The 144,179-nt window shown below is 40.7% G+C and overlaps 1 protein-coding gene across 1 annotated transcript; it reads right to left on the bottom strand.

Annotated features, from left to right (window-relative positions):
* Nucleotides 1–30,693: 30,693 nt before the first annotated feature.
* On the bottom strand, nucleotides 30,694–143,363 carry LOC122559754 (thyrotropin-releasing hormone-degrading ectoenzyme-like). Its single transcript, XM_043709719.2, has 21 exons — nucleotides 143,213–143,363; nucleotides 142,738–142,822; nucleotides 141,453–142,640; nucleotides 121,941–122,214; nucleotides 116,804–116,930; nucleotides 79,133–79,287; nucleotides 78,882–78,995; nucleotides 74,884–75,021; nucleotides 70,156–70,221; nucleotides 62,067–62,132; nucleotides 56,207–56,394; nucleotides 54,613–54,701; nucleotides 52,315–52,448; nucleotides 52,169–52,224; nucleotides 45,324–45,471; nucleotides 43,599–43,696; nucleotides 39,397–39,504; nucleotides 36,797–36,964; nucleotides 36,574–36,714; nucleotides 36,357–36,438; nucleotides 30,694–31,394 (listed from the first exon to the last, which is right to left on the bottom strand). Exons 3-21 carry the CDS (start codon nucleotides 142,184–142,186, stop codon nucleotides 31,251–31,253), a joined length of 3,030 nt encoding a protein of 1,009 aa, XP_043565654.2. The 5' UTR covers nucleotides 142,187–142,640; nucleotides 142,738–142,822; nucleotides 143,213–143,363; the 3' UTR covers nucleotides 30,694–31,250.
* Between the last annotated feature and the right edge of the window lie 816 nt (nucleotides 143,364–144,179).

Genomic DNA, 144,179 nt, shown 5'->3' with positions numbered 1-144,179 from the left:
ATGTTGACTTGTTCTAATCCGACCCTGCTCTTCCAAGAATTTAGAAACCTCATCCTTAACGATGGATTCTAGAATTTTAACAACAACTGAGGTTAGGCTAATTGGCCTATAATTTTCCATCTTTTGTCTTGATCCTTTCTTGAACAATGGGGTTACAACAGCAGTCTTCCAATCATCCAGGACTTTCCCCGACTCCAGTGACTTTTGAAAGATCTCAACCAACGCCTCCGCTATTTCCTCAGCCACCTCCCTCAGAACTCTTGGATGTAGCCCATCAGGGCCAGGAGATTTGTCAATTTTAAGACCTTTTAGCTTTTCTAGCACTATCTCTTTTGTAATACTCAACTCAGCCCCCTGACTCCCTTTAATTGTTGGGATATTACTCATGTCTTCCACTGTGAAGACTGACGCAAAGTACTTATTAAGTTCTCTAGCCATTTCCTTATCTCCCATCACTAGCCTTCCAGCATCAGTTTGAAGTGGCCCAATGTCTACGTTTGCCTGTCGTTTGTTTCTTATGTATTGAAGGAAACTTTTACTATCATTTCTAATATTACTGGCTAGCCTACCTTCATATTTGTTCCTCTCCTTCCTTATTTCTCTCTTTGTTATCCTCTGTTTGTTTTTGTAGCCTTCCCAATCTTCTGATTTTCCAGTGCTCTTGGCCACTTAATAGGATCTCTCTTTTTCTTTGATACATTTCCTGACTTCCTTTGTCAGCCATGGCTGTCTAATCCCTCCCCGGATAATCTTCCTTTTCTTGGGGATGAACCTCTGTACTGTGTCCTCAATTATACCCACAAACTCCTGCCATTTTTGCTCTACTGTCTTCCCCGCTAGGCTCTGATTCCAGTTGATTTTCGTCAGTTCCTCTCTCATGCCCTCATAATTACCTTTGTTTAACTGTAACACCATTACATCCGATTTTGCCTTCTCTCTTTAAAACTGCAGACTGAACTTCACCATATTATGATCGCTGCTTCCTAAGTGTTCCCTTTTATAAATCTTTTATAGATCTTTTATAAAGTCTGGTCCATAGCACTAGGTCCAAAATAGCCTGCTCCCTTGTGGGCTCCATGCCAAGCTGTTCCAAAAAGCCATCCTGTAAGCATTCCAATAATTCCCCTTCTTTGGATCCACTGGCAACATTATTTACCCAGTCCACCTGCATATTGAAGTCCCCCATGATCACCGTGACCTTGCCTTTCTGACATGCCTTTTCTATTTCCCGGTACACGTTGCGCCTCTGATCCTGACCACTGTTAGGAGGTCTGTACATAATTCCCATTATGGTTCTTTTGCCTTTGTGGTTCCTCAATTCCACCCACACAGACTCCACATCATCCGACCCTATCTCATTCAGTGCCATAGATTTAATTTTGTTCTTAACTAACAAGGCCACCCCGCCCCCTTTGCCCACCTCCCTGTCTTTTCGATAAGTTGTAAATCCTTGGATGTTTAGCTGCCAGTCCTGAACCCCCTGCAACCATGTCTCTGTGATGCCTACCACATCATAATCATTCACGATGATCTGTGCCGTTAGTTCATCTACTTTGTTACGAATGCTACGAGCATTCAGGTAAAGTGCCTTAATGCTAACATTCTTATCATTAGAGATTTTTAAGTGTGAGCAGCAGCGGAGAAGGAGCGGGAGCAGCGGAGGAAGTGACTGGAAGGGCAGCCGGGAAGGAAAGCAGTGACCATATATATCAGCAAGGCGGCTAAACCAGAGACTCTACTACTGTAGTGTCTCCCACCCGCCCTCCTCCCCTAACCTAGTTAATAAGTAGGAAGAGCAGGAGCGACGACCAGGGGACTGCCGGTAATAAATCTGGGCAGTGGCTGAATCTGAGACACTACACGTGTTGTGTCTCCTCCCACCCTCCTCTAACCAAAAATAGGACTCTGGTTTGTTAAGGTAAGGATTTTCTATTTCTTTATCAGTGAATGGTTAAAATTTACTTTTTATGGTTTATCTATTAATTGGTTTTTAGAAAAAGACTATGGCAGAGAGGTATCAGAAAGTATTTTAACTCAAACCTAAGCAGAGATGGCTGGGCAGGTGATGTGCTGTAGCTGTATGATGTAGGAGCTGGCTGATCCCATTGTGAATGGCAGTGACCACATCTGCAGCAGATGTTGGTTGCTGGAAGAACTCCGGCTCAGAGTTGAAGATCTGGAATCTGAGCTTCAAACACTGTGGCACATCCGCAGAGACTTTCACTACCAGCAAAAAAATCTCAGTTCACATTTTGACTATAAAATGTGGAAGGTCTGATTAAAAAGTTAAAAGAGGAATAACTTTTTCATAAATACCTTACACAATTCGGCAATTTTATTCAACTGCTTTAATATCTTTCAAGGTCCAAATATATTATTTATATGGGCCAGTAAATGCGGGGAAAAACAAAAGAGTGACTGGAAACTTATAACAACAAATAGATGAGGAGTCAGCAGAGTGTAACTGCAGCCTTTAGAATAATCGACACAATCATGTCATTCAAATAATTCAGAATGAAAATGCTTCACAGCCAAAACAAAACAAGATCCTGTTGAATCTGGTTCTTTTACCATAAAATAGTAGGTTGGACAAAATTCTTATTGAGGGTTCCTGCAACTCTAATGAGTATTACCCAGAGTTAAATTTTAATAGTCCTTTGGTTATTCACAAAAAACATATTACAGATGTAATTATTTCTGACAAATGATAATTTATGGTAATCATGTTTGCAACCCAGTAAGCTCAATAACTTCAGGTTAACCCAGGGGATATGGAATAGACATCTTGTTGTCACTTTCACCCACATTAAAATTTAAAAGCTCAAGAAATTCATAACACATAGAAGCAATATTAGCTTGCATTTGGAAGCAATATATTGCAACTGCAGTTGCTATAGGTACAGACTACAAAATAACATAATTAAATCTATACTTTCAAAGTTGAGTATTGCTGAATAAAAACACATTTTGTTAAAACTTTTCATTTTATACTCATCACTACTATTAACAAGAAGCATCAAAGGTATTGGAAAAAGAACATTACTGTGTAAGAGGAGACCCCTTGGTTGCCAAGTGGATTCTGACTGATAGAAGCATTACCATGAAGAATGCACCAGCTAATGATGGCTTAGTTAACTGTCAGGTTTTTCAAAAAAAAATTAAACTAGGCAAGTTTACCCCAATTTCTTAAGGCATTGCCCTGAGAATTGAATCAGAGAATGGCAGACACTTATTTGCTGAGGTGAAACAAGAGCAATGTGTCATTTTTTAAGCAATGCCAATGGCCTTCAAAGTTAACTTTCAAAGTTAACATTCCCTTAATAATATATTCGCTTTTGCCTTAAAGAAAAGTACTTTGTGCTTTGAAATATTTCTTATTTCATGCTATGAGACGCCTAATCACAACAAATATCTGTATTATTATCTGAAAGATAATTTAATGCATGTAAATCCATGGACAGCCATGTAACAAAATTAAATTTACCAATTAAAATACTGTTTACAGCAACATGTCAGCCTGTGCAGTTTTGTCCACAATAATCTTGGCAAACTGTTTGTACATTATAACTTTGGCTGCCTATTTGTACACATCCTCAGTCAAATGGCAACTTGAAGGTTTCAGATAAATTTCAGGAACACCACCAGAGCTGAGATGTAGCTTTTAAGAGGGACGGTGCCAGTTTGAGGGAAAATGTGTCTGATGGAAAATAACAACAGACGCAGGAGTAAGGGAAATAAACTGAAGACAAACTCGTACAAAAATTTACTTGTTTAAGATATATTAAAATACTAAAAGTAATCAGCTTTTAATTTTGAGAGTGTCATTGTATACTATACGATTTTGATCCAGATAACAAGACCAAATTAAATACTTCGAAATTAAGCACTATACTGGCAATTTGAAACAAGTGCAAACTGCTCATGCCACACATGAATGCTAATTGCTCTGCACTGGAAAGTGTAAATTCATAAAAGTACTCCTCTTTATGGAAAGACTTAATTAAGGAACTTTAGACATAGTTAAACTGCCAAAGACTTTATCATTGAAAATGTTGGAGGTGGTTATGAGATCCAGCTGGTTCTTGGGAATGCTGGATTGTGACATTTTCATTAACTTTTAGCAAGTGACCTTTTCTCCTGGTCAGAAAGCTTTGTTCAATTATAAATGTTTTCCAGCATATATAATTGAGTATTGATTACCCTGTTGTTTGCTGCTTTTGGGTGTTGGTGGTTGAACAGTGGCATAAGGCATATTGGGAATATTTGTTCTTTAGTCCTTATTTGGATGTTTTATTTTTTTTTGGTTTATTTTTACTTTATGTATATTACAAGTTGATGTGAATCATTCTTTACAGCAGAAGGAAAGAAAATCTCACACTTAAATAGTCACTTACACAACCTCAGTTCCAAAGTATCAGTCTCTCCAAGTGTGAGTTTATGTCAAGGGAACAAATCGGGAGAGTTCTTTCCTTTTTAATTCTTTTAAAGAACTGAAAACAAAACTGCCACTTAACCTTTAAACCGGAATTATTCACATTTTGACAGCCATCTCCAATACAGTATATTACCTTTATAACAATAGTTACCTTATCGTTAATTCTAATTAATTTACATTAGGACAAACAGATTGTAGTCTTTAATCTGCCCATTTAAAACATTAATGGTTTAGCATTTGCACACTAATACTTAATGTAATTTCAAATCTATACCCTGTATGTTAGTTGTTGAATACTCAACTACAAATTTAATGTCTAGGAATTACAGCTGGGTATGAGAATTGGTAAAAACAATGACTGCAGATGCTGGAAACCAGATTATGGATTAGTGGTGCTGGAAGAGCACAGCAGTTCAGGCAGCATCCAAGGAGCAGCAAAATCGACGTTTCAGGCAAAAGCCCTTCATCAGGAATAAAGGCAGAGAGCCTGAAGCGTGGAGAAATAAGCTAGAGGAGGGTGGGGGTGGGGAGAAAATAGCATAGAATACAATAGGTGAGTGGGGGAGGGGATGAAGGTGATAGGTCAGGGAGGAGAGGGTGGAGTGGATAGGTGGAAAAGGAGATAGGCAGGTAGGTCAAGTCCGGACAAGTCATGGGGACAGTGTTGAGCTGGAAGTTTGGAACTAGGGTGAGGTGGGGGGAGGGGAAATGAGGAAACTGTTGAAGTCCAAATTGATGGCCTGGGGTTGAAGTGTTCCGAGGCGGAAGATGAGGCGTTCTTCCTCCAGGCGTCTGGTGGTGAGGGAGCAGCGGTGAAGGAGGCCCAGGACCTCCACGTCCTCGGCAGAGTGGGAGGGAGAGTTGAAATGTTGGGCCACGGGGTGGTGTGGTTGATTGGTGTGGGTGTCCCGGAGATGTTCCCTAAAGCGCTCTGCTAGGAGGCGCCCAGTCTCCCCAATGTAGAGGAAACCGCATCGGGAGCAACAGATACAATAAATGATATTAGTGGATGTGCAGGTAAAACTCTGATGGATGTGGAAGGTTCCTTTAGGGCCTTGGATAGAGATGAGGGAGGAGGTGTGGGCGCAGGTTTTACAGTTCCTACGGTGGCAGGGGAAGGTGCCAGGATGGGAGGATGGGTTGTAGGGGGGCATGGACCTGACCAGGTAGTCACGGAGGGACCGGTCTTTGCGGAAGGCGGAAAGGGGTGGGGAGGGAAATATATCCTTGGTGGTGGGGTCTTTTTGGAGGTGGCGGAAATGTCGGCGTATGATTTGGTTTATGCGAAGGTTGGTAGGGTGGAAGGTGAGCACCAGGGGCGTTCTGTCCTTGTTTCGGTTGGAGGTATGGGGTCTGAGGGCGGAGGTGCAGGATGTGGATGAGATGCATTGGAGGGCATCTTTAACCACGTGGGAAGGGAAATTGCGGTCTCTAAAGAAGGAGGCCATCTGGTGTGTTCTGTGGTGGAATTGGTCTTCCTGGGAGCAGATCCGGTGGAGGCGGAGGAATTGGGAGTACGGGATGGCATTTTTGCAAGAGGTCTTGTGGGAAGAGGTGTAATCCAGGTAGCTGTGGGAGCCAGTGGGTTTGTAAAAAATGTCAGTGTCAAGTCGGTCGTCATTAATGGAGATGGAGAGGTCCAGGAAGGAGAGGGAGGTATCAGAGATGGTCCAGGTAAATTTAAGGATATGGGTGGAATGTGTTGGTGAAGTTGATGAATTGCTCAACCTCCTCACGGGAGCACGAGGTGGTGCCAATGCAGTCATCAATGTAGCAGAGGAAGAGGTGGGGAGTGGTGCCGGTGTAATTACGGAAGATCAACTGTTCTACGTAGCCAACAAAGAGACAGGCATAGCTGAGGCCCATACGTGTGTCCATGGCTACCCCTTTGGTCTGGAGGAAGTGGGAGGATTCGAAGGAGAAATTGTTAAGGGTGAGGACCAGTTCGGCCAAACGAATGAGAGTGTCGGTGGAAGGGTACTGTTAGGAACGTCTGGAGAGGAAAAAACGGAGGGCTTGGAGGCCCTGGTCATGGCGGATGGAGGTGTAGAGGGATTGGATATCCATGGTCATGATGAGGCATTGGGAGCTAGGGAAACGGAAGTCTTGGAGGAGGTGGAGGGCGTGGGTAGTGTCTCGAATGTATGTGGGGAGTTCCTGGACTAGGGGGGATAGGACAGTGTTGAGGTAGATAGCGATATGTTCAGTGGGGCAGGAGCATGCTGAGACAATGGGTCGGCCAGGGTGGTTAGGCTTGTGGATCTTGGGAAGGAGGTAGAACCGGGCAGTGCGGGGTTCCCGGACTATGAGGTTGGAAGCTGTGGGTGGGAGATCTCCTTAGGTGATGAGGTTCTGTATGGTCTGGGAGATGATGGTTTGGTGATGGGGGGTGGGGTCATGGTCGAGGCCAAGTGTGTTTCACATCAATGTAACAGTTGAAGAATAAAAACAGCCTGAATCCAGAGTCAAGACCCGATTTAACATCAAAGTGGAAGCCTTTCATTCTACTTCATGCCTGCTATTTCTGGCTCCACATTAGGATAATTTATCAACAATTATCTAGGTTGTGACTGTAGAGATTGGTACAAGGGACAGATGGATCTCATTGAATAAGAGATCCCTGATTGACCCAAGTTAACAGTCCTGACAGGGAGCACTGGCTGACAGATATGAGCAGGAGTCTCAGAGAGTCTCCACAATCTAGGGACAGCCTCTGAGCTGGCTGGTCAGAGTCCAGTATGGTGCATGTGTAAATAGATGCTTTGGTGACAAGATATTAACCTCTGTGCAGTTATTTCAGTGATGGAAGCAGAAATTGCCAGAAAAGCTCAACACATCTGGCAGTATCTGCGGAGAGAAAGCAAGTTATTCTTCAGAACTGATTGCAGGTCGGAAAAGGTTATATATGCTAAAGAAGAAATTGGGTTGGGGGAGGGGGAGGGGAGAAGTAAGTGATCGGTCGAGATTGAGCCCAGAGTGAAAAAAACAAATTGGTCAGACAAATATATGATGAGGTGGTGGGTTTGGGAGAGGGGATGGAGTCAGTGGGAACGAGAGGGGAGGATGGTTCTGGAGGAGTGTGGTATCTCTAAGTTATCGCATCTTTTGTTCCTTAATACCTTAAAAGGAAAACAAAAAAAGTTTCTTCTGAGAATGGTGAACGTGCCAGAGGATGAAGGGGAATTTGGGAAGGTTGTAGGGGAGGGGGTGTGGGAAGGTTGGGGGAGGCAAGAGAGAGAGAGACAGACAGACAGACAGACAGAGAGACATTGACCATGTGCATATGCCAATGCAAGGCACTGAGTGTGGATCTCAAGATGCGGCGAGAATAGCTGTCTGAGGACCAGTGACAATCACAGGGACCTGTGATCCTGGGTGGATTCAAGCCGTGGAGGCTGAAACTTGAGTTGGCATGGACGTGGGGTGAAACTGAACTGGAGTCAGTCACGGAGGAATGTGGTGTGGCCGTGGAAGCGAGTTTTTGCAGATATCTTGTCAAACACCAGGAGTGACAACAAAATTAATGGCGAGGAGTAAAAAGAAAAGATTAGAACAGAAATCCTGTCAGACAGAGGAGTAGAATGTCTGCAAGGTGGGCATACCTGGATTAGATGCAGCAGTGAGTTAAACATGAAACCAAAACAAAAAGAACTTTGAATGCTGGAAATCAGAAACAAAACCAGAAATTGCTGGAAAAACTCAGCTGGTCCAGCATCATCTGCGGAGAGAACGCAGAGTTAATGCTTCAGTTCAGGAAAAAGGGGGGAGGCAGAATGGCTTGTTTGTATTAATCGTCCACGTGATGACAGGACATGGTGTGTGGCAATTGGAGTAAGGACATGGGAGAAGATGCCTCACACCCTAAAATTGTTGAACTCAACATTGAATCCAAAGGCTATTGGGTGCCCAAGCAAAAATGAGTTTTTTTTGACATTTGTTTTGCACTTGCATTTTATTCGACATGTAGTAAATTGCTCAGAACTTTGTATAAATATGCATGTATATAAAAACAATAGCCTTCATACATCACCAATGTGAAGCATCTAACAATAAAAAATGTCAACTCTTCACAAAGAGTTAAACATGAAGTGAAGAGTTTCTCCAAGAACAATGTGTTTAATTACTTTCATAATATCCTGCAAACTGTATCTAGCTGAACTTGTCAAAAGGCAAAGACCGTAAGGCAAAATTGTGAAAGACATGGAAGAGCAAAAATCTTGGAGTCAGTCCTATGAAAATTGATTAATAGATTTCAGCACAGCTTAATGAGCAAACACTATGTATAATTGTGGGTGTAATTTTCAACCAGGGAGGTTTCTTTTGCTATTGATTCCACAATGGTGGCTGTTGTGTCTATGTAAGGATGGAGAAGGAATGCAGTACAAAGTAAGGAGCAAGAATTGGTTTGCGATGTGCGAGAAAATATTATTAATTTTAAAGTGTTTCACTCTTTCAGAGATTGATACTAATGAATTTTAATGAATGAAAAGATCAGAAATTAAATTTCCACAAAAATTAGAGCTTTGAGATTGAATCAAAACATTTTGTTTCATTTTAACTTCTTTGATGTATATTTTATGGAAAATCATAAGATAAATGCAAAAGTGTATCAATTTTAATAAAATATTTAGATTAACACATTTTGCATATGCAAATAATCAACATATCATTCTTTTCATATTTTTGAGCTAAATCAAACATTCAGAAGTCATGAGATTTGATTCTGACAGGCTTTTATAGATGTCAGGATGATTTAAAGATTGCTGGAGATTTGTGCATGTAGGATATGGCTGTCTGACTTACTTGAGACCTAATTTTAGATGAATTCACCCAGAGGCAAGTATTGAATGACAATGTGCAAATAAGCAAACGGGGTGAAAAAAAAACGTGCATTTGTGAACAGGGTTCCTTTCCTTGACAAATGTCTGGAAATGAAGATGTTTCATTATTGACAAATATAAAACATGATATTTTTCAAAAAGCTTTTGCCTTGGGTACTGTGTTTTTTTTTAACAAAAGGAAACATTACTTTAAAAATGCAAATGGGGGTTAGTTATAAATGTCTCCCAAAAAGCTGCTCAGTTTCCATCACTGAATTTTTAAGCATGTTGTAACATCTTCTGCCAGAACACATTCACAACCGATTCTTTTTAGAAATTCAGTTTCAAGCTAGATGCACTCACTTGGCTCACTTAAATGTTACGGTACAACTTATATCTAACAAAAACAGAGTTAAAGTGAATATTTGGGAAGAATAGGTGACTCACTGAATGCATATTTTCATATGGAGAGATTGGGAAAATTAGGAAATTGAAAATGCACCACGTCACTTTGTGATTACTTTCGCAACCCATCTGACAAGAATATTGAACTGTTTCTGCAGGAGGAATTTAACCAGGAGCGGTTTTCAGGCATATATTGGGTGCAGCAAGAGTCAAACTCCTCTGATTTCATCAGAGTGAAGCCCAATCAATTTTAACTCCAGTGCTTTAATTGCATCTGTTTGTTCAGTAATTGAATCTGGTGTGGGCGGCCTCAGAGTGGGATTTCGAAGGGAATGCCAGAAGTATATTTAACACATGACTGCACCTCTTAAAAGGAGTAAAATCTGAAAGAACGATATATACTGTAAATCAGATCCAAAAACAGAAACTGCTGGAAAATCTCAGCAGGTCTGCCAGCATCCATGGAGAGAAATCAAAGTTAACGTTTCAGGTCAAGTGACCCTTCCTCAGAACTCAGTTCCTGGTTTCTGACACTGCTACAAAGAAATATTAAATTGCAAGGCAGACACCAAATTTTCCCTGAAAGAAAACAGAAATTGCTGGAGAATCTCAGCATATTTGACAGCATCTGTGTAGAGAAAACAGAGAACTGTTTCCACTCACAAATACTATCAGACCTGCTAAGTTCCTCCAGTAATTTTGCCTTTGGTTTCAGATTTTGAAAGTTTTGTTTTATTTTAGCTAAATTTTGTCTATTGCCTACCTGGATGGAAGAGGTGACGGTGAGGAAAAATGTTTTCCATTGCCTCAAAAGAGAATACAGATTCAAAAATCAATGTACAAATGCAAGAGATGGTTAGTTCCAGGAGCATCACATCCAGGGTCTTGAGTTCAATCCATTATATGGTTCAATGAGTTGAATAAGTAGCAATGGTGTGAACAGTCTCTATTTTTTCACCAGGAAAATATCCTTGTTTACTCTCTTCCCACCTCTAAATCTTTCCCTCTTTATTAAACACAAGGCCATGCTCGATCATCTCATTTTTACACCAAGCACACACTCACCTCTGGCTTGTAAGTTTCATAACATGCAGAAATAGCAATCTGAGTTAATAGAAGGGAACAATCAGAAAATAAGGAACTCCTTCAATGACTCCTTCCTCAAATGTACATGGCAGTCATGTTCTGCGAATACACAACTCTGGTCCTGTTTGCAACTTGCTACTTCTCATTCCCAAATGTATCCCCTATGTGAAGAAGACCAGGCTTACACAATTCTTCTCAACAGTTGTTTATTAATATTCTCACTTTCTGTCTGTAAATGAAAGCAGCTCATGATATTTAAAGGGGAACCAAATGCCATTCCAGTTCTAAATGTCAGAGAGTAGGCAGCCTGGCATATTTAGTGACTGTGCAGTCTTTTAGAAATGACCTGGCTGGAAGCTGAATTGAGCAGGCTATCTGTCCATTGCTCATCCCATTTCATTTACCTCAAAGAGTAATATATTCAACACGTTTGAAAATGTTGTGCTGTATGGTGAAATCTGACGTCTGTTACTGTCTTGTATATTTGTGTCATGCTGACATTATACCTTTCTATAGACTCTGTTCAGCTCCTGGACACTCTGAACAAGGACTATCTTCAAAGGTTCATAGTCAGGTAACATTACAGAGACTGGCACCCTTGGTGGATTACACAGGAAGCTAGAAGAATCTTCAACAGTAAAAGAAAATACTCTAGATTATGGAAATCTGAAACAAATGCCAAAAATGCTGGAGTTACTCAATAGGTCCAGCAGCATCTGTAGAGAAAGAAACCTTTCAAGTCCACATTACTTTTCTTCATAAGTGGAGGAATATTCACACAGTTAGGCACCAACATCTGAGCAAGAGGTACTAAAATGGATAGTCTCAGTGACAGTTCACTGGAGTGGAAGCTCAACCCCATTTTTTTGCCATGGAAAACAATGTGATGATATCAAGAACCAAAACTTTGAATAAAAAAGCACTATTAAAACATATGGTATGTTAAAAGGTCTGCCCAGGAATTACTGTGGTACAAGAAGGAGGTGGTGGAGAGTTGCTTTTCAGATTGGAGGCCTGTGACCAATGATGTGCCACAAGGATCGGTGCCAGGTCCGTTACTTTTTGTCATTTATGTAAATGATTTGGATGTGAACATAGCAAGTATGGTTAGTAAATTTGCAGATGGCACTAATATTAGTGGTGACATGGACAGCCAAGAAGGTTACCTTAGAGTACAACAGGACCTTGTTTAGATGGGCTGGTGGCAGTTGGAGTTTAACTTAGATAAACGTGAGGTGCTGCGTTTCAGAAACGTAAATCAAGGCAGGACTTTTGTATTTAATGGTAAGGTCCTGGGAGTGTTGATGAACAAAGAGACCTTGGCCTTAGGTAATGCAATATACTTTTGAAGACATCTATAAAAATAGAACTTCTAGAATAAAGGTCCAAGATCCAGGTTCATACTTCCTTGAAAATGGAGTCACAGGTAGACAGGATAGTGAAGAAGGCATTTGGAATGATTACCTTTATTGGTCAGTGCATTTAGCATAGAAATTGGGAGGTCACGTTGCCACTGTACAGGACATTGGTTTGGCCACTTTTGGAATACTGCATGCAATTCTGGTCTGGCCTCCCTCCTATACGAAGGATGGTGTGAAACTTGAAAGGGTTCAGAAAAGATTTACAAAGATGTTGCCAGGGCTGGAGGGTTTGAGCTATCGGGAGAGGCTAATTAAGCTGGAGCTATTTTCCCTAGAGTGTCGGAGACTGAGGGGTGACCTTATAGAGGTTTAGTAAATCATGGGGTCATAGTTAGAGTGAATAGCCTAGAGTACCAAGGGTACCAGAGTCCAAAACTAGAGGGCATAGGTTTAAGGTGAGAAACTAAAGATTTAAAAGGGACCTAAGGGGCAACGTTTTCATGCAGAGGGTGGTGTGTGGTGGAGGCTGGTACAGTTACAACATTTAAAAGGCATCTGGATAGATATATGAATAGGAAGGATTTAGAAAGACATGGGCCAAATGCTGGCAAGTGGAACTTGGTTAATTTAGGAGATCTGGTGAGCATGGACGAGTCAGATCGAAGGATCTGTTTCTATGCTGTAAAGCTCTATGAATCTATGGCTCTAACCAAAGGTTTGCTGGAGTCGGCCTCAGGTGATGCAACGTTCTTTCAAAAAAATCTACATATATAGAACTTCTGGATTGAAGAAAAACATAATTTTCATATGATACGAAGGTATGTAGCCAGTGTAAAATTAGAACCAGAGACAGACAGAAAAACCTCTATTGGAACAATGAGTGATTTTAAAAGGAAGCAATGCTTTGGGTTTGAATTAGGTACATTTCACCATTATCTTACTCAGGTCCTGACCACACCTAAGTAATGTGTTCTCCCACATTAAAGAATTTAAAAGGATACATCTCTTGAAAAGGAACAAATACCATTCACAATGCTGACATGTGAAATAAGAGGCGAGATTGTGGTGCTGGAAAAGCACAGCAGTTCAGGCAGCATCTGAGGAGCAGGTGAATCGACATTTCAGGCATATGCCCTTCATCAGGAATGTGTGTATTAGGGATAGGGGTCGGGTGGGGGGGGGGGGGGGGGGGGGGTTGGTGATGAGTTAACAGATAAAGAGAGTGAAATGACAATCTACTCTCAATTGCTGGCAAGAGCAATAGCATAAAGCTCTCTGTCGATACCAAGACAAGGCCAGCTGCAGGTATTAAAGAGGAAACAACAACAATTAAATATTGAAAAGTAAATTGACATTTTTTTTGATAAATGTATTGCTTTAGGAAAGGGTATAATCAGAGTAAGAGAATCGCCAACGGTTAATGGTCACTTTACAAAGAAGGGCCAGTATCAAAAAGTCAAAACTGAAATCGACAGAAGGGAGCAGTTCAGTAGTGCCACAAAGAATGGTTATCATTGCTACGGCTGGCAGAAGATTAGGGTCTCGCGGGTCAGGGATTAGCAATAATGATGTCCACATGAAGGAATAAAAATAAATGTTGTTGCAGATTATTTTGCCTATCTGCTCCTCCAAGCAACCTTTGCAGGATGGCTGCAAACTTAACAAATTTGTTAAGGCCCAACCAAAACCTTTTACCACTGAACAGAAAGTGCAGACAGTAATGAAGGAGACGAGGAACCCATACCCTGAATGAAATTAAGGGTGAATTGTGACAAAATAAATTCCATCTATGCCTCTTAAATGGATAGGTGAGTGGGGCCCATCACATACCCTATCACTCATAACATACAGACTTACTAGTACTTTCATTACTCGTTGACTTGTTACCATAATTTGTAATACCAGCAGAGATCACTCTGGCCCAAGTCCTCTCTACAAGACCAATTTACAGATTATTGGGATGGCAGTAACTGTAGAGAGAATCAGAGTTAACTTGTTTTAAGTCCGGTACTGACTCTTCTTAAAAACCCCATTTAGTTCTGAAGAAGAGTCATAGCAGACTTTAAATATTAACACTCTACCTCTCTCCATAAGTGCTGTTAGATCTGCTGAGTTTTTCCAGCATTCCCTGTGTTTGTTTTAGATTTCCAGCATCCATGGTGTTTTGTTTTTGTATAGACTTTAGTTACAGATTACTGGGAAATGCTCATGAAGGGCTTATGCCCAAAACATCGATGCTCCTGCTCCTTGGATGCTGCCTGACCTGCTGTGCTTTTCCAGCACCACAATCTCGACTCTGATCTCCAGCATCTGCAGTCCTCACTTTCTCCTATGTGAAATAACTCCACAAAGGCCAGTATCCCAGCACCAAGTCACCCTTTATTTATACATGGAGAACTTTTGACACTGATCCAGCTCCCTCAGAGCCAGCTGTTAGAGTGAATAGAAAGCCAGGGCTTCCTGATTGGAGCAGATTAACAGCTTCAATCAGGGAACTCATATTCTATGAGGTCCACCATTATAATCACTACCACATGTAGTAATCCTCATCTTTTACAGCAAAGAGAATTCCTGGTAAAAAAAGAAACACCAAAAAACTGCACTCTAGCACAATGCATCAGGAAAGACAACACAATGGAGGATTTTATATACTGATAATCCCAGACCACATTAAAAAGCAAAATTTTGGAACCTAGAAGCACATCATAATTTTAAAACACAGAGTCCTGATCAATGAAAAAAAAAGACTATCAAGCTTAACAAAAACTGAGGAATAACTTCAAGAAACATGGAAAATTGAGAACAGCCCAGATTGTTAAACTTGGTTACAAAGGCGTTGTGATCTAAACTGTAGCAGAGAGGTTAGAAATAATGAAGTAGTCAAACTCTACACTGTACTGGAGCTGAGGTTTAAACAATGACTGCAGATGCTGGAAACCAGATTCTGGATTAGTGATTCAGGGAGTGCACAGCAGTTCAGGCAGCATCCGAGGAGCAGTAAAATCGATATTTCGGGCAAAAGCCCTTCATCAGGAATACAGGTAACTGAGGTTTAGCCATTGCTTTGTACCTGTTTAGAACTACTGTTTTGTTTTTGTACTCAGTCTTTCTATTCATAAAGCCTCAAATGCTGAAGTCTTTTATTGGTTTAACCTACAGGCACTCATATTCAAAATGTTGTAGAAGTCCTTGACTTCTTTTCCATCCAAAAACTGGAGAATTTTTCCATTGACTATATGCTTTCTTCTCATTTGAATGATATGCTTTTTGCAAAGGCATTGTTAACCCATTTAAAAATAGAGACATGTCATTGTGTAGATTTGAAGCCTTAATCTGCTTTTTCACTAACAGTAATTGCAGCCTATGATGCTCAATTGGCTGTCAAAGATGCTTAAATCATTACATACTACATCATTAAAACAAAAACAAAGTGCTTCTCACACAACCAACACAGGGAGCTGAAATTTATGTTCTCACAAAATTGCTTCTCGTCTGGGATTAATGCCCTATTATACTCCTACAGGTTAATATCAGTCTTTAGATTTCTCCAAACATTACCGATTGCTCTAATAACGATAGTGTGAGCTCTGTCTAATTACTTTAGAGCACTTGAGCAAAGATCTAATTGAGGAATTTAAAGACAATTAAATGAACTATGAGATAGAAAATATATACCCGATTTCCTGCAATGGGTGGAGTCCAGAGTTAACAAGTGGAAATAGTCTTAAAATTCAAACAATTAGATAAATGTGAGGTGCAGCAGTTTGGTGAGGCAAATCAGGGCAAATAATGATAGGCTCCTGGGGAGTGTTGTTGAACAAAGAGACCTTGGGGGATAGGTTCATAGTTCTTTGAATATGCAGTTACAAGTAGGTAATGTGATACAGCAGGTGTTTGGTATGCTTACCTTTATTGTTAGTACATTGAGTACAAGAGTTAGGAGGTCATGTGTCTGTACAGGACATTGGTTAGGCTACTTTTGGTATTCTGCATTCAATTCTGGTCTTCCTGCTGTAAGAAAGATGTTGTGAAATGTGTAAGGGTTCAGAAAAGATTTACCAGGATGTTGTCAGGGTTTGAGCTGAATGGGTTGGGGCTATTTTCTGTGCAGCATTGGAGACTGAGGGATGACCTTGTAGAGATTTATAAAGTCATGAGGGGCATGGATAGGTTGAACAGCCAAGTACTTTTCCCCAGGATGGGGGAGTCCAAAACTAGAATGCATAGGTTTAAGGTGAGAAGGGAAAGATTTAAAAGACAATGCTCTCATGCAGAGGGTACTAAGTATATGGAATGAGCTGCTAGAGAAGGTGATGGAGCCTGGTACAATTACATTTACCCATCCAGATGTCTTGTATGTGAAGTGGAAGAATTTAAGAAGGATATGGGCTAAATCCTGGCAAATAGGTCTAGATTAATTTAGGATATCTGGTTGCCATAGCTAAGTTGGACTTAAGAGTCTATTTCTATACTGTACATCTGACACTTAGATTATTCAAGAATAATATCACAAAGGGGAGTAGAAAAGTGGCTCATCAAGAGGCCTAAGGTCACATCATCTGAAAATTTCTGAACTATGACTTAGATATTTGCTTGTTAAGGGTAATTGTAACCTGATGGACAGACAGATTTGAGATAGATATTAATGATACAATTGAATGGTAGAGCAGGCTAGAAAGGCTGAAAGCTCTGGAGCTGTTGCTTTATTCTACTAACAAAAGGAGTACAGGCTCACAAAGTGAAGATAATTATCAAAATGTTGACAATGTACTCAGACAGAATAAATCAGTGACCCACGAGTTTGGCAATGTCACTTTTAGAATTCAGCCAAGTTCAGCTATATTCCAACTTCATTCCCCTTGTTTAGTTCCCAAATCCTGACAATTACAAAACTGCAGTGACAAGATTGCTTATATGAAGCTGGCTAACTAAACCCCCCAGGGAACACCTTCCTTTGTCAAACAAAGGCTGCAACATACTCAAAGAAAACACACACTCCTATTGGACAGCATTTGGGCATCTCCCATAAGAAGCCTGGAGAAAAGCAGGATTTTCTTTTTTCAAAGTAACATTTTTGTACCTTACTTGTTGTTCCAAATTCTTGGGAAAGATATAATAGGTTTAAATAACCCAAAATACCAGCTCATCTCATTCTTCTGTCATTTTTATCTGCAACTGACATTGGGTGAAAGAAACATCTGATTAATTAGCTCTGACAGCCTCCAGTTTCACATCCAACCATCTTGTTTAATACTAGTAGCCTTTAATCATGGTGAAAATGTTGAGTTTTCTTTTAAAACATGAAGAAATTGACACCAGATGAAATGCTGCTTGCTTCATGTCAATGGTTAACATACATGTGACTATTACCAACAATTGCCTCCACAATTTTTACAATCAGTTCAATAATTCCCAATAAGCTCAGAGGATGATAGTGTAAACTGCTTTACCTTATGAGATCTGCATGTTATGATACTCTAGATGAGTAACTCAACACATACTCTGTCCCTGTGGTTGCTTGCTTCTCATCACATTTAGGTTTCTTCAATGTCTTATGGACTCCTTTATCTACATCTGCATCAGCATATACAAGTCCCCAAATATAGCTCCTAAGTGAAATGTATAACATTTCTCTCTTCACATACTGGGGTCTCCTGTCTTACTGATATCAGTCATGTGATCTGTTACATCATTATGATTTCCATGAATCCCATTTGATCAGATCTTAACTACACCACCCACCCCCAAGTTTCCATGTACTTGGTTTACATTGTGCCTGAAGTTTATTTTTACTTATTTACATAATCCTTACTGTTCCAAGTTCTTGGGAAAGAAATAGTAGGTATAAATACCACAAAATACCAGCATTACTGCATTATTATCATCATTACTATTATTACTGTTTTCACTGTTATCACTCATCCCTCAAAGTCCAAATCTCACTGGTAAAAATAAGCTGGAACTGACTGGACATTTCAATCTGATTCTCTTGAATTCAACAGGAGAATGATGGTGTTGTACTTTGTCTGATATAACTGTACCACTCTGTACACTGTCTGATAGGTAGTGTAGGAATGGCTGTCCTACATCCTGTGATAATCATACTCATTTCTTAACTCGAATAAGCTCAATACTTTTCTGTTCCTTCTGAATGTTCCTTTAGGCATTCTGACAATATAAAATCTCAAATCATCTGTTTGTCTAATAACTGTTTTCTGCTTTCCTGTTCCTTACCAGACTTCCTGCATTAGCTTTAAGGTTGACAGAATTTTCATTATGTCTACATTGTTCCACATCAAATGCTCTTTGCTACTGCTTTTCTCTCTTTGCTTTACTTTCTTGAAAGGTGATGTTTGGCTTCAGTTAGTGTTCTACAACTGGTAAATCCAGCCATAATCTCTTCCCCATTAACTATTCAGCTGAAAAGTGCCTTTATTTATTGGTATTGCTCTGTAACTGAGTGGAGATAAACCCTAGCCTGGAATCTTCTTGTTGCGCATGTTAGTCTTTATTTCAAATTGAATGGAGTATAAAAACAGGGAGTTTTCACTAAACCTATACAAGGTGCTAGTCACTCAAAATCATAGAATCCCTACAGTGTGGAAGCGGGCATAACTCCAACTTGCAGATCGTTTCAGAGAACATCTCTGGGACACCCACACCAACCAATCCCACCACCCCATGGCCCAACACTTCAACACCCCCTCCTACTTCACCAAGGACATGCGGGTCCTGGGCCTCCTCCATTACCACATCCTAACCACCCGACGCCTGCAGGAAGAATGCCTCATCTTCTGCCTTGGGTCCTGAAACCACACAGGATTAATGAGGATTTCACCAGTTTCCTCATTTTCCCTCCCCTACCTTATCCTAGTCCCAAGCCTCCAAATCGGCACCGCCCTCTTGACATGTCCAACATCTTTCCCATCTAGCGCTCCACCCTCCTCTCCGACCTATCACCATTACCCCTACCTTCATCTACCTATTGCATTCCCAGCCCCATCCCCCTCCCCCTCCCACTTATCTTTCAGCATCCCTAGCCCAGAAGCCTCATTCCTGATGAAGGGCTTATGCCTGAAATGTCGATTCTCCTGCTCCTCGGATGCTGCCTGACCTGCTGTGCTTTTCCAGCACCACACTCTCGAGCCACATTCCACCCATTGAGTCCTTACTGACCATCCAAAGAGCATCCCACTCAGACCCACCCTATAACCCTGAATTACCATGGCCAATTCACCTAACCTGCACAACTTTGAACAGTGAGAGGAAACTGGAGCACCCAGCAAAAACCTAAGCAGACATGGGGAGAACATGCAAATTCCACACAGTCACCTGAACGTGAAATCAAGCCTGGGTCCCTATGAGGTAGCACTGCCGACCACTGAAGCCACCCCTTCAGTCTTGGATACTTTGAATGTTTTTTGTCCCCTTATCTAAGGAAAGGTATATTGGCATTGGAAAGATTCCATAAAAGGTTCACTAAATTGATTCCAGGCATGGAACCCTCTTATGAGGACAGGATATGTAGGTTATTCACTGGAGTTAAGGAGAATGAAGTATGGCCCTATTGAAACCCATTGAATTCTTAAAGATATTGATAGGATAGATGCAATTAGTTTGTTTGCATTGTGGGAGAGTTTAGGTTCAAGGGGCATAATCTAAGAATAAGAAGTCACCCATTTATGACAGAGATGAAGAGGATTTTCTCTCTCAGGGAATGGTGAATATGTGGAATTCTTTACTGCAAAAGACCGTCAAGACTGGGTGGTTAAATAAATTGAAGACTGAGATAGAATTTTAATCAGTTGGAGAATCAAGGGTTACAGGGAAAAGGCAGGAATTGTGATTGCAGATTGTCAGATCAGATATGGTTTCATTGAAGAGTGGATTGAACTTGATGAGCCGACTGGTCTACTTCGGCTTCCACATCCTCTGGTCTTATGGTTGCTTCCAATTAGCCCCCACGCACCCTCCCCCCCCCCCCCACCCCCCTGCTTGTGTCATGAACGTAGTCAGCAATCATCACTCTAGATCTCAAGTCAGAACCCAGTTTTTGGGAAAAAAGATTGCTTGTTGCCAATTTTGGTAAACTATCACCAACAGACAAAATAGATGGAATAAATTATTTTTCCCATCTCTCTTGCTTAACAGAGTGAGATCCATACAATGATAGCACTCCATTTTTGTACTGCTGAAAAAAGACACATTTTTGTCAAAGGTTTTTGTCTTTTGGATTCATAAGGACATTTTGCAAAAATAATTTAAGGGGATAGATGACATTTATACTGCATAATAGGAGAGTGTTGTTTGGCTGGCAAATGGTATGATTGATAAAGCCAGCCCCATGGATTATACAGCAGTTAATGATGATTTGCAGTTAACTGCCGGGTTTTGTATTTATTTAAAAGCAGGGATGTTGACTCTGATTGGTCAAGGCATTGTACTGAGAAATGAATGGTTGTCACCTATTTTGTTGAAACAAGAACAGTGCATGTCTGCTATTTGTCTTGAGCACAGTTATTAACCCTGGTCATCATGGTGTCAGATCTGTCACTGATGTTATATCCCAATTTTCAATGATGCTGTTTTACTGGCATTTCACATATTTCCATCAAAGAATGAGAAATATTCTGGGGAGTGTATAGACAGTTAAGTTTAGCATCTTCTTGAAGACTAATGCGATATTCATTTTTCAATTTCTCTAAACCTTTAAATAGCTTTTAGAAATTCTTTTTGAAATGTTCTCCCATCTTCATTCTGAAGTACTTTATCCACTCTCAGTGACCTAGATGAATAAATGCATTTCTGCTCAACAATGAGATATTCAGCATTTTCAGCAAATATCATGTTTCACTGATATTTCATTGTCTGTGACTGAGCTTATGGTGGTTTGTCCACAAATCTGTGCCTCCTGGATGGTGGAAATTTATGTTACAAAAACAGAAATTGCTGAAAAGGCTCAGCAGGTCTGACCGCATCTGTTGACAGAAATCAAAGTTAATGTTTTGGGTCAATTGAACATTTCTCAGTTTTATGTTAGCTGGTCTGACTTTCACAAAATGTCGGCAATCTGTCTGTCTGTATTGAAACAGGTGCTCAGTTGTTTGGTTCATTCGCTATTTCAAAGGTTTACACCTTCACAATGATGTTCCAGAATTTATTTTGACTCTAGGAATGTTGACTTCTTATTTTATTCTGTGTATTTAGCTTCTTCACATTTTTCTGCACTGCATGATTTCAGTTCGTCTGCACATTTTCCTTTCTCAGGATCTTTTGTCTTCTTTTTCAAGTGATGAAACTACTGCTAATTTACAATATTTTCCCAAGTGTCCAATAGTCACCCTTAGAGCACTCAGCTCCTTGTGGTGAACATTTATTGCACTTGTGGTTCTGTTTGGAAATACATCTTGTCCAACCTAATATGGTTGATGATGTTTGTTTGCTCTCTTTTAGTGGGTTCGTAGAAGGATGATGACACCTTCTTGGGGCCTAACCATCCAATCATGTCAGAAGAATCCAGGATGATCCCTTACAGTACTGACCGATTTCTGCTCCTGTGGTGAATTGGATTCAGTGCAAAATCCTCTTTGGATTGAAGAAGGCCTGACAATGTTTCACCCCTCACACCCATGATTAGATACTCTAATTAATTTATTCTTCAAAGCTCCATACTTATTACATCCTGCAAGATGATAAAAATCTGTCAAAATCTTCTACTGATTCTCCCAAATGCTCAGATGACTGAATAGTTCTTGCCATTCTGTACTAAATTTATTTTGAGCTAAAGTAAACAGCAACTATGTTAACCAATGCATAATCCATGGTAATACTGTCTTCCACACTTTGTCTTCCCAGAACATCATGAGATATTGGACTTACAGCATGTAAAAAAGTGTTGGCTTAATGGCACTGTTCCTTGGCATACAACTCTGATGCACTTCAACAGCACTGAAACCATTTGCACTTCTGGCCTCATTTTGTGCCTTCTGCTTCATCATATGGTTGAGGTACTGGCAAACTGCCATCCCTACAGAGGATTGTGCTTGACTCTAGCGACTTGTTATGAAGGTGTAGGTGTGCACTGTACCTTAAAGAGAGAGAGGAAGCTAGCAAGGACTGAAAGCACAGAGTGTGCTGAATAAAATGTAACATTTGGTTGACACAAATAGCTGGTGTTGTGTTGCCACAGTACAAAAACATATTCAAATTCGGCCAATCAGTTCAAATTATGCCCCAGAGACCAAAATCCAAGCAAAGTTGAATTTAATGTTTTGATGACATCAAACCAATGAAATGATCCAATGCTTTGGGGTATAAAACCAGACATTTTGAACAATTAGGAGGACAACAGCAAACAGCACCAACAAGTACAGATGGCCAGCCGAATAGCTCTGTGAAAGGTACCTGTCCATAAGAAAAGTTGTGCAGCAGAAGACCGAAGAAATGGTGACCCAGGAAAATACAGAGGAAAATGTACAGAGGGAATTCTACAAAGAAGAATCCACAAAGTTAGCTGGTTTTGAAAGGTGATTTTTTTTTGTAAACCTTAATCGGGGTTTTTTATCGGACCAATATTGCAGAGTGAGAGGTAAAAGATTAGTTTAAGAGAAATGAGTTGTAAATAGTTGTGGTTTTAATGTTCTCTGGTGGACTTGAACAATAAAATTGTTAATTTTTACTCTAAGTAGTGAAATCTGGGATAGTTCTTTGCCTCTCGAAATTTAACAGATTACGGCGCGAAGTGAGTTTCTCTATGTGTCAGGATTAAATTAGTAGAAAGGTTTACCCGGCGTCGTAACACTATCAAAATTTCAGGATCCTGTCTTTTTATTCTCTACTAATTGACTGATGATTGGGACAGACTTCTCTTGTTTGACATAAATGTAGCAATCATACAGCAAGGATTGGTAAGACTTAAATGTGGGTTCTCTCATTGAGGATACATCTCTGTACAGACACTGTTAAGTGTTATGAGCCAATGCAGTGACATTAGATGATCAAATATCAGATTTGGTCCAGTACAGCCTGCAACCATAGCAACACTATCTTATACATCTATAGTTACAGTTGATGATCTCTTGTTACAATACCTCATTTTATTGTCTTCTATTTCACATTGACTGATTTCATCCTTACTGAAGTGCCAAGAAAAAGATCTGCTTTGCCAAGATATTGGTTAAAAATATAAAACAAAGTCTGTCTCTGCAAGCTCATTCCAACATAAAACAGATTGAACTGAGTTGGTGTAGCATTCCCTCTTGGGTGGTATTTTGGCATTTTCTGTTCAATTTGGAACAGTCACTGTTGTATGAGGTGGACAATACACAGCGAAACATTTTGTAACTGCATAAAGTTCTAAATGATTACATTTCAGTTCCTGTGAGGATTGTATGATGCACAGATTCATCTCTGATAGCAGTATTTGAATCCTACCCAGAGTGACAATATAGAATCCTTCTGTGTTTTTTTGGCTTTTAGGAATAAAATTGATTGAATCTCAAAACATCACCCACTAGGCCCACAGCAGTAAACTGCCTTAAAAGCAATTCTAACTGGCTATGTCAGCTAAAGAGGCTACAAAATGGACCTTGTGACAATGGGAAATGCTGCATTAATGTAAGAGAGATTTTCCTCTTGGTTTCATTCTGAACAGTAAACTTACTGTTTGGCGAACAGTAGCAAACTTTAATCCATTTTATTGTATTGATTTTAGCTTGGCATTTAGTTAATATGGGTATTGCTTGTCTAAAGATAGAGTAGTGGCAGAAGTCGACCTGAAGAGTCCTGAAGAAAGATTACACCCGAAACGTCAAGTTCTGCACCTCCTGATGCTGTGTGGCTTGCTGTGTTCTTCCAGCCTCCTGCCTGTCTACTTTGGATTCCAGCATCTGCAATTTTTCTGTCTCTAAAGATAGAGTAGAACAGGCTATATCAATATGAAGCAATAATGTTAGCTTTGGCTCAGTTGATACACTCGTGTGGCGACAGGTGGTTTTAATGTCCTCTCCAGTGACCCAAGCACAAAAGTTAGTATGACACTCTGGTGCAGGACCAAAAGAGTGCTGTACTGTCAAAGATGCCATCTTTCAGATGAAAGGTAAAATCATATGGGTGGATGTAAAAGAACTTGTTGACTTTACTTCACAGAGGAGGAGAGGTGTCACCTATGTCCTGGCCAACAGACATGGCTCAACCAATATTGATCAAGGATGGCACATTGGCTCAGTGAGTAGCACTGCTGCCTCACAGCACCAGGGGTCAGGGTTCGATTCCACCCTCGGGTGATTATCTGGGTGGAGGTTGCACATTCTCCCTGCGTCTGCATAAGTTCCCTCTGGGTATGCTGGTTTCATCCCACTGTCAAAAGATGTGCAGGTTAGATGTATTATCTATGTTAAATTGCCCCATATTATGCAAAGATGTGCAGGCTGAGTGGCTTAGCCATGGGAATGGGGGAGGTGGAGGGGGGGGCACAGGTATGGGTGGTTGGACTTGATGGGCTAAATGGGTTATTTCCACACTGTAGGAATTCTCTAATTCAGTGGATATTCTGGTCAATATCACATTGTTGTTTATACAAGACATTTCTGTGCCTGTTTCCCTGAATTAGCTACTGCATTTCCTACATTTAACAACAGCAGTATGCTTCAGCAGTATTTCATTTCTTGTCTTATCCTTTGGGAAACAGACTATATGCATTTTTTTTTGTCAATAAAAGCGATTGGAATATTTGCACAAAAACGCTTTCAAAAATATTTTTATAGGAACACTACACATTTTATGGATATTCCACAGAAGCAACATTTTAGCAAAACAGTAACTAACGAAGGAGTGGGACATTTAATTTGGAGTTTGAAATCAGAAAATCTTGCAAGCTTGATATCAATATTGTTGTCAGCTAAATTGCTGCACATTCTCTAATACATATTTGAGCATGCTTTTGATAAGTAAAAGTGGGTCACATTTAATATAAGGGAAGGCTTCAAATATCAGATGAATTCTGGATTTTTCAGTTATAAACAGATTTAAAATCTGACAGGATATAGACACAGAATTAGGAAATAAACAACTTCAAAAAACAAAATCATCCTGAAACATATCAATTTGAATATTATATGATCTCACGTTGTCAAAAGGTTACTGTGAACCAAATGGGTTTTTAATGACAAGTGGTCACCAGCTTTTCATTCAAATTTCACCATCTTCCATGATGGGATTCAAACCCATCTTGCCAGAACATTAGCCTGGGCTACTAGTCCAGTGACATCACCACTACACTACTGTCTCCCTTGAAGGGGTGCCCAATTCAGCAGAGAGGAGTCCTGTGTGTTTAATAGAATTAAGGTCCCTATTTTGCAGTTGGACATTGATGCGGTTTTAACCAGAGCTTGAGTGGAGAGGTCGCCATTGCTGTTGCACTGCATATGGGAATGTCTGCAGCTATTCTGAAGAGAAAAGTGTTTTTCCTCTGAATCGGAACTGTTCCTTTGTAAGTCAGCTAGGGTTAGCATGAGTGTTTGTCCAGGACACCACACATGGAAAGTCAAAGCCTCCCAAACTCTTTCTCTTCCTTGTGAAATCCTCCCAAAATATTTTCAAGACCACTAACATGGAAGCAAGTGTATGATCTTCATCTGTCAGCAGCTACACTTGACTCTTGTCACCCCCTGTACTGAGCAGGAGATGCAGCAGTGGAATCTAAATGAGACCAGGGAAGCAGTGGTCAAGTGAAAAATCAACTTGTCAGAGTGATTTCCATTCAGTAATGAACTCAGAGTTAAAATCTGTTGCTTGTCTGTGTAGCTTGACGTGGAATATTGCCTGGTAATATATTAAGCACTGAGTGCACTTCTGTGACAACTTGACCTATTATAAATTGCAATGTCCACATTCACAGTAGGCACTCATCACAATGTAATTACGCCTCAATTCTGTGTCTCTAGTTCCATAGTTTCCACTACAGATAAACCCTTAAGATTCAAGTGACTCAAAACTGGCTGCAAATTTTAAAACCAATTCAAGGTAAAAATATTCTAGCAAAATACATGATTTAAAGTGGGGACAGGATTACACCTATCCTGGACAGATCACTCTTCTATGCCCCAATTCAGCTGCACAGGACAATTAAATCTGTCTCAATTTACATCCCCACCTTCTCCACCATGAAATGCCACAAAAGACTAACTATATTTTTTTTCTTCAGGATTCAGATATGTGAAACAATTAAACTGGGATTAAATATCCTCGAACCTGTTTCATTACCTTCATCTTCAAGACTGAAATTTAATTTTATGGTGTTTCAAAGCAGGAATTGCCATATCAGCTCTTTGTCATGCCATCACTACCCTTACCATTGTTCTCAACAGGTAGTTCATTCAAGATGCAACTTTTTTTTTAAGATGTCTTGTCTTATTGTATCTTTTGAGGCAGTTCTGAAAACCTCTTGGGGGTTAGTGTTCCTGCCAAGATATTTGTTATTCCATTGTCTTGGTGAATTTGTGATTGATTAAGAAACCCTTAACTTCATAATATTGACCATGGCATAGTGGATGGATGATTTTACAAAGCTGGGAATTGTCTGCAACATTGCAATTAAATGTTCATTTGCTCTTTGTTTCACAGCTCCCAGGTGAACAAATGTTTTAGTTTATTAATCAGCAGTTTGATTACATTATGGGAAATCGATCTAGATTTCAACTCTTTGACAGTAAGTACAGTTTTACTTATGTTCATGAAATACCAAATAATATCCAAACTTCCCAATGACAGATGCCATAGTTAAATTCAATCTTAACTCGGTTTTCGTCAGTATAAGTGAATAAAGCACATGGAATTCTTACTGTGTGCCGAGAAAACAATGAAAAGGTTTTGGGGTGAATTTTTCGGCGCAGGAGTCAGGAGCTTGACATTGTGACAGGACCATATACAGGTTTTGATTCTGATGGAGCAGAATCTTTCAGACCTATTTGAAGCTGGGAAGGAGGCAGGAGATGGGCAGCTGGGAAAATAGATGAATTGTTAGCAGGATGGACACCCTACTCTTTCCAGCCTCTATTCAAGTAAGTTCTGAGTGGGAAGGCCCACTCCACTTAAGATGCTAAACATGATCAATTAACTACCAACTAAGGAACAAGTAAGGGCCTGCTCCGATCTGAGCAGCAATTTCCTCAGCTCCATTTGAGACAAAGAGGAGGCAACATACCCAATTGGTAAAGCAACATAGGCCACGTGTCACTGTGTAGGATGTGCCTCAATCTGCACTAATTTGTGGGTGATTGAAGTTACAGACATTGTGCAGGGTTTGGCCACAGACAGCACCCCTGCTGCCCCTTGATTACAATCCATCTCCCACCACTTCATGCATTTCCCAACCCCAGTAAAGCACTTTGTTTCCTGTGATTTTGGTCCTCCTGGAAGCAGCCTCCGTTTTCTTGCTGGCACTGGAGGGTAAGAGATGCCAGCTTGGACTGCATGGAGTCTTGATTTCAGAGAAAGGCCCATCGTTGCTCTCCAAACTGTCTCATTCAAGGAATATCTAGCGTGTCTTGCTCTGAGGAGTCAGCGGGAGGGTTTTGCCAACTTTAGATGGTGACAAAATAGTGGCTCCATTGCAAAGTGGCCCCAAATGACTGGGAGCCCCTAACTGGCTGCCCATCTTCCGAGAATCATGGAATGCCTACAATATGACAGCAAGACTTTCAACCCATCGAATCCACACCGACCCTCCAAAGGGCATCCCACCCCCACCATCATCTTATCCCTGTAATCCTGTGTTTCCTGTGGCTAATCCACCAAGCCTGCATATCCCTGGACACTACGAATAATTCAGCATGGCCAATCCACTGAACTTGCACATCTTTGGACTGTGGGAGGAAGCTGGAGCACCCGGAGGAAACCCATTCAGATGCAGGGAGAATGTGCAAACATCACACAGCCTGGAAACAACTCTAGGTCCCTGGCACTGAGAGGCAGCAGTGCTACCCATTGAGCCACCATGCCATCTCATTGACAGGCAACTAATCCTGGTCCCAGCTGCAGCAATCCGTACTCCTTGCCCATCTTCAAACTGTCCCCATAGGACAAACAAATTGCAGCTCATTATTTTTGTTTCTTGAAAAGAAAAGTATGTTTTTAGCATAGTAACAGACTGATTGAAAAAAATCTCATTTCACTCCAAATTAAATTATCTAAGGGGATTCTTTAATGCTTTTCCTCTTCACATTTACAACAATGGATGGATCTGAATAACATCAATATGCACAACTTGTTCAATTTTCTACTGCTCTCCGCTGCCCGAAGATGAATCTAACAACATTAGATGGCTTCTTACCATTTTCATCAAAACACCATTTTAGTTTTGTCAGTTGTATAGTAGAAACTTGAAAAAATTTTGTCAATGAATTTCACAGATCAGTATTACACCACTTCCAAACTTTAAGGGTAGAAACTTGCTTGGGCCTATTTCTGACACTACACAGGCTTTAGGCTTTAGGCCTGATAAGCACTCTCTGTGTCAGCTACTGCTACCCCAGTGGGTCAAAAGTAGCTCACGCATTCAGTATACCAATTGTCAATACTTGTTAGCAGTGACCTGCAGTTCAGCCCCAGGAGAGGAGTTGGAGCAAGCAACAGTGAGGGATGGGGATTAGGTAGGGATAAAGTAAGCCAGATGACTGTGAACCATCTGTTTCCCCTCCGATCACAGCAACATTAGAACAAAACATCTTTCTGAGCAGGACAGTTGCTTGACAAACATAGCAACATGCAAACTGAGAGCTGACTTGCTGCTAAATCTGAAAGTATTGCACATATTTGACACCCGAGAAATGGACAGTTTCTACCTGTTAGTATTTGTTGATTTGGCTGATTTGAAGCATGGTGAAGGATGCTACAAATAACTTTAGCGTTTGCAGTTTGAGAAGGTAGCTTGTGATGAATTTCACTGTCAGTGTTTTAATAAAATGTTTCTATCTGAAATGTTAGGCTATCTTTTCTCTTTATAGATGCAAACAGACCTGTTGTACTTTTTCAGCACTTTTGCTTTTTTTCCCTTCAGAATTCTCGCACTCAGATTATTGTTGATTTTTTAAAATTTCTCTCACCGGGCATGAGCATTTCTGGCTGGCCAGCATTTATTACCAACCCCTCGTTGTCCTTGAGAAGGTGATGATGAGCTGCCTTCTTGAACCACTGCAGTCAACTGCTGTAGGTTGAGTCACAGTACCCTTAGGGAGGGAGTTCCAGGATTTTGACCCTGCGACAGTGCAGGAACAGGAATATATTGTTATGGTTCTGTTCGCCGAGCTGGAAATTTGTGTTGCAGACGTTTCGTCCCCTGTCTAGGTGACATCCTCAGTGCTTGGGAGCCTCCTGTGAAGCGCTTCTGTGATCTTTCCTCCGGCATTTATAGTGATTTGTATCTGCTGCTTCCGGTTGTCAGTTCCAGCTGTCCGCTGCAGTGGCCGATATATTGGATCCAGGTTGATGTGCTTGTTGATTGAATCAGTGGATGAGTGCCATGCCTCTAGGAATTCCCTGGCTGTTCTCGGTTTGGCTTGTCCGATAATAGTAGTGTTGTCCCTGGGCGGGACCTGGACCCAATATACCGGCCACTGCAGCGGACAGCTGGAACTGACAACCGGAAGCGGCAGATACAAATCACTATAAATGCCGGAGGAAAGATCACAGAAGCACTTCACAGGAGGCTCCCAAGCACTGAGGATGTCACCTAGACAGGGGACGAAATGTCTGCAACACAAATTTCCAGCTCGGCGAACAGAACCACAACAACGAGCACCCAAGCTACAAATCTTCTCCCAAACTTGAACAGGAATATATTTCCAAATGCCAAGTAGTTATACTACTGGACTGTTAATTCAGAGACCGATACAATGTTCTGGGGATCCAGGTTCAAATCCCACCATGGCAAATGGTAGAATTTGACTTAAGTAAAAAAAATCTGGAATTAAAGAGTCTAATAATGACCATGAATCCATTGACGAATGTTGGGAAAATGCACCTGGTTCACGAATGTCCTTTAGGGAAGGAAACTTGCTTTCTTACCTGATCTGGCCTCCATGTGACCCACAGCAATGTGGTTGACTTTTAACTGTCCTCTCCATTGGGCAATATATGCTGACAGTGACATCTTCACCCCATGAATGAATATACAAAAAAAATGTCAAGAGGGTGATTTCAATTATTACTCAATAATTCCATGTGGGAGTTCGCCAATTTGGATATGGAGTAAGAACATGGTTGATCTGAGCTAGAATGGAGTCAAAAATACACTTGTCAAGGTTTCCACATCTGACATGGTGAACTGGAAGCTGTTGTGAAAGCAGATATATTTGCGTGGAAACCGAAGACAGTTTGAAGAGTGACGTGTGGAAAAATACATTTTGAAAAATAAACAGACATTTCTGTATTTGGTTACTGTACAAAATTTTATCAGACTTAAAATGCCATATTTTTTGTTTAAAATACATAAGCTATAGGTTTTCATTTAGAAAATCTACAATATTAATAACATGAAAAGGGCTAAATTAACATTTTCTTTTTATTTCTGTCAGTATTCTGTGGAATACTTCTCAAGCTGTACTTTTTATTGAGAAGAAGATTAAAATTGGGCTTAACTTCCAATTATCATCGTTTTAAGCACACATTTATATCAATAGGTTGCAAGAACTGATTCCCATGTCCAGTTTTCCACATTCATTGTCCATAACAGTTGTCGTGCTTTAAAATATTTGCATAAGATTACCATTTTGTTTCAGAATAAGAACATTGCAAATACACAAAATTGGAAATTTTGAAAGCTAGCATGCTGGAATGCAGAAGGGACAAAATATTCATGCAGAAAATACATTTCAAACCATTCCTTTCTTCACAGAGTATTAATAACATGCACTAGTTGTAAAAACATTCTTTGTCCCACATAGCCATTTCCAATGTTAATAGCAGATCTTCTTTTCAAAATCCTCCTGGCAGGAAGGAACGGTATAATCTGTAGAAAGATGCAAAACCAACGCAAAAATCTGCAGTGCATTTCTTCTTTCCCTTTCTCATAAAAGTAGAGAATTTTTTAAATAGTACAAATGCATAAAAGTACTTCATGCTATAAATATCGAGACGTGCCACAAATTAACTGCTCAGGGATTTTCTGAGCCACTGGAACAGCTCGTCTTCAAAGAGACCATGCCATCGAACATTTGCTTCCACAATTTCGATGGCTTGTGTGAATGAGGCATCTGCTCCTGCTCTGACATTCTTTATAAACTCCTTCAGCTGTAAAATTATGAAAAAAAAAAATTTTTTATAAGTAACTTGGAACTGCCAAATGCTTGCTGTGGTAGGAGAGTACAGCTGGTGTGATGTCCTTTACAGACCAGACAGATCAAATAAGAAGCACCATTTGTCTTGTTTATAGCTTGCAAAGTTTGTTTGATCCATTTTTACTTAAGTTGCGGCACAAGTTTTTTTTGAAGCAGAGAGTGGGGTCCAGATTGGAGGGAGATGAATGGGGGGAACTACACTCCCACATCGGTGAGAATGGCTCTGTATCAGGTCAGTTTTCTGGCAGGTAGCTAATTCAGGCAAGTTATGCACAAATTAGGATTTTGCATTGGTCATGTCAATGAATGATGATGATGATGACGATGATGACGATGATGACGACGACGACGACGACGACATGATGGATTCAGGGTCAGAGATGAAGAGGTTGAGGGCCTGGGGTGTTGATGGATCACCCAAACCCCCCAAATCCAAAACAACTGTTGGGGCACAGCCACTGCCAACCGCCATCCCCTAGAAAGGTTGCCCCTCTAGAAATATGTGTCCTAATCAAAGAGGAGCCTGCTCCACGGAACTTCAATTCACTATAAATTGAAAATCCCAGTGACCCTGCCCAAAACAGGAGCAGGAACCAGAATGAGACACCATTTTCCATGCCCCTCCCTGATTAAAAATTCAATCGGTGATGTCTCGTGAAAAGAGCGTTGGCAAGTGATCTAGAGCTACTCACATAATGGGCACAAAGCTGACAAGATTGGCTGTATTATTTGAGTTTCTTCAACTCCCCTCCCCCCTCATCCCAGATCGAACCCTCCAAATTGCCACCGCCCTCTTGAACTGTCCTACCTGTCCATCTTCCTTCCCACCTATCTGCTCCACCCTCCTCTCCAACCTATCATCATCAACTCCCACCTGCATTTACCTATCACCTTTCCAGCTACTTTCCCATCATCCCCACCCTCCTATTTATCTTTCAGACCCCTCCCTCTTTATCTCTCAGTTCCACCCCCCCACCTCCCATATTCCTGATAAAGGGCTTATGTCCGAAACATCAAGTCTCCTGCTCCTCGGATGCTGCATGACCTGCTGTGCTTTCCAGCCATACATTTTGACTGTATTACTTGAACAAAGCTAAAAATTACACAACACCAGGTTATAGTCCAACATGAAGGAGCAGCGCTCCGAAAGCTAGTGCTTCCAAATAAACCTGTTGGACTATAACCTGGTGTTATGTGATTTTTAACTTTGTACACCCCAGTCCAACACCGGCTTCTCCAAATCCTGACCAAAGCTAATACTGATGCCTGGTGCTGTTTCCAGTTTAGGGAGATATTTGAAGCTGGGAGCTGCCAGCATTGAATGGGTGGATGCTGTAAAGCCTTTAATCTAATTCAGGACCATGGGTAAGGGTTCACCACTTAGCACCAATACCATACTGATGGCAAACTCTGTTACTGAAAACTGTCAACTGTGCCTTGCAACCAGTGTAAGACCTCAATTTGTATTTGCAGACAGTGTTCCTCCTCCTCCTGTGCATGTGGGTGTGCTGGCCATCAATTTACAAGCAATTAAGAAAGGACCAGGCAAAATGCTCCACTTGTCAAATGTAGTTGAAAATGACCCCTTTGATGTCTGGAATCGCGGCTGCAGCATCTCAATTAAAAAAAGTTTCCTGATTTAACAACAAATTGAGAAATAGTTTGTAGCAACAAGACAAGTCCAATCGACTTGCTTGGCTGGATCGCAATTCAATTTGTTTTGACCTTGGAATGTTGTCAAACGGAGATGTTCCACTGACTAAGAAGCAACGAATTGATCCATTAGATGAAATATCTGATTCATGTTATTCAGTCAGAAGGACCTCAGCCCCACTTATCAAATTTACTTGGTAAGCATATTGCACAGTCACATTTATTGTGAGAGAACGGATCAATTAAAACAAATGGCGGGTTATGATAAAGGTAGATATAATTATAATATAACTTGTATTTTAGGTTCTGCATGGAATTTCTAAGCTACAAATGTCCTTTTAAGCACTTAATTTTCTGTTGATGGTAAGATCCCTTTTGTATGGTGAACCATATGACCTTTTACCAGGTGCATAATATCACAGCTTAAGAATTTTCATCTACATCAGTCTAGCTAAGCCAACATAATATAATAAAGTTCAGGGTTCTACTAGCTTCAGGAGTGCAAAATCTTATCAAGATAGATTTTTAAAAATCCTTCTAAAACTGTCCAAACCTTAAAATTGCTCAGGATGTTTGGTGGTTGCATTGCTTTAGAACTGTATAATTTCATTAGATTTCTTTTTAAAATACATCAACAACTTTTATATTTCAATGAGTCAGTAACTGTCCTGTGTTTAGTGAAATGTTGAGGGAGTATTCTTAGGAATTTAATCACAATATGGGAGTTGTTTATTGCTGAACACACTGCTACTGGAAAAAGTTTATTGCTATTTTATGCTGACATATCAAAAAGGTGCTGCACTACAATATCATAATAGCACTTTGGATCAACTGGAAACCTTCATTTACATTTCAAAGGGACTCCATGGGTTAAGAGTTGCCCAGAGTATAGAACCTCCAATATGTTCTCTCCAAAGGTCATAACAATCAATGCCAAGGACTAGTTAAATTTGTCATGCTTTGGCTAATAATTGGTAAAACTATAATAATGATTCATGTAAATAGTTGTCTCTCTCAACTTCTTGTGTACTCAAGGTGAACTCTTGGAGAAAAACAAAACTTGAGAGGAGGCCTTGATATAATTGTCTATTTGAAAATGATAAAATAAATTATAATTTTAATCTTTAAATGGTTGGTGGTAATTATGTTGTTATAGTCAGATGATCTTGATAAATCTTTCTAACTATACATGTGCCTTGATCTTGCACTTTGAAACTTAAAATTCAGAATGCAGCATTGTTTGAAGAAATCAATAATATAGAAATTGAATCTTGGTGCAACAATCCATGTGGCCAGAAGGTACCTAGATAATGCAGGGAAGCATTCTAGTGTCGAGTGTGTGTTGTTGGGAAAGCACAGCAGCTCAGGTAGCATCTGAGGAGCAGGAGAGTTGACGTTTCAGGCGTAAGCCCTTCCTGATGAAAGGTTGATGCCCGAAACGTTGATTCTCCTGCTCCTTGGATGCTGCCTGAGCTGCTGTGCTTTTCCAGCACCACACTCTCGACTCTGATTTCCAGCATCTGCAGTCCTCACTTTCTCCTAGGAAAGAATTCCAACTTAACATCAGGTCAGGCCATAATTTCGGAGTCTCTAATAAGTGCCTGGGATACATGTTAACCATCTTTCATACGTAAACCAGAGGCCAGCAAAGAGTCATAAAGCACATCAAAGTTAGCGCTGGCCTATCTATACTATCTAGCAGTTGGTCCATAGCCTTGAATGTTATAACATTTCAGGTTCACATCCATATAAAAGCTTGTGTGGTTTCCTGCCTCTCCCGCCCTCCTGGGCATTGCTTTCCAGATTCCCACCACCACCTGAGTGAAAAGGAAGTCCTCAACTCACTTCTAAACCTCCTGCTTTTCTTTTTAAAATTTTGCCCCCTCGTTACTGACCCTTCAGCTAAGGTCACAGCTGCGTTCTATTCACCCTGTGCATGCCCCTCAATCTTATACACACCAATCAGGTCCCTTCTCAGCTTTCTCTGTTCTAAAGAAAAGAAACCAAGCCTATTCAGCCTCTTTATAGTGAAAAAGCTCCAAACCAGACAACATCTTGGTGAATCTCCTCAGTGCAATCACATCCTTCCTATAATGTGGCAACCAGAACTGCACACAGTCTCTAGCTGTGGCCTAAGCAAAGGTTTGTACAGCTCCAACATAATCTTTGATTTATATCTATAATTTATAATCTATACCATGACTGATCAGGAGCAGGAGAATCAACGTTTTGGGCATCCTGTGATGCCTTAATCACCCTACCAGCCTGTTCTGCCACCTTCAAGGATCTTTGGACAAGCACCCCAAGATCCCTCTATTAGTCTAAACGTCCTAATGTCCTGCCATTCATTGAGTACTCCCTAGTCTTATTATTTCTTCCAAAGTGCATTACCTCACATTTACCAGGGTTAAATTCCATCTGTCGCTGATCTGCCCATCTGACCTATCCAGCTGCAGTCTCCAGAAACCTAAGACTTGCTTCCTCATTGTCAACTACCCTGCCCATCTTCATGTCATCTGCAAACTTACTTACCATTTCTCTCTCCCACCCACATTTTCAACTATGTTTTAATGTTTGTGTATGTTAACATTGGTGTTAAGGAAAGTGGATGGTACAGAGTAGATGCTAGGTCTAGCCTGTGAACTCCTCCTTAGGGACAGATCCATTTATTTTATCCGATAATAACTACTGTGAATGGTGTAAGGACAATCTTTGCTTTCACAAAATCCAAATCTGCTGCTTTCCACCATCACCATTCTTTCCTATTATCAATCCACTTGCTCTGCTGGCACTTATTAAGTTCAGATCACTATCGATGGCACAAGTCATGTGGTAATTCATCGAGGTGCACTGATGCTAAGTTTTCTTAAAATGGCTGAGCTGCCTATGGAGGTATGGCAGATGGCTCATACAAATAATACCAATGAGGCTTGAGCCTAATTTGAGAACATGCTTTAGCCTCTTCTTTGGAGTACGTGGCACCTACTTAGAAGGCTCCAAAATTGGTCCAAACGAATTTCCACCCCAACAGACTTGTTTGAAAGATTTTCCTCTTCTGATTTATTCACACTAAAATAAGTAACATGCATGTAATTTACTACTAAACCTTGTGCTCAGTATACATGGTCAAATTAAAGTGAGGTTTTGTTAAGAGCTGTCATTCTATGGGTTTGTTCCCTTTTTGAAAGTCACATTCTTAAGGATGATAACTAGAATCAAGTTCTAACAGAGACATTCCCTGTGCGTTGTTGGAACCACGTACCTCCTTTAGTTCAGCTTCAGTACTCAGAAAGTCAGTCACACCTTTGATGAGCTTGGAGTTCATAAACAAAGCTTCTCCATATCTGTTAAAAAAATATTACAAAACTTACTCAACAACATATGTTCGGTGCCTAAATCAGACTTTTATTTTGGCTCCATTCTTCAGAATACATCTTACATTTTTGCTTGTTCTATTTAATTGTTTTTGTTCTATTTACCTTGATTTAAAAACATTCCATTTATCCTGGAAAAATTTCCAGGCTAAGTCGCGTCCATTTGGATATTTTGCCACATGAATTATAACATCTATGGTAGTCTGGTCTGGAACCATTTGAGAGTTTAAAGACAGATTCAGAAGTCTGAAAAGAGAAATCAGTTAGATTGATCCTTTAAATATTTGCATTTTATAAAAGGATTTTTAAAATAATTTTTTTAATTAACCTGTTCAGCAGAACGGTATTTTTGCTGCATGCTAAAGCCTCCAGTAAAATTTTCTTCTCTGAAACAGCAGTTGAAGATTGGTATTTGGTCCAGATGAAATCCCAGACATTGTCATCCATGAGGGAAATCCCAGTGCAATAGGCAATGTCTCTGACGTTTGGTGGTATTCTGAAATGCACCATTACAAAGTGTTAGTTTTTGTACAGTATCTTGTTCAATACCTTGAGTTTCTGATACCCAGCTGTCATGAGGAGACTGCTGGGCTTACAAGCTAATAATTCATTCATGCAAGGTTAAGAATGAAATACAATTTATACTAATGCACATTAATATCTGGAGGTCAAGTTTTATAAAACTATCTAGAGTTCAAGATTATTTTGACCATAGGATCTGTTTCTGTGCTGTATGACTCTATGACTTTATCAGCTTAACTTGCTCCTTGCTAGATGCAGCTTTATGCATTCTATATTTCAGTCACTTTCCCTTTTATAACTTCAGGGGTGTACTGATGTCGCTACATGTGCTCAATATGAGGTAACTTGTTGAAATTATAGATAGACATGGGACAGATTTCCATTGACCTTAAGAAAAATGATGAATAGAACCCAATTCTGATATTGTGCCTCCATTCCCAGCAGTTTTTGCTGGCAGAGGAAGTGAGCCCACAACTTGCATTCCCGATTTAGCCATGTCCATTGTGGAGGTAGGTAGCTCCTTCACCCCCTCCCTGAATGAGGCAATATTCTCAAGAAATTATAGTTCATGGCCTCTCAGAAACCTATAGTATGATGCTGGAACCTAGTGAACAAAACCTTCAAAAGATTTTACCCATGTCCCTCCAGCCGACGTATGCCTCCAACCCCTCCCAAAGGTATCTCAAAGTCCCCATAGAAATCCTTGACACCCCCTCATACCCAAAAGCCCTCACTCCTTCCAAGCCAATTCCTCCAACCACAATCAGCGTTGCATCATACCCTCCAAATACTTACTTGGCTATTTGTTCACCTGTAGTATATACAGACACACTCAAAAAAGCTCATAATTCTGATCTCCACAATTATACGAATCTGAGAGAGTTGTACTGGATAAAGCTGCTCATACAAAATTCCATTCTGATTTATTGTCATTCAATTGCCCTGTACTGCTTTTGCCAGCTCTTCTTTGCCCAATATCTTCCATTGTTTTGAATAGAAAATCTTTAAGAGATAGACATCTTTATAGAACATTTACAGGCAAAGTTAGGAACTGTCTTTAATTGAATTACTTTTTTTGAAGCAACAGAGAAATGGCTCACTTTCATCTTTATTTCATTTTGGTTTCTCTGACACTAATATTCCATAAGTGTATTACGGTCTGAATCACTTGGTTCAAGTTTCTGCAATTAGTAACCATTTCACATCGTTAGGAACATTGTGATTGGCCTTGGATTAGAATCAAGGAATATGGGGATAGTGGAGAAATATGGAGTTACCATAATTTTATTGATTGACAGACAATGTTACTGTACTGTACCCCTTACTGTACTTCTTATAAGCTCATGGCCATGTGGCCAAATTCGGCTGTAACCCCATTAAAAAATTTGTTGATAACACCACCATAGTGGGTTGGATCTTAAACAACAGATAGAGAGCTTACAGGCATGGTGTAAAGACAACAGTCTCTCACTCAATGTCGGCAAAATGAAGGAGTTGGTCATTGACATCAGAACATGGAGTGGAGGACACACCCCTGTCTGTATCAATGGTGTTGAGATGGTCGAAAGCTTCAAATCCCTCGGAGTAAGTATCACCAACGATCTGTCCTGATCCATCCACATCAATGCTACAGTCAAGAAAACACACCAACCAATGTCTCTACTTCCTCAAAAAGCTAAGGTAATTTGGCATGCCCACAATGACTCTTACCCAATTTTTATAGATCCACCAAAGAAAGCATTCTAACCGGATACATTACAGCGTAGTCTGGCAACTGCTCTGCCCAGGACCCCAAGAGATTACAGTGAGTTGTGAACACAGCCCGGTCGATCATGCAAACCAGCCCTCCTGCCATTGATTCCTTCTATACTTCCACGTGCCTCAAGAAAGCAGCTAATATAATCTGAGACCCCTCCCACCCTGGTCATACTCTTTTCCACCCTCTTCCATCAGGCAGAAAATGTAAAAGTTTGAAAAGACATTAACAGATTCAAGAACAACTTCTTCCCCACTGTTATCAGACTTTTGAACAGACCTCTCATATATTAGAGTTAATCTTTCTCTGCACCTTCTCTGTAGCTGTGACACTACATTCTGCATTCTGTTCTATTACCCTGATGTACTTGTGTAAGCTATGATTGGCCTGGATAGCATGCAAAACAATACTTTTCTCTGTATCTCAGTACATGTGACAATGATAGATCAAATCAAACGTTCAAAGGGACATATGACCTACTTCTGCCCCTGTTACCTATGGTCTTACACAATTACAATTCAGATGATATTTCACCTGAAACAGAATCAAACGTTTTGATTTCATGCTTCTACAAGAATAAGTATTCTGTGCAAAGACATGTGTAGATTCATTTCAAATGAAGGTGATAGTCCCAGTTTTGAGAAGTGCACCTGTTATGATCACTTGCCATCCATTCTGAAAGAAGTGACACAGCTTTCTCGTGGCAGAGGGCAATACCAAATTTACAAGCCAAGATAATGACTTTACGACGCAGTTCCCTGTTTGAAAAGAAAAGCAGGACTCAATGAAAATGCTTTCCACTGGTGCAAAGAGCTGATGAACTTTCAGAGGATCATTTGACAGCTGAGACATGTTAGACAGAAATCCTGAGGTTTTAACCAATGGTAAGATTGCTTTTGCCACTGAGACATCAAGTTGTGCTGCCAAACATACTCAGGCAAAGTCTTTACTGGAAAGCTTGAGCTGTCATCTGTACACTGCACATGACAAGTCTGCTTGTTTTAAAGATAAAATTTGAGTGCTGTCAGCAATTTTATTTATTTTCTTTTTTATTAAAGTTGCAAAGGCTTGATTCAAGCAAACTAGTTGTACCTTTTATATAAGCTTTGTCTTCCTAGAATTGACAAGGATTCATTCATTGATCACTAGTAGCCCATAATAAAACTTCTCCACAATAGCTTATTACATAATCTTTACTGACCTTGGATCAATAGAAGAGGAAAACATAAAGGAAGGTCACACGCAAATCTAATGAGTTCAGGGAAATTTTCAAAGAGACGAAGGGAGGCTTTCACTCATTTGGTCTTGTCAGGAGACAGTCTGACACTTGACTAATTTGCACCACTGAACCTCATGAGAATTCCCACCGGCAGACTGTTGATAGTTTTCTTTGGAGTGGGGAAAGATGGGAGTTCATTGCTTTCAGTGTGGAACAATCCTGCTTAGAGCAAGTAAGATGCAGCAGGAAAGCAGTTGGAGTGAGTTCATTTTTGTGGAGCCTCTAGTTCTCAATACCTGAACCGTAGTCTGGATGAGGGGACCTTTTAAAGGGAAGTGAACAAGGTCTTAGCAACACCACCCCTACACTCCCAACACCATCACACCCCCCTCTCCCCCCCAATAACAGACTATGCATCTCGTGGCTCTTTGTACAATCTCTGCCACACGCTTGTTAGGAAATTTGGGGGAAAAAATAGTGTAAATCCTGGCTGTACTTTAAAATGTGAATGCCTCCTCTATTGAAAAGAATTTTGCAATGTCACTCTGATATCTATATGTAACTGTCAGTGAATATTTTGATGTCCACTCTGCCATCAGATGGACAGGGCTGATGTGCATGTATTTGTCAGTAACCAGACAAGGGCAATCTACATCAGGAGCTTTCCAGATCTTGCAGTTCTAAACTAAACTGTCAGTGATAAGATTAACACCTTTCTCCCAGTCTCTTGGAAAGCATTACAAATAGTTAAAAGCAAAATCATCTATTTTAAGTGGAGTAAACAAAAACCATGACATTTGACCTCAAGCTTACCTGCTTTCAGTTACAGATGTTGGAAATTTATGGGAAATTACAACATGGCAATCAATACGAAGATATCCAAACCTGAACAGATTCTGATTGAATACATTAAAGTCACTGCAAGCAAACTCAAAAGGCTTCATTTCAGGTTCAGTACAAAGCAAAACAAACAAAAACAGATATTGCTAGATAAACTTAACAGTTAGAATATAGAACACTACAGCACAGTACAGGCCCTTCGGCCCTCGATGTTGCGCCACCCTGTGAAACCAATCTGAAGCCCATCTAACCTACACTATTACATCCTCATCCATATGCCTAGCCAATGACCATTTAAATGCCCCTAAAGTTGGTGAGTCTACAACTGTTGCAGGCAGTGCATTCCACACCCCTAATACTCTGAGTAAAGAAATTCCCTCTGACATCTGTCCTCTGACATCTATCACACCTCAATTTGAAGCTATGCCTCCTTTTGCTATCCATCACCATCCTAGGAAAAAGGCTCTCACTGTCCACCCGATCTAACCTTCTAATTACCTTATATGTCTCAATTAAGTCACCTTTCAACCTTCTTCTAACGAAAACAGCCTCAAGTGCCTCACCCTTTCCTCTTAAGACCTTCCCTCCATACTAGGCAATATCCTCGTAAATCTCCTCTGAATTGTTTCCAAAGTTTCCACATCCTTCGTATAATGTGGTGATCACAGCTGCATGCAATACTCAAAATGCGGTCGCACCAGAGTTTTGTACAGCTACAGCATGACCTCATGGTTCCGAAACTCGATCCTTCTACTAATAAAAACGAACTGTATGCCTTCTTAATGGTCCTATCACCTGGGTGGCAACTTTCAGGGATCTAAGTATATGGACACTGAAATCTCTCTGCTCATCTACACTACCAAGAATCTTACCATTCGCCCAGTCCTCTGCATTCCAGTTACTCCTTCCAAAGTGAATCACCTCACACTTTTCTGCATTAAACTCCATTTGCCACCTTTCAGCCCAGCTCTGCAGCTTATCTATGTCCCTCTGTAACCTACAACATCCTTCGTCACTATCCACATCTTTACTGACCTTAGTACCATTTTCAAATTTACTAACCCATCTTTCTACGCCCTCATCCAGGTCATTTATAAAAATGACAAACAGCAGTGACCCAAAACAGATCATTACGTTACATCACTAGTAACTGAAATCCAGGATGAACATTTACCATCAATCACCACCCTCTATCTTCTTTCAGAAGCCAATTTCTGATCCAAACCACTAAACCACGCTCAATCCCATGCCTCTGTATTTTGTGCAGTAGCCCACCATGATCATAAAGATCAAAGCCAATCTCCTCCCTGGCTACCCAGAGAATCCTAGGATAAATTCCATCTGACCCAAGGGATTTATGTATTTTCACACTTCCCAGTATTTCTAATATCTCCTCCTTGTGAACCTCAATCCATCTAGTCTCGTAGTCTGATTCTCAGTATTCTCTTCGACAACATTGTCTTTTTCCAGTGTGAGTACTGACGAAAAATATTCATTTACTCCTTCCCCTATCTCCTCTGACTCCATGCAGAACTTCCCATTACTGTCCTTGATTGGCCCTAATCTTACTCTAGTCATTCTTTTATCCCTTATATATCCAAAGAAAGCTTTAGGGTTTTCCCTGATCCTATCCACCAACAACGTCTCATGTCCCCTCCTCAATCATCTTAGCTCTATCTTCAGGTCTTATCTGGCTACTTCTCAATTGCCCTAACTGAACCTTCACATCTCATCTTAACATAAGCCTTCTTCTTCATCTTGACAAGAGATTCATCTTCCTTATTAAACCACACCTCCTGCACTCGACAACCTCCCCCCTGTCTGACAGGTACATACTTATCAAGGACACACAGTAGCTGTTCCTTGAATAAGCTCCACATTTCAATTGTGCCCATCCGATGCATCCTAAATCTTGTCTAATCGCATTGTAATTGCCTTTCCCCCAGCTATAACTCTTGCCCTCCGGTGTATACCTTTCCATCACTAAAGTAAACATAACTGAATTGTGATCCCTATCACCAAAGTGCTCACTTACCTCCAAATCTAACATCTGGCCAGGTTCATTACCCAGTACCAAATCTAATGTGTTCTTGCCCCTTGTTGGCTTGTGTCAGAAAACCCTCCTGCACACAATGGACAAAAACTGACTCAACTAAAGTACTTGAATTATAGTAGTTTTGGCAGAATCCATGAAAAGAGAAACAGAGTTAATGTTTTGAGTCCAGTGACCCCTCTTCAGAACTGGACTCAGACACTGAATTTAGAAGTTTCTCCAGCAATTCCTGCTTCTCTTTGTTTCAGATCTCCAGCATCCACAGTTCTTTGTTTTATTTCTGAGTTCAAAGTGAACCATTTCCTATTGGTAACATACTGGTACAGAAATGCCATCCATTTGAAAATGTTCACATTTATCATATTAGCAAATAGTCACTTCATTTCATACTTGGTAATTCCAGGAAATTATTCCATTACTGACAAAGGAAGCTAAAACCATTGCCAGCAAGATCAATCCAACATGGAACCAATCTGCGAACTGATCAGTAATGTTCGACTAACCTGTTCAATATAAATTATGTCCTTCAATTTCAGTTTTGTAACTCAATCACTAAGTGTTAGTGGCTCTCAGACATTGAATATTGCAGTTGAACAATGACGTGTTAGTAATGTTCCATCAACAGCAGTGAAAATGACTGAGCAGCATGCACTGTTGAATTTACTACCACGAGGTCACCAAATGCTGAAAAGCTAATATATCTAGAACCAGCTATAAACTAGTCAAGTAAATGATTTAACTCAGTCTGGTATGATGCTTGAACGACAGTACTATTCACTGCATCCTCAGGCCATCCCAATAGGTTGTATGCTGGTGCAACTTGCTGAAGAACATATTGCTAAAGGAAGAAAAACAGAATGAGAAGGTTTGTAAGATTTCGTCAAAGTAATTTTGTAATTTATCCAATACTAGAAATAATGCCAAATATCAGTAATGTGCAAGATTGTATCACATTTTATAAGTGGCATATCCCTTAGGGCTTAATATCTTAAACAGTTATTGGACAAATCCACTTGTTTGGCATCCAAATCCTGCATCTGAAATCGCTCACATTTTTATGTGTCGCATGCAGAGATTATTTTTAGCAATTCTGGTCAGAGCCCAAGGTAAAAAAAACTCAGCAAAATTCCTGGTGGGTTGGAATTGGAGCTAAATCTAGGATTTGGTCCAGCATTTTATTCAGTGTAATACCATTGTCTGGAAGGGGAGGAAGTCATGTATCTTCTGTCAGTTGATGGCAGATAAGTGGATTCCTGAGCTCCCCTGGGAATTCTACACAAGATGCATTCATCAGTGTTGGATTTGAAAAGAGGTTATATTTAGTATTTTTACATGAAAGTGAGTTTGTAGTTTAAAGGTTGTAACTACGATCATATACTGCAGGTGTCAAGACAAAGTAGAGTTTATAATGTTAATAAAAAGGTATTAATAATCCACATCTTAATCCACAACTACTTAAATCTCAAGCCTCCATATCTATTATTGTGAGATGCTCCTAATCAGCTGAACTCGGTAAAGGATGTTTGCCAAGAATGTATACATGACTGCAGTTGAACTTAGTTGCAGTCTCACTGGTGCATCACTGCATTGGGGAATAAACCTGAGGATGATCTCTCCCCAGTGGTCAGAGCTAACAAGAAACAAGAGCGTGTGTAATCCGATTTGACTTATTTTGGATAGAGGAGAAAACAAATAGAATGAACTTCCTCACTAAGAATGGATTAACTGCGGTGAGGGAGAGATGGTTGAATTCAGTATGAGATCCAACCAGAAACAGTGAAATGAATGACCAAACACTGGCAAAGTGGCATATTTTATCACATTATTTGTTGTGAGACATGATACAGAAACAAATTACATGTGCAAAGTGAGTGGTAGTTACTACAATATAATTCTGTTCACATAACAACTGCAATTTAGACAAACTAGTTTGTGTGTCAGCTTTTGACCTCTTCCTCAACCTATGTTTAAAGGATTAGAGAAATGCACATGAGGAGCTATCTGAAAGGTACAATATCCTCTTGAGGTCATAAGATAATTACATGGAAACACCTTTCCAAGTCAGACTGTCATATTTTGATGTTAAGAATATTCAGGCCCATTCCTCAACATAAGCTACAAGGACCACTGATGGGATTTTACTCCAACCTGCCACTGAATGGCCAAGGGCTGGCAGGACGCAACTACATCTATCAGTAGGCAGTGATGTGGCACTACCAGGTGGAGTTCCTGAGCCTGCGTGCTCCTTACACCATCTAGAGGTGGCGCTTCCTATAAAACACAGCCTTTCAAGTTAGGATTGTTAATCACTTGGCAAAAGAATTAAATTGTTCAATTTATAATTGTCATTTAACATTCCATTTTAAAATTATCACTTAGTCATGGCACTAACTGCCAAACTACATTGCAGATATTTTTCCAACAAAGACATGAATCTATCTTAAAATCGAAGATTAAACTCTTACACTAAAAATGTTGTATTCCTTGTTCCGATCCACCAACTTGTCCAGGTGAAGTAGCACATTACTTGCAGCATGCCATGGAAGAAACTCTTTTTCCTTAGAAAGGTATTGTATAATCTCGAGGGGAATATTCTGTGGTAAATAGCCAGCTCTAAGGCAAACACAGAAGGTCAGTCAGGGACAAATTAGGAAGAGCTCATGAAAACCTGAGCAATGTTTTTCTAAGTATACTAATTGTATTAAACCATCTTGTGTTCCGAATCATTCTCAGGCAAAGAGCATGGTAAAATACTAATCTAATAAAATGAGGAAACTGCATCAATCTCAAATCCCTTCAAACTGCACAATCAGCCAATGAATCTTCTGCCTCTCTTGCGTGTATACAGACTACACCTTTTCATTTCTCACACTGGGATGTAGGTTGGAATCTCAAAGCATTGAGTGTCCTGACAATGGAGCAGGAAGGCTTAAGTTGGCAGGATATCCAAATATTCATGGATGCAGTGGCCACCAGTTATGCAATGAGGGTGATTATAGAATGAGAGCCTTGCCATTACCTTACACAGTCAAACGTCAAAGGCCTGCCATTTAAAATGGGCACCCAATAGGTGTTTGCTCAATGCAAGCCAGCAGCGTTAGTCTAGCTATCTGAGTGGGTAAGACTCTTACAACCTTCAATCACCTGTTAACATTCTTACCACATGACCATTTTCAAAAAGGAGTTAGATATAGTTCTTAGGGCTAAAGGGATCAGAGAGTCTGAGGAGAAAGAGGAAACCGTGTACTGAGATGGATGATCAGCCCCGGTGGAGGTGGCTCAAAGGGACAAATAGCCGACATTTGTTCCAACTACTGTATTTCTATCCTCTTTGCTCAACTTCCATTCATCCTAAAGCTGCAAGTCATCTCCATTGAGCTGCACCCTGGACTTGTTTCCCACCCCACCCCTTGACTTGCCATTCATCATTATCAAACCACTGACATTACTTATGTTACCCTCAACTGTAAAGAGCTCAATGACCTTCAGTTTACCTTGACCCCTTATCTGTGTAGATTAGCTTCCTTCCTCTGTGCCTGAGCCTTCACAGGTTCACCTCCTCCTCTCTGTCAACCATGACCCAATCGCCTTACATTGCTGTTACCTGATCTCAATGCATCAATGTTTGTGGAATACCGTGTGCCATTTAGGTGTCCATATTTAAGAAAGGATACATTACATTGGAGATGGTACAGTGAAGGTTCATAAAATTGTAGATAGGCCAACAAGAGGCAAGGCCACATGAGATTTGGTACTGGGTAATGAACCAGGCCAAGTGTTAGATTTGGAGGTGGGTGAGCACTTTGGTGATAGTGATCACAATTCAGTTACGTTTACGTTAGCAATGGAAAGGGATAGGTATATACCATTGAACAAGACTGACAGCTGGGGGAAAGGCAATTATCATGTGATTAGGCAAGGTTTAGGATGCATAGGATGAGGAAGAAAACTGCAGGGAATGGACACAATTGAAATGTGGAGCTTATTCAAGGCACAGCTACTGCGTGTCCTTGATAAGTGTGTACCTGTCAGGCAGGGAGGAAGTGGTCGAGTGAGGGAACAGTGGTTTACTAAAGACGTTGAAGCTCTTATCAAGAGGAAGAAAGAGGCTTATGTAAAGATGAGATGTGAGGACTCAGTTAGGGAGCTTGAGAGTTACAAGTTAGCCAGGAGAGGTCTAAAGAGAGAGCTAAGAAGAGCTAGGAGGGGACATGGGACATCGTTGGCAGCTAGGATCAAGGAAAACCCTAAAGATTTCTGTAGGTATGTCAGGAATAAAAGAATGACTAGAGTAAGATTAGGGCCAGTCAAGAATAATAGTGAGAAGTTATGCGTGGAATCTGAGGATATAGGAGAGGTGCTAAATGAATATTTTTCATCAGTATTCACACCGGAAAAACTCAATGTTGTCGAGGAGAATACTGAAAGTCAGGTGATTAGACTAGACAGGATTGAGGTTCATAAGGAGGAGGTGTTAGCAATTCTGAAAGGTGTGAAAATAGATACATCCTCTGGGCTGAATGGGATTTATCATCGGATTATCTGGGAAGCTAGGGAGGAGATGCAGAGCCTTTGGCTTTGATCTTTACGTCATCATTGTCTACAGGAATAGTGCCAGAAGACTGGAGGATAGCAAATGTTGTCCCCTTGTTAAGAAGGGGAGTAGAGACAAATCTGGTAATTATAGATCAGTGAGCCTTACTTAGGTTGTGGATAAAGTGTTGGAAAAGATTATAAGAGATAAGATTTATAATCACCTAGAAAGGAATCATTTGATTAGGCATAGTCAAGACGGTTTTGTGAAGGGTAGGTCGTGCCTCACAAACCTTATTAAATTATTTGAGAAGGTGACCAAACAGGTGGATGAGGCTAAAGAGGTTGATGTGGTGTATATGGATTTCAGTAAAGTGTTTGATAAGGTTCCCCATGGTAGGCTATTGCAGAAAATACAGGAGCATGGGATTGAGGGTGATTTAGCGGTTTAGATCAGAAATTGGCAAGCTGAAAGAAGACAGGGAGTAGTAGTTGATGGGAAATGTTCATCTACTAGTGGTGTACCACAAGGAACTGTTCTGGGGCTACTGCTGCTTGTCATTTTCATAAATGATCTGGATGAGGGTGTAGAAGGATGGGATAGTAAATTTACGGATGACACTAAGGTCACTAAGGGAGTTGTGGACAGTGTGGAAGGATGTTGCAGGTTTCAGAGGGACATAGATAAGCTGCAGAGCTGGGCTGAGAGGTGGCAAATAGAGTTTAATGCGGAATAGTGTGAGGTGATTCACTTTGGAAGAGATAATAGGAATACAGAGCACTGGGCTAATGGGAAGGTTTTGGGCATAGTGGATGAGCAGAGGTATCTCGGTGTCCATGTGCATAGATCCCTGAAAGTTGCCATCCAGGTTGATGGGGTTGTTAAGAAGGCGTATGGTGTGTTATCTTTTATTGGTAGAGGGATTGAATTTTGGAGTCTTGAGATTCTTTTGCAGCTGTCCAAAACTCTGGTGCAGCCGCACTTGGAGTATTGCGTATAGTACTGGTCGCCACATTATAGGAAGGACTGCGGAAGCAGAGTGGTGCAGAGGAGATTTACTCGGGTGTTTCCTGGTATGGAGGGAAGGTCTGATGAGGAAAGGCTGAGGGACTTGAGGCTGTTTTCATTACAGAGAAGAACATTAAGAGGTGACTTTGCAGAGACATACAAGATGATCAGAGGTTTAGACAGAGTGGACTGTGAGAGCCTTTTTCCTCGGATGGTGATGGCTAGCATGAGAGGACATAGCTTCAAATTGAGGGGTGATAGATATAGGACAGATGTCAGATGTAGGTTCTTTACTCAAAGAGTAGTAAGGCCGTGGAATGCCCTACCTGCAACAGTAGCAGATTTGCCAACTTTAAGGGCATTTAAATTGTCATTGGATAAACATATGGTCGATAATGGAATAGTGTAGGTTAGATAGGTTTCAGATTGGTTTCACAAGTCGGTGCAACATCCAGGGCAGAAGGGCCTGTACTGTCTGTAATGTTCTATGTTTCTATATTGGATAACCTTCAACAAGGTTCCACATGGTAGACTGGTCAGTAAAGTTAGATCAAATGAGTGCTATCCAATTGGATACAAAGTTGGCTTGATGATAGAAGATAGATGGTGGTGGTAGAGGATGGTTTTTCAGACTGAGGCCAGTGACCAGTGGTCTTCCACATGGATCAATGCTGGATACACTGTTGTTTGTCTGACTAGAAGGTGCCTGACTAGAAGTTCACACGTACTGATAAGATGCTAGCAGCCTGAGCAACCAAAATTCTTTTGGAGGAGACAGTAATTGGATGCAGCTAACTAAATCTGTAGTCAGCTCTGTTCATCCAGCCTTTTCTATATTGACTATAAACTCTGCAACTTTTAAAGTTGAGACACATATAAATGACATAGATGACTGTGAGGAATTGGATTAGTAAGTTTGTGGATGATGCAAAGATTGGTCAGGTGGTTAACAGTGAGTTTGAGTGTCTTGAGCTACAAGAATATATGAACGGGATGGTCAAATGGGCAGCAAACGGGATTTAACCCTGAAAAGTGTGAGGTGATACACATTAGGAATAATTTGACAAGGAAGTATTTAATAAATGGTATTACACTAAGATATTCGATGAAAAAAGGGACCTTGAAATCTTTGTCCATACATCTATGAAGGCAGACGACAGTAGGGTGGTGAATAGTGTATATGTGACACTTGTCTTTATCAATCGAGGCCTAGATTACAAAAGCAGTGAAGTTGTGTTGAAGTTGTACAGAACTTTATTGAGACCACAGCTAGAATACTGTGTGCAGTTGAGGTACTAAATTACAGGAAGCACATGATTGCACTGGAGGGGCTGCAAAGGAGATTCATCAGGATGCTGCCAGGGATGGAAAATTTAAGTTATGAGGAAACGTTGGATAGGCTTAGGTTGTTTTCATTGGAGCAGAGAAGTCTAAGGGATGATCTGATTGAGGTGTACAAGATTATGAGGGGCATGGACAAAGATGCTAAGGAGCTGCCGTTGCCCTAGTTGAAGGGTCGGTCACGAGGGGACACAGGTTCAAAGTGAGAGGCAGAAAGTTTAGGAGGCAGGTGAGGAAAAACCATTTTCCCCAGAGGATGGTGATGGTCTGGAATGCACTGCAGGGGAGGGTGGTGGAGGCAAATTGCCTCACATCTTTTGAAAAGATCGCGAATGAGCACTTAGTACATCATAACAACATAAGGCTATGGGCCAGGTGCTGGTAAATGGAATTAGGTTGAAGGTCAGGTGTTTCTTATGTGTTGGGTGCAGACTGAATGTATGATTCTAAGATCTGCACAACAAATTCTAAAGTGAGAAAGATTCAGACCTGAAGCCATTTTCTTAACATAGCCTTGGCAAGATTAATGTTCTGTACATGGAGGGTACCAATTCAAAGAGGCCCTGCAATTAGATTAGTGGACAACAAATGCGGAAATACTCAACACCACCATTTGAACTTAAGTGAAGACTCAAACAGTCGAGAAATGTCAAACAAATGCATTTAGTATTCCTATATCACTTGGCATAAATTCAGGATTGCAAAGTGATTCTGCAGTTGAACTGTAGTTTTCCTCCAATTTACAATTAATGTGACAACAGCATTGCCAATGACAACATAACACTGAATTATATTTACTTGCTATATAACTCATCTTTAATTTAAGTTACCCCTTGAAAGGGTTACCTACAAAGTAAACCTTAGGCTAACTAATTGATGAGTTACACAGACAGAATTAGAAATAGCAAAACAAAAAAGCTTTTAAAAGCTGATTGAGATACTATATACAATATTCATGGTCAAAGCTGTAGCTGCAGGGTAAAAATTGTACTCCTGGTGCAATGGTAGCAACCATGGGTTCAGGTCTCACCTGCTCCAGAGATGTGTAATACTAACTCTGAATAATGTTATGAAGTTGAAGGTGTGTATTGTGCCTTTAGAGAGAGTGAATACTGTTTTGCACTGAGACCTCATAAGCACCTGTAATATGACTAACTAGCAATCTCAGAGTGTACTGGAAAATTGAAAATTTGTAATGTTTAGCTGTGGAATAGATACCTGAGTTGGTTGCTGTTTTGACAACAATTTGATTTATCCAATCGGTTTAAATTATGCCTCAGGATACTAAGACCCAATCAAGTTTGAATTTATTGTTTTTCTAACATTGAACCGATGATCTAATGTTGGGGAGATAAAAAAGGCAGGCATTTTGAAAGTCAGACAGAGTAATTGCCAATGAAGGAGAAAGTGAGGTCTGCAGATGCTGGAGATCAGAGATGGAAATGTGTTGCTGGAAAAGCGCAGCAGGTCAGGCAGCATCTAGGGAACAGGAGAATCGACGTTTCGGGCATTAGCAATTCTTCAGGCATTAGCCCTGAAGAAGGGCTAATGCCCGAAACGTCGATTCTCCTGTTCCCTAGATGCTGCCTGACCTGCTGCGCTTTTCCAGCAACACATTTCCATAATTGCCAATGAAACACTGTCTATCAAATGTACCTTTTAATATAAAAAATATTTGCAGTGAAAGAAAGATGATGACCAAGGGAGATCTTCAGCTGGAAGAAGAGAGACACTGATGATGACAGCTGCTGTATGGTTTTGAAATTAAGTTGCTGTAATTTTAATAAGTGTTTTATTGGAACAGTATATTATTATAGAGTTGGAGGCATATAATAAGCAGTTAAGAGAAAGGGGGTCTTAGAGTCATGAATAGTTGGTGTTTAATGTTCACTTTTAAAATTAAGGAATACACTGATTTTTTTTAAGTGGTAGAATTTGGGAGTTGTCTGTCCCTCATATTTTAAGAGATTACAAGGCAAGTTGAGCTTTTCTGGGTGTTCGGTTTAATTAACAGAAGGGTTCATGCCGTGTTGTAACAATAGGCTGATTTAAAAACAAAATAAAAGATATGTTCCACAGGAGAAATGAACCAGTGTAGCTAAAATTGAGTTTTATATATTAGGAAGAGCAAAAGCTTCTCACATTCTAAATAATCACAGTGCTTAATGCACAGACAAATACAGCACAAAGTTCCTGCAGCAAAACCATCATTTTATTTGTCTTAAATCAGTGGAAAGTAAAATACTAATAATCCATATTGCACAGCACAACAAACAACACCAATGCAATTCATACTACACTGGCAAGTTGCTTTTCAAACCCCCATTAACAGATTTCAATTTATCCCATGTTTGTGTAGTGTTAGATTAGTATTTATAATTGTGGAGTTTACAGAGTTCTTAGTTTTACATTAAACGCAAAACATACCTAGCTAAGTTGAAAGCATCATCAATCAGACCTGCTCGGTTGCCAACAGAGATCACCTGTCAGGGTCAACCAGATGAAGAAACGATTTAGCACTGAAAACCACACCAGAAACAATATAAGTCGCACCGGAATTCATTTTGAGTTACCTCAGGATTGGTCATCAGCTGGTCAATTAACAACTTCCAGTTCCTCAAATCATAGTTAACCCGAAAGTAGCCAGTTTGATTAAGGTTTCCTAAAAGCCAACTGCTGTTGTCTAAGAAGTGGATTCTGTGATGCTCTGCCAAATAGAAGATGAGACTCAAGATTAATTAATTCAAAAGTAGTATTCAGATATCCTCCAATTGATATTGAATAGTTTCTGCAATCTTGGTACTTTCAATGAAAAAGGAAGCAAGAAAAAACAAACTTGTAAAGTCTGGCCACTTGTAATTTAGGAAATGTAGCAACCAATTTGTAAAGAGCAAGGTCCCTCAAGAAACCATGATAATGGCAGGGCTATCTGTTTTACTGATGTTAGTTGGTGCATACATTTTGTCCAAGGCATTAGGGATAACTCCATTGCTCTCCTTCACATTAGTGTCAGGGGTTCTTTTGCATTCACCTGAGAAAGCAAACAGGGCCTTGATTTAACATCTTCTCTGAAATATTGAACCTTTGACACTGCAGCACTAAATTAGAATATCAGCCCTAATTTGTGTGCTCAAGTGGGTCTGGAACAAACAAATGTCTTAACTCATAGGTAAGAGTGCAATCAGCTAGCCATGACTTGATATATAGAGTGTAAAGACAGAACACATAGTCTTGTATTGTTGTTCTTTAGGACCTAGAGCTACTTAGCAGATTGGCTCTGGACCAAACGAGTTAAAGATCTGAAAGAATATGATTTATAATTCATCATGCAGTATAGTTAAAATTCCAATTGTTATAACTCACAGATACCTTGAGTAAAATGATTTGAACATCATCTCCACTTTTCAGTTGTATTTTCGGACTGATTTGGACATGGTTAAAGAATTTTTACTACTGCAATGTTACCCTATGGGTTTTACTAACGAGAACATTTTCACCTGAACCCAAATGAAAGGATTTCCTACGATAATGGCGGACTGTAATGGAATAGGAGATTGAACATAGATTGCATAATCAACAAATAAACAAGTAGTAATTTCATAAACTGTTAAAAGATGATGAAGTATCTAAGAGACAGGAAGTAAGAACTTACTAGATATAAATAACATGTCTTCACATGATGTTATTTTTAAATGCTCAAAGTGGGTGGAAATATAGGGCGTTCACAGTGACACCCAAGCCACTTTAACACCCAATCTTCACCACATTCACCTACCTTAAGCCATCAGCACAAATATCTAGTCTGATGGACTGAAAATATAAAAGAAATTTAGAGCCTGAAGGTAGCCAGGCATAGAGGAAACAACTTTTGTCAGATGTCAACTCAGAGTTGGGGGCTTGACTGAGTTCGCAATGAGAAGAGGAGTCAAGACCAGAGTTGTACAAGCTTGGAGATCACTTGCAAGCTCTATGGCAGATATGCCTCTTCCTCTTCATTTCCAAAGATTCCGCAGAGTGCTGATATTTTTGGAACTCACCACAACCTCTTCTGACACCCCTCTGCGAGCTCTGCCATGGTCAATTGGCAAGCCATCAAACTTTTCACTATAAAACAAGCTTGTTCACTGCTTGCTCTTGGCCAAACTATGATGGTGGTTCGCGTACGGATCAAGATTTCAATACATCGCCCCACCATCGTAACAACATGCTCCATTCACAGCACTTGCGGGGGAGAGAGAAGGGCAAAAATATGCTCCATCAACCTAACTTGCTGTCCAAATGAATTATTGAATTAGCTCTCTCACAATTGAATGTAGTAGCTCATCAGCAAGAATCAGATCAGATAGTCTCCAGGGTTTAAGTAAATATTGCTAAACCTTACTTGCTTCCAACACAAGGTTAATCAAAGTTAAAAATCACACAACACAATCACCTGATGAAGGAGCGTTGCTCCGAAAGTTATTGTGCTTCCAATTAAACCTGTTGGACTATAACCTGGTGTTGTGTGATTTTTAACTTTGTACACCCCAGTCCAACACCGGCATCTCCAAATCAAGGTTAATCAATGCATGTATTAAATAGCTGTGATTCGTGATCATGTTGAGTAACACAATAAATCACAGTCATGTAGATAGTCATGTCAGGATTTACTTAAGAGTTAAGAGCTTTACAACGTGACAGAAACACACTGAAGAAAATGATCACATGCAAATCCAAGGATGGTGGATTATTTGCATAACAAAGACATAAAATACACAATTTCATCATCAAAATTCCTTAGCAACAGTTGACAAGATGCAAGCCTGAAATTCTGAAAGCTCAAAATACAGATTTATGCAGTGGAATAATACATTAGTAAATTGTAGCAATACCTGTTTTGTTATTAATCCAAATCATTGTTTCTGATAAAATATGGCTTAAATTTCCTACAGCAACAGTTAGTGGGATTTCCCATAAATAGCTAGAAAAATAAAACAGAAGAGGGTAGAAATGTTGACAATGTTATTATACAAACACTTGAACAACTCATGCCAAATTCGTATCTCTGTTGTGTATAGAGATATTGTCCTGTTCACACAGCAATAACACTGACAATATTCCTCTCCTCAGATCAAATATATAAAACTGGAGTGCAAGACAAAGGCTAGTTTCAACCTTCAAATCAAATATGCTGTGGTTAATTTGATGACACCCTTCAAATGAGGCAAGCAATGCTCAACTGCTGACTGTGTAAACAAAACAAATGGAAGATTCTGCAGCTTGATTCATAATAATCTCATGCAGTAAATCAACATATATTCTAAATCCTAGCTTCAGTTAACTTACTTCAAATTTGTTCACCATCTGATTGCTACTTTTTATAGCCATTCAGGAGCCTAAGCAAATAGAATACCTCATAGTAGTCACTAGGAATGGGAGACATGTGTTTTCCTTCACAGTTTGCTATCTTACATTTGATATTTGCTGGGAATCCAGGAAAACCACACTATTCCAAACTCTAAATGCCAGTTGTAAAATTCCAATCAATTTTCAATTCCATCTCAACACAAGATAATTTGTGATCTAGCTGTGGATTTTACAAAACATGTACACAGCAATACAACACATTATCTGCTGGTAAAACTGAAAATATTAACTGAGCTGCAAGTGCTATTGATCATTTTCTGTAGCAGAATGCAAAAAGAATTGAATCACTTTCGAACATTAAACAGAGCACATGCTGATTTGAAGGTGAATTAATAACATTTTACTAGTTTTGTCTTTGTTTCAGATCATTGAATTCTGGTGTGAATTATACATGCTAGCCTTCCACGATATTAGAAAACCTAATATCCATGAGAAAGACACATTTGTGATGGAAATGTCAATACTTATTTGTCCTTTTAACAGAGATATTAGGTAATAGCATGTCAAAAGATCGTAAATAATTATGATAGATTATACATGTAGCCTGTTCTGTTTGTACAGAAGTTTGCTGGAGGTACAAGGGAGCCCTGCTGTTAGGTTAGATAGGTTAGAGTGCCACAATTTTCCCTCACAGCAGTCTCTATGGCATTGTTTGGTCTGTCACCTGAAGGGCATGAGGAATTAGCTGGTCTGGCACCTCCACTTTGTGGAACTCCTTCATCCGCCTCAGCAACACGCAATCATTTGCCATGCCTTTGCCAGACATTAGTCACTTCAGGCACTCTGATTGGCAACTCACATAACCTCAGGCCAATGGCCACCCCTAAATGATTGGTATCCTGGAAATGGCTCATGAACTGCCCAACACTGGGAAGACTCGACCCAATGCCCTGCCACATGCATGCTTAGGTCCATGACCCACACATCAGCCTGATGTTCGACTCGTGACTCAAATGGGGACTGTTTATATTGTGCAGTTATCAACATTCACTTTTACGCCTTGTGTCCTGCTTTCTTTATAGCTCTCTGTGCATGTAAAGTGGAATTGAAAACTGTTACCTGTTATTTGAAAAAGCTGGATTGACAGATTTCACAGTGTGATCATAGATGAAATGTTCTTGGCTGATTGTTAAAGTATCACCACTGCTCTCATTCCTACCAATGGAGACAACAGGATAGCCCATCTGTAATGTCCAACGGTCCATCACTTCTCTGATATTTATGGTTTTCCCAATTTTCTGCAATGTCTATATAAACATAAAAAGAAACTGGTTTCTGAAGCACCACACATTTTCAGCTGAAAGTAATCTCAACTTCAATGGGTCAGTCAATACCCATTACAGCTGGGCTTGTATAATTATTAAACTTTCTGCTTGGTTGAATGCAAAATAAATAAGAAATCTGTCACACTACACTGAAGTATGATACACTGACAGTAAGGTTTAATAACCAGATTGTGTTTGAATCAACCTTACCTGGTTTTACAGCAACAAATACTCATTGCATTGATATAACACCTTGAACAACTGAAAGTGTTTCACAGGAGCATTATGAAGCACAAAGGATATAAGGTGAGACAGCCAAAAACATGGAAGGTTCTACAATGCACGCTACACGAAGAGAAAGAGGTAGAGACGAGAAGGTTTACAATAAAAGAAACGTTGCCGCACAGAAAGAGGCCGTTCAGCCCATCATGTGTGCATCAAGCCACTCCTTGTAATCAGTTTTCAACTGTAGCTTTGCATTAAGTTGTCTCGACCAGCAAACTAGGCAACACATTCACACAACCACCCTCTAGATGAAATGGCTTTTCGTTATGGCCCTTAGTTCTGCTAACTGACCTCTTCTCTGGATATTCCCTGTCCAAGCAACTCAATTGAATCATCCCTTAGCCTTCGCTGTTCTAAGGCAAGGTTGTTGGTTACCTCAGTAGGATGGATGGCTGGTTTGTCATAGAGAGTGACACCAACAGTGTGGATTCAATTCCTGCACCAACTAAGGTTATCATGAAGGGCTTTCCTTCTCAACTTTTTCCCATAACCGAGGCACGATATAAACCACCATCTCTCTCTGATCAGAGAGCAGCCCGATAGTCCGTTAAGACTATGGTGACCTTACCTTTACCTCTAAGGAAACAAATCCCTGGCCAATCCAATCTTTTGTCAGAGCTACAGTTTCCAGTCGCTGGGAACATTTCCTCTGCAACTCTCTTTAGCACAATTATATCTTTCCTGTAATGTGATGATCAGAACTGTAACAAATCTCCTGCTGGTAGCCTGACCAGTGTGTTATACCGTGCCAATATAGCATCCCTGCTCTTTATTGAATACCTAACCCACTGCCCCACAGCTGGACTGGAGAGAGACCACTTGACGATGGAGCCCACTGGTCCTGGAGGTTTGATCAGATTACCTCCAAGGGCACAGTGTCTGGACAGGCCAGACCTGCCATTGGTCTCCTTGCCAGAGGCAAGTTGCCTCTCTTTGGTTTTTAACTTCCAAGCGTCAGAGGGAGGCAGCTGGGTAGAGGTGGAGGGCCTAGCCACTTCTGGAGGACATTTCAGAGGAGCCTGTGTCTGTGTGCATCCTCCTCTAGATAGGTGGCCCTTGGCATCACCCTGTCTCCTTGTGAGGCTGGGCCACCTGGTTCGTGGATCAGGTTCCCCGTGCCCCTATCACCACGCCTTCAATCCTGAGGGCCCGTGGCAGGGGTGGGGGGAGTCCAGGTGCCTCTCCATCAGACTCCAAGGGAACTGGGCCCTGGTTCTCCATGGCAGATGCCAGCATGCCCATGGGAGGCAGACAGATTCATGATTCGCTGCATGGTTGCAACTTCTGGACATTGAGGGCCAATGCATCCAGCATACGCGTCTGCTGCACGCACTCCTCCCTGTGCATGTGCACGACATTCCCAGTTACCTACAGCACAGGGTCCTCTCCAGCCCGGGGCTAGGCAGGTGCCCAGTCTCTTGCAGCCCTCCAAGTTTCTTCCTCAGCCAGAATGGAGACAGCAAAGAACTGTGCACCAGACTGTGCTACCACAGTCTCTCAGCCTAACATTCCCGGCAAGGTGTCAGTATCTGAGCTGCTGGTGATAGGGAGGGTGCAGGAGGCCTCATTCCTCTCATTTTCAAAGGTCAAGAAGGTGGTCCTGAAAACATCATGGAGGTGCAGTGTGTTCCTGCAAGACGCAAGAGACAGATGTCACAGCCAGTGGTTAGAAGAGGTGAGCAGGGATTAAGACTGGCAGCAGGATTAATGTCAGTGCAGGAGTGCAGCAAAGAGCAGTTCATACCTGATTGTCAGATATGGACGTTTTCACCCCCACAGCTGCAATCCTGCTCTTTTCCCGCAAGGGGGTGTCCTGTAGGGGGTGAGGAGCCGCACATCAGGAGGTCACGCAGGGTTAGTCGTGTGGGAAATGGGAGGAGGGTGGTCACAGTGAGTAAGGGAAGACCTGGAAGCAATAGTGAGAGGAGCAGAGCATGAGGCTTGATGGGAGGTGGGCGCAGAAGCAGGGATATGGCGAATGTGAGGTAGATGATAGAAGAGTGTGGCACTGGAGAAGGTCTTTAGCTTCTTTTGACATGTGCTGGCCATTCCTCTGAATCCTAGAGACTGTACTGACCTGGGTGGAGACCTTGGAGCAAACTGGCAGGCTCTGGTGGCATGGCCTCCTCTGCTAGTCTTTCAGGAAGAGATCTTCTCTCCTTTTCACCCCCCGTTCACAAGGGTCTCCAGGTCCCTGATGGGAAATTGTGGTGCCATTGTCCTTTTCTCTGCCAAGTTCAGGTTCAATGAGCCGACACCTTTGGAATGACAGTGCTTGCCCAGGTGCACAATGGTCTTTTAAAATGGGATGCCATCTTTCAGTGGATATCCGCTGGCTGGTAAGCTATTACAGAATGGTGTGTGTTAAGATGAAACTAGAATTGGACATGAGGGACAGAGTGGCAGAATAGGTCTTTAATGCAGGAGTTTGGTAAGATACGGTGAGAGAGCTCACTACGTCACACAACAAAAACTCTCCAAAAAGAATAATCAATGATATTCAGACTTCGAGAAAAAAACATAAGATTCAGTCCAGAGTTTTACTTTTCTTTTATGAAAAGTTGTGGAAAAGAATGGACTGGATCTAAAAGTTCTAAATTGGAGGTAGGCTAATTTTGACAGTGGCAAGAGCTTTGAAAAGTTGATCAGGGCAGATGTTGGCAGGTAAAGGGATGGTTGGAAAATGGGAAGCCTTAAGAAAGTGAGAGTCCACAGCCAGTATGTTCCTGTTAGGGTGAAGGACAAGGCTGGTATGTGTAGGGAATGCTGGATGACTAGAGAAATTGAGGTTTTGGTCAAGAAAAGAAAGGAAGCACATATCAGGTGTAGACAGCAGAGATCGAGTAAATTCCTCAGACAGTATAAAGGCAGTAGGAGCATACTCAAAGGAAATCAGGAGGGCAAAAAGAGGGAATGAGACAGATTTGGTAAATGGGGTTAAGGAGAATCACAAAGGATTTTATAAATACATTAAGGACAAAAGGGTAAGGAGGGAGAGGGTCCCTTAAAGATCAGCAAGATTGCCTATATGTGGAGCCGCAGGAGATGGGGGAGATACTAAATAAATATTTTGCATCAGTGTTTACTCCGGAGAAGGATATGGAAAATATAGAATGTGGGGAAATAAACAGCGACACCTTGAAAAATGTCCATATTACAGAGGTGGTGATGTTGGACATCCTAAAACACATAAAAGTGGGTAACTACCTAGGATCTGATAGGTGTACCCTGGAATTCTGTGGGAAGCTAGGGAAGTGATTGTTGGGCCCCTTGCTGAGATATTTGTATCATCTATAGGTCCAGGTGAGGTGCCAGAAAACTGGAGGTTGGCTAACGTGATGCCACTATTTAGGAAAAGTGGTAAGGAAAAGCCAGGAAACTATAGACCGGTGAGCCTGACATCAGTGGTGAGCAAATTGTTGGACAGAATCCTGAGGAACAGGATTTACATGTATTTGGAAAGGCAAGGACTGATTAGAGATAGTCAATATGGCTCTGTGTGTGAAAAATCGTGTCTCACTAACTAGGTTGAGTTTTTTGAAGTAGTAACAAAGAGGAACTGATGAGGACAGAACGGTGGTCATGATCTATATTGACTTCAGTAAGATGTTCGTCAAGGTTCTTCATGGTAGACCAGTTAGCAACGTTAGATCACACAGAATAGAGGGAGAACTAGCTATTTGGATACAGAACAGGCTACAAGGCAGAAGACAAGAGGGTAGTGGTGGAGGATTGCCAAACCCATCAGGAAGGATATGACCCTGACAGTGGTGACTATTCCAGGCAATGGAGGTCTGAAAGTCAAAGCCTCCCTTACATAGATGACATCACTGTTTCCTGCTCAGATCTGTCAGTGCACAGACTCAGAAGCTTCTGTAACCAGTTCAAACTTGCCTTGGGAACCAAGTTAAGTCGAGGCAAGAGCCAGGCCATATTCTTTGGGAACTGGGCCAACCTAACCTTTATTCCCATCACTGTCGGGACAGACTACCTCAAGTACTGGAAACTGGGCCAACCTAACCTTTATTCCCACCACTGTCGGGACAGATTACCTCAAGTACTGGGAATATGTTTCTGAGAGACCAAGGTGTGTACCAAAACGTGGGTGAAGCATATTGTCATGGTTAGGTAGAAAGTGGGCTGTTGGGAGTACCAGTCTCTCTGTCTCCATTGCAGGTAAAACCTGGTCATCAGATGTGAAGCACTCTCTGTTGTAGCACGTGGCGCTGGTCTAGCCCATTCCTAGAACCTGTGCCATTGCAGTCACCCGACTCATCTTCCTCTTCTTCTACAGGTCTAAAATGGACCTTAACCAAAGGAAGGAGAACATACCCAACACCATCTCATCCTGATGCCACCTTTGTGTGCGGCTGCATCAAACTGTGCGTGGATCCCTGGTACAAACACCAATTGTCACTGTCTACTGAGGTTCTACCTGTCTCTGGTGTTGCGAAGGATGGGATTGTTCTTCCATATCACCTGTCCTTTATGGAGAAATTTACAAAGAAAAACACCTTTCATAAGTCCATCAGCAAGTGGTTAGTATATTGTATCCTCAAGATTCTGTGGGAAAAGGATAAATTGGATCCTGTCGTTTGGTTCCCTGAGCAAAATATTTGGCAGGATGCCTCATCACCAGAGCTTTCCAACAAGCACCAAGATATCACTTGGCTGGTGGTGAGTGGGTACTACCTGGGAGATCCTTCATGTATACCTAGACTCTCTGCACCACTGCAAGCCATCCTTGAAGCGGCAGCAAGGGGTCAGAGACTGACACAGATCTCCTCCTGATTTTTGTCAAGGTTCATCCGAGCAGCTCCATGACGAATGACTCTGTGCTCTATTATCTGGTCCCTAGGACACATGCCAAGACAGACATTGACTGTGCTCGGCAGACCATCAATCGGTGAACGATGCTCTTTGGTCTGCCTGAAACTTGTTGGTCTTCCAAAGTAAGGAGTTGACTTTGATGGAGTGCTGCAGACTGACACATCCCAAGATCCAGGACTAGGTGCTGGGACAGACTAAAGCTTGGGACAGCTGTCACCAAGGCACAGTGGAGGAAGACAACCATCTAAGGTCTTTCAGCTGAATTTAAATGGGGTCCAATCAGGTTTCGGACCCTCCCAGTTCTTCAAATGCATGTAAATATAATCTTAAACAAGAAATGTCTTGGACTTCTGTTTGTTCTCAACATTATGCAAAGACTGTACAGAATTGAACTGTTCTGATGACTATGTATGTATATAAAGACTTTTTAAATGAATAAAGTATATTTTCAAAATAAAAAGTAGAACATTTTGGTGTCACTATAATACATACTTCAGATCATTCCCTCAAACCACAATACTTTTCCTTTAAAAAGTTACCTCTGTAAGTTTGTTCCAAAGGTCATTTCTTCCTGCATTACTAAACATGTGTTCCATCAAAAAGTCCTAGATTGGACAAAGAAAAATCGGAATTATGAAAATTCTTGAGGCATGGCTGAACAAATAATTTACTCTACTAAAAAACAGCAAGTTAAGTCATGCAGAGTTGGGAATTCAGTTTACTCATTGTCACAAATACTTCAAAATCATTCAACCAATCATCATATAGTTTGACACTGAAACTCTTACACATTAAATCTTACACTAGAAATATTTAACTACATTTACCCATTAAAAGTTGTGTACAGTTCTAGTCACCCTGCTATAGTATTAAATTGGAGTGGGGTTCAGAAAAGATTTACCAGAATGTTGCTGGGTCTGGAAGGTTTGAGTTGTGGAGAGAGGCTGGATAGTCTGGGACATATTTCACTGAAGCGTAGGAGGTTGAGGAGTGACCATATAGAGGTTTATAAAATTATGAGGGGCACTAATAAGGTGAATAGCCAAGGGTTGGGGAGTTCAAAACTAGGAGGGCATACTTTTTAAGGTGAGAGGAAAATGATTTAAAAGGGACCTGAGGGGCAACTTTTTCTCAAAGAGGGTAGTTCATATGTCAAATGAACTGCCAGAGGAAGTGGTAGATGCAAATACAGTTACAACATTTACAAGATATTTGGATTAGTACATGAATAGGAAAGGTTTAGAGGGATAAGGGCCAAATGCAGGCAAGTGGGACTAGTTTAGTTTGGGAAACATGGTCAGCATGGACGAGTTGGACCAAAGGTTCTCTTTGTGTACTGTATGATTCTATGACTGGAGTTGGCTAATCCTTAAAAACTCAACCTTTTTTTCATTTATTCACAGAATGAAGACAAATCTAGCGTGCCAACATCTATTGTTTATCCCTAATTGCCCTGAGGGTAGTTAAGAGTCAACCTCATTTCTATGGGGTAAAGCCAAATGTAGACTGCATCAGACAAGAATGACAGTTTCTTTCCCAAAAGAATATTGGTGAAACAGACAGGTTTTTACTGACAATTATCAATGATTTCATGGTCTACATTTAACTCTTAATTCCAGGTGATTTTTATTGAATTCAACTTGTCCTGGCAGGATTTGAACTCAGGTCTCTAGAAAATTACCTAGATCTCCGGATTAATGGTCTAGCAATAAAACCATTAGGCCATTACCTCCTCCATTAAAAATATCTCTTATACCTTAATTAACTAATTGATGCAAAACCTCAAAGGGAAAGGGCACTTTGAGGAATGTGGTTCTGTAAAATATATGGCACAGAAGAGCTAAAGATAAGCCAATTCTACTGAAAAGGACTATTTGAAAATACTTGGTGTGATAGAAAAGTAGGTTGGTCTTTCCAAATCCATGATGGTCAGGAAAGCAAAGAAAAGGCAGTACTCTGCAGTAGTGTATACTCCAAATTTTAATTGGTGCAACAAGTAAGCGCTGAGACATCTGCGCAAGTATCAGGCTTCTACCATTTTAATTCCTCAAATCTGATCTGACTTTTAACACCAACCTCCACAAGCATTGACAACAGGTAACTGCACAGTTTCTCTGGGGATAATTGCTGTCACTTTCTCTCAGCTGTCACTGCCTGCAAGAAAATGCAATCATTAAATCTACGCTTAGCTAAGAACTGCTCTGGTCACTGTGTCTGTCAAAAACTGAAAACCTATTCATAACCATGTCAGTGATATTGCAATAAATACCAAGTGGAAGCAAACTTCACAATGAATTTTGCAAGTTGTTACAGTTACTTCTCAAACTAAGTTGTCCACTTGGAGATTCATGCATCCGGGTATCAGTTTGTCATGAATGTAAATAGTAAATGAGCTAATTTTGTGTAAAAAAAACTTTGACAATAAAGAGGGTTACAGAACAGCAGGCAATGGTGAAATATTAACTTTTAACAAACTTTAACAGTTGCAGAAAATGTGAACTTCATGTTGCCAATGTTAAATATGCTGTTGTCTACTCTTTATAGTCCCAGTGGATATTCCTTGCAAGCATACTACAAGTCTCACTAAAATGCCAATTTGCACAGATAAAACCAAAAGCACATTCATGTTCAGCAGACTCCATTTTTGCATCCGCAGCTGCAAAGAAATAAGTACAACAAAGCAGAATTTCACAGTCCATGATGTTATGAGCATAGGTTACTGTTCAAAGCAGCTTTAGTCTGCTTCAAATAAATGTCTGTGTGGCTAACATGAAATAAAATTGATAGGGGAAATCTGTAACTATGCATAGTTCTGTTCCTTAATTTTAGTTGACACTCATCTTTATCATGCACACAACATATTCATTAATGCATTTTAATTAATGACTCAGTAGTTCTTTGCGTGTATGATTTTATGCTGGGCACACGGTTTTTATTTTGTTAAAACAATCCCTACAGTGCTAGGAGAAAAGAAGCAAATTGCTTGCCATTATTATACTCACACTACAGGTGAGCAACAATTTACTTTGACTGATTATTACACATTTGGGAAAGATTAACAATTTATAAATTACATTTAGAATAGATTAGGCAGACCCATGTTAACAATTACGTGCTATCGGCAATATTAATCATGCCCAAACTTGCAATATGAGTAACAATGAGGCTGACAGCACTCCCCACTTTACTGAATAAAATCTGACAGTAACTTCTGATGTTTCAGTAAGTGTGGCTAAATGGACAAATCAAGACTTTGCTGTGAAGGATAGTTTGGTCCTTATAAACTCCGCATTGAACTTGCTGCACCACCATGAACTTGCTTTACATTTCCACTCATTCCACGCTAAGCATGGCTGAACAAGTTAGGGTTGATACATTCAGAATTTGAATGAATTTTGAACTACAGTAGTGAGTGATAATTATTGATGAACAACCTCTCTGGCCTTGAGAATTTAAATTTATAACTGTGGAGTCTTCTTTATTCAGAATATTGGAGATTTTTAATAATACACGTAATTTTAAAATATTTTCTGTTCATTTCTTATCTCTCTTCCTTAATCCCATTTGTCTTTCCCAATCTTTATTTTGCTTTTTGTACATCATTTAAAGTTTTATTTTTGTTGCCCGTTTAAACTTCCAATCTTTGTGTCAAAGTAAACAATCTTCAATTTGATTAAAGAACATGATTATTATTTGCCTTGTTTCCATCACAGATGTACTGTAGAGATGAGAAGACCAGGGATTAGAGGAGGCTACCTTTGATAAACAAGCAATAGGTCCAAAGGCAGCTATCAGCAAGGTAAGAACTGGCCCACCATCTATAAGGCACAAGTTGAATGTGATGGAGTACTCTTCATTTACTTGGATGGCAATATTTGAAGAGCCTTTGACAACACCGAGGACAAAGTTGCAAGAGAGATTGGTACACCATTCACCAGCTTAGATATTCAGTCCCTCCATCGCTGTCAAAGTGTACCAACTACACTGCAGCAACTTACCAAGTTTCCTTCAAAGGCACCTACCAAACCCACAATCTCTCCCAACTAGAAGGACAAAGGCACCAACAAATGCAAGGGAATAACACAACCTGCAGATTCCCATCCAATGCATACATCATCTTGACTTGAAATTATATTGCCGTTCCTTATTTGTTACTGGATCAAAATCCTGAAACACCCTAACAGCACCATTTACCAGAACTGTACACTGGTGAACATGTCAATCTTTGCCAAGTTGTTTGGAGCTAGCTCAAAATGATTCCACATCCCCGGCAAGAGGTGCATGATGCCAACAATCATCAGTAAGCTGATACTGAGGCTCACTTAAATACCTTAGAATGTTGCACACCCACCTGGCTAAAATGCAGGATGATCAAGTTTGCTGCAGACTTAGTTTGAATTTCCCCTTATTTGACGTGATATCTATGAGTTCTTGGATCTAGCAGAAGGCACTGGCTTGAGGTCATGGTTTATGAACATATGTTCATATGTCCCAGGTTTGAGGGGAAGATAACCAGGCTTCTTACTAAAAGTTGAGTTGTAGTCATGCTTGAGTTGACTTAAAAATCTGCATGTCCAGCAGTGGGAAATTCAAAGTAACTCAACTATCTGAAGCAAACTTGCTCATCCAGTGACCAGCTTACTGATGGCATCATGGACTTATCACTGGGGAGCGACATCCTCTTTACTTACCTCTAAATGACCTTGCAAGGATAGAGATGTTCAACAGTGCAATGTATTGGTAAACAACAAAATATTCTAAACAAGGTATTAGCAATTTAATCTCCAGTGGTCCTGCAACATCCTCTTATCATCTCTCATTCAATTTTCTTGACTTAGGCAAATGCCATGTATGTCTCTGGCAAACAAAGAGTGTATATTTCAAGTAAACAGGGCACTCAGTTGAGTGTCACATTTTGTTAATTCAAAATTATTATAATCATGCGGCTCTGCCTTGAGACATTTCCATCTGCTGTTTAACTACAAAACTGAAAACTAAAATTTTTTCGACAAGACTTTCCATCCCACTGAGATGGTGTTTTAAAAAAATTCTCAAGGTCAGGTTCGTAGGAGAGTAGTCTGACACAGAACAAACGACCAAGAGGCGAGTCTGCTAGAATATGGGCATTTTATTCCCCGCAGCGTCGCCACAACCAACGGGTCTGGCTTATACTCACTCTACATGTTACCGGAACTGGGAGCCGTCAGTTCTCGTAGAGCGGTTGCCAACAACCCACGCTCGGCGGTTAAACGTAACCCCGGAGCAGACTCACCGAACTGGAGACTTTTCCAGCTGATATACTCTTTTCCAGATATAAACATTCATGTGAACAGCAGAGCAAGGCTAAAAAACACATTCCATTCTGGTTACATACAGATTGGGACATAATTTTTAACCGTTTCACCACATTCCACTGTTTGGCCCAATACATGTGTTACATTATGATTCACACATGTATTGGGACATAATTTTACACCACAGATGGCTCAATCCAATCCATGTCCAAACAATCTGCTTCAAAAACTCTGCTCATAATTTGACAGCTGTGCCAAATGCAACCACAGCAGCCAAGACGACCGACATACTAACATTATCAAAAACATTAAACAGAGAACAATCCAAAATATACTAAAATAATTAACATTATAAATAAAACTCAGAAAATTCTAAAAACATCCTGTCTCCCAAGGTTAATGGTAATTTTGACAATTCAAAAGGGTTCAGAAAAGATTTACAAGGATTGAAATGTTTGAGCTATAGGGAAAGACTGAGTAGACTGGGGCTGTTTTCGCTGCAGCGTCAGAGGCTGAGGGGTGACCTTTTAGAAGCTTATTAAATCAAGAGGGGCATGAATTATGTAAATAGACAAGGTCTTTTTCCGGGGGTGGGGGAATCCAGAATGAGAGGGCATAGGTCTAAAGTGAGAAGGGAAAGATTTAAAAGGGACAACCTTTCCAAACAGAGGGTGGTACGTGTATGAAATGAGCTGCCAGAGGAAGTGATGGAGCCTGGTACAATTACAACATTTAAAAGGCATTTGGATGGGATATATGAATAGGAAAGGTTTCAGGGAGATATGGGCCAAGTGCTGGCAAATGGGATTAGGTTAATTTAGGATATCTGATCAGCATAGATGAGTTGGACCAAAGAGTCTGTTTCCACGCTGTATATCTCTATGACTCCCTAATTCAAGGATCCAAATGAGGTTCTGCAACTTTGCCAAGAACAATCAGTTCTTCTTTGGGCCATTACCTATTTGTGTTTCACATATTGTTGAAATCCACCAATTAGCTTTTAAAATGTATTAGTTATGACAGATAAGCAGTTTAACTACTGAAAACATAACCTCCATGCACTATCAGTGGCAGAGTGAAAAAGGAAATACTATTGGTTTCCTCAGTCATTTGGGTTGGAGATTCTTGAAGATAGTGGGGTGTTTCAGGATATTTCTGAAAAGCAGCTGACTACAATCAATCATATGATAGGTTTTAGCCAGCATCTCTACATGAATACATGTGTACTTCAAGATCAGTTTGGAAACACCAGAGAGTTTATAAGCAGTGCAAGAGTTGTACAGAATTCATTAAACAGTGTGTGCGTATGTGTTAGAAAGTTCAGTAAACAGTGTGAGAGTGACAGAGAGTTAATTAAACAATGTGAGAATGATGGGGAGTTAATTAAACAGTGTGAGAATGATAGAGTTAGTTAAACAAGCTAACCATTGATCATGGGAGTTCAGACAGTGAGAGAGTGACAGAGAGTTCATTAAACAGTGTGAAAGTGACAGAGAGTTCATTAAACAGTGTGAGAGACAGTGAGTTCATTAAACAGTGTGAGAGTGACAGGGAGTTCATGAAACAGTGTGAGAGTGACAGAGAGTTCATTAAACAGTATGAGTGACAGAGTTCATTAAACAGTGAGAAAGAGACAGTGAGTTCATTAAACAATGTGAGAATTACAGAGAGTTCATTAAACAGCGTGAGAGTTACAGAGTCCATTAAACAGTATGAGTGACAGGGAGTTCATTAAACAGTGTGAGAGTGACAGAGTTCATTAAACAATGTGAGAGAGTGACAGTGAGTTCATTAAACAGTGTGAGAGTTACAGAGTTCATTAAACAGTATGAGTGACAGGGAGTTCATTAAACAGTGTGAGAGTGACAGAGTTCATTAAACAATGTGAGAGAGTGACAGTGAGTTCATTAAACAGTGTGAGAGTTGTGGAGAGTTCATTAAACAATGTGAGAGTGACAGAGAGTTTATTAAACAGTGAGAGAGTGACAGGGAGTTCATTAACAGTGTGAGAGTTACAGAGTTCATTAAACAGTATGAGTGACAGAGAGTTCATTAAACAGTGTAAGAGTTGCAGAGAGTTCATTAAACAGTGAGAGAGTGACAGGGAGTTCATTAAACAGTGTGAGAATGACAGAGTTCATTAAACAATGTGAGAGAGTGACAGTGAGTTCATTAAACAGTGTGAGAGTTGCAGAGAGCTCATTAAACAATGTGAGAGTGACAGAGAGTTCATTAAACAGTGAGAGAGTGACAGGGAGTTCATTAAACAGTGTGAGAGTGACAATGGGTTCATTAAACAGTGTGAGAGTTACAGAGAGTTCATTAAACAATGTGAGAGTGACAGAGAGTTCATGAAACAGTGTGAGAGTGGCAGTGAGTTCATTAAACAGTGAAAGAGTGACAGGGCGTTCATTAAATAGAAGGAGTGACAGAGTTCATTAAACAGTGAGAGAGTTACAGAGTGTTCATTAAACAATTTGAGAGTGACAGAGAGTTCATTAAACAGTGTGAGAGTGACAGGGAGTTCATTAAACAGTGAGAGAGTGACAGAGTTAATTAAACAGTGTGAGAGTGACAGGGGGTTCATTAAACAGTGTTAGAGCTACAGAGTTCATTAAACAGTGAGAGAGTGACAGGGAATTCATGAAACAGTGTGAGAGTGATAGTGAGTTCATTAAACAGTGTGAGAGTTAGAGTTTATTAAACAGTGGGAGAGAGAGACAGGGTGTTTATCAAACAGTGCTAGAGTAGCAGAGAGTTCTTTAAACAGTGTGAGTGTGGTTGAGTTCATTAAACAATGTGAGAGTGACGGGTGGTTCAGTGTTAGAATGACAGAGAGTTAAATAAACATTGTGGTAGAGAGTTCTGTAAACATTAGGAGTGTGACAAGGAGTTCATTGAACAGTGAGAGTGACAGAGAGCCCGTTAATCAGTGCGAGAGTGACAGAGAGCGCATTAAATAGTGTGAGAGTGACAGAGATCTTTAAACTGTGTTACAGTGACAGAGAGTTCACTAAATAGTGTAAGAGTGATAGAGTTCATTAAACAGTGTGAGAGTGACAGAGAGCACATTAAACAGTGTGAGAGTAATGGGTGTTTCTTTAAAATATGTTAGAGTAACAGAGAGTTAAATAAACAGTGTGCGTGGTAGAGAGTTAATTAAACAGTGTGAGTGTAATGTGGAGTTCATTAGACAGTGAGAGTGTGACGGAGAGTTCATTAAACAATGAGAATCTTAAACAGTGGACACCTATATTAGCAATATATCCATAAAATTGCAAGGTGTTCATCGGTAGCCAGACATAACAATATACCTTTTCAAGACTTTACTCACCTGTAATCCTACTTGAAATACATGCTGTCCCATAAAGTTAGCTACCATTCGAATCAATGCCGCACCCTAGGATTTAAAACAAAGATGATTTTCTTTGAAATAAATAACTAGCCAGTATAAGTTCAAACAGAGATTATTTCAAGTATGTTTTTAAATGTGTTCTTTAAGTGAAAACCAACTGCCTGATACTTGAACATAAAAGCTCTTTAATATTTTGCTCCACCCTCTTTCACTGTAAATTTCCATTTGTTCTTAGACCACTGACTGATCCAGTTTTACGGCTCAGAGGAAACAACAGTATATATGATCAATCTGTGCTACCCTGTATCTGTGAGGATCCAGCAACAAGAATAAGACCTGGTGATCTGTCTTCCTGTTCATTGGCGTCTATGAGGAAGCTAATGGCCTGACGACTCCTCATGAAAAATGCATCAGTGCAATAGTGACCTGCCAAATCAGTGTGCATGCAGAAAACTGACCGAGGTTACTGATATCAACAGAAGCAGTCAATAAGGCAGAGGCAAAGGAGATAAGAGTGTTGTTAACCTTAATCACCAGCAAACAACCCCTGCTTGGGCTCGAATTCTCACTCCACCAGGTGGCACAGGTAAATGTTTGTCGCCCTCTATTTCTGAAGACCCAAATGTTGCACAGTCTTCTTCCTGCAGCCAATGCTTTTGCTGGCTTCCTCAGTGATGCACACCTACCTGATGATGTTGCCTCAGGAGGACACCCATGCTCAGCAACTTCATATCAATCACATTTTTGAGAAATCATGGTTTCAAAGCCCCCGAGACAATACACACTAATTATCAGCTGCTCAAGGGTCCCACCCGGCAGTGTCTTGCCCATGGTATGGGTGAATAGCTAGGGTCCACATACTGATCCATGCAACACCCCGCTAGTCACCTTCTCCCACTTGGTAAAAGATGCATTTAGAACATAGAACACCCCTACAGTGTAGAAACAGGCCATTTGGCCCAATAAGTCCACACCAGCCCTCCAAAGAATATCCCTCCCAGACCCACCGCTTAATCTATAACCCTGTATATGCACCTAACCTACCCATCTAGACACTACGGACAATTTTGCATGGCCAATGCACCTAACCTGCACATCCTTTGACTGTGGGAGGAAACCGGATACCCAGAGGAAACCTACGCAGACATGGGGAGAATGTGTAAACACCACACAGAATGTTGCCCGAGGCTGGAATCAAACCTGGGTCCCTGGTGCTGTGAGACAGCAGTGCTAATCACTGAGCCACCATACTGCCCTATTTGTCTTTGTTTCCTGTCTGTCAACGGGTTTTCAATCTATGTCACTACACTACCCCCAATCCATCCTATGCACTTCAATTTTACATGCTAACCTCTTATCTGAGACCTTATCAAAATCCTTCTCAAAGTCAGAGTAAACCACACCCACTCGCTCCCCCTTATCAATGCCCGAACTTAAATCTTCCAAAAATTCCAATAGATTTGTCAGGCATGGTTTCCCTTTTATAAATCCATGCCGAATCTGTCCGATCCTGCCACTATTTTCCAAGTGCTTGGCTACAAAATCTTTTATAATAGATTTTAGCATTTTCCCAACTGCCAATGTCAGGCTAACTCATCTGTACTTCCTTCTTTTCTCTCTATCTCCCTTTTCTTTAATTCGTGGAGTTAAACTTGCTACCCTCCAATCAATGAAAACTGTTCCAGTGTCTAGAGGATTTGAAAGATGACTATCAATGCGCTCATCATTTCTAAGATCACTGCATTAATTCCTCTGGAATATCGATTATTGGGCCCTAGGGATTTATCAGCCTTTAATCCCATCAATTTCCCATCCATTACTGATTTCCTTCAGTTCCTCCCTCTTATTAGTCCCTGAGTACCCCAAAGTTTTATTTGTATCATCCTGTGTGAAATCAGAACCAAAGTATGTATTTAGTTGGTCTGCCGCTTCTTTGTTTCCCCAATATAACTTGCCTAATTTTGACCGAAAGGGATCTACATTTATTATCAATAATCTTTTTCTCTTCGTGTATAAAACTGATTGTAAAAGCTTCTATAGGTATTTCTTCACAAGTTCATCCTTGTACAACCCTTTTAATCATCCCTTTGTCCTCCTTTGCTGAAATCTGAAATGCTCCCAATCCTCAAGTCTACTAGGGTTTTTTTAAACAAATTGTACATACTTCCTTGGATCTTATACAATCTCTAATTTCCCTTGTTATCCATGGTCAGGCCACCTTTCCCGTTTCATTTTTGTACCAGAGAGGAATGAACAATGATTGCAGTTCCTCGAAGTGCTCCTTAAATGTTTGTCTTTGCCTATCCGCCATCATCCTTTTAAGTAATATTCTCCAGGTGAACAGCTGAAGCTTCAGAGCTGCCAATCATCCAGCTGGCCAGCAGCCTCTTGAAAGTGGGACTTGCTCCTGAGAAATGGGCGGAAGTCTCACCTTAAATTAATACTCTCCCCACATTATGTTGCTGCAGGACAGCCGTTAGGATATTGAGTCGGTTGCCCCAATGTGCATCCCAGGGTACTGAAGGAGGTGGCTCGGGAAATCGTGGATGCGTTGGTGATTATTTTCCAGAGTTCGATAGATTCTGAGTCGGTTCCTGAGGATTGGAGGGTGGCTAATGTTATACCACTTTTTAAGAAAGGTGGGAGAGAGAAAGCAGGAAATTATAGACCAGTTAGTCTGACCTCAGTGGTGGGAAAGATGCTGGAGTCTATTATAAAGGATGAAATTACGGCACATCTGGATAGTAGTAATAGGATAGGACAGAGTCAGCATGGATTTATGAAGGGGAAATCATGCTTGACTAACCTTCTTGAATTTTTTGAGGATGTAACTCTGAAGTTGGACGAGGGAGATCCAGTGGATGTAGTGTACCTGGACTTTCAGAAAGCTTTTGATAAAGTCCCACACAGGAGGTTAGTGAGTAAAATTAGGGCGCATGGTATTGGGGGCAAAGTAATAGATTGGATTGAAAATTGGTTGGCTAATAGGAAACAAAGGGTAGTGATAAACGGCTCCATTTCGGAATGCCAGGCAGTGACCAGTGGGGTACCGCAGGGATCCATGCTGGGACCGCAGCTTTTTACAATATATGTGAATGATATAGAAGATGGTATCAGCAATAACATTAGCAAATTTGCTGAAGATACAAAGCTGGGTGGCAGGGTGAAATGTGATGAGGATATTAGGAGATTACAGGGTGACCTGGACAAGTTAGGAGAGTGGGCAGATGCATGGCAGATGCAGTTTAATGCGGATAAATGTATGGTTATCCACTTTGGTGGCAAAAACAGGAAGGCAGATTACTACCTCAATGGAATCAATTTAGGTAAAGGGGCAGTACAGAGAGATCTGGGTGTTCTTGTACACCAGTCAATGAAGGCAAGCATGCAGGTACAGCAGGTAGTGAAGAAGGCTAATAGCATGCTGGCCTTCATAACAAGAGGAATTGAGTATAGAAGCAAAGAGGTGCTTCTGCAGCTGTACAGGGCCCTGATGAGACCACACCTGAAGTACGATGTGCAGTTCTGGTCTCCAAATTTGAGGAAAGACATTCTGGCTATTGAGGGAGTGCAGCGTGGTTCACGAGGTCAATTCCTGAAATGCGGGATTACCTTACACTGAAAGACTGAAGTGACTGGGCTTGTATACCCTTGAGTTTAGAAGACTGAGAGGGGATCTGATTGAGACATATAAGATTATTAAAGGATTGGACACTCTGGAGGCAGGAAACCTTCCGCTGATGGGTGAGTGCTGAACCAGAGGACACAGCTTAAAAATATGGGGTAGACCATTTAGGATAGAGATGAGGAGAAACTTCTTCACCCAGAGAGTGGTGGCTGTGTGGAATGCTCTGCCCCAGAGGGCAGTGGAGGCTCAGTCTCTGGATTCATTTAAGAAAGAGTTGGATAGAGCTTTCAAAGCTAGCGCAATCAAGGGTTATGGAGATAAGGCAGGAACAGGATATTGATTAGGAATGATCAGCCATGATCATATTGAATGGCAGTGCAGGCACGAAGGGCAGAATGGCCTACTCCTGCACCTATTGTCTATTGTCTGTTGTCTAATGTGTTCAACTAGCAGCTGATAGGAACCGGGCTGTCATGTAAAATCCATTACATCAAACACTACAGATAGGCTGTTTGGCCTGTTAATCCTCTGCTAGCTGTTTTGAAGGACTGTTCCATTAGCCCCACTCCCCCTCTCTTTCCAGAACCCTGCATGTTTTTTTGCTCTCCCTCAAGTATTTTCTAATTTCCTTTTTCAAGGAATCTGTATCCACCAGCTTATTAGGAATGTCCCCCTTGCAAATCCTAAACAGTAATAGAGAGGGAAAAAAATTGTTATGACACTTTTAGTTCTCCCTTCAATTATATTAAATTTGCACCTTTTTGGATATCAAGACATCAGCTATTGCAATCAGTCACCTCTAGATCCTTTCTAGTACATCTCTTCTATATCCTATCCAATGACACTACATCATGGGGTGTCCAGAAATGGACATAGTATGGCAGCTGAAACCTAAATAGGGTTTGCACAATTTCCTGACCCTGTCCTCCATATCTCCACCCATTCAACAGAAACTAAGTACAAAATAATACAAAGTTAAGTTTCAACATCCAGAAAAGACAATTTCAAATTGACAAGATATATTAATCTGTAAAAAAAAATGAAATAGTCTTCTGCTCAAACAGAGTCAATCACAGCACCTTCTTGTAAGCGATCCGATCAAAGACTTTGTCAATGTCTGTTGCTTGCAGGACCTCCTGGGATATTGGGTGAGAGCTTGCTAGGCCATCGAGCAACATCACTTCATGAAGGTCGTCCGTCAGAAATCGCTGTTTCTCCTGAGATTTTCACACAAGTACAAGATTAACTCTCTGTGGATTCACAGTCAATTGAACGAGACTTAGCAGCTTTTAAAAACATGTGAAGGTCCTTGTCAAATTTATTTATATTGTTGAACTAGAAACAGCAACATTTAAAAGCTGGCAATAAATACCCTTAGTGGATTACAAGTGCACAAATTTGTTACACTGACTCAAAGATCATTATCAAGTGAATATCTTTGTTAACCATAAATTACACAATAAGAAACTCTCTATCTTGATCGTGTAAAAAAGCAAAATTAAAAAATGTATACTGAGGAGAAGATTGCAAATCTTATTGCAAAAATGTAATAAAGATTTATTTCAAGGTTAACAGTTCCAACAAACCAACAACATAACATCTTGTTATGACCTCAGCTGATTGTAATACTGTATAATTCATATCTCAGAATGAAACCTGATTTGAGGGATTATAAATTTAATTTCTACAATTGGTTACCATGATGGTTAGTGTTTGGACATATTCACAAGAGGCTGCCAATGTTCTTTAACACAAGAACACAAGTTTATTGCACAAAAAAGAAACAAAAATCAAATATATATGACAGTTCAGAAAGATATAATCATAAACAAATCAAGATTTCAATCTTTTTCTCAGCAATATCCTTTCCAGATACTCAATCCCAGAGAATTATCATTTTGATTGCAACACTCAATTCCTTAACAAACTGACTCATTCTAGTTCCCCTTCTACAGTAACTGAAACAGCTTTGACTTATTTCCAATTCTGCTGGGCAGAATCTCTTTTCTGGAGAAAGTGAGGTCTGCAGATGCTGGAGATCAGAGCTGAAAATGTGTTGCTGGAAAAGCGCAGTAGGTCAGGCAGCATCCAGGGAACAGGAGAATTGACGTTTCGGGCATAAGCAAGAAGGGCTTATGCCTGAAACGTCGATTCTCCTGTTCCCTGGATGCTGCCTGACCTGCTGCGCTTTTCCAGCAACACATTTTCAGCCAGAATCTCTTTTCTACTGACCTAAACATCTTTTTCAGTTCAACAACTTGAAAACATCTATACAAAAAACTCTCACTAATTGGAAATTTCACTATAAAAAAAAGTCCTCTTGCTAGAGCAAAAACTGTTTCCCTGAACCATAGATATGATTCTTCAGAACTGAAATCAGAGCTAAAACTCAGGGCTCCTGGTCTGATATCTCTGTACATCACAAAAAGTCCATAAGACCATAAGACTATAAGACATAGGAGCGGAAGTAAGGCCATTCGGCCCATCGTGTCCACTCCGCCATTCAATCATGGCTGATGAGCATTTCAACTCCACTTACCCGCATTCTGCCCGTAGCCCTTAATTCCTTGTGACATCAAGAATTTATCAATTTCTGCCTTGAAAACATTTAGCGTCCCAGCCTCCACTGCACTCCGTGGCAATGAATTCCACAGGTCCACCACTCTCTGGCTGAAGAAATGTCTCCGCATTTCTGTTCTGAATTTACCCCCTCTAATTCTAAGGCTGTGTCCATGGGTCCTAGTCTCCTCGCCTAACAGAAACAATTTCCTAGCCATGTATTATCCTCTCCAAGCCATGTATTATCTTTTAAGTTTCTATTAGTTCTCCCCTTAATCTTCTAAACTCTAATGAATACAATCCCAGGATCCTCAGCCATTCCTCATATGTTAGACCTACCATTCCAGGGATCATCCGTGTGAATCTCTGCTGGACACGCTCCAGTGCCAGTATGTCCTTTCTGAGGTGTGGGGACCAAAACTGGACACAGTACTCCAAATGGGGCCGAACCAGAGCTTTATAAAGTCTCAGTAGCACAACAGTGCTTTTATATTCCAACGCTCTTGAGATAATTGACAACATTGCATTCGCTTTCTTAATCACGGACTCAACCTGCATTTTACCTTTAGAGAATCCTCAACTAGCACTCCCAGATCCCTCTGTACTTTGGCTTTACGAATTTTCTCACCGTTTAGAAAGCAGTCCATGCTTCTATTCTTTTTCCCAAAGTGCAAGACCTCGCATTTGCTCACATTGAATTCCATCAGCCATTTCCTGGACCACTCCTCCAAACTGTCTAGATCCTTCTGCAGCCACCGCACTTCCTCAGTACTACCTGCCTGTCCACCTAACTTTGTATCATCAGCAAACTTCACTAGAATGCCCCCAGTCCTTTCATCCAGATCATTAATATATAAAGTGAACAGCTACGCCCCCAACACTGAACCCTGCGGGTCATCGCTTGTCACCAGCTGCCATTCTGAAAAAGAATCTTTTATCCCAACTCTCTGTCTTCTGTCAGACAGCCAATCCTCAATCCATACCAGTAGCTCACCTCGAACACTATGGGCCCTCACCTTGCTCAGCACCTCCTGTGTGGCACCTTATCAAAGGCCTTTTGGAAGTCTAGGTAGACCACATCCACTGGGTTTCCCCGGTCTAACCTACTTGTCACCTCTTCAAAAACTCCAACAGGTTTGTCAGGCACGACCTCCCCTTACTAAATCCATGTTGACTTGTTCTAATCCGACTCTGCTCTTCCAAGAATTTAGAAACCTCATCCTTAATGATAGATTCTAGAATTTTACCAACAACCGAGGTTAGGCTAATTGGCCTATAATTTTCCATCTTTTGTCTTGATCCTTTCTTGAACGAGGGGGTTACAACAGCGATCTTCCAATCACCCGGGACTTTCCCTGACTCCAGTGACTTTTGAAAGATCTCAACCAACGCCTCCACTATTTCCTCAGCCACCTCCCTCAGAACTCTAGGATGTAACCCATCAGGGTCAGGAGATTTATCAATTTTAAGACCTTTTAGCTTTTCTAGCACTTTCTCTTTTGTAATGGAGTCAGGAGTGTAAATCTTTCAATCAACTAACACTACAGATATCCTGCTATGTACTTGACTGAATTGCATGCTTTCATGCAAACAATGTTTTAGAGTACTGTACCAAATGACTTTCTGACATGTTAAAAAAATTACCTTCACAGACTTAAATGAAAATCCATCGGTCTTTATTTTCAGAATACAAATTTCCAAATGGTACCAATGTACATTAAACACTGTTATCACAGTTCATAGCCAAAATGAAAAATGCTGGACATACCCAGCAGGTCTGGCAGCATCTGTGGTCGAAGAAACTGAGTTAACATTTCAGGTTAGCGATCTTTCATGAGTACTGAAAAAAGCTGATTGTAAACAGGTGATTTTAAAAATATGCAACAACTTACCTTTCCTTACAAGTACTTAAGTGCCTTTTCTGACCAAAGGTAGTTTTCCTACTCAACCTTTTTGGGAATGTTATGACATACTTCCACAGCAGGTGACATGAACTCATACCTTCTGGCCAAGTGGTGTACACTATCACAGCACCACAAGATCTTAACAGGTGACTGATCTTCTTCATCAATTTTACGTCAAACTGAATCTAGTGCAAGCATTACAAACCCATCCCATCCAATTTTTATATACAGTCCAAAGGTTTTATTTATATTTTAACATATTTATCATATTTTTTAAAACTTTTAATTATTGGCTGGAATTACAGATTTCAGGATAAATGCTGGTACTAAAAATTGCTTTGGGATTAAAAAAATTAGAAGGCATCTTTTGAACATCATACTTACTCCAACAAAAAAAACACATTAACGCAATGTCTTTCTGAACAAATTTCATACTTGATTCAAGTGATTATCATATAAAAGGTAGTAACACTTACATGCACAGCAGATTGGTGCATTGTTATAAATAGAGTATTGGAGTATTGTTATAAATAGACTGCCCTTTGATCCTGACAAAATTGCAGCTAGTCAGTGAGGTGTGTAGTAGCTTGCAAAAATATTGGCTATGAACTTACCATGTTGAAGTCTGGGTAAAGGTAATCAGTGCCAACATATTCGAAATAGTGAGCAAATCCTTCCTTTAACCATACATCTTCCCACCAAATCGGAGTCACAAGGTCACCGAACCACTGGGAGTAAACAAAAGGTATTTAGGCACAAAATCAGAACATCAGGGTGTTTAAAATTCTCCACAAGATTGGAAAGAGGACTTAATACTGTGATAACAAAATTGTAAGCCATTCTTGTTTTGACTCAGCTTATATACCTGATGACAGATTTCATGTACGACAACCATGGTGACATCCAGTAAATAGGGAATGGAGGAAACTCCAGGATCCAGTAATATCCTTTGTTCTACAAACACACTCAGTCCCCAGTTTTCCATAGCAGCATATGGATATTTCGGTACTGCTAACAGATCTGTCACAAAAAAAAACAAGTAATTTGTTTTTCTTTCAATTGAACGACATTTTGCCAGGAATTATTAATGTCTATGTTCTTAAATTCGGAGATGCCGGTGTTGGACTGGGGTGTACAAAGTTAAAAATCACACAACACCAGGTTATAGTCCAACAGGTTTAATTGGAAGCACACTAGCTTTCGGAGCGACGCTCACAATCACCTGATGAAGGAGCGTCGCTCCGAAAGCTAGTGTGCTTCCAATTAAACCTGTTGGACTATAACCTGGTGTTGTGTGATTTTTAACTATGTTCTTAAAAGTTGTTTCCAGTACATTGGTAGGAACAACATTAACATACGTCAAATGTATTGGATTTAAGGCAGGATTTACCTCTCTCAGGAGTTAGCATGACAGGGAGTTGAAATGTACCATCTGTGATGATGCATTATCTAGTGGATAACTGTAAGCACTAAAGGACCTCAATCTATTTTCTCACTCTTCTTATCAAATATCACTACTCAGTTACTGCAACAAATTTCCTTGTTTTGAAGTTCCTCTCCTTCTAAGGTTAGTTTCCTCTGTTTGCCTTCCTTGAGTTTACCTACCAACTCTGCCTGACAGGGTGGAAAACTCAGTTCTGTCTCTCCACCAGCTCTGTTGCAAAACCAGCTACAGGAAGGTACATGAGTGTTGTCAATGAACTTTAATGTAACATTGGACAGGATCGATAAAACAGCATTCACTTCCATCCTACCATTCCCTCCCCATCACATTCAGTTAAAAAATTCAATCAATCAACTCTTCAGCCTCGTAAGTAGCCAAATAAGAAGGAACTTTATGAAGATATATGAGAACAGAAAATGTTAATCCTGAGCATTATTGCAATTCTCCCTGTGACTGTATAGCAAAAGAACACAGGTAAAAATTAGCAACAGGTAAGTTCAATACAGGGATCAAGAAGAAGATTGTTAAGCAAAGAATGATCAAGAACTGGAGAAGACCTCTGATTACAGCTGTAGAAGGCATTAATACAGTGCATAAATAAGGAGCAGCAACGTGTTGTGATAGTAAGGAAGGGTCTTCTGTTGGGGGGGGGTGATATTTATGAACCATATGACTTCACTCAGCTTTGTGACCTTTGTTTCCTCCCCAAGGTAAAGTACTCTCTATTTGTTCCATCTGATAGCAGCATGAACAAGACTTATAAAGAATTGTGAGAGTTGGTACTCTAACACCCTATTCTACCATCTGGTCTTGTACCAAGTTTACTCTAACTACAGACTCAGCTGATAGAAGGAAATCTCCCATTATCTGTAAATAACAAGTGTTTAGTGAAAACAAAGATTTCCACACACTTACAGGTGCCTTGGTAAAACAACAGAAAGTGCTGGAGAAACTCAGCAGGTGCGGCAACATTTGTGAATACAGAAACAGATTTGATTGATAAACTTCAACATCCTGTTGCCATGATGAAAAATTGCCAGAAAAGCATTTATTAGTCACTTAGGCAGAGCTAACTCCATTCCCTCAATATGCAGAATTCAGCAGCGAATACATTCTACACAATTTGTGAAAGTATGATCTTAAAACTTGGCAATTGTTGTTGGAAATCTTTCATGATGTTGCTGGGTATGGAACGTTTGAGTTATAAAGAAAGGCTGGATAGGCATGGACTTTTTTCACTGGAGCGTAGGAGGTTGAGAGGTGATGTTACAGAAGTTTATGAAAAAACGAGAAGTTTGGGTAGAGTTAATGGCAGTCGTATTTTCCCTAGCATGGGAGATTTTAAGACTGGGGGCACATGTTTAAGGTGAGAGGAGAGAGAGTTAAAAAAAATGAGGGGCAAATTGATTATATAGAGGGTGGTTTTGATGCAGAATGAACTTCCTGAGAAGTGGTGTATGTGGGTAAAATTACAACATTTGGATAAGTACATGATTAGGAAATATTTTGGTGGGATATGGGTCAGGAGCAGGCAGGCAGGACTAATTTAGTTTGGGATAATGTTTGGCATGAACTGGTTGGATCAACAGGTTTGCTTCTGCTGTGTATGACTCTATAACTATGAGTTTATGAAATTCTATAAGTTACAAACATCACAGCCATATACTTTTCTTTTAAAATTAGTAGGTCACATTCTCCTACTTTTCAGTTAATAAGGGAGTTTTAAGCCCATATGCTATGTGGGTGACTTCGAACTGCAATTTTGTTTCAGCAAATGTTCTAATTGCTGAGGCAGAGGGTAGATAATTTGCTAATCCACCCACATTCTCCAATATAGTCTCAGCGCACCTCAGAGCTGATGTCAACAATAAAATTAAAAATGCAATTGAGTTTACATGACTCAAAATATTACAAAACATGACTTAAAATATTACAAAATGATGCATGAATAGTGTTAGGAAGAGAGAGAAATGCTTACTTATCTACACACTTATCGACTGCTTTTCACAAATTATACAAGAAACGTTCTTAGAATTCTTTTCAAACTGCACTCAGTTCACTCTTTCTGGATACAGGTCTGATTGAAAAACAGGAACAGGTGGAAGTTCTTCAGCTCTTTGAGTCAGCTCTGTTATGCAAGGAGATCATGACAGATCCAATTCTTAACTCCATCTACCCATGTTACTCATAACCCTTGCCGAACAAAAGCCTATCAAAATCAAATCTGACAGCTATTTCAGCAAGAGAGAAACCTAGATTTCTACAGAATGTTAATGGCCTGTCAGTTGATGTAAGCCACATGAATTGATAAGGTTTGAGTGGGGAGAATAATCTTGGTCCTTGTGGGGTGATGGATGTCACTATTTCTCTAGTGGGTAGTGTTTAGTTTGTCATGTTTAAGTTTTTGCATGTGTTTGGTTCAGATTGGGTTTGAGTCCATATATATTGCAAGAGACGGATTGATAGAAGGTGCTTTCATGGACCAAGTCAAGTCTTAGGCTTCAAAACTCTGAGTCTGCCACTCCAGCCACCAACTATACATCTCCACCTCACTCAGGGAGCACCTTCTGGGAGTATCAGACTCAGATTCAGAGCAGAGTATTGGCACAAAGGGAACAGTGATAACAAGTGACAAAGACAAGGAGATTGCATTTTACATGCACTTTGTGGTGAATGCAGATGCTTAAACTAAAGCCAGCGTGATTACAAAGACCTGCTGTTGACCTGGAAAGTCGGGCTTTATGATGTGTGCAGGGGGCATATTTTGAGTACAGGAGCACAACCCAGTTACCATAACAGGAGGTTTTAGTTGGTAAGGCACCCATAAGCCTGCCAACCTTTAGGCCTATAGAGTGCCTCAAATGCCATAATACATTGACTAGTGGCAGACAGGTGAGAAAGGCAACGCCTTTTTTTTTTAAAACAACTATATCCAAAAGGTCGGAAGTATGTGGAGGACGTGGAGGCACAGGAATCCTGTTAATTAAGGGCTCCCTAATCAACATGTTTGTGTCACCCCATCTGGCTTTGAAAACCTGGCACCTCGTATCTCCGTGGCATAAGATGCCCACCACTAGGTGCCTAGCTCTGGCATCTATTCTCAATCTCCATGGGCCTCCTGGCAGTCACAGCAGTGGCCACTACTGAGTATTGGTGCTACCAGAACAGCTCAAGCTTATGGGTAATTACATTTTTTGTTGGGGGGGTGGGGGGAGATGGTTGGTGGCTACATTTCTTCCTGGATTGGGGGGAGGGGTTTAACACAAGTTCAACTCCCATATTGTCTAAGCTGCCCAAAGTGAATTGTCATTGCAGAGCTTCCTTGTTTAATATTGCTCTACTTGGAACTAACTTTGCTTGTGGTGGTGCAAGAGATGATCATTATAAGATTCACCCCAGCTCCCACAGTAATATCCAGTAATAATCGTCGCACTCATCACAGATGCTGCCAGACTGCCTGAGCATTTCTCAAATTTCCTGTTTCTATTTCAGAATTCCAGCATCCAGGGTATTTTCATTTGCATATTAATTGTGGGGAATTAAGCATGGTATTTAGCTAGCACTATGTATTTTCTAACCAACATGCTGAGCAATGTTATTACATGGTTCTGGAACTGGTGGGACTTTGAACCCAGACCTCCCAGTCCGGGTGTAGGGACACTGCCAATGCACCACAAAAGGCCCCTCAAGCCAGCTTTATACTGACAGGGTAAGCAACACCATTGAGTGATAATGAGAGGCAGTATGGCAGGCGCTTTCACTGTTCCTTGTTATGCAGCTGCCTCTTGATCTCTCCAGCATCTCAGTTTCCAGTCTTCAGCCAATTCGATTCAGAACAAGTGCTATCAATAAACAGCCGAAAACACTGCAAACTGGAAAGCCTATATGCCCTGAGCACATTGCAGCCACAGTACTGAAGACCTGAGCTCCAGAATTAGCCTCACCCCTAGCCAGGCTTTCCCAGTGCAACCACACCACAGGCATCTACCCAGGTGAGTGCTGTACACATCAAGTAGAATAAATCCGACCCGGCCAATCACTGCCCAATCAGTCTAATCCCGATCATTAGCAAAGTGATGGAAGCGGTCAGTGACAGTGTTATCAAGCTGCACTTGATAATTCCAGAGTTTGTGCTGCCATTTAAACTATTAGGTCATGTACAAAAACACACATTTGGTTTTGACAGGTGTTTAATTGCTCTTTGCGAACTAATGGCTACTGCATTTGTTCAGTAATAAACTACTCACTGATGCTCACTTTGGTTACTCAGCACCTGACTTCAAATATGAACAATAAATGTAAAATGAAGAGGGGTTAGAGTTAGCATTAGGGTTAGGGACAGTGCCTTGATATTAAGTCCGGGAAAGGGTCTGGAAGATAAAGCTGAAAATTCATGTTTGTAATACACTGCAGATTTACACTGAAACTTTTGTAAATGTCTAAATGCCTTCTGCTGCCTAATTCAACATTATCAATATTGCAGTGTAAGCCATGGTAGCAGAGGATTAACATTAATCTGTTCAGGGCGGAAGAAATAGAAAGTAGAAGGTTATTCCTGCTTCCAGCAGAAGCAAAGCTCCGGATGGCTTTTTAATATGAGTCATACTGCGGGATCATGAATTATGATTATCCACTTTGCATTTTCAGAATTAAACCCATATGAGCAGTGGAGGAATGAGGCAGAGATATGGACCCTATCCAAGAAGCAGGAAGGTATGAGTTTGGTTTTATTCTTATTAGGAAGGAGTAAAATTATGAATAAACTATTTTTCAAACCGAATGTAAAAGACATGGATACCGAAAAGGGCAGATTCTAATCTAATTTATGGGCAGATGTTTACAAAAAGAATAACTTGCTGGAGGCCTACAAGGCATGGCCAATGTATGATACATTTAATGAGATGGACAATCAGTACATAGTAAAAATATTTTTTAAAGTCCAAATAATGGTGTATGCTGGAAATCTAAAACATAAACAAAAATTGTTTGAGAAACTCAGCAGTTCTGGCAGCATCTGTAGAGAGGGAAACAGAGTTAACGTTTTGGGTGCAGAGACCTTTCTTCAGAATACTAAGAAAAATGTGGAATTGGATAGGTTACATAAAAGGTTAATAGTAACTCCAGAGTTTGTGTTGGCATTTAAACTATTGGATCATGCACACAGCCAGACTTTTGGTTTTGATGGGTGTTTAACTTTTCTTTTTGAACCAATGGCTATTGCACTGAAAAAACATTTTGGGAGACCATTGTTTCTAGCTACCTTTGCAGGATATGTTGGGAGTTCTGTAGTAATATGGTGGGTGGAAAACCACACCTCTTCTCATTTTTCCATCCGCCTTACAGACATCTAAGATCCTTCCGTAGCAGGGACTAGAGAAACCAGAAATGAATGGGACTTTGGATGGAAGACTCTACCAGCATCCAAGGAGCAGGAGAATCGACGTTTCGGGCATAAGCCCTTCTTCAGGAATGAGGAGGGTGTACCAAGCAGGCTAAGATAAAACCTACTGCGAATCCTCTTGCAAGGATGCCTTCCTTGAAGAAGCTCTCCTCCTCCCTCTACGAGTGAGTCCCTCTCTCACTGCACCCCCCCAGGTCATCTCCTCTGCCCTGAAGCTCTTAAAAAAGACCTTTTATCTTAGCCTGCTTGGCACAACCTCCTCGTTCCTGAAGAAGGGCTTATGCCCAAAACATTGATTCTCCTGCTCCTTTGATGCTGCATGACCTGCTGCGCTTTTCCAGCAACACATTTTTCAGCTCTGATCTCCAGCATCTGCAGTCCTCACTTTCTCCATGGAAGACTCTATGATTATTAACTCTCAAGTCAAAGGGGTTTTGTTTCAGGGACACATATAAGAGCAAAATTGCTGCAAGATGATATGAGTGGGGAGGGGCAGTTTTAATTGAGTTCCAAGCCAACGTGAATGCAGGACTGGGGTGAAAACTGACAACAAGTTACTTTCAGAAATTCAGAGGGATTAATTCCTGGACGATTCCAGTGTGACTCCAAATATTAGGAAATGACCAATGTTAAAGAGTCAACAATGTGAAAAACCTCATGAAACAGATGGATTTGAGGGCAAATATGATAAGGGTGACAGCAAGAAAATATTGTGTAAGCTACAGAGACTTAAGTCAGTCCTCCAGTATCTTCGTTTTAGATACATTCAATTACGCCCTGCCAGGTAGTGATCTATCACAGCAATGTATATCATCGATTGGCTGAACTGGACATTTCGGTGTCCTGGTCAAAACAGACAAAAGTAAGGCCATGTAAATGAAAGTGTTACTTAACTTCAGGGATGATAATCCATTACCATTTTCTCCTCTGAGAAATTGCGTAAACACTGATGTCATCCAAATGACATATCACATAAGAACATGTCTGAACAGTGTGATTGGAAGTACAAAATATCAGCTCTTGTGGTGCTGTGGTCATATCCCCACTGTGGACTAGGATTTGTGTCCCACCTGCTCTAGAAGTGTATTTCAACATTTCTGAACAGGCTGATTTGAAATAATGCTGAGTTCTTAAGGCACAGTGCTATCAAGTCTTGGAAGCAGACCCAGGTGCAGTAATATCAGACTGCTTTACACTTACATTCACCCACACAATTGATAGGAAAACTATTCCTCCTCCTGGAGTAAGGATTTAGTTTCGAAAGGTCAGAAAATAATAGATTACCTCAGTGTAAAGATTTTAGATGGAAGTTCCAGACCAGAAGGGGTTGGTTAGAACCTTGAAGGACTTACTTGAAGTTGAGAAAGTCTAAGGTCAATTGTGTGACCAATCAAGAAAAGGCCCTCTAACTCTCAAGACTGGGAATTGGAAGAAACAGATAAGTCAAACCGGTAGATGTAATAGAGAAGACAACTCTCCCCAGTGTTTGAATTGCAAAGTGATGTTGTAAAGATAGATGGGATTATATTGTTATCACATGCTTTGAAATCTTTCAGACTATGTTATGTATTAAGTGGCTTTGTATATTCTATTTTGTCTTCATTTTTTTTGCATAAAAAATGCTCTATTATTAAAACCAACCTGCAACATTGCATAATTGTGTTTCATTGAAAGATCTTCGCATTAAATTTTTAAAAAGGATTTATTAAACCAGATTTCAGTAGTAACATCAGCTGGGACCATAACAGTACTTTACTATAAATTTACAATAAAACATCCACAAATCTCTGAAAATCTTTTGCTGACTCATTTGACAAATGGATCTTGGTGTATAAAACACTGACATGGCTGAGGAACTGAAGTAGAATCAAGGCTTAAAGAAGTAAATTGTCCCTAAAATCTCATAATTACAGAAAGAGTCATGGAGTCCTACAGCACAGAGACAGGCCCTTTGGCCCAAAGTGACCTATGCCTATGACCAAAATATCTGTCCATGCTAACTACATTTCCCTGCACTTTACCCATATCCTTCTAATCCTTACCTATCCATGTATTTGTCCAAATGCTTTTTAAATGTTGTTAATGTACCTGCCTCAACTACTTCTGACAGCAACTCATTCCATATGAATACCACGCTCTGTGTAAAAAGGTTGCCTCTCTGTTTCCCTTTTATTCTTTCCCCTCTAACCTCAAACTGGTGTCCTCTATCCTTGATCCCCAACCCTGGGAAAAAGACAGTGCATTCACTCTATCCATGTCTCTCATAATCTCATATATCTCTATAAGGTTCCCCCTCAGTCTCCTACGCTCTAAAGAAAAACGTCCAAGCTTGTCCAAACTCTCCCTACAACTCAGATTGATTATAATCAATGCACTTCTTTCATATTCATCTGAAATATATTCTTTTAATGTAGAAAATTTAAATCACTCTATTAAAACAGGTTAATGCCTCACCCTAGCTAAAACAGCACAGAGAGAGATTTTTGACAAATGTGTTAACTATTTGTCAGTATTACCTGGCATGTTTTCATTGTTGTCTATTCAAGCATTTACACTGAATCAAAAAAACGACCAAGCAGACACATTACTTTCCAGAAAGTACTATGATCGCCTGAGTTTCCAATTTGAAACTATCAGATTGGCAATACGAGATATGCCTCACCTCATGTTTCTTCTAATGTCAGTCAGTCAGTCACATAAAAGGCAGGCAGGCAATCAGAAAGTGTCCACCTTACACTGGGCAAAGTTGCAAGATCTGATATCTTCGAACATCATTGAAGAAAAGAGGACATTTTACCTCAGGTCACATTTACAGCATGGGGACTCAAAGGACTGGCATCCTCAAATAAGAGAGAAGTCCACAATACTAGGGAGTAGATTCTGCAGTCTGCTTTACCAGGGTCTACACCATGGGACATAGATTTACAAAAACTTCAACAGTCATATACATAGCAATTTGATGCGTAGATTTAGTGTTCTGGCGGCAATAGTTGGTGTCATAAATTTATAATGCTGTACGTCACCCTTTAATAAAAAAAAGCAGCTAAGTATAGATGAATCAATGAGTGCGGCAGTGGTTGCCATATCAACTGGGAAATAAACTGAAAGGTCATTACTTAGCAGTAAGATGCGACTGGGTAGAATAGATGCTAAAGTATACACTGTGCAGCTGCAATGTATTTAAGTGTTAATATTTGCCTGCAAAGCTTGAGCATGGCAAACTCTCAAGAAACTGTCATTGCAGAAAACAGCCTGAAGGTATCTAATGATAAACAAATGGAGGAGCATTCAAGTATAACAGCCATTGGGCTCTTTGGAAGGGCGACAGCATTATGTTGGCTGAGTATCGAGTCGTCATTGCGTTTGTGACTTATTCAAATTGATGTTATTATATTGCAATGACATAAAGCTTACTTTCACAATTTGAAGTATTCAAATATTGGCTGAATAAGCATGTTGCCTTTTCTTTTAAATTTTAGCATATGTCTCCTTCCAGAAGGCCAGGAATGGATGCTTACACTAAAGACTGGTTCAATGTCTATTCTACACCCACAAAACCCACTTCCCCTCCACCATCCCACTAACATTTTACTTTCTCATTTAGCAATTAAAAAGACAGTAGGCAGCATCTGTGCAGTCCCTGAACAACGTGAGCAATGGCAAGAATAGAAAAATGAAATTCTGAACATCAAGGAAGAAGGTTTGGTTTTCCATTCAAGGTTTTAATGAAGAGATGAGAATCACACTCATAAGTGGCGAGACGCCTACTGACGTCGCATTACTACCTAATCTCACCTCATTTATAAAGAGCTTGCTAGTCACCATGCAGTGGAATCTACACAGCATCAATTGCCGAGAGGGTACCTGGCAGCCCCAGCTTGTTGCTTGCTCGCCCAGGCCTCCATCTTGGTCAGTATTTCCCAATATTCCAGGTATCCTCCATGGGTGGGACCATATGTATTCTTCAGCTATGGATATCAAACAAGCATCTGCCTCACCATCTTGGCACAACTCCAATCCACTTGTAATAGAGTTCACCTTTTCATTCCACTGTAGAGTGCACCAAAGCATTTCAGCATGCTGTTGCTGTTAGCCACTTTGCTCACAGGGACAAGGCACCAACCCCATGCATTGAAAGAGGATGCATCTCAGAGCTCTTAGCTTGTTGTCTTCATGCTCATTCACCGACTTGAATGCTCAAAGCATCCCTGCCTTCCTTTGACTTTTTGCACATTCCCACCTCATTAAAAATGAACTGTCACCTTAGTATTTATCGAGAGTATGTTGCTGGAAAAGCACAGCAGATCAGCAGCAGGCGAGGAGCAGGAGAATTGATGTTTCGAGCTAGAGCCCTTCATCAGGAATGAGGCTGGGAGCATCAGGGGTGGAGAAATAAATGGAAGAGGTGGAGGGTCTGGGGGGAAGGTAGCTGAGAGTGCAATAGGTGGATGGAGGTGGGGGTAAAGGTGATAGGTCAGAGAGGAGAGTGGAGCGGATAGGTGGGAAGGAAGATTGACAGGTGGGACAGGTCATGAGGGCGGTGCTGAACTGGAAGGTTGGAACTGCGGTAAGGTGGGGTAGGGAAAGTGAGGAAAGTGGTGAAGTCTACATTGATGCCCTGGGGTCGAAGGGTCCTGAGGTGGAAAATGAGTCATCAAGTAGTGAGGGAATGATGATTGAGGAGATCCAGGACCTGCATGTCCTCAGCAGAGTGGGAAGGGGAGTTGAAATATTCATCCATGGGCGTTGGGGTTGATTGGTGCAGGTGTCCCGGGGAAGTTCCCTAAAGTGCTCTGCGAGAAGGTGTCCAGTCTCCTCAATATAGAGGAGACCGCATCGGGAGCAACGGATACAATAAATGATATATGTGGAAGCACAGGTGAAGCTTTGATGGATGTGGAAGGCACCTTTGGGGCCTTGGATGGAGGTGAGGGGGAGGTGTGGACTCAAGTTTTGCTATTTCTGCGGTGGCAGGAAAAGGTGCCAGGAGGGGAGGGTGGTTTGTTAGGAGGCATGGACCAGACCAGGTAGTCATGGAGGGAACAGTCTTTGCGGAAAGCAGAAAGGGTTGGGGAGGGAAACATATGCCTGGTGGTGGGGTCCATTTGTAGGTGGCGGAAATGTCAGCAGATGATGCGATTTATGTGGAGGTTGGTGGGGTGGAAGGTAAGGACTAGGGGTGTTCTGTCCTTGTTGAGGTTGGAGAGGTGGGGTTCAAGGGCAGAGTTGTGGGACGTGGATGAGATGCATTGGAGGGCATCTTCAACCACGTGGGAGGGGAAATTTCAGTCTTTAAAGAAGGAGGCCATCTGGTGTGTTCTGTGGTGGAATTGGTCCTCCTGGGAGCAGATGTAGTGGAGGCGGAGGAATTGGGAATAAGGGATAGCATTTTTGCAGAGGTATGTTCCAGCTCCATCCACAAGGACTGACTCAACACTGACATTTTTTACAAAACCACCGACTCCCACACCTCCACACACCCCACCTCCTGCAAAAATGCTATCCCATCTGCTCCCAGAAGGACCAGTTCCTCTACATTGAGGAGACTGGACACCTTCTCACAGAGCGCTTTAGGGAACATCTCCTGACCAATCACCCACAATGCCCCATGGCCAAACAGTTCAACTACCCCTCCCACTCTGCCGAGGACATGCAGGTTCTAGGTCTCCTCTATCACCACTCCCTCACCACCCGATGCCTGGAGGAACAACGTCTCGGGATCTTTCAAAACCAGGGCATCAATGTGGGCTTCACCACTTCCCTCATTTCCCCTCTCCGAACCTTACCCCAGTTCCAACCTTCCAGCTCAGCACCGTCCTCATGACCTGTCCCACCTGTCAATCTTCTTTCCCACCTATCCGCTCCACCTTCCTATCACCTTCACCCCCACCTCCATCCACCTATTGCACACTTAGCCACCTTCTCTCCATCCCCCACCCTCTCCCATTTATCTCTCCACCCCCGAGGCTCCCCGCCTCATTCCTGATGAAGGGCTCTGGCCTGGTCGATTCTCCTGCTCCTCGCATGCTGCCTGACCTGCTATGTTTTTCCAGCAACACACTCTCGACTTTGATGTCCAGCATCTGCAGATCTCACTTTATCTTAGTATTCACATCACTCCTTGCTTTTAAGCATACACAGACAGCTTGTCATGGTTTCCAGCAATGGTCAGTCAAGGTGTTTGACATCACCATGCTATGTCAGTCTCATGCCTGCAGCATGTACCAGCACCTTACATGGCAAGCGCACAGAAAACAAACAACTTTGTTTCAAAGTCTAAGGGGAGCAGTCCACAGCCAAGTCCAGCTGACTGTTGTCCATCAGAGGGTCCCACTGCAGCCAGTCAAGAGCATTGTCTGAAACCAGCACAGAAGCTTGAACATATTCAATCAGCTGCTCGGGATGTTTATGGTTAGAGGATCTGTATCACTGCAGTTGCTGGAGTGGGTCAGGGGCAATCCTCAGGTCCAGTGCATCAGGTTTGGTGTTAAGTCAGCCCACGTGCTGCACAGAGACCAGTCAGGGCACCAGTCAGTCATCAGTGCAGACTGTCGTTCCAAGTCAGTCAGGGATGGACCACAGTCAGTCCTCATGTTCTGTATGAGGAGGCTTATCAGGCGCCACTGCTGTGGTGTAAGAAGTTAAAATTGTGGGAATTGGAAGCCACATGCTGGATACAAAGAGGACAGTAACGTTGAAGGGGTGCAATATCAAAATACAAGGTGGGAGATAACAATGCATTGGAGGACATGGATTACATCATGTGTATAAGGGGTTTGGAGGGTAATTAGCAATAGTCACCACCACATTGGCTTCAACATGGGACAGGGCTTCAGGATGACTCACATGTAGGCCTAGGACTCAGGAGTAATGTGGGGAGATATGAAGATTTAAATGAAAGAATAGGGTGAGAACATGGGGAAGCTCAGAATTGATGGGGTTGACAGGAGTGCAAGGAAGAAAGCAACATAAACATTTGGGTGGGGTGGAGGTGTCACAGAGATGATCACGTTGAGACTGTGACTTAATCTGCAAAATGCTTCCTGTGTTGCCTTTCACCCTCATCTAAACTGCAAAGTCAAAAACCTCATTACATCGGATTATGGTCCGGCAGGTTTATTTGAAGCCACAAGCTTTTGGAGTCCCGCTTCTTCTTCAGCTGCCCAAAGGAGGGGTGGGGCTGCGAGAGTTTGTGGCTTCATATTAACTTGTGGGACTACAGTCCAGTGCAGTGTGATTTTTGACTTTGTCCACCCCAGTCAAACACCAGCACTTCCATATCATGGGGATAACACAATGGAGATGAAAAATGACTACCACCTCGTCCAGACTGAGATTGAGTATTTCTTTTCTGTCCAAGGACAGGGCTATACTTGTCAACAATGGGAGGCCCATTAGTTGCATTAATTAGCCACTTACATGGTACAGGTTAAGCAGAGGATTCTTCATGTGAAATACTTGCTGTGACCTATTGTATTAAATAAAAATCCTGGTCACAAGCAATCTTGACTATGTCATTGGTCAATACAGATTGATGACAGTCATCTCTATGAAGCAGAGGTAATCAAAGATGACTCAAAAGGTCTTGCCTGTAGGCTCCAATTCATAAAGGCAATCCAAAATCCATAGACTATTCAAGGGCATATGGCTGATTTCCTTTCACTTTGAACAATTCGTAATATTCGTAAAGTGCAAGAGCACACAGGTTGGGGTGGGGTGCTGTGAATGTTTCAGCAGTCAGACCCTACTTACAATCTCCTACTGTGTTTGCGCTACATGATTTGTGCTGCAGACATCAAAATAAGGGCCTACTGTGTCAAAGATCCACAGACTCACTGGAGTCCTCCATGCCCAATGTATGGAAAACTACACTAAACTATCATGATGCATTTAATGTGAATGCCAAATGCTCATTATATTAAGAGTTGTTTTGTTTCTGACATTCCCATATTATTTGCCAAATGAAACCGTGAATCAGTGCAGCAGCAGTTTATCTTCCATGTGGCTGCTGTGCACAGAGAAATGGAGGACAATCAGAAAGCCAGCCGCAATCTCCAGTGGCTACTGAGCACGTGGAGAGGCTGCAGTGAAAGGCTCCCTCAGGACGAGATGCGAAAGACATACAGGAGGCCCAGAGTCTGTCATTCAGGTGAGCGAGGCGGTTTGCCAGCATTGAATGACAATGTCCCAAAACACTGTCACAGAACTGTGTCATTGGGTGGAGCAAATTGAAAGGGTGGGTGACCATCCTATCCCAGGGGCTGTCACTAAGGTTACAGCTGTGCTAAACATTTATGCAATTGGCTGTCTCTTGAGGATCCACTGGGGACGTGTATGGAATCTGTCAATCCTCAATCCATAAATGTATCGAGACTCTGGTGGCATGGAAAAGGGGTCAGGTCTAATGGCAGGGAAGGGAAAGCGGGACCCAGAGTGGGGCAGGTGGGTTGGGTCCAGTGGAGGGGGCAGGGATGTTAGGTCACAAGTATGGGAATGGGTGTCAGGTCTTAGTAATTGACAAGAGAAGGGTGTTGGATTTGGTGGTGGGTGTCGATGCACTGGGAGTTCGGGGGTTGTGAAGGAATGAGGTAAGGTCAGGGGCTATGTCTGGATGAGGTATAGTTGAGGGTATGTGGTTATTTGGGGGTTAGTTTGACAGTTACCCAGGAGTTACATGAAATTTGTAATAATCTAACAAATGGCTGCTTTTGGAGGGTGCCAGGCAAAGGAGAATTGGCAAACAGAATCTTCAATTTGCCGGCAATATCTTCGGAGTCTGCTACAATGCAATTCCCACTGGGTCTGTGTGTCACCCTCACATCTACTCTGCAAAAATGATAATCCAGTCATCGGAAATCCAGGCTCACTTCCCAAAGTAGTGCCATCTGTGCAACATAAGTGCCTTAAGAAGCTGTTCTTCATCATTTCTTCTCCAAGTTTACTGTGAATGGTAATTCCTGGCTATACGTTTTTTCATTCATTCACCGGGCATAGGCATCCCTGGCCAGGACAGTATTTATTGCCCATTCCTAATCGCCCAGAGGGTAGTTAAGAATCAACCACATTGCTGTGGATCTGGAGTCACATTGTAGTCCAGACTAGGTGAGGATGGCAGATTTCCTTTCCTACAGGACATTAGTGAAGCAGTCAAACAATTGACAGTGTTTGCACGGTTGACATGAGGCTAGCTTTTTATTCCCGATTTTTATTGAAAATCTGCCACGTAGGGATTTGAACCCATGTCCCAAGAACATTAAGCTGGGTAACCTAGCCCAGTGGCATTTCCAATGCGCAACTGCGCCCCATCCCCAACCCCCTCCATTGGACCTGGTACATGGCCAGGCTTTAAATATAGCACCAGCAGCACAAAGCCTAGAGTAGCTTTGCCGCTGGTGCGTGTTCAATGGCGTGAACATGACGCAGTTAGGGCATGATGCGTGCGAAATGAATTGTGATAACCCACTGAAGCTTACTGACTGAAACCCTCCTTGAAACTCACTGAAATTGACACTTCATCAATTTTTGGTAAAATTCAGCCCAGTGTGTACAAAATGTTTTACGGTCACTGAAGCATCTGACAACTGACTGCTGTTGTTGCGTAATTAATCAACGAATTTACTGTTGTGCTGAAATTTGCATAGTGCTTAAATGTTATTATCAGGGCTTCCATCCCACACATCCTGCAATATTAACACTGAGTAGTATAGTCAATTTGCTGTTAGAGCATTTTGATGCCAATGTCGTTGATATCAGTGCATCACAGTTACAAAGACTATCAGGAAACACTCCTGTCTGGTGTACTCCATTATATATGAACATGTTGCCTGCATTTCTATTTGATAAAAGACAAGGCAAATGGCATTTGTTGGATTTCTTCACTGATTTCACATAAGTGTTGACATTTTGAAATATGAAAAGTGAGCCATTCTGATGTTATTTCCACCTTTACAGGACTCACCCTTATGTGCGAATACATACAAACATACGAATTAGAAGGAGACGTAGGCAACTTGGCCTCATAAATCCAATCTGCCATTCAATAAGATCATAATTGATCTGACTGTTCCACATTCCTGCTCTCTCACTGATAACCTTTCACCCGTCTATTATCAAGAATCTGGTTAAAAATCACACAACACCAGGTTATAGTCCAACAGATTTATTTGGAAGCACTAGCTTTCGCAGCTCTGCTCTTTCATCAGGTAGCTAGTGGGGCAGGATCATAAGACACAGAACTTACATCAAAAGATCATAGTTTCATCCAACTTATATGATACAGCGTATCGGTTGGATAACGCTATGATCCTGTGCTATAAATTCTGTCTCTTATGATCCTGCCCCACCTAGCTACCTAATGAAGGAGCAGCACTCCAAAAGCTAGTGCTTCCAAATAAACCTGTTGGACTGTAACCTGGTGTTGTGTGATTTTTAACTTTGTCCACCCCAGTCCAACACCGGCAGCTCCTCATCATTAAAAATCTTTCACCATGTCTTGAGGAAGATGAGGTGCAAGGGCTTTCCTCAGTGAGGTGAGGAAAGAATTTCTCCTTGCCTTTGTCTTAAATGGATGACCCCTGATTTTTGGGTCATGCATTCCCTTGTGCCTTGTGCTGGGGCACTGAATCATAAAGTCAGAAATAGACTTTTCAGTCCAAACAATCCATGCCAACCATAGTCCAAATCTAAACTAGTCCCACCTGTCGTACTTGGCCCATATCCCTCCAAATATTTCTTATCCATTTACTTGCCTAAATTTCTTTTAAACATTGTAACTGTACTCACATCCCCCACTTCCTCCGGAAGTTCATTCCTATACACACCACACTCTATGTGAAAAAGCTGCCCCTCGGGTCCCATTTAAATCTCTCTCCTCTTACCTTAAGCCTATACCCTCTAGTTTTGGACTCCCCTAACCTGGGGGAAAGACATATGCTATTCACCTTATCCATGCCCCTCATGATTTTATAAACTTCTATTAGGTCACCCCTTAGCCTCCAACGGTCCATGTCGAAAAAGCCTATCCAGCCTCTCATTGTAACTCAAACCCTCCAGTCTCAGTAACTACTTTGTAAACCTTTTCTGTACCCTTTCCAGTTTAATAACATCCTTCTTGCAGTAGGGTGACCTGAATTGTATGCAGTACTCCAGATGTGGCCTCATCAGCGCCCTGTACAAACATAATATGACATCCCAACTTCTGTACTCAATGCTCTGACTGATGAAGGTAAGTGTGCCAAACACCTTCTTCACCATCTTCTGTGACTCTTTGTAAGAACTATCTAATTAATCCAACTGCTCCAACATTTTCCCCTTAGTCCTCCAACTTTTCTTCAATTATCAAAGGTTCCAATGCCAGGTTCAAAACGTTCAGTGTTCTCCGCATCTGCTCCATTCATCTCTAACACTTGCAAAATTATGTGACGCACGTTGCAGTACAGTTACACATGGGAAAGTAGTTTCATAACACAATATCATCAACTTGAATTTGCATTTATATAGCAGTTTTACAATAATAAGATATCTCAAGGTACATTCTCAGGAGTATTATGAAACAAAATTTGGCACAATACCCATAGAAGGCAATATCAGGGCCAAGTATAAAAAGCCTGGTCAAAAAACATAGGCTTTAGGCAGTGTCTAAAAGGAAGAAAAAGGAAAAGAGGTGTAAATTTTTGGGGAGAGAATTTCAAAACCTTAAATTGTAAGCAGTTGCAGGCATCATCACAACTGGTGTCATGATAAACATCAGGGGCAAAGAAGCAAGAGTTAGATGATTAATCTTAAAATGTGAGCCACGGATAGTGAGTCTATACATTGTTCATTAATGGGGAGGAATAGCATGATTCTCCTCTGTTTCTAACATCTCAAATTTGCATTTTCCATTTTCTAAGTGGTTCACTGAACAGTGATCAAGTCTTGGGCCACAGGAGACAGAGGCCAACAACAGCAGCTCCCCACCTTTTCCCATAACCTGTTCAGCACAGGACAAGGATGAATCCAAGTTCATGGTTTGCAACCCTCAGCACCAAGTACTCCCTTCCAAAACTCAGAAAAGAGATTGCACAAGAATTTTCTCATCAACAATTTGAAGACAATTGTTAACTTAGCTTTTGATAATTTACACCTCAACTCTTCTACCCTCCAGTGATGTACCCATTTAAAGCTTTTAAACAGAAAACATTTTTTAAACATCACATTATAATGAACATAGCACTACTCACAAATGAATCAGTTGTTTTGACTCCTATATAAAATGTCAAACAACTCCACCACTCCAAATTTAACCCAATTTTTAAAAAATGTTCAGCACTCATTTGGATAATAAATTCTAATGATAAAACTGAAGCAATAACACCCAGCCTTGGCTGATGCTTGTATTGATGTTTATTAAATGACAATCTATCCATTCCTTCCACTGAAAATGTCACTCCATTACCGTTCTTATTACCTAATTAGGACAGCGCTAGTTCTTAGAGTCCCTGCGTTAGCGTTCTTCAATTAAAATATCTGCTGTTCACTTTTCAATGTGTGGGATTAATTGATTTGCAACTCCCTAAATGTTAATACAAACACTGTTTAGAGTTTGACAAACAATTTATAAGGTGTACATGGAAATGTTATTCTGATCAGAGACATCATGGAACACATCAAGAATATGTTCATAAATAAACTGCCTTTCCACAAGGTACAAGCAGAATTAATGGCTTCAAGTGCCACAGATGAGCCAAAAGGTGACTGCTTAATTTTGGCACCAGGTATATTAATGACTGTTTGTGCTGGCAACGCATCACAAATATTTTCACTGAACATTTCTTTCAATCATCAATAAATAGTTTTGAATGTTTGTCCACTCATATGAACAGCTGCAAGGCTGCTGTCCAGTTCTGTACTAGCCCTTCCTCTTTTATGATGCTGAAACAGCTAACTGACAGGAATCACAATCAGTGTTCAGTAGAGGCTATGATGAGAACTTTAAGGTTAAGTATTAATAAAGAGAAGTCAATATATCCCCTTGTATCCCACAAAAATCAACACTGCAGACAAAGGCCTACTTCCATGGACCCTATCTCAATAGATCACCAGAGTCAGCCATATTGTTAGTTTTATTGTACCTGAGCACCTGCATATCCTGCTTTGTCACACGGCTTCAGGTGAAATAGGAGTTCACCATCAGAACAAATTCAGATTCAAACCTTTTCTCGTGCATGCTAACATTTCAAACTCAAATAGTTAAGTGTTTTCAGCACTTGTCTCAGGACCAAGATTCATACTTCCGCAGTTGCCCCTCAGCCTGTGCCATGTATCTCTTCTGCTCTTACCACTTAACCCCTCAGCTTTCCCAAGGGAATTTTCATTCCATTAGGAATTATGCTGCAGTGCTCTCAGGGAGAGTATTTAATAGAGCCAAGCTGCTCCAGTACAGCTACAACACTGGCATATACCTGACAATGTGGAAAATTGCCCAAGTATATCTTGTCCATAAAAAGCAGGACAGACATGCAGGCTTACACTTGAAATGTTGATTCTCCTGCTCCTCGGATGCTGCCTGACCTGCGGTGCTTTTCCAGTGCAACATTTTCGACTCTGATCTCCAGCGTCTGCAATCCTCACTTTCTCCCAGATATAACCCAGTCAATTACTGTCTCATTGGTTTACTCTTGATCAATAGTAAAGTGATGGAAAATGCCATCAACAATGCTATCAAGCAGCACTTGCTTGGCAATAACCAGCTCACTGAAGCTCAATTTAGGTTCTGCCAGGGCCACACAGCTCCTGACATCATTATAGCCTTCATGCAAACATGGACAACAAAAGTGAACTCCAGACACGAGGTGAGAGTGACAGCCCTTAACATCACGACAACATTTGACCAAGTTTGATATCACAGAGCCCTAGCTAAATTGAAATCAATTGATATCAAGGGGAAAATAACTACTGTTTAGGGTCATACCCAGCATAAAATAAGATGGTTGTCATTGTTGGAGGCCAATCACCTCAGTCTCAGGGCATTATTGCAGAATCCCTTATGATAGTCCCTCAGAAAACTTTAGCTATTTCAGCAACAACCTTCCTAACAATGTAAAGTCATAAGTGTGACCGTCCTCTGATGATTGCACAGAATTCAGAACCACTTGTGATTCTTCTGATACTGACGATGTCAATGTCCACATACAGCAAGACCTGTACAATATTCAGGCTGGGGCTGATAACAGGCAAGGCACATGCTCACCAGACAAATGCCAAGCAGTGAGCCACCTTAAGTAATCAAACATTGACATTCAATGTTGATTTCCTCCCTGATAAATATCCGGCGGATTATCATTGACCAGAAACTGAACTGGGCCAGTACTAAACAAGAGCAGGTGAGAGGCTAGGAATTCTGCGGCAAGTGATTTGGTTCCTGATTCCCCAAGACTTATCCACCATCTACAAGGCACCAGTCAGAATCCGCTTGTCTAAATGAATGCAACTCTAACAACACTCAAAAAGCTCAACACCAACCAGGGCAAGCAGTCCACCTGATCAGTTCCAAACCTACATTCACTCCGTCCAACACCAACACAACATAGTGACACCAGTGTTTTTAATTAAAAGATACACTGCAGCAACTCACAATATATCCTTCAAAAGCACCTTCCAAACCCACTACCTAGAAGGACAAGAGCAGCAGATGCAAGGCAACCAACTTTGACTAGTTCCTCTCCAACCATCCTGTCATGGACCTATTGCCAATCCTTCACTGTCACTGGATCAAAATCCTGAATCTCTCCTTCCGAACAGTACTGTGCATGCACATATACCACATAGACTGCAGCAGCTCAAGTAGGTAATTCACCACCACCTTCTCAACAACAATTAGCGATGGGTAACAAATGCTGGACTAGCCAGCAAAACCCCTATCTGATGAAAGAATGAAGCAAATGGCCTGGTAATGTGGCATTCTAGTCTCCCCACCAGTGGAGTCTATGTAGTATAAATACATGACCAGCACCCGCTAAGATACCTTGGTCAAAATCAGTGTAATGATCTTTCAAAGTGTTTTTGTTGAGAAAATTAAGGCAGCCAGTGAACATTCCAATAAACAGGAATTAACAGATTAAAATTGAATTAAAATATGCATTTGGAATTTGTAGATCTTGTTGGTTTCTGATTATGATGGAGTCTGCAAGTTATTCAATGGGTGAATATAATATGCTGAGCCCTAAGCATGTTTATCCAGATGAACATTGTCTAAGCAGCAAGAATAGCAAATTCAGCAAATAATATCCTTGAATTGATCTACCAAGTTCAATAACAAAAATCAATTACTGTTGTGTTAAATATCATGAAATTATCAAATGCGTTCTCAAGCTTTCTCAGCACTTTTGGTGTAAGGTACAGAAGAAAAATAAGTAGAAAATAGTTGAATTTTTATTTATCAGAAAAATCATAAACCACCTAATGTCACGTCAATATTTTTTTTTAAATGAGACAAAAAGTGAGGTAAGGGAGAAGAAAAGACAAGGAGAGATAATTTACAAGCACTGTGATGGATGATACGTCAAAGAGTTTTTATTTTACTGTAAATTGGAACTGACTATTTTCAAGGGAAGGCATTATTCTTTAGGAGTTTATTAAAATATGTGTGCACTTATTAAGGCTAATACATCTGGAAATCCAAATATAGCCCCACTTGTCAGCACACAACATTAACAAGCAAATGGTACCTCAGTACTCTTAGCAGGATGTCAGTGCATTTATAATGCTTTTTATTATCCAACATCTCAGAGCAAGATTGACAAATGAATGCCACTTAGTGCAAAAAGCCAGTGAATTTTACACCCTGGGTGCACAGTTGAGAGGCACCAAAAAGACTTGGCCTCTACATAAAATAAAATAACCTTCAGTGATAGGAAGAAGCATCATTTTTGGATTCAGAAACTAGTGGATGAGACAGGCCAGTACCTCACAAGAGAATGCTATTGTTCTGATTGGACAAGGGAGCAGCCAATATTCCAGGTCTCTTCTACAGCTGCTTGCTATCGACCTGGTTCTCAACATGTATTCTGGCACAAGCTGAGAGTTCGGGGTTCTTGTCAGATGTGTTAATTTTTTTAACCAATTCTAAGTGGGACTATAAAGTAGGATGCATGAAGCAAAGTGGTTCACTGCACCAGAGAAAGATCGAACAGCTCAACCTACAGACAGAATAATGTCTAATGTGGGCATAAAGGCATAGCAACTGCTAGCTGAGTTTTCAAATGATTACCCTCCACTCTCTATGAATATAGTGTGGTAACAACTCAGAGGACAATCAAGAGAAATTGAACTGGAGAGAGAACATGCTGGAAACACTCTGCAAGTCAGGCAGCATGTGTGGATAGAAACAGTATTGATGTTTCAGACTGGCATCTTTTCAGGAGTATTATTGAAGGTCATTGCGCTGAAATATCAATGATGCTTTTCTATTCACTAGAGGACTCGATTTGCTAAGTATAGAGTCAAAGCCCAGTTAATGTATCAGTATAACTTTAGTGGATATGCTCATTTCATAACTGTATCATAACATGACGATCTAAGATGTAAGGGTCTCAAACACCATCTTAAGGTGGCTCATTTGAAACATGACACGCTGATGAAAACATGCTACTCTTTGTAACAAGTAACTTGATATTAGCTCAGACACGGAAATGCCTATGAGTGCAATATTTATTTTTATTAGTGAGCCGTACTAAACATTGTTTGGATCTTTCAATTCCATGCGGCCATGTTCAATTTCTTATATTACGAAGGATAACATAAACAGTGCCACATCAGGTAAAGATATGCTACTGCAGGCAAATACACATTAAATACTTCCAGCATTTTCTGTTTGGACTTCACATTTATAGCCTTTGCATTCTTTTGCGGGTGAGAGAAACTCTCTTTGTTGTATTAAGGAAGTCAGGAAAATTATAGACAGCAGTTCAGCTGTTTTACAAGTAGAAAATTGGTGTAAATGATACTAATTTCACATACTAACATATGAGAGCAATCAACCCAGTGTTGGATTGTCCTATTTGTCAAGTTTTCTACACAGTTCAAGCCCATACATATGCTAAGAAGGGCCTAACTCTGGCTTTAGAATCTTACAGGAAATTAGCTGTCCTTAAGCTGTTCCACTCAGCTTTCCTACACATGCCATGTGACTGCCACCAAATCTGTGACTCTTTCTTTAAAAAAGTTGAGTGTGGAGTTAGCAGGAACAGGAAAGTTGCATCACGAACCACAGCATTTCCAAGGGTCACTGTTACCCTGGCTCCCTTCCTGAACTCATTTTTAACCCTGCTACCAACACAACAAACCACCCAACAAGCGTCTTATAAAATGGTGACCCCACAATAGATGACTGAAGCTCACCCAAATAATGTTAGTATCAGCCCCAAGGATCAACTGTTGGTCAGACTCACCCATCTTGCGATCTGTGCACAGCACCCATTTCAGACACAGTATGATGTCCAGTTATAGAGTTATAGAAATGTACAGCACGAAAATCGACCTTTGGTCCAACTTGTCCACACTAATCAGATATCCTAAATTAATCTAGTCCCATTTGCTAGCAGTTGGCTCATATCCCTTGAAACCCTTCCTATTCATGTACCCATCCACATGCCTTTTAAATGTTGTAATTGCACCAGCCTTCACCACCTCCTCTGGCAATGTATTGTGTGCAACCACCCTCTGTATGAAAAGGTCGCCCTCCAGGTCCCTTTTAAGACTTCCCCCTTTCACCTTAGACCTATGCCCTCTAGTTTTGGATTCCCCTGCTCTGAGGAAAAGACCTTGGATATTCATCCTATCCATCCCCCTCATGGTTTTATAAATGTATTTAAGGTTACCACTCAGCCTATCCAGCCTCTCCCTATAACTCAAACCCTCCAACCCTGGCAACAAATTTGTAGATCTTTTCTGAACCCTTTCAAGTTTCACGTCATCTTTTCTATAGCAGGGATTCCAAAAGTGCCCTAAACAATGTCCTGTCTAGCTACAACATGACCACCAACTCCGATACTCAATGCACTGACCAATAAAGGCAAGCATACCAAATGCCTTCTTCACCACCTTGTTTACCTGCAACTTCACTCTCAAGGAACTATGAACCTGCATCCCAAAGTTTCTTTGCTCGACAACATTCCCCAGGACCTTACCATTAGCCTGGAGTATGGGTCCTATTGTAAGAACCAGCACAGTGATATGACAACTGAGCATCTCATACATGAGAAGTAATTGATCGAATGATTTAGCCATATGAATTTATAGATTTGGCAAAGAAGGTGAAGTTTCCTTGGCTGATGGGTAAGGGCTTTCAATAAAAAGTACAAAAGATGTACTGAACAGCCTTTATTATTTTCCTCTCTAATTCAACTTGAGTTGATTTTCTGAGGTCTCTGAAATTAAGAATCAGAGGTTTTGATAAAAGTGCACCAACATAATTAATAAAAGCCTTTTCACCTCAGTGCAGAGTCTGTGATGGACATGATGAATATGATTCCTTTGATGTTGCTGCTTTAAAAGAAGAGGTAAAGGAGTAATGTTGTATGGAAGCACTTGTAACAGCTGGGCAATGGCACACAGGCACTTGTAACAGCTGGGCAATGGCACACAGGCACAGGAGAAGGATGGTTAGATTAGATTAGATGGAATCAGACCCTTTGGCCCAACAAGTCCACACCAACCCTCCGAAAAGTAACCCACCCAGGCCCATTTACCTACCCTATATTTACCCCTGACTAATGCATCTAACACTATGGACAATTTATCATGGCCAATTCACCTGACCTGCACATCTTTGGACTGTGGGAGGAAACCAGAGCACCCGGAGGAAACCCACATAGACCAGGGAGAATGTGCAAACGCCACACAGACAGTCGCCCAAGGCAGGAATCAAACCCGGGTCCCTGGCGCTGTGAGGCAGTGCTAACCACTGAGCCACTGTGCTGCCCCTTGGTTAATGAGAGGCAGTAACTCAGCATTTTACAGCCATTGATCAGTAAAATTAACTCCCTTGCGATTTATACTTTGACTCTGATAATGGTTTCTATGAAGGAATTTTCCAGACGCGAGGTGCAAATTGTCTGCTTGAACTTCAGCATCCTCATTCTTGAAACATTCTTGAGCTGGACAATTTGCAGCAAAGGTCATGGGTTTAAAATGAACAGAATAGCAGCCACAGCAGTATTTAGAAATACAGTGTTAGGTGTTTTATTTTAAAGAATAACCAATGTGCTATTATGGTAATATCACTAGGCTAGTCATCCAGAACCCCAAGCTAATGTCTAGAGGCATGGGTTTTGAAATCCACCAGAGCAGATGGTGAAATTTGAATTTAATAAAATCTGGAATTCAAACCAGTTAATGACAACCATGTAATCATTGTTCATTGTCATAAAAATCCACCCAGTTTCCCCCTACGTCGATCCTTACTTGGTCTGGCCTACCTGTGACTCCAGGCTCACAGCAATGTGGATTACACTCAATTGGCCCCTAAAATGGTGCAGCAAGCCACTGTTTGAAAACCACTGCATAGTCTAAAGAAAGGAATGAAGCTAAACAAACCACCTGCCTTTGAGCTAGGCACCAGAAATAACAATGGCAGACCCAACCCTGTCAAGTCATCCTTACAACCATCTGGAGGGCTATTGCCAGAAGTGGAGAGCTGTACCAAGGACTAATAAACTAAGAGCTCAACATCAACATAGTCCTGGAATCATATCTTAAATACAACATCTCCACCCCATCACTAGCCGGTCCCTTCAGCAGGACAGACCCAACAGTGGTGGTGGTACAGTGGTATAGTCAGGAGGGAGCTGCCCCAGTGTCTCTGGACTCCAAGAACTCTCATCTTACCAAATCAAACACCACAATGAAACTTGTCCTGCTGATCCCCACTTCCCCTACATCCCACCGACATCACTTCTCCACAATATTGAAAACTACTTGGAGGAAGCACTGAGGAAAAGTAGGCTAGTTGGGCAACTTCAATGTCCATCACTAAGATTGGCTCAGGAGAACCACTACTGACTAAGCTGACCAAGTCCTAAAGAGCACTCCTGCTAGAATGGACTTGCAACAGGTGGGAGGGGGGAGGCAACAAGAGAGAATAACTTACTTGATGTCATCTTCATTAATTTATCTATTACAGATGCAACTGTCCATGACTGTATCAAAAGGAGTAACCACTGCACAGTCCTGTGGAGACAAAGTCCTAACTTCATCTTGAATGACAGTATTAAATGGGAACAGATCTAGTAAATCAAAGCTGTACACAGTCATGTCATTCAGAGCCATCAGCAGCACAGAAATGTATTCAATCACAATCTGAAACCTCATTACCTAATGTAACCTCATTTGACAATTTCTGTCAGATGATTTTGCTGGTTCAATGAAAAGTGCAGGATGGCACACCAGGAGCAGCACTTGTTGTCTGACAGGTGGACTTGACAACGGGAAGGAGAACCTATCCTCTGAATGACTGGAGGCTCTCAGTGAGCAGGACTACCACCTGGAGTCTGAGGTCCTAGAAAAGGCTTGTGCTGTCCAATTTAATGCTTTAATTTGCAGGGAGCTGGGAAGTCTATCCATGCACCTTCCCATCAGGTCACTACTGAGATCATATAGAGTCATAGGGATGTACAGCATGAAAACAGATGCTTCAGTCCAACTCATCCATGATGACCAGAAATCCCAACCCAATCTAGTCCCACCTGCCAGCACTTGCCCCAATCTCTCTAAACCCTTCCTAGTCATATACCCATCCAGATGCTTTTGAAATGTTGCAATTGTACCAGCCTCCACCACTTCCTCTGGCAGCTCATTCCATACATATACCACCGTCTGCGTCAAAAAGTTGCCCCTGAGGTCTCTTTTATATCTTTCCCCTCTCACCCTAAAGTTATATCCTCTAGTTCTGGACTCCCCCACCCCAGGGAAAATATTTTGTCTATTTATCCTATCCATGCCCCTCATGATGTTATAAACCTCTATAAGGTCACCCCTCAGCCTCCAATGCTTCAGGGAAAACAGTCCTGCCTTTTCAACCTCTTCCCTATAGCTCAAATCCTCCAACACTGGCAACATCCTTGTAAATCTTTTCTGAACCCTTTCAGGTTTCACAAAATCTTTCCAATAGGAAGGAGACCAAAACTGCATGTAATATTCCAAAGCTGGTCTAACCAATGTCCTGTACAGCTGCAACATGACCTCCCAACTCCTGTACTCAATACTCTGACCAATAAAGGAAAGCATACCAAACACCTTCTTCACTATCCTATCTGCCTATGACTCCATTTTCAAGAAGCTATGAATCTGCACTCCAAGGTCTCTTTGTTCAGCAACACTCCCTAGGACATCTGGTACTCTGTGAACAATACTGGTCAGCTTATTTAAGGAACAATGCAAATGCATTGATTGCAGTTCGGAGAAGGTTTATCAAACTAATATCTGGAAATAGTTAAGTTGTCTTATGAAGAAAGGTCAGACAGACTAGGCTTACAACCTGTTAGAGTTTAGAAGTGTAATAAATGACTTGACTGAAACATATAAATGTCCTCTGGGCTTTCCTGTGGAAAGGATATTTCCTCTTCTCTACAACTAGTGGTCACTACTCAAAAGTAAATCAGAGATGAGGCGATTTTCTTTCTCTCAGAGGGTCATGAGTCATTGGAACTCTCTTCCTAAAAAGGGCAGTGGAAGTAGAGTCTAATAGTTTTTGGGCAGAAGTAGACAGAATCTTGGTAAGCAAGGAGATCAAGGTTACTGGGATAATCAGGAATGTGGATTTGAGGTTACTATCAGATCAGCCATGTGGAGGAGATCTGAAGGGCTGAATGGCCTACTCCTGCTCTGTGTTTGTCTCTTTGTATATTAGATGCACCTCTCCCCCACCCCGACATCAAACAAGTACTGTCAGTTCCGTGAAGTTCTCTTAAAGAAGTTAAAGTATCAACTGAGACATGAGTTGGAAAGGAAAGGACAGTCCATTGACAGTACATTGTGTGATCACATTGTTATATCATCACGCTGATCTGCAGCTACCTATTTAATTTCTGGAGGAAAAGAAGATGACATGTTAGAGCTAATTCTGTCGGTGACCCAGCAGCAAATATAGTTCCTATTGTAAGATGTCTTGTACTTTAACAGCAAGTTGTTCTTGGTTGTTCGCACATTTGCCTTATCAAGGACTGAGGTGATCTCTTTGTGACCTCTTTCATATTGAGCAAAAAGCTTAAGTCAAACTGAAACCCACTAACTCCTTATGGAACTATCATTTAACACACTGTAGGGAATCTAATCTAATCTTTAGTCAACTCTGAGTGTTATACATTCTTTGGTGAATTAATACATACTGTGTTAATCTATAATAATGCAACTTGTTATCTGCCCATGCAAATTGATATATTTCCCTCAAATCAATAGTGTGAGGAAAAACACTTTGGATGAGGCTACAATGGATAGCTTAGTTTAAAAGACACCTTAATTTAGTGAACAGTCATGCTTATATTTCTCATAGCTCTGGAGCTGTAGAATATTTTTAATTATTAATGAATTAATAAAAATGCAATCAAGAGAGACTGTGTTAACACCATGTGCTCTCGGGTTCATCAATTTGCTTTGAAAGTACGGTTTTCCCGAGAGGGTAATTCAACCTACAGCAGGAATACTATTTAAAATGTAAACAAGCCAGCATAAAATATCCCACGGAGCCCACAGATTACACCGCAGCTTGGAACCAGGTCTCCTGAACTCACAAGAGCATGAAGCACTCAAGAGTATCATTAATCTGCACCATGAGAATAATAATCAACACTGCTTTGTGGGATTGCCAAATCATAATGCAGGGAATAAAATAAAAACAAGTGCAGTAATGTACGAGCCCCTCGAGTTACTGAGACAATACAGATTCACAGTTAAAAGAGATGATCAAAGTGCAATGCACTGTCATCAGTAATGAAACAGAGCTATTTCTAAGCAACGTTTATTTTATTCATAGAACAATGAAGGCGTATTTGAGAATAAATTATCATCTGTTTACTGATCTCCTATGATGTTGCACCTGGTAAATCTGGGAGTATGATCACTCTCTTAAAAGTCTCTGATGGCTTTGTGTTGCCATTTGTTTCACCTTTCCACTTTCCTATCTATCATTCCATTCTCTTGGGCTGCTCTCCCCACATATATTCTCCCTTGTCTCATTTTTGGGGATTTGGTATAACATGATAAAGCAGAGAAAAGAGCCACCAGCGCAGTAGGCTGCCTTTGGGATAAACCTATGCTCCAAATTCGGGAACTCCGACCACAATGCTGTGTTTCTACTCCCAGCTTACAGGCAAAAGCTCAAGCAGGAGACCCCCTCGTGGATACAGGTCCAGTGCTGGTCGGAGGAGGCAGAGGATCTACTCCAGTACTGTCTGGAATCGGCTGATTGGGCCATGTTCAAACAGTCTGCAGGTACCTTGGACGAGTACACCACCACCGTCACAGACTTTATCAGCAAGTGTGTGGAGGACTGCATACCGAGGAAGTCAATCTGGGTGTTCCCCAACAGGAAACTGTGGATGAATCAGGACATACAGAACCTTCTAAAAACCAGGCGTGAGGCCTTCAGATCAGGAGACCCACTCAAATGTAAGGAATCCAAGTATGACCTTCACAGAGCCATTAAGACAGCCAAGGACCAATACCAATCCAAACTAGAGACCCAGACAGACAGACAGCCAGCAACGATGGCAAGGACGGAATGACAAGACAGGTTCTAAAAAGAGACAGTGCAAGATAGCAGGTGATGACACATTCCTCCCAGATTGTCTCAATGCCTTCTACACTTGCTTTGAGCAGAATTTCGGCGGAGAGGTAACACTCAATACGAGAGCCCCCCAAGGGTGCATACTCAGCCCCTACTGTGCTCACTGTATACACATGACTGCGTCGCCAAATACCAGACTAATGCCATTTACAAGTTCGCTGATGACACCACTATATTCTGGATTAGTGGTGCTGGAAGAGCACAGCAGTTCAGGCAGCAACCAAGGAGCTTCGAAATCAACGTTTCGGGCAAAAACCTATGAAGGGCTTTCGCCCGACACGTCGATTTCGAAGCTCCTTGGATGCTGCCTGAACTGCTGTGCTCTTCCAGCACCACTAATCCAGAATCTGGTTTCCAGCATCGGCAGTCATTGTTTTTACCACCTTGATGACACCACTCTTGTCTGTCGAATATCAGATGGCAATGAAACAGACTACAGAGGGGAGGTGAAAGACCTGGAAGAATGGCGCACTGAGAACAACCTAGCTCTCAACGTAGGCAAAACCAAGGAACTCATTATTGACTTTTGGCAGGATGTTACTCATGTCCCCCTACACATTAACAGCACAGAGGTGGAACGAGTGGAGAATGTCAAGCTCCTGGGAGTGGTCATCCACAGCAAGCTTTCTTGGACTCTTCATGTGGACGCACTTGTTACAAAGGCCCAACAATGCCTCTTCTTCCTCAGGCAGCTGAGGAAATTTGATATGACAGCAAATATCCTTGCCAACTTTAATAGGTGTGTCATCGAGAGCATTCTGTCTGGATGTATCACTCCCTGGTATGGCAACTGTACCATTCAAGATCGGAGACGGTTACAGAGAGCGGTGAACTCGGCCTGGACAATGACAAAGGCCAACTTCCCAGCTACAGAATCCATCTACCAGGCCCACTGTCAAGGAAAGGCCGCCAGCATTCTCAAAGATCTATCCCACCCTGGCAATGTTTTTCTACAACCTCTACCATTGGGGAGAAGGTACAGAAGCCTGAACACACACACCAGCCGGTTTCGAAATAGTTTCTACCCTCCTGTTGTTAAAATACTGAATGGATTCACAAACTCTTAACATTCGTCTGTACCTGTGTTTTTGTTTTTGCCGCTGCTTACCTATTATTTATTTATCTACGCTGCTTAACTCTGTGATCTGCCTGTATTGTTCGCAAGACAAAGCTTTTCACTGTGTCTCGGTACACGTGACAATAAATTCAATTCAATTCGAATGCGGTTGCTGTTAACCTCACCCCTCTCTCCCTTCATGTCCTTTTCAGTTTCCCAACATCTCTCTCCTAAATTCCCCTCACCAACCATTATTCACCCATTCCCCCAACCCCCCACCCCTAACATTGTCCCACTCTACCGACTGTACTAAAGCCTGGCTCAACAGTAATGCCTCAAGTGACAGAGTGTAATATAAGCCCGAGCTTTTGGGAGAGGCAAAGATCTTTAAGCAAAGATCTGAAGACATCAAAATACAAAAGACTGTTTAAGGAGTGAATATTATGAGTGAACTTGATCATGTATTGCTGAATGTCTAAGTTTTAAATTTCTTATAAGATTTTGTTTAAACACTTACTATGAATATTAGAAATTTCATTTTTTAAGCACACTTTCAATGAGCTTGAAAACAACATTCTATTAACATTTTCAGAAGCTTGTTGAAGCCAAACAAGCAGATCGAACAAAAATCTGAATCTCATTACAAATTGAGAGAAGAATTAAGAACTAGGCGAAAGTGAGGACTGCAGATGCTAGAGATTAGAGTCGAGAGTGTGATGCTGGAAACGCACAGCAGGTCAGGCTGCATCCGATGAGCAGGAGAATCAATGTTTTATGTAAAAGCCCTTCATCAGGAAGAATTAAGAACTCTTCACTTTTCATTTAATTTTTACAAGTTTAATCTGAATTTCTTTTTAAGCTTAAGGATTTGTCACAGAGTTAAACATGAGTTAAAGGGACAGACATTTTGCTGCACCTGTTACCTCAAATTGATTCACATAATTTGCCTGCTAAAACAGGTCGATTGAAAATATTAAAAGCGTCTGCATCTCTGAATTCATCAAACAAAAATAGCAAAAAGTACATCCTCAGACCCAAACTTTACTACCTGCTCCAATATAATCATGAAAATATTACTTCAATTGGTTTGACTGTGTCTTCATTTTCAACATATCCCCCTTGCTTTGTTAGCACCATATTATTTTAATATTGCTACATAATAAATAGGAAAGTGAGAAATCTGAGCAAGAAAATCTCTACTGACACACTTGTTGTTCCATCCCAGCCACAGTCAGAAGTCACACGACACCAAGTTATAGTCCAAATTTATTTGAAATCACAAGCTTTCAGAGCGCTGCTCCTCTGTCAGGTGAAGTCACTAAACCTGTTTAACTATAACCTGACGTCATGTGACTTCTGACTTTGTCCACTCCAGTCCAAAATCAGCTCTTGCACATCATAGATACCAGCCACAGATGAGGTTATGAGCGGACTTGGGCAAACATTGAATTGATGGAAACTGGCCATTTTAAGTGCCCAAAAACTGAACATCATGGGGTAAAAAGACATAATTTTAAGTTAGAACTTTATGTCAATTTATTCTTGATCAAAACTTCTTCTATCACATTGTCTTTGTCCTAAGGTTCTTCTGGTTCTAGATAACCTTGGCAGCAAAATCTCACTCAAATTAATTTCCCTTTGTTAAGAACAGAAAATATTCATCTCATCAATCTAGGCCAGATTGAATGGATTGAAAATGTACATATGCTAACGTTACAGCTATAAGTTACTCTTGGTTAACTAATAAAATGCATATCATGTGACAAAAATATTAGTTTTGAGTGAGTATCTTAATTAGCTCCAATTTGTTAACTTGCCCAGAAGATTTCAGTTAATATTTCGTATCAAGGCATATGGTGGAATGTTATTGATACCTATGATTCAACAACAAACTTCAACACTCTTTCACCAACAGATAAATGTCCAACACCTAAATCAAAGAATGGAAAAACGACTTCCGAGAAACATTCTCTAATAATGAGTGCAATGAACAGGAACCTCTTACCTACCTAGCCGTTGTCACCACTTTTCGGTTCCACTATTTAAAGGCTCCCCCGTCTGTCCTATTCACTCAGAAAGCATTCACTGCCGTGCACGCACTGCCGTTACCCTGGTTCTTTAAAACGCAACTTAATGTACTTCTGAATATTTAATTGCTTACCCAACAGACTTATGGAGCTGATCTCCATTCACCTTCAAACCTGTCTAATTAGAGCCAGAAAAAGATGGTATGCTTTCGGAATTCTGACCCCGACCTAACTTTGAGGGGTTTTAATTCCCCAGGCACATGCAAAACAGCTCCTCTGTGCCTGGGAAGCTCCCCCAATATCTATTCCTATTTAGGAGTTTGTAACACATACAGAAACCTGGAAGTCTGTTCTTGAAATTTCTTCATCATTCAGTGCAAAACATTGGTACAGATGCACATAACTGTTGAGTTTTGTTTCAGCAAGCATTTTTTTCATATTTGTAGCAGTCAATATTAATGACTGACTTTACTGTTCCATGTTTTATCACACCATTGAAAATTGGCTCTGATTTTGGTCTATTCACACATTCACACTTTGCCAGCCAGTATGATGGAATCCGTGATACAGATTGTTCTGACTTGTTCCAGGAACTGTGTACAGCAGAAGTACCCAAACAGATGACAATGTAGTGAACTTTCCTACACAATGACCTCGCAATTATGTTCCAAAGATGCCACTTCCCAAACTAGTAATCAAATTAAACAAGAGGAATAAAAGACAGAGGAAATAACTGGGGCCCTGACAGATATCCTTGTAGCATCCGTAAACACAGGTGAGGTGCCAGAGGACTGGAGAGTTGCTAATGTTGTCCCATGTTCAAGAAGGGTAGTAGGGATATTCCAGGTAATTACAGACCAGTAAGCCTGACGTCAGTGGTGGGAAAGTTGCTGGAGAAGGTACTGAGGGATATGGTCAATCTATATTTGGAAGTAAATGGGGTTATCAGTGATAGGCAACGTGGTTTTGTGCAGGGGAGATCGTGCCTTACCAACTTAATAGAGTTCTTTGAGGAAATGACCAAGTTGATAGATGAAGGAAGGGCTATTGATGTCATATACATGGGCTTTAGTAAGGCATTTGATACGATTCCCCACGGTAAACTAATAGAGAAAGTGAAGTCACATGGTGTGCAAGGTGTTCTAGCTAGTTGGATAAAGAACTAGTTCAGCAACAGGAGACAGAAGGCAGTAGTTGAAGGGAGTTTCTTGAAATGGAGAAAGGTGACCAGTGGTGTTCCACAGGGATCAGTGCTAGAGCCACTGTTGTTTGTGATATACCTAAATGATCTGGAAGAGGGCATTGATGGTATGTTCAGTAAGTTTGCAGATGACACGAAGATTGGTGGAGTAGCAGAAAGCGTAGGCGACTGTCAAAGAATACAGGAGAATATAGATAGACTGGAGAGTTGGGAGATGGAGTTCCATCTGAGCAAATGTGAGGTGATGCATTTTGGAAGGTCTAATTCACGAGCGAACTATACTGTAAACAGAAGAGCCTTGGGTAAAGTTGATGAGCAGAGAGATCTGGGAGGTCAGGTCCATTGTACCCTGAAGGTGACTGCATAGAGCGGTCAAGAAGGCATATGGCATGCTTGCCTTCATCGGACAGGGTATTGAGTATAAGAGCTGGCAAGTCATGTTAAAATTATACAAGACTTTGGTTCGGCCATGTTTAGAATACTGTGTACAGTTCTGGTCACCACATTACCAAAAGGATGTGAACACTTTGGAGAGGGTGCAGAGAAGGTTTACGAGGATGTTGTCTGGTATGGAAGGTGCTAGCTATGAAGAGAGGTTGAGTAGTTTAGGATTGTTTTCATTAGAAAAAAGGAGGTGTGGGGGGTGCTGCTGATTGAGGTTTACAAAATCATGAAGGGTATGGACAGGGTGAATAGAAAAAGCTTTTTCCCAGGGTGAGGGATTTAATAATGAGAGGAGAAAAGTTTAAGGGGGATACACATGAAAGTACTTTACACAGAGGGTGATAGGTGCCTGGAACGCACTGCCAGCAAAGGTAGTAGAGGCAGGCACGGTAGATTCATTTAAGGTGGGTCTGGGCAGATGCATGAGTAGGTGGGGAGCAAAGTTAACGCTTCGAGTTATGGTATCGAGTGCTGAAAAATAGTGATATCAGACTCAAAATGTTAACTCTGTTTTTCTCTCTTCTCAGATGCTGTCAGACTGCTGAGTTTCTCCAGCATTTTCAATACTGTAAACAAATGGATCAGAGTTACGTTCGTTACGAGGAATGGTAAATAAAACAAGAGTGCGTATCTATTTGTAATAGATAATCATATGCATCAATATTCAAATCTTCATCCAGCTTTTATCACTCTAACACCGCTGCACAATGTCACTTACAGTCAGAGCCAGGCTCATACAGCACGGAAAACAGACCTTTCAATTGGACCAATTCATGCCAATCAGAATCCCAATCTAAATTAGTCCCATCTCTCTGCGCTTGGCTCACATTCCTCCAAATATTTTTCATCCATGTATGTAGCGTAATGTCTTTTAATATTGTAACTGTACCCACAACAACTACATCCTCTGGAAATTCATTCCACACTCAAACCACACTCTGTGTTAAAAAAAGATTTGCCCCTGATGTCTCTTTTAAATCTTTCTCCTCTCACCTTAAAAATATGTCACCAGCCTTGAAATCCACCACTCTAGAGACGACACCTTCCATTCACCTTATTTATATCCCACATGGTTTTATAAATCTCTATAAGGTCACCCTCAACCTCCTACGCTCCAGTGAAACAAGTCTAGCCTATCCAACCACTCCTTATAACTCAAATCCTCCATTCTCAGTAACATCCTGGTAAATCTCTTCTGAACCCTCCCTTGTTTAATATTCTTCTTATAATATCATTTGCAAATGATGTGTGTGGTTGACACCTCCAGAGCATGCATCAGGTGATTAGTTTATTCCCTGACAGAATTTAAGAATCCATAGATCGTTAGCCTCGTTTCTGATGTTAGTTCTGTCACTGGGCTTGTTGGCCCAGTCAGGCTTCGCTCATAACACTAACTGTTTAACAACAAGCCTGACTGCACACAACTGAAACCTCTCATGAGCTGAAGTACATGGAGAAGCTTCACCTCCAACAGTAAGTAACTTTAGTTATGAAAGTACAAGGTAAGTGAAGATGTTACAGGAAGGCGTCTACCTTGCTAGTTACATGCCTTACCTATAATGTCAGCTTTGTCAATACACTTGTTTCTTGTTTTTGCCAAAAGCAATGGCCTCCATGGTAGTAACTACCGTGGGCTGGGGTGCTCATGAGTATACTTTACTTGTTGATTTATGCAAAACATCGTGAAGGATGAGAAAGTCAAAAAGAATGTAACAGGAAATTTTAACCCACGGTTGGAAAACAGAATTACTGCCTCCATCCCAACCAAATTCTCCACCCGTCCTTCGAAAAGGCTGGGTGTTATTTTGTTACATTGTTTGTAAAAGGTAGGAACTGATGGTTTTGAGAATGTGCATTCAGGGTGCCATTGTTTAATGTCAGACCACAGCCAGCTGCCGCAAACAAAGTCCACCAGGTACATACACAGAACAGCAAGAAATCCACTCAGTGAAGCTCTCACACGTTGTCTCAAACAATGTGACTACTTTAGGCTTCTGGGAATTACATGACAGAACAAGGGACTTTAAATTCCAAGTTTCTTCTTTGGCTGCAAGGCACATTGGAACATTCTGCGATCATGCAAGGTGCTACATAAACACAATTTTTATTCCAGGTGACTTCCCTCTGTTTCACAAGTCTGAGTTACTTAGTTCTTGTCTCTTCAACTTTTGTCTTTTCTTGACTTCATTGCTCACCATCTCCTACTTTGTATTTCCTGCTCTCTTTTGTTTTGATATATTTCTCACTCTCTTCCTTCACTCCTCACTTTTCTTCACATCCTCCTCCATTTCTCAGACTCTCACTTAACTTTGTGGAATCTTTTTCAATTCTTCCTTTTCTCCTGCACCTCTCCACTTCCCATTTTCCTTTACTTCTCTCTCCCCCTTTCTCATTCCTTCATCTCTCAGCATTTTTTCCCACACCCTCTTGCTCTGAGGCCTTCTGTATACCTACAGCAAAAACTGAAGTTTGAAAAGGCTTAACATTGTACAAAAGATATAATTATTTAAAATCTCCACTGCAGAACTAAATGAATATCCCATGCATAACTAACATCAGAAGTGAGGCTAACGCTCTATGGATTCTTAAATTCTGTCAGGGAATAAATTAATCACAGGATCCCTACAGTGCTGAAATAGGCAGTTCAGCCCATCAAGTCTACACTGACCCTCCAAAGAGCATCCCACCCAGACACAGACCCCTACCATAACCTCACATTTCCCATGGTTAATCCATCTAACCTACAAACCGGTGGACACCACCAGAGCAATTTAGCATTGGCAAATCCACCTAACCTACACACCTTTGGACTACAAAAGGAAACTGGAGTACCCAGAGTTAAGGGTGAGCGTGCAAACTCCACGCAGTCAAAACCAGACCACTGGCACAGCTCCATTCTTCTATTAAAATAACACTACTCTGAGCACTTGAAAAGACCACGGGCTTGTACATTATTACAATGACACAATGTATAAGTGCTATTCCAATGTTTGTGTGACACAATTGTACATTTCAGTCAGATTACATCACTACAGATTACAAATGACATGGAAGCTTTTACCGAAGACAGCCTTTTAAGAGATCCAGAGCATATTCAACTGACTAGTGTTATAATTGAAGAAATGTAGTTATGTAACATACCTAATTTTGGCAGAGAGTAGCTGACATTAAAGTAATCTTCATAAAATTCCAGCAGCCGCTTTGTTATATTCAAAGCATAGTCTCCAGATCCTCTTTGAATAGCATCTGGCCTGGCATACAGTCTCACCTTCACAGAAGAACAATAATTAGTCAAGGTAGTCGGAATCAATCATACTGAAAGAATATTGAACAAAATGATAATCCACATAAAACTGTTCCTTATCCATCCATGCATACATAGTGAAACAGACAAAGATAGAATGTTTTAGGTGAATACTTGAGATAATAAGTACAGGACATAATCACTGATTGGTATGTTTGTCCAATGTTCAGTTAACTGGTCTGGTTATCATTCAGTGTTTCAAGCTCAATTTAAAAGAGGTGATCTTAGCAGATCAGAAAAGACTGCAATCCTGTCATCCAGCATTGCACTGATCAGAACACAAACAGGAGGCATTGACACAAAATTTAAATAGGACAAGAGTGATACTGCAATTAAAAATCAGCTCTGTCAGCAATCATTATAATTCCATTTGGAACCAGTACTTTGTAGAAATGCGGATCAAAACAATCAGGTGATGGAAAGCTATTTCAGATACAAAACTAAACATTCTTGTACCCTTCACAGATAACTGAGGGTCACCTCCAGAGATCGGGAGGTACAACAATGTAGGGACAAAACAATAGTCAGGTGAATGTGTTTTTTTCTCCTTGCTGAAGTCAGGGCACATTTTTTCCCCAAAAGCATTAAGGATTCTAAATGCATTCTGTGTTGCTTAACTTTAAAACTGTGAAGTATTCAGCTATACCGTTATTGCCTTGAAAAGTACAAGTGTATCCCATGAGACTGATGGATAAGTGAAAAATAGCTGATTATTTATACATCAAACAAGAGAATAAAACTGATGCTGTTACTCTGTCTTTAGTGTGTGTGGAGGTGCCAGTGTTGGACTGGGTTAGACAAGATCAAGCATCACACAACACCAAGCTATAGCCCAACAGAAGCTTTCGGAGCTCTACTCCTTCCTCAGGAGTTGTATGGAAGAGGGAAGGAACACTGACACAAAATTTATAAGCAGAAAGGTAGCTACCCTAAAACTACGCCCGAGGAAAGAACCGAACTCCAAAAGCTCATGTTTTCAAATAAACTTGTTTACTATAACATGGGCATAGAGTCATAGAGATGTACAGCAGGGAAACAGACCCTTCTGTCCAACTCGTCCATGCCGACCAGATATCCCAACCTAATCTAATCCCATTTGCCAGCATTTGGTCCATATCCTTTGAAAACCTTCCTATTTATCTACCCATCCTGATGCTTTTTAAATGTTGTAATTGTATTGGCCTCCACCACTTCCGCTGGCAGCTCATTCCATACACGCACCACCCTCATGAAAAAGTTGCCACTTAGATCCCTCTCACCCTAAATCTATGCCCTCTAGTTCTGGACTCTCCTGACCCAGGGAAAAGACCTTATCCATTTACCCTATTCATGCCCCTCATGATTTTATAAACCTCTAAGGTCATCCCTCAGCCTCCATTTCTCCAGGGAAAATAACCCCAGCTTATTCAGCCTCTCCATGCATCTCAAACCCTCCAACCCTGGCAACATCCCAGTAAATCGTTTCTGAATCCTTTCAAATTTCATGACATCCTTCTGATAGGAGGGAGACCAGAACTGCACACAACATTCCAAAAGTGGCCTAACCAACATCCTGTACAGCTGCAACATGACCTCCCAACTCCTCTACTCGATGCTCTGACCAATAAAGGAAAGCATACCAAATGCCTTCTTCACTATCCTATCTACCAGCAACTCCACTTTCAAGGAACTATGAACCTGCACTGGTATGTCGTGCAATGTTTCACCTTATCTTTACTGCGTCACTCAACTGTTTGTTGTGTCAGAACAGGACGCATGGGAGAGAACAGCAAAATAAATAAAAAGTTGGCTAATGAACTGGCATAAAGAGAAATGATAAACCCTCACATTTTCACTGGGACAGATCAAGTGCATAATGCTTTCAAATCCTTCAATCATTACTATTTCAATATGGGTTACATTTCCAGCTCCTGCCACTTGGTATGAAGTCATATATTTCCAAACACAATCTGTTCCTCCAATCAGCCCATCTAAATAATCTCCAATTTTCAGTGAAACCGAGACGAAAAGTCTTATTTTTTGTTTTTTTCTAGATTTCCAATAAACTACCACATTGCGATATTTCCATTTTTTTTCCTCCATGGCAACCTCAAACTACCATCATAGAAAATTGAAGTATATGCTGGACCACCTATGTTTTCTGTAAGGTTGATGTCTATGCAATGATATATCCTTTCTGAAAACTTGGTTGTGGCTATGATATTTCACTAAAACTATCGCACACCAAGCAGAACTTTCCCTTGGTGTCTGTCCAAGCCCAGCTGTCATTGGACTGATGTTGGGTCTTTTTCCTGCTCAGACAGTGCAGAGAAATACCTCAGGTGTTTCTTGTACAACTCCTAGTTACTGAAAGACACAGGGAATGAAAGTAATAAAAATGTCAAGAAAAATTCCCATTTAACTCCCTGAGCATATTTTTCATTTAGAAAATTCACACATATAATTGAGTATGCTTGTTCTTTACAACTTTGTTCCATGTTTTAATCAAGCTGGTGCAATCCTCTACTTGGTTGAGAAGAATGTGACAGTAGCTTTAGAATTCCACTGGGGCATCACAGCTCATGTTTAAAAAGAATTAGATTGTTTATTCAATTACTCTGTACACTGACAAAACAGTGGGAAGCAGTTTGAAAAACCAGATAGTTTTGTGGAGGCTGCTTATTCCAGATATTGATGATGGAAATAAAATGGAAGTCATTTGATTGGGAGATTGTGTGGTGCTTGTTTAGTTGCTGATGGATAGCTTTTCTTATTATTTAGTGCTTGGAAATGGTTGACAACGACCTTATATTAGGTCAATGGGATAGTTCAGCCAGCCAGCATTAACGAATTAAACGTCTTTGTTTCTCTCTGCTGTTTTGTCTAAAGTAGATGTGAAATGTGAGAATGTGAAAGCTTTTGAGTCATGATGACACTGTTAAGATGTAAAGCTCCACAAACACATGCTTTACACAAGACACTTATACAGATGCAAAATGGAGCTAAAGCTCCTCAAGCTCAATGGCAGATTCCTGGAAAAAGTCAGGCACAAAAGGCCCAACAAATGACAAATATCTGTGAGACATAGAAACGTTGGGATTCTGGCACCAGGCCACCACATTCATACAATAGTTTGGAACAAGCAACTCAAGTTGGGTCCTTCATGTCAACAGGACAGAAATGGCTGCAACAAATGGCCACATTAAAGTTGTACTTGACTCTGGTATTTCTGCTACTGGGGTTGTAGGTCAGCCAAGGGGCCACCAATATTTCCATTTTGGATCTAGGAAATAAGAGCCAGGAGCGTATCTGGGTCCAAACCTCACCCTTAGTGGAAGCAGTAACTTATTTTGATATTGTCTGGGTCCCCTCTTGATTAGTATAGTGAAAGGAGTTCCCATTCATTTAAGGGTGAATTAAATCAACTTTAATTGGCCGACAGCCTACAGTAGGAGGTAACTCGCAGAGGGGGTTCTTCAACATTTAAGGTGCCCATTCACTCACTTCTTTGAACAATCAAATATGCAACGAAGCTAGCCCACCTCTATAGTGGGTGAATGCAAAATCCCTCTCCAGGGTGATGTTTGGCTGCACCTTCACCCAGGCAAATCTACAGGAGATGGAGAAACCAATTCCGCCTCCTTTAAGTGGCTGTAATGATGTTTAATAAACCTAATTTGCTGCACATCTCCATAAAATGGGCAGCTGGGCCTCAAACCCAATTTGCCCAGAACAGCCAGCTTTGGAATGGTGTCAGGAAACCAACATGCCACACAGTGCCTGTACTTTCGGTTCCATCTGCATTATTTATCAACTTCAGCAGAAAATTCCATTTCTCTCTGTCTAATTACTCCCATTGGCCTTCCTCTAAAGGCATTTAACTGCTAATCCATTGGTACTTAGTAATCAAGCTCATTGCCCGTCTAAGGCAGCTGTTTCCCATCCACTGCAACAGCATTGGCAGAGATACCTCTCCATCGCATGGCTGTCTGTTGGTCAGACCCTCAATATTATGGCACACTCACAGACCTCAACAACACTCACTGATATGTCGACAGTCTGGGTCCAAGTAATTTCACTGCCAATATTCATAACCCCCAAAAAAATCAAAACATAATGAGAAAAGGTGCGAAAGAGAATAACTAAAACTGGAATGAAACCAATCAAATTGTTCATGGTGTAAAGTGGGATTTTTTTCCATCAAAAGACAGGCATGAACAGAAATGTATAACCAATTCATCAGTAGCTGGCAATCAAATAATTTTGGTTTGAATGAAGGACTTTCAGCAGAACTCAACTTGCCAATATTTAAACGTTTCCCCTTTTCCAATGCTGTTGGGAATACTGAAAATTTTAGCATTTCCCTTTTGTTTTTATTGCAAAGGGGACATGATTGTGATGTATAGAGTCTTGATGGGTACAGATGGTGTAGACAGGAAGAGACTATATCCCTTGATAGAGGAATCAATGACCAGCGGGTACAGATTTAAAGTCAGGGGCAAAGCAGTGAGAGGAGATTAGAGGTAAAGCTTTTTTTACACAGAGGGTGGTGGGAATCTGGAACACGCTGCCTGTAAGGGTGGGAGAGGCAGAAACCCTCATAACATTTAAATAATGTTAAGATGTACAGTTGTGATGCCACAGCATACAGGGCTATGGCCAAGCACTGGAAAACGGAATTGGAATGGTTAGGAAGTTTTTTTTGAATGGTGCGGACATGATGGGCTGAAGGGAATTTTTCTGTTCTCTATGCCTTTATGACTCTATTTTCAGCATTTTTTTTTGTCTCTATATACCATCACATAGTATGATAATTTATATTTGTTTTAATACAGATTTTCAGTAAATTATTGTTTATCTCTATAAACCATCACATTTTATGACATTTTATATTTGTTTTTATTACAAATTTTCAGCATTTTCGCTTTCTATAATACCATTATGTTATTTAATAGAGATATGAGCTCTATTATTAAAGTGCTAACACAAACTTACAGTAATGCCACTTTTGGTAACTGTCTCCTTATAGGTGAAGTTGCAAATTGCCCAAGCCAGATAGTACGTGGACATTCGAGGTGTTGGTGAAAATTGTTCTGTGATCCATCCATCTTCCTCATGAATTATGGCATCGACTGGCATATTAGATAGTGCCAAGTAAGACTCTTGGTGTTTGATGGCGATTTTAAATGTGGCTTTGTACACTGGTTCATCCAAACATGGAAATGTCTTACGGGCATGCGTTGGAGAAAACTGTGTCACTGCAAGGTAGCTGGAAGAAAGTAGAATATGTTTATTAGGTAGCTCCCATGGGATTTAACAGCACAACCAAACTGAAGGTTTATTTAAAAAGGAATTGATATACAGCAATTTTCAAAGTTGCAGATTCTAAAGTCAAGAGATCACAAACAAATTGATTAACCTGGCATAAAAATGCCCTTAGAATGAAGCTGATTTATCTCTTTAGCCTGTGAAGAGAGTATTGGAAAGCCTAATGCACCAAAATTCAAAGATAATTAGGATCAATAATTAAAAATATTAGGATTAATAACTGTAAACAGGATGCTTAGAAGATGACAAATAGTCTAACTGGATTATGTAAATTTGTAATACGTTGCACAAGTATCATGTCTCTCAATTTGTAAAGGTTATTTCACTGTAACTGAAGAAGAAAACCGTTGTGATGTTTATTTAGAGTACTGTCTCAATAAGTGATCTTGTACAGATTTTATTGATTCCATGGTGTTCTGGTTACTGACTATATAATTGGATGTACGCGTTACTGCTGGCAGAGCACAAAGGAGCTAAACCGTATAGCCTCAAGATCTGGTGAGGGGATCACAGAGATCACAACGCAGACTGCAGGACTGCTTCATGTTGTACGGCTACTGTTGCGCACAATGTTCAGTACTAGGAGTGACTTGCAGAAAGTCCTTCCAGCCCCTGCCACATCATTCCTTGTAAAAATTATTACTTCCTATAGGAACAATCACCGAAAGCATTAGACCTCTGTTGAATTATATCAACAGCCAGAAGAAATCAATCAACAGATGAAGTTTAATTTAGATAAATGTGAGATGCTACATTTTGGAAAGGCAAATCACTGCAGGACTTATACACTTAATGGTAAGGTCCTGAGGAGTGTTGCTGAATAATGAGACTTTGGAGTGAAGGTTCATAATTCCTTGAAAGTGGAGTCACAGGTAGATAGAATAGTGAAGAAGGCATTTGGTATGCTTTCCTTTATTGGTCAGAGCATCGAGTATAGGAGCTGGGAGGTCATGTTGCGGCTGTACAGGACATTGGTTAGGCCACTTTTGGAATGTTGCGTGCAGTTCTGGTCTCCCTCCTGTCGGAAGTATGTTATGAAACTTCAAAGGGTGCAGGAACGATTTACCAGGATGTTGACAGGGTTGGAGGGTTTGTGATACAGAGAAAGGCTGAATAGGCTGGGGTCATTTTCCCTGGAGCATTTCGAGGCTGAGGGGGTGACCTTATAGAGGTTTATAAAATAATGAGGGTCATGGATAGGATAAATAGATAAAGTCTTTTCCCTGGGGTGGGTGAGTCCAGAACTAGAGGGAGAGGGGGAAAATTTAAAAGGGTCCTAAGGGGCAACTTTTTCACGCAGAGGCTGGTATGTGTATTGAATGTGCTGCCAGAGGAAATGGTGGAGGCTAGTACAATCACAGCATTTAAAGGGCATCCGGATGGGTATATGAACAGGAAGGATTTAGAGGGACATGGTCCAAGTGGAGGCAAATGGGACTAGGCTAGGTTAGGATATCTGACTGACTTGGACCGAAGGGTCTGTTTCCATCCTGTACATCTCTATGACTCTAAGTAACCAATAAATAATGATGATCACTTTAAGCAGCACTTGTCAGGGGTATTCCTGCTGCTGAATGTCTGGTCAGTTGTGTGAGGTTAAGAGAGGGGGATTGGCTAAAGGGTTGCACTTCAAAATGGTATCACTGTTGTAAAATGAGCTTTGCACACAAACTGATGTTGGGATCTGCCTACTCTGTATACTGGTCCATACTCACGATGTGCACACTCAAGTCTGCACTGCATGATATCCAATGCAATTCACCCATTAAGTGTGCCACCTCACTGTGGAACCAGTCTTGGAAACAGATGCTAACAAGCCATGTCCCTTGCCCAGATTCCTTTATGACCTCCTTAGAATTAAACTAGGGTTAGCTATGTATATCAAAATATCTCAATATAAATATACTTTTGCTTCACTGAGATTACCCTAGCATAGTATCTTCAACTTACAAATAATTGTATGAATATTGATTTTTCTCTTCTCCACTGTTCACAGTAACTATTCTATAATCTGGTAAATCTAACTCTTCTTCAGACAATCACTGCCTTCAACTACCTTGTATTACCACATCTAATTTTATCATCCATCTCACAAGAACCTGGGTTCTCTAATAGAAAGACAGCGTCCACAAACAGGCCAAGTGCCCTTGCACATGCCACATTTAGTTTAGCATCTACGACTGCTTCTTAAAAAAATATCATTGCATTCTCCTGCCTCATTCTAAAGCAAAAACATGAATATACTGTAAGACAGGCTAAAAAGTACTTGAACAGATTTACTTTCCTGTTATAAAGATACACAGAATTAGGAAAAGAAAAAACAAGATACTTCAAATAGATGACCTAGACCTAATACATAATCTGTTCCAAATCCAATAAAAAGATCTGAAATCTCTGAGATCCTTTCAGACACTTCTAAGTTTCTGATGAAGTTGAGTGGGGGAAATACTCAGATCAAATTCACTTTTACATCATCCCTATGCTCTTCAGGTGATTCTATTTTCATTTAGGTTTAGAGAAACTCCATGAAGCTGTTCCTGAATTAACAGAGGGCCAATTAGTTGGATAACTGGTTTACAATGCAGATAATACTTACAATGGGGGTTCATTTTCCAGGCTAGCTGAGGTCACCATGAAGATCCCTTATCGGAGTTAAGGTGACCCTCAGGTTAAACTTCCCACCAGCTCTCTCTCTCTCTCTCTCTCTCTCTCTCAAGAGAGAGAACACACTATGGTGACCTTTACTTTTACATGATTTTCTTTCCTTCAAATGTTAACTGTTATATACTTAAAAATGTTTGCTTTTGACACCTGGCAGAAACTTTCTGGTTGGTTGAAATGGAAAGCAGCAACGACAGCTACTAAGCATTGACTCTGACAAGGTATTAGTGAATTCCAATACAAAATATTTGAGACAATATCACACAACAGATTTGTTAGGAAACTTACCATGTCATGGAATAAAATGGACAACTGCAATGTGGATACAAGATTGGCTGAATAATAGGAAACAGAATTTAATAGTTAATGGATATTTTCAGGTTGGAGAAATTTTTGTAATGGACTTTCCAAGGGATTCACATTGGGACCCTTGGTTTTCACAGGACAGTTTAAAAGATTGTAGTCGACAGAAGACACAGAAGAACTGTAAACTGTGCGAAACTTCAAAGGGACAAACTGGTGGAGTGGGTGGTTAGATAGCAGGCAAAGTTTAAAGCAGAGAAGTGTAAGGTGATACACTTTAGTACAAAGAACATGGACAGTACAAAAAGAAGGGTTTTTATCATAAAGGGTGTGTAAGAGTGAGTGACTAGATCTATGTATTATAAAGAGAACATCAGGACTGCAGATGCTGGAGATCAGAGTCGAGAGTGTGGTGCTAGAAAAGCACAGCAGGTCAGGCAGCATCCGAGGAGAAGGAGAATCGGCGTTTAGGGTATAAGACCTTCATCAGGAATGGTCCTGATGAAGGGTTTATGCCCTAAACATTGACTCTCCTGCTCCTCGGATGCTGCCTGACCTGCTGTGCTTTTCCAGCACCATACTCTCCACTCTGTATGTATTGTAAGTCATTAAAGTTAGTAGGACAGGTTGAGAGATCTGTTAATAATGTAGATAGTATTCTAAGCTTCATAAGTTGCAGAATTTTGTTCAAAAGCAGGAAGATAATGATGAACTTATATGATACTGGTTAGACCCCAGCTGGAGTATTGTATACATTTCTGGCCACCACACTGTGGAAAGGATGTGATTATACTGGGGAGAGTGCAGAAGAGATCTGCAAATATGCTTCCAAAGATGAGACACTTCAATAATGCAGAATGATTGGAGAAGATTGGACTGTTTTCCTTCGAGTAGAAAAAACTAAGAGAAGATGCGACAGAAGTTTTCAAAAGCATGAGGGTCTGGACAGTGAATAGGGAGTTATTTACTTCTTATAAATACATCAAGAGCCAGACGGCACAGATTTAAAGGGTTTTGCTAAAGAAGCAAACACAAGATGACAAAAAAACCTTTACATGCAGCAAATTATTAGGGTACGGGATGCACTGCCTTGAAAAGTGCTGGAAGCAGAATCAATGGAGGCATTCAGAGGGCAAATTGATGCTTTGCTTAAATAGAACCAAACAGCTGCAGGGAAATGGTAGGGGTTTGGCATTAAGACAAGATGCTGAGAGAGCTGGTGCAGACACAATGGGCCAAAGAACCTCCTTCTGCATGACAACATATGAAAATGACATACGCATATAATTTATCATTTCCTGCAATATCACAGAGGGTTGTCCTGAAATATAGAACTCAGATATGATGTCAAATCACTAGCCTGGCTTCACTCTTCATCACTTTTAAAATATTCCTTATGAGAAATCAGTCCCAGCCATCTCACTGTGTTTAAAGTACCAGAGTTATAGAGTCATAAAGCTGTAAAACACGGAAACAGATCCTTTAATCCAACTTGTCCATGCCAACCGGATATCCTAAATTAATCTAGTCCCATTTGCCAATATTTGGCCCATATCTCTCTAAACCCTTCCTATTCACATACCCATCTTGATGCCTTTTAAATACTGCAATTGTATCAGCTTCCACCATTTCCTTTGGCAGCTCATTCCATACACGCATCACCCTCTGATTGAAAACGTTGCCACTTAGGTCCCTTTCAAGTCTTTCCTCTCACCTTAAACCTAATGCCCTCTAGTTTTGGACTCCCCTATTCCAGGGATAAGAGTTGTCTATTTATCCTATCCATGTCCCTCATGATTTTATAAACCTCTGTAAGGTCAACCCTCAGCCTCCGACACGCAGGGAAAACAGCCCTAGTCTATTCTGCCTCTCCCTATAGCTCAAACCCTCCAATCCCAGCAACATCCTTGTAACTCTGTTCTGAACCCTTTCGAGTTTCACAACATCCTGAACTACCTTCTTGGAGCTGGCTTGTCACCAGCCTCGGGTAAAGCCAGTGATGGATAGATTGGAGGTGGGTTTCGATTGAGAATCTGATTTTTAAGACTGTAGCTCTACCAAAACCCTTCCTCAACTACAACCTGCCAGTTTTTGCTAAAATATTCTCCTTACTATATTCTAAAAATAGCAAACACTAGTTTCAACACAGTGCAACGAGGAATAAGGAATAATAATGGTGCTGGTCAAAGTGATATGTCTGAAATGTAATAATACCTTCCCAATTGAACATTCTCAGAATTAATTCTCAGAGTAATAACCACATGTTAATATAAATGAAGTGGCTCTGTACAATTATTGTAAACAATGCCAACCATGAATGAGTATGTTTCACCTCGATCTAGCTGAGAATGGTAAAACCACCACCATCTCTTCTCAGTCAATTAACTGAGTGAGGACTTTTCATGAGTCCCCAAACTGTAAAAAGAATCGATCCTGTCCCTTCGTTTTAATGTACAAAGTAGAAAAGAAAGAAGACACAACAACTGTCCCTGACCTCAGGTGCACCAGAAATCTTTAGAACTGCAGTTAAAATTTCAGCTCAAGGAATTTAGAAGCTAATTTGTCCATACAAATCCCACAAAAGTCACTAATAATAACCAAAAAATTGTTTCTTTTTGTTTATAAAAAGAAACGTTGTGTTAAATAACTGGTCACAGACAGACTGAAGGTTTGCAGCATGGCTGCAAGACAGAAGCATCGCTTAGTAGTCAAGTGATCTTACATCACCTCCTAATGATTGTTCAAAACATTATGGGCATTGCTGGCTTGGCCAATGGTGTAAACATCATGTATTCTCATTCACCCTTTACATTACAATACATAAATGGCTGTTCAAGTTTAAGTTCTTCTTATTGTCTACATTCTGATAGAGGGGGAAAGAATTATCTATCCCGGCGCCAAGGTTATGGATGGGTGACTGGGAAATAACAGGGAGCTGCACTGACATACTCCATGCAACCTTTCCTAGTGCATGAAGCGGGTCAGCTCATTGATCTATGGAGGCACCTAACTTGCTTAGAACCTCTGTAGGGGCAATTTTTCAACCTGTCCGCCATGAGCAGAGTGCCTATCAGAGACCACCAGCTGAGTGGGGGTGGCCACTGTATAACAGGCCAGGCGCCACAAAGAGGACCTGAACTAACCAAAGGCTACAGTAATGGCCAAAACCAATGGGATATTGCCTGGGTTTCTACTCCACCAGAAATCACTTCCAGATGATGTCTCAGCTTTTTAAGTACAATGGGCAGACCAGCAAAGGGCACCATGTGGGCACACAGTCACTGGCCTGTATCAATTGTCCCCCACTGCCCATCCCCTATCCCCTGCCGCTGCAATGGGGCCTGCTGTGTTTCTAGACCTGTCTGTACTCGGACTGAACTCACAGAGTCAACAATCTGCCTGCTGTCCTTGCTAGGATGGTGAGTTTGGAGGCAGCCATGCAAAGCGAGTCACGGAAAGTTGCAAAGCCTGCCTCACTATCAACAACTGCTGGTTCAGGATCCACCCCAGCAACATCAGAATGATGATGGGGTTCCAAAACCCGTGGGAACGTTCTGGGCGAAGAGACAGAGAAATTGGAAAGCAAACTAAGAAAGAAATATTGGCTGCAGTGAGCAAAAGGAGAAGGAAGTATCTAATTTACAGGTCAGGAATAGAAAAGATTCACAATGTTAATTCGGCAATTAATTTGATTATTTGTGATTCATTATCAAACCAGCACTGGGAATTTTGACAACGATTTAAAAAGTGACAAAAACATGACAAATATAGTATTTTTAGGGACTAAGAACTAGGAACTGTAGAGAAGGAAAAGCATTTGGGTATAACTCATTAGAAGTTAGTGCACTTGTAGAAAATATAATTAAAATGGTTAATGAAAGGTTGGTCTTTTAATCAAGGGGGCTTAGATACAATGGAGAGGAAGCTTAGCTTCAGTAGTACAGAATCTTGTTCAGACCCCATCTGGAGTACAGTGTTGTTTCCAAATCTGGGCACACATTTCAGGATGGAAGAGCACAATACTCAAAGCTTGGGTCACCCAAGGCATGAAAGCAATGAACATGAATAAACACAGTCCTGCAGTGAATACTTTGCCAGTTGATATCCAAAAGAACAAACTTTCATCTGAATTCTGGAGTAGAATTAGAATTTTGATAATGCTCTCTGGTACTTAATCTATTCACTTACACTTTGTTGGACTCTGAGCTCCACTTTATCTAAGCATTAAGGCATTTGTATGAAAAGATTGATGACTGTAACAAAATTCTTGCAAGAGTATTGCATTATTTACATCTAATTTGGCTAGTTTAGGACATAAGCTGATCACTCCTGAGCATTTATCATGCGGAAGCCAACACATTTTTGTCTGAACAATGACAGACTGCATACAAATTGATAAATTATTAAAATCTAATCAAAGTTAAAAGATACAAGAAAACGTTGTAACTTTAGTCATGAAAATGCAGCCATGTTAAAGCGCTGCATTATTCTGGAGGGGATTGCTTTCATTACAAGTTGGCAGTCCAGAAATCTGTGAGAAGTTGGCCGGTAATGATCCCTAACAATAGAGATGAAAAGAAATACTCATAATTTTAGCACTTGACACAAAAAAATGAAAATGTGTCAGAAATGTGGAGCCAGAATATCAGCCTTCACAAGGGAACAGAAAAACGCTTGATAAAAATCCTCACTATTATTTGTCACAACTCACAGGGTTATCAAGTCCCACTGTTGTCAGAGTCATGTTAAAAGTTAACATTTTTAAATGAAATATGCAAAACCCGCCCCCAAACTGATTTTCAGATTCAGATTGATAGAACGCATGGACCAGGATTCTGTGCTTAGCAACAATCACTATTCATTACAGGTAATCATATTAAGCTAAATTAAGTAACCTCTACAGGTTAAAACTCCAAACTCTTTATAAACTCCTCCTTACATACACACACACACACACAAAACACACACACAACACACACACACAACACACACACACAACACACACACAACACACACACAACACACACACAACACACACACAACACACACACAACACACACACAACACACACACAACACACACACAACACACACACACAACACACACACAACACACACACAACACACACACACACAACACACTGCTTCCAGTGTCTTGTAAGAGGCACAGGTTGGCTGTTTCATTTCTGAAAGATCTCTGGTTTATCCTAATATCTATCCTTATCTCTATACACAAGTTGCAGCTTCTGTTGATAAGGTAAGCTGGTTTTCTTCAAGTTTAAAGTGGCTTGCTGCCGAGAACTGAGAGGCAGAATTTCTATCTGCTGCAGACCTGTTGGTATCTCTTTTGATCTGACTGGTTTTCTCTGCCCTGTTTACTGCCCAAGTTGTTCAGTTAATTGACAACCAATCACGTTGCTGTTGGCAGATATAGATTCATTGTCATTGATAACTGTTCCCTAGTCCACAAACCAACCAGCTTCACTTGGAAACAATCCCTTGCTCCAGTCTGTCTGCACCTTGGAACCATATGCAGTTCAGGCTGGGTTAGGACTGCAGATTTTCTTCCCTAAAGAGAACTACTGAACAAATGTTTTTTTTCCAACAGTTGATGATAGTAATTAGGGTTACTTAAACAATCCCTCTAACCAGATTAGTTAATTGAATTTAAATTCCACCAACTGCTGTGGTAAGATTTGAAGTAAGGTACCCAGAACATGAATTCAAGCATGTGGATTACCAGTCCAGTAACATTACCACTATCTCCACTAAAAAGTTTTATTCCCATCATTATTCCAAGACCAGAATTTAAAATGAGGAAGACTACCTTAATCCTCAGTTGAAAATGGGTTCGTGAGATAGGCATTTGATCAGGGCCAGGAAATTAGCTGGAGCTGCTGTTATTCAGTCAGAAGTGCAGCACTAATCAAGCTCAAATGTATCAATGGAGTTCTGCTACACACAAATCAAAGATATGGTGATAGTGCAAAAGCAGGTCCAGGAATACTCTACACCCAAATCTTCTTCCATTAATACGACCTGAAATGTAGGTCTTCAAATGTTTGGGATATTTTTAGTCTCAATGTACCTCAGTTGGTTGCACTTTTACCTTTGAGACACATAGGTTTTGGGTTCAAGTCTCACTCCAGGGCTCAAGCATAAAAATCAAAATTGGTAATCTATGACAGTGTTGAGGGCACACTGCACTAAAACAAAAAACACTCCCTTTCAGTGAGGTGCTGAACCAAGGCCCTGATAAATGTGACTATCAGGAAAAATCAGTGTAGAATGGTTCTAGCTGAGATTCTGTAACACATGAATAATGAATACTATAAAACTCAATTAAATGCATAATATGCAATGATAAAGATGTTGAGACATCATACAGAGCTCAAGAACAGTTCTAAATCATGCTTTGAAAAGAAGTCAGCAATATTAATTAATTAGTTAGTTTCTCCACTCAGACGGAGAACAAAATGAAGAATTGGGACAAAAATTGAAGATGGCGTCAAAGGATGAACCAGAGAATTGGCACTAGACATAAGCAGGTTGGTGGAGTGAATTCTATCCATCACCAAAATTCCTTCAATGCTTCCTTCACTCTAGTCCTCAATTTGTATCTTTCCTTTGTTTCACTTCTGAAGTCCTCCCTGACTCAACTTGTCCATAAGACCCACCTCCTGATCCTGCGATCCCATTCCCACTGCTTGTCTCAATATTAGTCGATATTCAAAATAGTAATCTCTCTCTTCAGGTATTGTCCTGACCTTCTTTAAATCTGTCACCATCAGCCCTGTCCTCAAAAAACTACTCAATGGACCTTGCAAATGACTATCCCGTCTCCAACCACCTAATTTTCAGCAGATATAGTCGAGAACTCCGGATTACTTGTGGTAAAGCTACACTCACAGAGCCAGACCAAATCAAAGACAACTCACAACCACTTATTGCACAGCATATTGTCCTCGATTATGAGGGGCCAACATCAAAAACAAAGGCAAATTTTAAAACTTCATGATGTGGCCTGCACATTAACTTTGCATGCTGTAGAAAGAGATGCCATGGAGCGGGGAGGAGATAACGGTTTCATCCATTTTATGCCACTTACTGGACTGATCTAAAAGAACATAAATAGTTGGATCCATGAATTCTTAAAATGGAAAATGTCAATTAGTAAATGACATAGCAAGTTATAATGCCTATCCAGTTTGCTGAATAGAGGAATTAATTAGAGACATCTGGAATGTGTTCTTCATGCTCTACAGGTTTTATTTGTTGTCCTTAAAATTAAACAATTGATCTTTTTTCTTAAACATTTATTTGTTAGTATCTGTACTTAGAGTATTTGGAACCCCTATTCTCTTTGTGTTAAATAATAGGCGCAAGTAATATGCATTTTCACATATTTACAAATGCAAGCTTTCCATAGGCACATTTTTAACATCAATCACACTTGTAGACAGATCTCATGTCACAATTCATCTTTCTATTAAATAATAATGTAACTTATGGGTTTGGTTGACATAATTGGCTGGAGGATGCCAACAGTGTGAACTCAATTTCTGCACTGGATGAGAAGGGCTCTCCTCCTCAAACTTTTCCCTGCCCCAGAGGTATGATAACCCTCAGGTTAAGCCACCACCTGTCTCCTTAATGAGAGAGCAATCCTCGGACTCTGGCAATGTGTACATGTAACCATTGACTTCCTGGTGACTTTTTAAGAGGTTACCTGATAAATGTAGTATGACAAGGCCGATTCTGAATAAGTAAACAATCTAATTTTATCGTAAGTGAATATTTAGATATGACCACGCTCATTCAATACAGCTCCTCTTTGTGCAAACACAGAATGAGCATTGGATCATGATTGTCTTCTTGAACAAAGTAACTATTGGCATTCCCCTTCCAAGCCTGAATGATATTGAATAATTCTGTGTTGAAAACTTGACTGTACTTCCTTCTCTGCCTTTTCATACTCTGAAAGAGCAGAATCATCGTATCCCAATACAGTGGGCAAAAATTCATTGCTACCATCATTGCCTTTCATTAAAATATATTTTATGTGGAAACAACCATCAAAGCTTAACTCATTAGCATGTAAAACACTTACCCTCTAAGTCTTTTGTGCCAAATTTGCACAAACATCATCAGTTATCACTGGCCAGGATAGGATTTATTGTCCATCCCTAATTTCCATTCAGAAGGGGACAGTGAGCTGCCTTCTTGAGTCACTGCACATGGTGTAGATAGATCCGTAATGCCATTAGGGAGGATTTTGACCCATAGACTGTGAAGTGAGTGACAGAATTCTAAGACAGGATGGTGTTTGGCTTGCAACCTGCAGGTGATGGCATTCCTGTGCATCTACTGCTCTGTCCTTCTCGTTGATAAAGGTCACAGATTTGGAAAATGCTGTATAATGCCACAAACAAAAGGGAAGTGGGAGTGAATTTAAACTATGACTGACTTTCCAATGTTTAAGCTTAACTATTTTATCTCACGCCCGACTTGTGCCTTGCAGGTGATGAACAGGCTTTGAGGACTCAGGCAGTGAGTCACTCGTTGCAAAATTTCCAGTCTATGACTTGCTCTCTTAGCTTCAGCACTTAAGACTGGTCCACTCAGTTCCTATCAATGGTCAAGATTAGAATGGTACTGGAAAAGCACAGCAGGTCAGGCAGCATCCGAGGAGCAGGAAAATTGACATTTCGGGCAAAGGCCCTGAAGGTGATTTTCCTGCTCCTTGGATGCTGCCTGACCTGCTGTGCTTTTCCAGTACCACTCTAATCTTGACTCTAATCTCCAGCATCTGCAGTACCCACTTCTGTCTCCTTTCAATGGTGACCACCCTACGACATAGATAAATGAGGATTCAACAAAGTTAATGCCATTCAATGTCAAGGGTTGAAGGTAGGATTCTGTCACATTGGAGACAGTCATTACCTGGTATTTATTTGGCCACAGACTTGGACATGGACTATTTCAGTAACTGACTAGTCACTTGCACTTGAAAGATCAACTGTTTCTCTCTCCACTGGTGGCACGTGATCTGAATATTTTCAGCAATTTCTGTTTATATTTTCAATCAGGAACACATCTATATATTGATCTTTGATGAAAGTTAATACCTTAATTGCCCATCACCATTCCACACCAATTCCTCAATTGTCATTCCACATGTCATTTGTGAAACAAAATGATAATAGAACTGTTGGACGAATTAGTGTTAGCAAATTGATTTAAAACCACAATATTTTCCATTGCAGTGAATAGAATGTATCAATTGAGTGTTGTCCTTAATAGTCCATTTAAGTACTTCAGTTACAAAAAATGCAATGAGCAATTTAAATATTTGCCAACAGCACAAACAGGACATTGAATTACTGAGCTGTTGGAATCGTATTAACTTCAGTTCCTGCAGATGAAAACCAGAAAGTATGGCTTCCTCAGTAATGTCCAACACTTGTTTTCATTATGCCATGGGATGTGGGTGTTTCAGCAAGATCAGCATTATATCTGTCTCCTTCTAAAATTCATAAATAGCACTATACGAGGAGTTCTTTCATTTCAGCCTATTTCAGGCCAACTGAATGTATTTCTTTCTCCCAGTCTCTTCCAACCTATATTTGTGACTCTTCTGACAACCTGCGTTATTTCACTAATTTTCGGTTTCCTTGCCATAATCAAACTGCTTCCCCCTCGTTATGATTATCCAATCTCTCTACGCTGCCATTCCTTACCAGGTTAGTGTGTAGGTTCACTGCTACTTTCTTGAACAAAAGTCCATCTACTATCACCTTCCTCTGCCTGGGTGAACGTGTTCTCTTGCCTCCTGGTCCAGAGGTACAGACACTACCAGAGCACCACAGAATTGAGGACAATTGTTAACAGCCAATCCTTGTCACTCATTGGGTTACCTCTCTTTTCTCCTTTTAAGGATGATCTTCAGGCAACATGAAGTCAAGCTGATCATTAATTACACACTTGCAATGATCACATGATCCTTTCTCCATACTCATTCAATTGAAGCTACTTAAAAATTATTAAATGTTGTTCCATAATCAAACATCAGCTCTGTATCATTTTATGTTTGGATCTCAGCGCATTGCAAAGTCCATGCTGAAAGAAAGTCAGATTCATGGGAGGGTGGGACTTTCAGAGCAAACAGCTTTTGCATTTTCTGCAATACTTTGGAGTTGAGTGAAGGGAGGAAGTTTGGAGGCAAACTTCAGAAGGTTGTCCGCTGAGGGTAAAATTCACAAAAACATAAACAAAAAGCTGGCCCTTGTGGACGATCATTATGGAAAAAAATATCCTTACATAGGGCTTCCATGTTCCAAATAGGTACTGCGGATCTGAAATGCAGACAATATAGAGTGCTTTAATAAGCATGCCCTCATGCAGACTCTGAATGCATTGTAAGCTGACTGGCTGCTTTCAGGTGTGCTGAGCATATAGGAGCAAAGGAAAATGGGCCATTCAGCCCATCATTGCTGCTCCACAATTTAAGATGCTCAGGATTGATCGAACACTTCAACGCCTTTCATCCACACTATCCCCATAACCAGTTCTGCTACTGATAAATCAGAATTCTTTAATCTCTACTTCAAACATTCTCAAAAACTGAGCTGCCGCAGCTCTTTGGGTAAACAATCCCAAACATTTACAGCTTTCTTACTAAATGATTTCTCCTCATCTCAGTCCTAAGGTGGCATCAGCCATACTTTCAAACTGCTCTCCCTGGTTTCAGACTCCCTGGTCTTACCTGGATCTGCCCTGTCTATTCCTTTAAACATTTATTGGTTCCAATGAGATCACCTGTTCAAAACTCTAGAGAATACAGGCTTAGATTTTCCAATCTCTTTCCGGAACAATCGCTATCTCAGGTACATGTTCCTGAGATATGGAGACCAAAATTGCACACATTACACTAGGTGTGGTCTAACCTAACTTCTATACAATCGAAGCAAGGTTTCACTACTCCTGTAGTCAGATCCTCTTGCGATTAAGGCTAATGTTACATTAGCTTTCCTAATAGCTTGTGTACCTGCATGTTAAACGTTCAGTCACTTACTAACAAGGACATAGATTCCTCTGTACATCCCCTCTCTTCAACCTCCTAGCACTGATAAAGTATTCTCCACATCTGTTCTTCCTAACAAAGTGGATAACTTCAAATTAGACAGATCAAAAGACTCAGGCCTCTGGTTCCAATTATAGAGGGTTAGTAAATGCTGTTTTGTGTGATCAGCCCTACAAAATCTGATAAATGCATGAGACAAAAAAAATCATGGACAATGTATAATTAATACACCAAGGTGAAATGAGGGGTTGAAACCAAGACATGCTGTAAGAATGCATACATTGGTAACTTGTCCTTGAAAGGGTTCAGAAAAGATTTACAAGGATGTTGCCAGGGTTATAGGGTTTGAGCTGTAGGGAGAGGCTGAACAGACTGGGGCTATTTTCCCCAGAGCTTCAGAGGCTGATGGGTGACCTTATAGAGGTTTATAAAATCATGAGGGGCATAGATAAGGTAAATAGGCTGTCTTTTCCCCAGGGTGGGGGCATCCAAAACTAGAGGACATAAGTTTAAGGTGAGACAGCAAAGGTTTAAAAGGGATCCAACAGGCAACTTTTTCATGCAGAGGATGGTGCATGTATGGAATGAGCTGCCAGAGGAAGTGGTGGAGGTTGGTACAATTACAACTTTTAAAAGGCATCTGGATGGGTATATGAATAGCAAGGGTTTAGAGGGATATGGGGCAAATGGGACTAGATTTATTTAGGATATCTGGTCAGCATGGACATGTTGGATCGAAGGGTCTGTTTCCATCCTGTATATCTCTCTGAGTCTGACTCTAAACGAAGTGAGAATAGAATTTTTCCCTCAATGCTATATGGGTTATTTTTGCTTATTAACATTTTCCCATAGACAACAATAACAATTCATACCTACATCAACATAAACATGTTTAATTAAATGAGCATTTGTCCAAGTGAAAAATGAACTTTTTTTTGTCATTATTGACCAATACTGATATTTTAACCCAAAGCTAGGTATTACAGAAAAGGAGGCAAAGAAATCATTGTCTTGTCTAGTAGAGACGTGCTTAGAAGCACAAAGAGTTCATCATGTATTGTCAAAGACAATTCTACTATTTTCTCACAACAGATCTGAGAGCAATGCTGAGGATACAAAAGATGACAAAACTTGACCAAATGATGCAAAGCAGCAGACCTATGAAAGAGGTTGCATTGTGGCCATGTCTCTATTGGTAACTCACCTCCTGTTAAAAGCACGCATTGAAACTAACCTAGCCTCACTGTTACTGAAGATGCCACTCAGTCTTTGCTGCCATTATTGACTCTAACCAAATCGATCAAAGCAACCTTAAATCTCATCACTAAAGGCAGCTCACACTCAGATCTGAATAAAGTTACATCTAAAGAGTAGAATTGAAGTGTATTCTGAAACAAAAATAGGAAAACACTGTGCATACACAAAAACAGAAATTTCTGGAAAAACTCAGCAGGTCTGCCAGTATATGTGGAAGAATCATTTGACCTGAAACGTTAACTCTGATTTCTCTCCACAGATGCTGCCAGATCTGCTCAGCTTTTCCTGCAATTGCTGTTTTTTTGTTTCTGATTTACAGCATCTGCAATTCCTTCAGTTTTTAAAATGCTGTACATATTCAGCAAGACAGGCAGTATCCATGGAACATTTCAGATTGATGACCTTTCATTACTTAAACATTAACTCGATTTCTTTTCACCTGCCTGACCAGTTGATTATTTCTAGCATTTTCTCTCTATTTCAGATTACCAGCATCCACATTATTCTGTTTTTAAAATATATGCATCTGGTTGTGCCATTTGTTTTACATTCACTCTTACACAACAAGTAACTCCTGCTCAATCTCCATCAAACAACCATTTAGCTGGACTTTGCACATTCTGCACTGCTGCACAACTCAGGCACTGCGTGTTCCATAAGGAGATTCACAAAGTGTTTTAACTCACCCAACTTACATTTAGCCAGTTTAATATATATAAGCACCTCTTTATTACAGTGTTGCATACATTTTATTTCACTTCTGTGATGCTTGCAAATTTAGAAAAGTCACATAGATCAGAGTACAGTTTTCATTGCATCAGTGCACTTTTCCATGACTAATATAGAAGATCAATAAATAGCCCATTCCATGAAAAGGAAAAAAATTGGGGCTAATGCTGCATGGCTAAAAAAAATAGTTTCCATACATAAAGTGAATTTGACTCCCTCAAGGCCTCCCAAAGTGCTTCAAAACCAAACAGATTTTTTACAAGTATGGTCACTGGTATTTTCTAATCATACGCTGTAGCAAATTTGTACAGAGCAAAACCCCACGAATTAGTAAATGAGTTGATCCATTAATCTCTCCCGGTAGGCGCAAGAATGATTTATGTTGACCCAAACGCAGAGAATGCTGGAGAAACTCAGGCCTGGCAGCATCTGTGGAGACAGGAAGAGCCGCCGGATCGAATGAATGTCTGCAGCATTCTCGGTGCTTGTTTCAGATTTCCAGCGCCTGCTGTATTTTGGCTTTTATCAAAGTACGCGGAGCGAACTGTCGATTCCTCTTCAAAAAAAGTCTCCTCAGATACCGCATTAATGTAAGTTGACTTTTGCATAAAATAATCGGGAAGCAAACTTGATTTTTCATTTTTGGCATTCCTATTAATTATAACAAACCTGAAATGTCAACATTCCTGCTCCTCCAGTGCTGACTGACCTGCTGTGTTTTTCCAGCTTCACATTTTGTCAATTCTGACTTCCTGCATTGGCAGTCCTTCCTATCTCCTTAATAATAATCATATCTACTCCCAGGTCTAATGTGCTGTAATCTGATGTTTAATAAAACTCCCTTAATGCTATTCGTCGTTGAAAAATATTGCTATCTTCTAACATGTTTAGGAAAGTTACCGTGAGACTGTTCATTAAAGCAGAACTCCATGTGGGGTTGTGGGGTTTCCTGTGTGTTAGTATTACAGTGCAAACAATGAGTTATTAAGGTGAGTCCGTTTTATTTAAAGTAAAACTTTGAAGTGTCAGTATGAATTCTTCAGGTCTGCACTCCAGCCCATCAGAGTTAGAATGTAATATTGTTATTACTTAGCAATTCTTTCTGGTCAATTTTATGAAATGATCCACAAAGGAAAGGAACTGATGTTGTCAAACCCAATTCCAGACAGACATCTCACTGCCACCAGAAGAACTGAACTTTCACTCCATCAAACCGAACAGGAATCAAAATCTGAACAATCTTTGCAAAAGAAATCAGCACAATTGAGCTCAACCTACAATGTTCTCTTTCCTCATTGTCATGAAATGATTTGTGGTATTTTTTGGAAAGGAATGACTTTTTTTTATTCATTCTGGAGATGTGATCTTCGTTGGCTGGGCCAGCATTTAATACCCATCTGTAGTACTCTTGAGAAGCTGGTGATGACCTGTCTTCTTAAACTACTGCAATCCATTTGCCATAGGGACATCCATGATGCCATTATGGAGGGAGTTCCAGGATGTTGACCTAGTAATACTGCAGGAGCAGTGATACATTCCAAGTCAGGAGGGAGTGACCTGGAGGGAAATATGCAAGTGGTGGGGTCCCCAAGTATCTGCTACTTTTGTCCTTCTGGATGTTAGTGGTCGTGAATCAGGAAGGTACTGCCTTGCTGAATTTCCGCAATGCATCTTGTAGATGGTACACACGGTTGCTACTGTATGTTGGTGGTGGACAGAGTGAATGTTTGTGTTGTGCCAATCAAGTGGGCTGCTTTGTCTAGGATGATAATTTACCAAATTTGTACTTCTCTTGCAGCTGTACCAATTGCAGAATTAATTGGAACTTGGTAATAATTCATATTTAAACCATTTGAATGGAAGCTAACCTAATAACTCGGCAACCTTTTAATATAAACACTAGACTGTCTGCACACTTTGTGCTCTTGCAGTTTGCTGTACAGCACTGCAGCATCTGAAGTGCAAACAGAAGATTCTACATCCATATATTAGTTGCCAATTTATTTAACTATGTTTTCTATCAATACTTTTTAAAACATTTTTATGGCTCTGTGATTACTCCTGAATCTAATTGTAAATCAGCCTCAAACAGAACAATGCATTTCTCCTTATGATACACACTTGGCATTTGTGTAACCTGATCTTTCACACCAATATTAATGACAAATATGCAGTAGAACTCTGCTGTTTACTTTGTAGAAATGAGAATCTGGCATCAACAACAGGACCATCCAGAGAGGGCACTGTTGCCTCATTAGCTCCATAGCCAATGCACAACATAAATTCATTATGATAAAAAAAAAGTTTTTTTTAAAAAATGTTGTGGTTCAATTATCCCATTGATTCTGTTCAACAATTAGAAATATTACCAGGGGAATAAGTCATCATAGCAGAGTTCTGTGGATCTGTGGTTTTCCAACATTCCCTAGTATATACAAACATGATTACAGCAGCCCCTACTGGCACAATGTTAACAAATTATATACAGGGAACACAGGGATTATTAACCAAGAGATCCCAGGTCCTTCTAGTTTGTCTTTTTATAGTAATGTATTTGCATGGTACAGTGGCTATGGAAATGTTCCCGAACCATTAATCTCTAATGATTAATCTTCAACAGACCTACACAAGGTCTTGTTGTAACACCACTGGTACACAACAAGTCTGAATGTAGGATATTTCTCCTTGGTGCAGATAAACTAACGGAATGTGTTGAGAGTCTGTATGTAGCAAATGCCAACGAGTTAAAAAAAACACACCTGCTATTAACAACAACAATCCAAAATTACAATAACTTTTAAATAATTGAAGAATAATAGTTAAATATTCAATGTAGTGCTAATTAGGATCATTGAAAAATCCACCAGTTTTCCTTCAAATCTTGAACTCAATGACTGAGAAAATGGGTCATCCCAAAGTTTTTTTTAAAAGATTACATAATATATTCAAAAGCTGATTTCAATTAGTTTATATATTCCATCTGCACTTTTAAGCTTTTTTGTGATGTTACAATCATCTGGTATGATAATCACTTTTTCGTAAAGGCTAAAGAGCAATGAAATTGCTCAACACTTCAATTCACATTTATGTTACTGTTTTCTAATCAGCTAAAATGCTCATTAACTAGTTAACTTTTGGCAAACATACCTTCTCTCTCCATTTGTCACGTAGGAGCTCCGAAAGAAGCCAAGTAATTCATCTGCTATTTTGGCACTGTATTTTATTGTCGCAGTGTAGTGTTTCTGTGCTTTCAGCTCCCTGGTCAACATAATCACTAAAACTTGATTCTGTGGATATAGGAAATATTTTCTAATCCCAAGGTGTTCAGAGGTATTTGCAACAGTGACCTCAACCCCTTCAACTGGCAGCTTGTCTGCATGCAGCACTATGTATTTCGTAGGGTTCACACAGTGCATCCAAATGCAGATTTCTCCAGCAAAAGTAAAGTTATCCATGAAAGCAGTTAAGTTCAGATCATAATGATAGGGTTTTATTGAAGTGGGCAGTCTCAGCTGTGCCCATGGCTTTTCAGCAATTTTACTAGGATTGGGATTGCTGAGGCTCTCTCGAGTCTGGTTGAACTTGGCCCCACTGTACACAGTGGCATTCCCTACCTTAGTGCTGCCATCATTAGAGCATTCTTCAAACTTGACACTCAGAAGCACGGCTATAATTGTGACTATGATGAGACCCAAGATGGAAATGGCAAAGCCCAGTACTAGCCTCCTATGCACTGTGATGTGTCTTTCAGTGGTCCTGGGTCGAACCATCACAGAGTCGGCCCACTGATCGGACAGCCCCCGTCCATTCCTCATGGAGTCTTCTTCAATTACCATCTGTGTGAAAGACATACTTTTGTCTCGTTTATCCTCCAATGCCATCACATTCACTGCTTCTAGTCTTTAAAAGGTGCAGATTACAAGAAGAAAAGGGAGCAAACAGTGCTTCCTTGGCTCACAGTCTTATTCAGTTGCACTGAAGGCAAGGAGATCTTTGCACTGACGAAGAGAAAAATCCAATCTTCTGTCAATGAAGGTTTTGTTTGATTGCAACTAATATTGGTCTGAAAATCAATAATGGAAAAGGGGTTTAAAGAAATGCTGTTTGTCAGACAACAGATTACATTCCACTTGTCTCCTGCAAGTCCATGTTTTCTGATATTTCCGTCTCAGTATTTCAAGTGGAAAGATCTGGCTGTTCTAGTGGATATAGGTGATGGATCTTGGCACTGGCAAATCACCATGTTGGGAGTGAATACTCAAAATGTCACAGTCCTGGACAAGCCTCGCAGAGAAGTGCAGACCACCAAAGCAACAACTTTCACGTCTCTGCCACCTGTTAGAGAAAGGAGATTCAATTAAGAGCACGAATGTGAAACACTGGCATAATCAAACAGAACGTGACTGTCATCTTGCTACAGGTTGGTACTAACCCTATTTGTTGGTCATGCCCATGTTTAATAGTAAATCACTTTAACTTCAATCAGCACTCCAATAGCCTTGACTCCTAAAACAAAACTGAAGAGAAATAATAAATAGTTGATGAATAGTCATGATCACAATTCTGTGAACACATCTGTAACGGATACGACTGTTGTACCTTATTAAAATGCACATCAAATCATTAAAATAAACCATAATAGCAATGAAATCATTGAAAACCTGGTTGCTAGTATTAAGCCCTGTGCACATTAACACACTGGTGAGAAAGATGGCCCTACCAAACAGCCAAGATGTAGCAAAGCAAACAAGAGATACCGTCCCAGGATTGTGTTCTTGGGATTCCAAAGTCTGCTCCCACTGTCTCTGAATTTCTCACTTGGTTTGCAAACACCAGAACACAGATTTATAAACAACCCTGAGGGCAAAAAAAAATCAAAATACATGGAAAATATACATTGTACATACTTTTAGAAAACTCTCAAACAAACCCGTTCACCGTTGCGGCGTGGAGACCTCCGCACAATTGGAAGAAAGCGAGTGTGTGTCAGGTTGTAAAGGGACTGGATGGAGCAGGCTGTACAGCCACAGCAAGTTTCCCGCTGGCTGCTGGCAGTGCCGGCTGCTTCGCTCAGTTTTCACTGGAGCTCGCTGCTGCCGCCTGCTGCCCGAACACTTGAGAGCGGACCAAGCCAGCAGCGTCACTGATCCGCCTCTCCCACCTTCAGCATCCAGGGCTCATTCTCCGCTTCCTCCCACACCCTCCACTAGCTCCATTTGTTACTGCAATTACAAACCTGCTGCGGCTTGTGTATCTTCAGAGAACTGCCACCTCCCAGCAATATCTGGAATTAAAGCCTCTCGAGAGAAAGACTTCAAAAGAAACTGCTAATACCACTCAATTTATATAGTTTGCAATTGGTCTCCATGTTGTAAAATATTTATCAAAACACATAGGGAGGATGGAACTGCAAAGTTACACCGGGTTTGTAAACTACCCCATTTATAGCTTTCCTCTGTTAATACATTGATAATACGAATATTTATGAATTTCCTTGTCTGCATCTTACATAGGGGTCAGTTTCACACAAGTGCTCAGAGATCTCCCTTCTATTCTGATATTTTTCCCAATCAATCTGTTCGGAGCTAGTACTACAGACCTCTACAGTAGGTGGGCCTTGAACCCCGGTCTCCTGGCCCAGAAGTTGGGACACTGCGGCTGCATCATTCGAGCCCTCATTCAGGGTCAATGACGCTTCAGTGACATTCCCGGTCGGTGCCAAGTGTCGCCAAACACAGTTTTAAAAGGGTGGGAAGTTTGGCCGAACAGGGAGGTGGAAATCAAAGTTGTTTAATAAAGGGGAAAAGAAGCAGAAAACTGTCTGTGAAATGTATAAAATCTTAAACTGTGTACAGGCCACTCATTCCACTTGGA

This window comes from Chiloscyllium plagiosum, unplaced genomic scaffold (genome assembly GCF_037043375.1).
Source record: "Chiloscyllium plagiosum isolate Xiang-an unplaced genomic scaffold, Cpla_swu_hap1 HiC_scaffold_19, whole genome shotgun sequence".
Lineage (NCBI taxonomy): Eukaryota > Metazoa > Chordata > Chondrichthyes > Orectolobiformes > Hemiscylliidae > Chiloscyllium > Chiloscyllium plagiosum.
The sequence above is the reverse complement of the archived record's forward strand: the minus strand, read 5'-3'. Positions and strand labels throughout refer to the sequence as shown.

What these genes read in the sequence shown, in the direction of transcription:
- LOC122559754 (XM_043709719.2), bottom strand. Translation starts at nt 142,186, where the DNA reads ATGGCATTGGAGGATAAACGAGACAAAAGTATGTCTTTCACACAGATG. An exon ending in GATGCTTTCAACTTAGCTAG is followed by an intron (nt 45,472 to 52,168) that starts GTATGTTTTGCG and finishes TGTTTGCCTTAG; the next exon opens with AGCTGGCTATTTACCACAGA. An exon ending in CTGAAGCTGAACTAAAGGAG is followed by an intron (nt 31,395 to 36,356) that starts GTACGTGGTTCC and finishes ATAATTTTACAG; the next exon opens with CTGAAGGAGTTTATAAAGAA.